Raw genomic sequence first — 144,179 nt, 5'->3', positions numbered from 1 at the left:
GCTTAGAGCATGAATCATCATTAGCTTTTACTGATGCCAAGTCATGCAAGTCTGTGAAGTTCATACAGAAAGAGGAATTTGGATCAATAGGACTTTATGCTGCCATGCAGTTTGATAATTGCTTTCTAAAAATTAAGTTTGTAAAGCTTTTTTGTTCCTTAAAAAACATTCTCTCTTCTGAAAGCCTTTGTACCTACAGAGTTTTCCTTTAGCCATCTTTTTGGTGGTGTTATCATGTTGCTGTGGAGGTTGGCCACATGCATAATTTATATGGGCAACTTTGATTTTTATTGAACAGTGGCCTAATATTTCATAACAGGATTGGTATTTTACATCCACTTCTCTGAATGTCTTTAACACCAAGTCGCAAGCATATTGCAGTACTTTGCTTGCAATCTGCTAGTATACTGGCTGTTGACCTGGCAATGCCGGGGGGGGGGGGGTGGCTGTGTTGTTTAGTTGGTAAATGAAGCATGCAAGCTATTGCTGTTTCTGTTTTATTGCTTGTTGACTCCACAGAGACCCACCCCGTGAACGCCATGGAACACTACATTCATGGGGAGAAATATAATAGGCTTGCAGATCTCCGTGTTGAAGTCCTTAAATAAAAATACCCAATGAAATGTTTTATACCCTTGCTATGTCAAGAATCTTTGAGGCTTTAAAATAAACCAGTCGAAAGCATGTATTTATGAACTTAATACCACAGAATGTAAGTTACTTTGTCCATAGAACCAGACATGCCCACTTGCCTTTAGCTGCTAGCAGAAAGGACTTTGAGACGTGATTAGAAAGAAAAAGTGGAAGTCAATTTTTAAACAATGGTAGAAAAACCTAATTTTTGTAATAGCATTCATTTAATCATAAAGTAAAAATATGGTTTCACATTTTCAGAATTTTAAAAAAATCTAGTTTATGTAAAGAAGATTAGACATTTTATAGTCTAATCTCTATGTTCCAGGTTTACAATCCTTTCTAAAAGACCTACAACTATCTTCCTCAAAAGATGATTTTTCTCTCCCAAAAGATGTAGATGTGAACTCTTAACAGTTTATGTGAATGTCTACATATGTATCAAGCTCATTATTTAATTTAATCTTAAGAATGTGTAATAACAATGGCTTCTATTTTTGTACCCTTCAGTGTTTTGATTGAGAATTTATGTGTATACACTGCAGTCAGATTTTTTTTCTTAATTATACTCACAAGTTAGACCTATATAGTACTTGACTTGAGTACTTCATTTTTAAAAGCAATTCTGATTAACAAGCACTTTTCAATTGAGACATTAATTATAAATATTTATAACAAGGACATTGCAAAATGTGGCTTCATAGGGTAAGATAAGTCGAACTCTCCACATGATACACTGACAGCATCTCTGTTAGGCTTGTGTTCTAGAAGTGTATTAAAATTATTGTTAATGTGTGTAAGAAAGAGAGGTGACAACATATACCGAGTGCCTTCTGGATGGTCAATGCTCATAAAGCCATGGTTTGTGTGAGTCTTTAGTGCACATGTCCCTGAGTAGACCCAGTGCTAAGCCAGCCACAGGTCCCATCAGCCCCTCTAACACCACCCCAGGGTTACATCACCCCCTAATCAAGTATACCAAGTCTGTAGTAGGACAACACATTACCTGTTATATAGTCTCAAGAAGTTGTAGCAACTTGGAAATCTCTTAACAGAACATTTAAATCAGGTGCTTTAGTGTAACTAATTAGTGCCCTTTTATTTTTGAAAAAATTGCTATTCCTGAGAGTTGATCAAGAGACCCTGGAATCTAAAAACAACAGATCAAATTTAAGCTGGAAGATAATTTCCAACAGCTGGTATTGGCACTAGACCATAGATTCTCTTTGTTAGGTTTTAGCCTCCAGGGGCAAAAACATCATAATTTCTAAAGAGTAATAGGATAATTGCATGAAGCACAATTTCAGATCAGCCAAAAGAAGAAAGAGAGACCCAAAAATGTGCAAGTATCCTTTTTTTGCTGGACTTTTAATGAGAAACTAATGAAAATTAACCAGTAAATCATTAATGTATTATGTCTTTATTTACTGGAATGGAATGGCTAGTATACACTGACATAAACACAAGCAAGCTATCTATTTTATAGGTATTTCTGGATATTAACTCAGTGATAGTGGTACAATAAGATGAGTGCTGGTTTTAGTAATCAACCGAAAATGTGTTCAACAGAAGCAGCTTTTGGATCATTTTGGAAAGCTCAGCTACAAAACCTCAACTATCCACCCTGGCCGGTTTGGCTCAGCGGTTAGAGCGTCGGCCTGCGGTCTGGAGAGACCCAGGTTCGGTTCCCGCTAAGGGCACGTACCTCGGTTGCAGTTTGTCCCTGGCCCTGGTTGGGTCGTATGGGTGGCAGCCACTCGATGTGTCCCTTTCACGTCGATGTTTCTCTCTGTCTCTTCCTCTCTTACTCTCCCACTCTATCTGAACAAAAAAAAGAAAAAAAGAAAAAAAATTTAAACAAAACCTCAACTATCCTATGCACATTTTCATTTCTATTGAGTGGTTAATGGCAGGAATTTTTTTTCCCCCTCACCCGAGGACACTTTTGCATTTATCTTCAGATAGAGCAGGAGGGAGAGAGAGAGGAAGAGAGAGAGAGAAACATCGATGCAAGAGAGACATATCGACTGGTTGCCACTCATACAACCCCAACTGGGGCCGGGCACAAACTGCAACTGAGGTACGTGCCCTTAGTGGGAACCAAACGTGGGTTTTCTGGACGGTGGGCCAAACCAGCCAGGGCAATGGCAGAAATTTTTTAAAGTGATTTGCTTTCTGAGCAATGAAATAATTAAGAATGAAAATCTGCCCTGGCCAGTTAGACTCAGCAGTTAGAGCATCAGCCAAATGGTCTTGGGTTAGATTCTGATCAAGGGCACATACCTTAGTTGCAGTTCAACCCCCGGCCCTGGTTGGGGTTGTGTGGGAGGCAACCAATCCAATGTCTCTCTCACATTGATGTTTCTTTTTCTCTGTCTTCCTCTCTTCCTCCCTCCCTCACACTCTATCTGAAAATTAGTGGAAAATTATCCTTGGGTGAGGATTAAGAAAAAGAAGAATGAAAATCTGGAGAGAGATCAACCTGAGTTAAAATTCTAGGTCTGCCTCTTATGTGATGTGATCTAATTGTTACTTATATCTCGGTGTCTCTGTTTCTTCCTTTGTGTAAAATGATGATGACACTATTTAGTTCTTAGAGGGACTTTGAAATTTAAATGAGATAATATATTCCAAGTGCTTAGTTCAGTATCTGAAATATAATGATTGTATAATATATATTAGCTATGTAGATAATTATCATTATTATTAATTAATATTATTAGAGCAGAAGTAATCACAAAGTTGACTTGCCTCAACTTCCATTCATTCTTCTAAAGTTCATTCCAGTCTTGCTCATGTTTTTCCCACTAAAGCGGATATGTGTTTTTTCATTGCAAGTGAATTTTAGGGGCCGTTTTGCTATCTCTTTTTTTCTGATAAACCCCCAAATATCAATGGCTCAACAAAATAAAAAGTGATTTCTTACTAATTCCTGTTCTACTGGTGTTGTGAGGAGGAAAACTAGGGATTTACTCCACAGAGTCACTCAGGTTCTTTCATCTTCAACACGTGCTTTCAGAATGATTCTGGGAATCAACATCTAGATGAAAGATGGAATATAAGAACAAGGATTATTCAGGAGTGGCATGCATCATTTCCACTGACATTTTATTGGCCAAAATTCAGTGACATGGCCACATCAGTTGCAAGGAAGTCTGAGAATGGCAGATAAACTGTGTACTCCGAGAAAAGAAAATTTCTTTTAGGGAACAGCTTGTCATTTTCTGCCACAGGCTTCTCTTTTTAAATTTTACTCATCAACCCCCTCCCCCCACCGCGCGCGCGCGCGCACACACACACACACACACACACACACACACACACTCTGGTCAGAAAGATAAACCAGCTCCCAACCAGATAATGCATCTGGCTCAAAACCAAGATATTAATGTGCTGCACATTCTTCTCCACCTGAATTTAACGTGCTTCCTCATAAACTATAAATTAAAACACTAGTTATCTACCCCCCACCACATATCCAATGAACGATGGTAGCAATTAAACTATCTTTTCAGAAATGAGAAGTAGGGGAGTTTCCAAGGAGACACTGGCCCATAGCAATCAGGTAAACTTGATTGCACGCCTTGAGGAAGCACCTGGTCAGATGAGGGGAGGTAATTTAATGAGGCCTTGATTCTAATTTCCGAGAGGAACCGTCTTGTGCACATTTCGTCGTCATGGCCGGGCTTCCACCTGCACGAAGGATTTTCCCTCTTAAGCTCTTCTTCATGATACCATGTGAAGCCGGTGCTGGGGCACATGCTATCCTGTCTCTTGTTGGTGCAAGCTTAGAAACTTGACAGTTATTTCAAGCCCTAAAGACTCCAAATTTTGTTGTTGCTGGCACTGTTGTTGTTGTAGTTATTTTTAGAGCCTGAACTTCTGACTTCTTTGACAATTCATCAAAAATTTAATAGGCTTCTGTTCTATTTGTTTCCACCCAGTCCTATAGGGTGCCGTTCACACTTGAAATTCTTTCTTAGACATAATTCTCAAGATGAATGTATATGTTTTTATTCTAGCCCTTCTGTCGCGTACCCTTCAACCTAATGGACACTTCTTTGAAATCAACAGAAATGGGTGGGGTGAATATATTTTAAACCACCTTAATGGATCAAGGGGCTCAATGTATTTTTTTACAATTATGTTCCCCGTTATGTGAGGACCAGCAACAGTCAAATTTTCCAACACTTTAAATCTCCAATTTTAAAAAATTTTCCACTAGTCCCTTTCCTTTCTCTTTACAAACTGATCAATTTTTGACTAACCTCATCTTAAAACAAACAAACTTGCTAAATTTAGCTATTAGCCAATAATGCATACTGTTACAATTGCATTTTCCAACTTCTTCCTCTAGTTACAACGGCTCAGTGGATATCTGGTATTGTTCACTTTATTGCTGACAATGTTTCCAAATATTTCCCTGTATGTGGCATCATTCTACATCTTCCAAACTCATAATATTAATGTTCTGCAGTCTACTGCCCAACTGCGAAGCCAGTGCCATGTATTTTAGCGTCCCAGTTCTGGTACCAATGCATGTGTTAGCCAAGGTAGCACTAGTTGCTATGACAGATAACTCTAGAAATATTACTGGCTTAAATTACTGGAAGTTTATTCCATGCTCTCATAAAGTCCTATCTGAGTAGTTGGTACTGACTACACTCAGCCATTCAGGCTGATAGAAGCCTATGGAAAGAAAGAGAGGAAGATTATATAGGTGATTTTTATGGGCCAGGCCTGGAAGTGATATACAGTTATGGCCAGACTAACTGTAAGATAGGCTGCGAAATATAGTCTAGTTGTCCAGAAGAAAAAGGAAATGGGTTTGTTGAATAGCTTACTAGTTCCCACTAGTTCAACAAATAAATTTTATTTATTATAAAATGGGAATAATAATAGCTACTTTGCAGGCAAATTGTAAGGGTAAAAGGATATCATAGTGTAAGGTAAGTTATCTTTTTTTCCCGAATATGTATTACTTACTAATTTACTTGATTAACATCGTCAGAACTGAAAGACAATTTGTGTACAAATTCTAGAATGGAATATTAAACACAGGTCTTTAATTTATAATGTCTCCTGTCCTGATTATTATTAATCAAAGGTGATCCAAGGGACTCAAAGGCCCATCATCTTGCTCTTGCTTATAAATTTCATCTTTCAAGTCAGTGGTTCTATGATTAAAATTCACTTCCAATTAAGGTTTTTCTCTCTGAAACCACGTTCTTCAAATTTAAAGCTTTTTATCTTATATTACAAAGAACTAGTTTATATCTTAAGTAGCATAACCAAAGACACTGACATTCTGATTATCTGAAAGCATCTACCTTGACCGTGCAACTCTGGTAGAAGCAGAACAGAAATTAAATTAAGAAGAGATCATCAGAAAAATACAGGACTATAATGGGAGTTGGGTTTGAAATAACACATTCATCTATTCTTAACACCAAAACAGTTTTTTGCACTAATTTTATGCTTAATGAACTTAGAAAACATTCCTTTCTACTTGTTCCTTTTCTCTGTCTGAAAATATTTTTCTGTTTTGTTTTTTTTTTAAACTCTAAATGTATCTGCATTAGAAAAGAATATGTTAAAAACCAACAGTATTTCCCACATAACCGTGGTTTTGCTTTCTGCGGTTTCCGTTATATACAGTCAGCTACGATCTGAAAATATTAAATGGAAAAGTCTAGAAATAAACAATTCAGATTTAGATTGCATGCAGTTCTGCGTAGTGTGATGAAACCCTTCGTCATCCTGCTTCTTTCTGCGGGGAACAGGAGTCATCTCGTTGCCCAGAGTATCCTTTCGGTCTCTGCTTCCTGCCCAGCGCACATGTAGAAGCCTTCTTGCCTAGCACATCCACTGTGGTAGGGCCATGGTGCTTTTGCATGCAAAATATACAAATAACTCTTAAAACGCAGCAGTAAATAAACAACTCCATTTAAAAATGGAGAAAAAAATCTGAATAAACATCTCACCTACAAAGATATTCAGATGGCAAACAAGCAAATGAAAATATGCTCAAATCATATGTCATTAGGGAATTATAAATTAAAATAACAATGAGACGCCACTATGCACATATTAAAATGGCTTTTAAAAAAGACTGCTGTTGTGAATGCAAAATGGTACAGCCAGTTTGGAGGACAGTTTGGCAGTTTCTTACCAAACTAAACATTGCTCTGCTTTGTTAGATGGCATGGTAAACCATAGCATCCAACAATTATGTTCCACGAATCTACCTAACATTTACACCTACACAAAATGTTTATGCCCGCACACAAATGTTGAAAATAACTTTATTCATAATCACAAATACTAAAGTAACCAAGATGGCCTTTAGTAGATAAACTGTAGTAATCCACACAATGGAATACTATTCAGAGAGAAAAAGTAAAAATAATGAGCTATCAAGATACACAAAGACACAATCAATCTTAAATGCATCATGTTAAGTGAAAGAAGCCAGTCTGCAAAGGTTACCTGCTCTGTTTGCCATTCCATTTGTATGACATTCCAGAAAAGGCAAAACTACAGAGACCAAACAGATCAGTGGTTACCAGGAATTTAACTTGGGAGATGCTGAATGGATGGAGCACAGGATTATTTAAGGTGGGAAATTATTCTGTGTGTGCTACAAAGGCGGTTACTGACATGATGTATTCCTCAAACCTCGTAGATCTTTGTAGCAGACAGAGTATGCCTTAATACATAAAACTAAAAAGAAATCTTTTAGGGGGCCAGAGGATACCAAGAAGAAAGGTCTATAAATAAATATATACCTGGAAATAGCAATGATTATCACTCAGTTATGAAATTACATAGACTTCTTAATGAAAGTTATTTTAATGGCATCAATATGGGAGGAATAACAATAATTCCATATCTTGCTTGAGGCATTTCTGGGCTTACACAACTTCCACCACTCAAAGTTCAGGCCTGTGGAGACTCTCCCAACCCCACGAACACCTTCCTCAGCAAGAAAAGCAACAGACTCAAACCGAATTTCCATTATCAGAGCCACTGCGTGCTCCATTCAATTCTATCCGCATCTTCAGAAACTACAAACCATGAAATTGTCCCTTACCTACCAAGTAGGTTCCTACCAGGCTCCAGCTTGCAACTGCTGCATAACAGCGAACAGCTGTTGCCAAGGTCATCCATGCTTTCCTTGGCGCCTGCTGGCTGTCTCCCTGCTCTGATGTGTCCTGACTGCCCAGCTGCTTTGGCAAAGAGGATCCTCGCTTGATCCTGAACGTCCTCTGAACTTGCAGTGTAGTGAATATGATTCACTTGACTCTTCTTCTATCTTACTCGCACCTCTTAAACCCGATGCGGATTTGGGAGTTGGAATGTTAGAATGGACTCCCACTAAACTGAGGGATCTGTTGCTCCAGAATCACTCAGCACATCTCCAAGATGGAAAGCTCTTTTTGGTGATTCAGTCATTTTTCTGTCAATGTAGAAACAAACGTTGTCTCATTGCTGCACCTACACCCTCTTTCTTTTAGTTGTCTCATAATACTTGTTATTATGAAACTTCAGTGTGAGAGAGAAGCATTGATTGGTTGCCTCTTGTACACACCCACTCCGGGGACTGAACTCACAACCTAGGTGTGTGCCCTGATTGAGAATCAAACCCATGACCCTTTGGTGCATGGAATGATGCTCCAACCAACTTAGCCACCCAATCAGGGCTGGCTTATCCCTTTTTGAAAAGATGATATCTGTCAACATTGTATTCACATTCTGCAAAGCAGCAATAGTCTGCCCCTTCTGATGAACTAAGCACACTTCGGTTAGCCACAGGCCCCCTACTCCCCCTTGTTCCTTGTTGTGGAAGGTGAGCGGTAGTTACTACTTATGATTAAGCTTGCATTCCATACCCAATCTCTTTACTATATTTAAAAGCTGTGCTTGGCTCCAAAGACATTTGTGTTTGCTACTCAGACCTATATATACTTGCAGCCTGTAGGACAGAAACAATCAGTGTACCAATTCTATACCAGTTTCTATGTCCTGTGTCTCCTAGACTATTCTGTGCTTCAGCCTTACGTCCAAAATTTGAAAAGGACAGACATGTACCCAACTTTCCACTTTCCTTCAAGGAATGTGTTTTGGACTGCTATAATGATCCATCATTATAGCATCAACAGCTAAATTGCCATTTTGTTTCTTTGCGCTGTGAAACATTCGGTGAATCCAGGATGTTTATTTTTTTCTTTTATTCACAAGGAAATGTTTAGACAGTAGTGAAAAGAACACTAAATTTATAGTTAGAAAACTTGGTATTGCATTTAATCTGTTATCCACTAGCTGAGTGCCTTTGGGCAAGCCACTAGCCTCTTACGAACATGCCTAAACTGATCTATAAAGTGGATATAACGTCTTCCTTTTCTCTTACACAGGATTGTTTTAAGGCTCAAGTATGATTATGAGTGTAAAAGTGCCTTAAAAAGCATGAAGTTCTTAATGTTAAGAGTTGTTTTTAAATGAAAACTAGATGCTCTAATGTAAATGAAGAAATGAAATTTAAAAACCACGTTGACACTATCACCTCACACCTTTTAGAATGACTACCATCAATTAATGAATAAACTAGTGTTGGCAAGGATGTGGAGAAAAGGGAACCCTTGTGTATTGTTGGTAGGAATATTGACTGATGCAGCCACCGTGGAAAACAGTATGGAATTATCTCAAAAAAAGTAATGATGGAACTGCCCTATAATCCAGTAATTCCACTTCTGGGACTATATCCTAAGAATCCTGAAACACTTATTTGAAAGAATATATGCACTGCTATGTTCATTGCAGCATTATTTACAATAGCCAAGATTTGGAAGCAACCCAAGTGTCCATCAGTAGATGAGTGGATAAAAAAAGCTGTGGTAATATTCCATTACACAATGGAATATTCCTTGCCATAAAAAAGAAGAAAGTCTCACATTTTGCAACAGCATGGATGGGCCTGAAAAGTATCATGCTAAGTGAAATAAACCCATCAGAGAAAGACAAGTACCATATGATTTCACATATATGTGGAATCTAATGAACAAACAAAATAGAAACAGACTCATAGATACAGAAAACAGACTGATGGTTGCCAGAGGGAATGAGGGTTGGGGAGTTGGGTAAAAATGGTGAGGGGATTAAGAAAAAACAACAACTCATAGATACAGAAAATAGTATGGCAATTATCAGATGGAAAGGGGGGGGGTAGGTAGAAGAAGGTAGAGGGGTATAAATGGTGAAGGAAGGAGACTTGACTTTGGGTGTTGAACACACAATACAATATAGAGATGATGTATTATAGAATTGTACACTTGAAACCTGTATAATTGTATTAACCAATATCACCCCAATAAATTCAATAAACATTAAAAAAAAGAAATGAAATTAAAATATTTGCCTAGTTTTATACCCTTTTGACTACCTGTGTTAGACAGAGCCTGTGGATATATTTACATAGCTAAAGGGACTTAGGAGGTACGATTAAGTGAAAGATACTGAGATTGTGTAAGTATCCCGCATTGCCACTATCCTGGCACGCCTGAGCCAAGGACTGCCAGAGGCCTCTAAGGAGTTAGAAAAAGCAAAGAAACTGATCCTCACCCAAAGCCACAGGGAGGAACACAATCCTGTGGATACCTTGATTTAGAGACTTCTGACCTCCAGAAGTGTAAGATTATAAATGTGTTAAGCCACTAATTTTGTGGTTATTTGTTATAGCAGCAACAGGAAACTAATACAGCTTCATAGCATTCAGAGTCTAAACGTTAAACATAAAAGTGATCGTATCATAAGCAAAATCTTCTTTCGTGTATTATTTGGAAATCTGACTCCTGTTCTCTTAACTCTAGACCCACATGCCTCAGGTGCACTTACTTCAGTATACTCGTTCCTTATTTGACTACTCTACTCCAATTTTCATAATCAACCTACTATTCCTGGCATCATTTCTCTTCTCCAGTATCTTATGCAACGCTCCTCTTCTTGATTTATCCAAATATTGCCTCAAACCCTGCTTCTTATTTTGTCAGAGGAAAATCAGAGTAGTTACCTTCAAAAGCCTTTGTGGTTTTCTTCTTCTTTTTGGCATATGTTACTCCTTGAGCATGTTATTTTCATGCTTCTGTTATATTTGGTTGTGGTTGTTTATTAATTTGTCAGCATCAACTATTATTTGTCTTAAATCCTGAGCTCATAAATACTATATACAAAGGTCAATCACTTATTTTGCAAACTAAACATATTACAGTGTTCATGCACAGTTCTGATATTTTCAGTTCATCAGTCCTTATATATTTTGCCTAGGTGATTTCATCCATAGCCAGATCCATCTTGTGTGGATGAATTCCAAGTTGATGCTTCTAGTTTTATAGTCTTGGCTTACTTTTTTTCCTGTAACTGGAGAACATACATTCCAGGGAGAGATGAAGAAGAAACTGTACATTGAAAAGGCAGAGAAAGAGCAACTAGAGAGTTGGAATAGAACCGCAGGGATGTGTATCAGGAGAGCTAAGATAGAAGATGGTTTTAATAAGGAATAATCAACAGTGTTAGAAATTACAGAAAATTGAATTGAATTGAGCCAGTCTTCCTAGTGCAGGGGCTACTTTCAAGTAACCAGCTTTGGGAAGAGGTTCCACAGTTTGAGGAACCAGCTCAGTGATCTCTGCATGAAGAACAGCTCTCCAAGACACAAGAAGAGGTACAGCCAAACACAATGTACAACACAAAGTTTCCAAATGTCAAGGGAAGAACAGAGCATTACTAAGTCCAGGGAGGTTAATAGCATGTATGAAAATACAGTTATTGACTCAGGAGGAAAGCCCTAATAGGACCCTGAAACAGAGTGGTCATAGACTGAAAAGTGGCCATTAGGTTCCCTAACCAGGATGCCGCTAGTAAGAGTTGGGCAATTCCAGTTATAGTTGGTTGATTGAGCCATTTATGAAAAATGAGGAAGAATCAACTACAACTAAAAACAATATGTTTTTACCCTAGCTGGTTTTCTCAGTGGTTAGAACCTCAGCCCATAGATCGGAGAGTAGTGGGTTCAATTCCCAGTCAAGTGCACATACCTGGGTTGCAGGTTTGATCCCTGGCCCCCGTCGGGGTCATGCAACCAATTGATGTGTCTCTCTCAAACTGATTCTCTCTCTCCCTCTCTCTCAAATCTCATTCTCTCTCTCTCTCTCTCCCCCCCACCCCCTTCTCTTTCCTTCTATCTAAAAAATCAAGAGAAAAATATCTTCAGGTGAAGAACATATATATTTTTTCAGGGAGCATCACTGTGAAGGAGACAGTGTTGCTAGAGGAGGATGCATATTCTAGAAAGTGTTGTTTATCTTTAAGACAGAAGTGATCAGGGCATGGAAAAGGGACAGGTAGCAGTTCTGGGAGGCGGGAAGTGTAATCATTGAACAAGAGCTCTGAACGGGCAAGAGGAAGAACGCCAGAAGAGGGGAGGAGAGTTTAGCCATATTTGGCTTCTGAGACATTTGGTATGGGGGGAAAAGAGAAAAGGAGAAACCTTCATTTCTCGTATTTTGTTCATAATAATGATGAAATTAAGTAAAATTTAAAAGGGTAGTATAAGAGCCTGGTTGTACCATTTAGAGAAATCTAAATACAACATATTTATAACCGTAGATACAGTGCAACATTTTCCAAAAAAGTCTAAGCTCATTTATATGAGGGTTCAGCAGTTTATTTTGAAACACAGCATTGAAAAAATCAACTGAATAATAAGGTGACACCTGAATCTATTAATTATATTTCTATTTAGTGCATCATAATTCACTCATTTAGTTGATGGGGGAAAATAACCCCTCTTCCATGGGAAGAATGTATTCCTTTGTTTTTACTAAATTCTTTCAACCTATTATTCATAGTAGATGCTAGTCTTTTTGTATCCAATATAATTGAATTAACATGTTAGTTAATATGTTTGAAGTGTATTTCAACAATTAGAATTCAAATAGGCTTTAGAAAACACCTGTGTCTGATTAGGCATCCAAGCCAGGTATCTCTGTAAATATAACTGCATTTAAATACTTGAAAGGAAAAATTATTTACCCATTTTATATATTAAATAACTGTATTCTGCTCCATGCATCCAGGCTTTAAAAGACCACTTTCTTATTCTCTTAACAAAACAGGATATAAATATTTTTTGACATATATGAAGACCTAGATTCGAGACTTTTTCATCCATGAGCTTAAATAGGCATCCAATTTGAACAATTGTAGGAGCAAACAGGAGGGAACACACAGAGAAAACTACAGGGCTAAATTAAATGGTCTTTGATGACGCCCTGGCCGGTTTGGCTCAGTGGGTAGAGTGTAGGCCTAAGAACCTGAGGATCATGGGTTTGATTCTGATTAAGGGTACATAGCTGGGTTGCAGGTTCCATCCCTGGGTTGTGCTGGAGGCAACCAATCAATGTGTCTCCCTCACATCCATGTTTCTCTCTCTCTCTCCCTCTCCCTCCTTCTACTCTATCTAAAAATCAATGGAAAAGTATCCTTGGGTGAGGATTAACAAAAAACAAACAAACAAACAAACAAAACAGGCTTTGATGGCCAAATACCAAGAAGTATTGTAGAGAGGGCAGAGTCTCAGAGGTTGGTGGCAACTGCAGCGACATGTCATGCGATCTGCGGGTCTGTCATAGGCCACTGCCTGCCTCCCAAACTGAGGAATTTTTCATAAAATCCAACCAAAGCAAAGTCACAGACAGTGCAAAGCAGTGGGTAATGCCAATGCCAAACAGGTTTGTGTGGGATTTAGAGCACTTTCCCCCAGAACATTTATCTAAAAACAATAGTAATTGACTTGGAACTTGTCCCTTTTTCCCTCAGAGTTTGAAGCTGGAGCCTCATCTTTGCCAACCCATTCCTAATCTCCGTTCTCATCATCTTTCTCTTTTCCACATGTGTGTAGACTTCACAGCAATTGTCCTCTTTGTGGCAGGGTGTCTTGAAAATGTTCTGCAAGTGAAGCTGCTGATAGTAAGTGTGTCAGTCATGTCCCCAGGTTCACACCTGGGTTTTCACCTTCTTCTAAGTAAGTGATACTGTGCTTTGCTTCTTGGCTGTCATGGCTGAGTCATTATTGGAGCCTCTCTCCTGCCATGGCTCCCCCCTGACTCTACTACAATCGGGGCTGCTTGGAGCTCAGGTCTTCCAGATACGCAAGTCTAATCGCGATCCCCCAGCCTGTGTTCTTACCTTCAGTTCTGTGATGTAAAGTACCTGCCTGCCTAGTCTCTTCTTTGCCTGTTGCTATTTTTTTTTTTAAGTTTTATTTATTTTTAATTTATTATTTATTTTATTATATTTAATTTATTTTTGTTACAGATCTTTTTTCTTTTCCCCCCATTGACACTCTTCTCCCATTCCTGCCCCGACTCCAGCATTCCTGTTAATGTCCATTGGTTGTGCTTATATGCCTAAATCCTTTGGTTTGTCTCTTCCCTCCCCCTACCCCCTCCTCTGAAGTTTGTCAGTCCGAACCCTACTTCTATGTCTCTGGGTCTATTTTGTTCATCGCCTTATTTTATTCAATATATTCCACAAATAAGTGAGATCATGTGATACTTGTCTTTCTCTGACTGGCTTATTTTGCTTAGCATAATACTCTCCAGGTCCCTCCATGTTCTCTCAAAGGGTAAGAGATCTTTCTCACCGCTGTGGAGTTTTCAGTCTGTGTGCTCCTGGCTATTTGGGATATCCCTCAGCCTACTGCTCAACCTCCCAGATGTCTACTGTCTGCTTTGACTCAGATTCATTCACACATATAAATAATATCTATGGGAGATTTTATTTGATTTTTATAAATTTGACAAAAAAATTTTATTTTCTTTATTGATTTTAGAGAGAGAGGAAAGGAGAGGGAGAGAGATAGAAACATCAATGAGAAAGAGCATTGATTGGCCGCCTCTATCATTCCCTCCACTGGGGATTTGGCCCACAACCTAGGCATGTGCCCTGATTGGGAATTGAACTGGTGACCTCCTGGTGCGTAGGTTGATGCTCAACCACTGAGCCACACTGGCAGGGCTGTCTATGGAAGCTTGCTATTTATTTATTTATTTATTTATTTATTTAGTTCAGATAGAGTGGGAGGGAGAGAAAAGAAGAGAGAGAGAGAGAGAGAGAGAGAGAGAGAGATAAAGAGAGAGACATCAACGTGAAAGGGACACATCGAGTGGCTGCCACCCTCACGACCAACCAGGGCCTGGGACAAACTGCAACTGAGGCACACGCCCTTAGTGGGAACAGAACCCAGGTCTCTCTGGACCTCAGGCTGATGCTCTAACCGCTGAGTCAAACCGGCCAGGGCTATGGAAGCTTTTAAATAAAAACCTATACAATCCAAGTACAATTTTAAAAGAAAAACATGCAGTATAAAGGAATAAAATAATAGAGGTGATTAGACTTCCTTCTATTTCATCGTGGCAGAGGTCCAGTTATATGTATGTTTTCATTTTCTTCCAGGGCCTGCCATTGACTACATTTCCCAGGCTCCCGGACAGGTAGGTGTGGCCTTGTCACTGAGTTCTGGACAATGAAAGATAGGCAGAAATGATGTTCTTCACTTCCAATCTTGGCCCAGAGACGTCTCCCCCTGGTGGACCGCATTCTCTGCCCCTCTCCGCCTGCAGGCTGAAGGCACTCCAGGGCCTCAGAGGAGACAGAGCCACCACCTGGAAGGACTGAGCGCTGGCAGGACTTCACAGAGCAGGGTCCCTTTCTCACCACCGTGCACTGTGATATCAGCAACAATGAAAATTTCTTGTTCTAAGCCACTGAGTTTTCGGGGTTTATCTGTTGTCTGCAGTTACTGACCAGAACCTATGCATTGCATGTAACTGCCTCTTTGTTCCTGGTGTTTCATCACAGAATCTGAACCGGTTTCTTCCTGTCCTCACTAGGGAGCTCCAGTTATGCTGCTACACGCTTCACTTTTCTTCATCTGTTCGTCACCACCTTCATTTAAATGAAAAAAAAAAAAACAAAGCAAAAACCAAAAACATCCTTTTAAGCTTGTTCCCTACAGAATTTCCTCTTTTACTACTTCCCACGTATCTCTAATTCCCAGATCTCCCAGATTAATTCAGGTATACTAATTTTTGGCTATTTTTCCTTGGTCTCTTATAATTTACTATGATCTACCACTTTCTAGATGGGTGACCTTGGGAAAGTAGGTTAACATTTTCAAGACTGGAGTTCTCTACATAGAGATAATATCTCAAATGTGTGTTGTGAAAACTAAGTGAACATTAGTTACTTTAATTTAAAAATCATGATTCTAAAGTGTATGCCATATGTTTTAATGTAAGCATCAACTGGATACTGATAGATCTTTATTTTGAAAAACTTGAACTTTGGCAAAATAGAGGCATTCCGTATAAGCTTCCTCCTTTTTTCCCTTATCCCCTTACCCTCTGCCATTAGCTATGTTTTGGGGACAAAGAACTTAATATGCTTCTGCAAAGTGCTGCTATTTGCTGTGCAGAGGCACCTATAACATTCATTCATTATTCATTCATTCACTCATCCAATAGTCATTGGGCTCTCCTCACGGCTAGTGCTAAGAGGGACGGAGGCAGGATGCCATAGCTACGGAAAAGGGGGAAAAGCTGGTGTGGGAATGAGTGGCTGCGTACCCTGAGGGTAGGAGAAAGATGAAAAGGAGGACCACAGGGAAGGTCTTTAGCTGGATCTTGTAGAATATTGCCACTGAAAGCAGAGGCAGCAGAAATCCAAGGCATGCCATTTATGTTCATAACTCCTTTCCTGCTGCCTTGGAATAAAAATATCATGGGAAATTATTCTGTAAATGTGGCCATTATGTTTTACTTCTGCTGATATTGAAGTTCCTTCTTATTCCCCGAGGACACAAGTGAAGGTGGAAGGGAGGCAGTGGTCTGGGTAGGCTGGAGACGCCAGCCTGGGCTTTAACATTTTCTGTAGGCAATCCCTTCATAGGTAATTGAAACTGGGCTCTTTGAAATGCTAGTGATCTAATAATTTTCTTATGAATTAAAAAATAGGCACATGCCTTTCCTTTCTTCTTTATAAAGTAGCCATTTCTAGCTTAAATATTTCAGAACTTTGAAAATTAAAAGGTTGAGTAGTTCAGGCGAAGAGTTCCTGTCCTGTTTCACAGAACCAGGGCTGAACCTTATGCCCTGACATCCTCTGGCACGGGGACAAGAGCTGCCATGTTTTACAGCCACACAGGGAGTGAGGTAATCGCTAGCAGCAGAGGCATTGATGTCTTTCTCTAAGTTATTCACAACCTTCAGGTCCCACATGTGCCGATTCCTACCTGACAACGCTTCTCCGCCACATTCAATTGCTCTTGTTAATTTCATCGATTTAAAAAGAGCAGTTCTGCTTTCTGCTTGCCTTTAAGGTAGGCACAAAGATTTATGTATTTCCTTCACTTCCATTCCCTGAAGTTAATGACATTTTCAATAAGTAATCTCATTATTTTTTTATTTTCTACTTTGCATTAAAAATGTGTTTGAATGTACAGGCATAAGTATCTGGCTGTACTCATGGTATAATATACCTGTGTGTATAAACACACATATGTACATAGATACACACATGAAATTCAATGTGCATGTACATTATATAGATGTGTGTCTTCAGTATAATATACACATTTATATAGTCATAGGCACATTCTGATGCATACTCAAATTTACATGTACATATGTGAACGTTTTATGTATATTTTTGCACACACACAAAAGCCATACATAATGGGCTTTTTAATTAGGACTAATTTCAGTTCCATATCTCGGTACTTACAAGCTGGGTAACTTGAGCAAACTCAGCTAAGTAACTTAACCTCCCTAATCCATAAATGCTTCAGAAATAATAAAATCTTATCTCATATCATACCCACTGAATATTTGTGAAAATTAAATGAGGTCAAAACCACAGTGCTTGCCTTCCTGTGAGCTTGCAATACAGAAAAAGATAAATGCTACCTTCTACTGGTTGCCATAATTTTGTGTGGACATGCACAGCCATTGTCTGATTAATGGCAATTGGTTCTCTTTCTATCTATAATTTCTGGTTAAATAATGGTTAATCCAGAGCTTTTTTTTCTTTTTAATTCTTGTTTAAAATATTTCCAGACCAATAGACTCCACAGGTTAAGTTCCCTAAAATGATCAATGTGCTAAATTTCTAAATATACGTATTGGAATTATGAATTGCATGTGTAAAAACTAAAAAGTTATGGCATTTTTTCAGTCAAATCATGAGTAGGATCTTGATTAAACAATGGTTAGTTATTTGGTTCTAGAACAGTAATGTGTGTGTACATACATGTATATGTACTCATACATGTACATACAGCACAATCATATACAATGACAAATGCAAGAGCAAACTATAAAGCTAGAGAGCAAAAATTAAGTGCATGATAGAAAAGTACAATACTGTCATATAGACTGTTTGGAAGGAGAAAAGGGTATGAAACTTCAAACAACTTCTTTTCACGTCTTTGTGTCAGTACTTAAATATGTGATCTTGGGCAATTCAATATCTAAATCGTGTTTTTCTTGAATATAAACTAGGCATACTAAAATCTCTTCCATTTCTAACTCACTGGGTTATCTTGAGATAAATAGTTAACCTCTCTGAGCTCCAATTTCCTCATATGTTCAATGACATAAAGATTTATATGCAGTGTAGGATTGTTGTGAAGATGGAGTGAGATAAATCATATCAACGTGCTTGGTAAGCAACAAAGAGCTATGGAAGCTTCTAGAGGCAGTAAAAATAATAAAGGTGTTACCATACTTTTACCTTATACTTTGTGTACCATACAATACTTTTACCTTATACTTTGTGTTACTATACCATACCTTATACTTTGAATAACCTAATGAATAGCTCCTTTTAAATTCCATTTCTAACACCATTTTATTTATATTTGGGTATATTTTTTGAAATATACCCACTTTTTACCATTATTCTAATCTTTAAATATCCAGCTTAAATGTTCTATACAAGTTATTGTAGAGAAAATGTTAACTTCCGATAGAAGAATGTACACTTTAAAGCTGTTGTACTAAATATTAATATGAATTTATGTAAATGTAGTTGTATGTATGTATTTATGTAAATTAATTTTTCTATCCTTAAGTACTGGAATAATTTTGGAAATCTTTGAGATAACAACTATTTTCCTATAAAATCTGCCTAACCCTATTAGTAATAATAAAATCTACCCATTCAGACATTTTTCTAGAAAAATACCCAAGGGTGCCATTGACACTCAGAAACGCAATCTGGGAATATAACTAGAGTTCTCTTGGAAGTATTGGATTTACATGTTATCAACATAGTCTGTCTTTGATTCTTTGTGTACAATCCAGAAGTCATTCCAGAGGTATCCTTATCAATTTCCATATGTTACTCTAAAACTGTACAATGGCTCAAGTTTTAGATTTATATGGTGGTCGACTCTTTCGACAAAATACACAAAATCCCTACCATATAAAACCGTTTACTGGGATTTGGAGAAATATGGAGAGTGAATCAGAACCAGTCCCTGTCTTTGTGAAGCTTTCAGTCAGTATGGCGGGGGGGTGGGGCCAGAATGAGGGGTTGGAGAGCTGCTGGCACTAAAGTAATTTACAAAAACAAGTAAAATTAAAAATGTGATATGCCAAAGGCTGGGTGGCTGGACTCTGTGCCACAGTCTTGGTGAAGAGTCACCATGGTTTCCTGCTTCAGTGCTTGGATGGAAGCTCGACCCATCCCCCCAGCCACCCGACCCAGCCTTCCGCCACCTCCTCACTGCGCCTTGAACATCCCCAAGGCCCCCTCCAGCACTGCGCAGCGGCCTCTCCTTAGCCGCCCACCATGAATCCACCGCGTCCACGTTGCAGGCGCCAGAACTACTACCAGGACTCAGAGGCCGCCATCCACCGCCAGATCAACCCGGAGCTCCATGCTCCCTATGTCTCCCTGTCTATGTCTTACTACTTTGACCACAATGATGTGGCTTTGAAGAACTTGGCCAAATATTTCCTTCACCAATCTCATGAAGAGAGGGAACACCCCGAGAAACTGATGAAGCCGCAGAACCAATGAGGTGGCCGAATCTTCCTCCAGGATGTCGAGAAGCAAGACCGTGACGACTGGGAGAATGGGCTGAATGCGATGGAGTGTGCATTACACTTGGAAAAAAGTGTCAATTAGTCACTACTGGACTTGCACAAACTGGCCACTGACAAAAATGACCCTCACTTGTGTGACTTCCTTAAACTCACTACTTGAATGAGCAGGTGAAATCCATCAAAAAACTGGGTGACCACGTAACCAACTTGCGCAGATTGGGGGCCCCTGAAACTGGCAGGGCAGAGCTTCTCTTTGACAAGCAGCCCTGGGAGACAGTGACGAGAGCTAAGCCTTAGGCTGGCTTCCCATAGCCACGGGGGTGACTTCCCTGGTCACCAAAGCAGGACGTGAATGTTGGAGTTACCTTTACCTTTTCTATAACTTGTACCAAATCATCCACTTACATCTTTGCATTTGTACCATTCCTTCAAAAAAAGTAATTTGGTAACCCCACCCCCCCAAATGTGATATGGACTAGGAAGAAGAAAGTCATTTAAGTAGTAAAAAATTAACTAGATTTGGTGAGAGATTTTATTTGGAAATAGATAAAGAAATAGGGGTATAAAATATGACTCCTAGTTTTCTGTGTTTAGCAACTGGATGGATGATGGTATCTGAGATGGGAAATACTAAAATGGGCCCAAGTTTGAGGATGGAAATGGAAGTCGGTGATTTTCTAATTCAGACATGTTGGTTGAAGGTGTGTTAAAACATCCAAGAGACACTGTCAAGTAAACAGTTCTCTACATGATTCTAGTATTCAGAAGAGAGCTCTGGGAAGTCATTTGGGAGTCATCAGAATTAAGGAGATAATTGAAGCCTTGGGCATAGGTGAAATTGCTAGGAATAGTATAGATGAAGAAGTAAAAGAGATTAGTAAACCCTGGCTGGTGTGGTTCAATGGACTGAGCACCATCCCATGTATTGAAGGGTCCACAGGTTTGATTCCTCTTCAGGGCACATACCAACGTTGTGGGTTCAATTCCCAGTCACAGGGTGCATGCAGGAGGCAACCAATCGATGTTACTCTCTCCCTCTCCCTCTCCCTTTCTCTCTCTCTCAAATAAATAAACTGACAAACTTCGGAGGAGGGGGTGGGGGGTAGGGAGGGAAGAGATAAATCAAAGAAATTATGCATATAAGCATAACCAATGGACATAGACAACAATGCTGGGGGCGGGGTACGAGGGCAGGGGAGGGAGGACGGTATCAATGGGGGGAAAAGGAGAAACATCGGTAACAAAAATAAACTGGTTAAATACTTAAAAATAAATTAATTTTTAAAAATTTATAAAAACATGTGAAAAGAAAGATTAATAAAATGTTTTGCAACACTGTAATACAGTTATAAGAAGTTATGTTAGCGGACGTACATTTGCCTATAAGTACTGTAACTACATCAACAACAAACCAATGCAGGTATTGATGAAATTGAAAGGAGTAAAATGAATAATTAGAATATTACATTTGGTAATGTAAATGTTATCCATTTGATAATATTTATCCAAATAATCTTGCTATTAACTTGAAACAAATATGTATTCAGAGCTGGTGATTTTGATGTCATTAAGATTGAACATGTTGGTTTGCTAAAAACACCTGAATAACATTGAAAACTGCTGATATTGATTTTTCCATAATTTGGACATTAACTATTAAATAATATCCATACACTCACATTTATACTTGCAGTATTCAGGGATTAATATTTCAAAGAGATCCTTTAATGATAAGGCATGGAAATTAATAAATTTTTGTCATTATTTGTTCCAAGACATTGCCACAGTTAATTGTATTTTATATATCATCTTAGCTACAAAATCATTGAAACTTTTATTGAACAATACATATTTAAGGTTAGCTAGAGGTCAGGAAATAGTGAATTATTTTGAAATTGGCTTTTTAACTAATTTACTTGAGGAAATTTCTATATGGGCAAATGAAGACAATATAGAAAGGTGTGTTCACCAGAAATATCCTTTATCTAGTTTGTCCTTCTCCTAAAAAATGGTTTAATGGAAATGAAAGAACACCATAAAAATTAATAAATCAACATCTACCAACATCTTACAAAACATTCAGCAAATCAAAGGGTGGATACAGTAGTGGTTGTTACCAAGTACTGTTTCTCTGACCCTTTAAATCTTCATTCATCAGGAATGAGGTTAAGTTAAAATGATAATGTGTGGGATGGGTCTGAGCACAGATGGACACCTCCTTTCTGTTCCCCAAAAGAACCTTGTGTTTGGTAAAGGACATGTTGGCAAGTTCACAAATGACATTGCATGCAAAGAGCTCAGAGCATGACCAGTACATACACCCCTGTCACTTCTGTATCCGGCACATGCAAACTTGTATTGGAACTGCTTAGCCCTGGTGTGCCAATGGCTCTTGGGAACAAACCCCCAGCGTTCTGTATTTCAGATCCCATAGGGCAAGGGTTGGGACCCTTCTACTGCAGCATGGAGTGAGGTGCATGCAGCCCACATTAGCTGCACAGTGGCTCCACCAGCCATGGGGACTAATGCATTGCAAGGGGCTGGATCTTGTGTACTGTCTGTCTTCTCTTGCTCTAAGTAAACATTATGCCACTTGAGCCTTGCCGTGCTCTCACTAACTCTTTGAATACAAGACTTGCCTCAGCCATTAGAATGAGGCAGACATAATAGTGTACCAGTGTCTCCCTTTCTCTTTTACTTCTGCAGTCACCATGGGAAGAACTGGTCACAGGAGGATGAAAATCACCTAAAGCAGAACTGTCCCAGCTAAGGTGCCCCAAGCAAGCTCAACCTAGAACACGGTTTCTAGAAAACTTGCTGATGCCTGAATGAGGACAGCCAAGACCAGCAGAACCACTCAGTCATGTTGGGGAGAGGCGTCTGCATTAATTTTGAGAAGTATAGGTACTAACCTTTAACAGGGAGGAATGGGCCACTTCTATAGGCTCAGTGGGTTCAGAGGAATCTGGAATTTCAACATTTTTTATTGCATCAGCCAATTTATCTCCATCCATGTTCTGGATCCCGTTCTTCTCCAAACAAGTGTCTTGCCTTGGCAAAAACATTAACCTTTCTTGTGCCTCAGATACTCTCACAATTAGATTTAGCCTTTGATTATTAATACTTTCAGACTTTTGTTCACCCCCCCACCCCCCAGAGCAGTAGGGTTTAGTAATGGTCATCCTATTAGATTTTCATTGTAATTGCTATTCTCCTACACGTGTCATGTATTTGGCACATGGTACCAGCTATGTATTTGCTCCAACCAGTACAGCCATCCTAGTTCAGAGAATTTTAACAACTTCCCTGCCATCTTGTGCCCACTGTTAACCAGGCAGCAAATGGTTCAGCTCCAAAATATTACAGCATCTGCCTTGTTGGCCCACTCCTAGCACCCACTGGTCCAGGTTGGGTTCTCAAAGAAGCAGATTCTGAGACAGAGATGGAAGTGGAGGAGGTTTATCAGGATGCACTTTCAGTATCTAGGGAAGTGAAGGGATAAGGAAGAACCAGGGATGGAAGATGAGTTGTGAGCCAGGCTCAGTGGAGGCCTCAGCCAAATCTACAGGGAGACTGACACTAGAGGGACGTCTGAGTGGTGCCACATTGTCCTTTCCCCGAGCACTTATTACATAAATCCAAGTGGAGGGAAGAGGCTGTCTTCAGCTAAAGCAATGCTGGTAGAGGGCTGGAAGTTGGGGGCTTCCTATGGACAGTGCTTTCAGCACCTGAGGAAGTAAATCCTTCATTCCTGAAGGGGGATCTTGGCTGTGCATCACAGTCCACAACCACATAATTACATCTATATAAATTATGACTGTGGCAAAATGAAACAGCTTTCAAACCTGGAAAATTTCCACCTATTAATTTACTGTTATTCTGAGGTCTTCCCATTTAAGAGAATTCCTTGTGGTTATACATTTTCCTGGGTCGGTTGCTTTCATAAGCATCAACTGTAATTGTTTTTTGAATGGCTCTCTTTCTAGTAAAGAAGTTATACGAAAGCATGATTTATCCTTTAAAATAGTCTGCCAACACCTACCAAGGGCTCCATAATGTTTATGAAATAGCTGTAGACTGGTTGACATCATAGTGTTTGTCAGGCTTTCTATAGATCAGTTTACTTACTACAAAAATGTATTGTATTAAAAGATAATGCCAACAATGTAGATATTATAGTCCAGCTGGTGTGGCTCAATGGTTGAGCATTGACCCATGCACCAAGGGGTTGCCGGGTCGATTCCTGGTCAGGGCACATGCCCAGGTTGTGGGCCCAGTTCCCAGTGGGGGGCATGCAGGGGGCTGCTAGTCGATGTTCTTTCTCATCCATGTTCTCTCCCTCTCACTTCCTCTCTAATATCAATAAAGGAAAAAAAATGTAGATGTTCTAATACTATTATTTTCTCTCTACCACTTCATTTGCATACAAACACCTAAAGTTTAAAAATTTCTCCTAACAATTTAGGAGAAAATATTCACAGTAGATGGACCTGTTCAGGTAGCTTCAATCAGTCTTTCTGAAGGACTCCATCAAAGTTGAGAGTAAATTACTTTTAGATTATATTTATCCAAAAATATTTTTTGTGCTCTGTTCGAGTTAATTTCCAGGGGATTGAGCCTCTGCACTCTTCAGCACCTCTCATAGGCTCTCAGGGCTCTTACTTTGAATCTGAGTATCATGTTCCTGGCCTATTTGTGATCTCCATGTAAATTCAATTTTCCTAAAATAAGATTTCACATTACCGTTAATACCTGTAGATTTCAAACTTTTATATTAGATTTGGAAATCGCCCTTGGTTCTCAATAACATTTCCAGAGAGAGAAAAAAAATGTATTGCATTTCTCTTTCACTTGAACATCTGTGATTGTCTTTCTCTAAGCTCATTTCCTTAGCAATGAGAAAACTTTTCTACTCAGTTGGATCGTAGCCAGTAGTTAGGAACTATCAAAACACAGCAGAAAAAGTATTCTTCTTCTATCTTCCAGTTCTTTAAAAAAGTAATGTGCCTTTAGAAACTACTCTAGAGATGTTTATAGAAAATTGTAAGTTTTGGGGGACGTGCCAGGTGCACATCGAGTTGCACACTAGTACATTGGTGGTAGGTTGGCATTCTGTAGTTTTATTGCACCGTGGGAAAACCATGGTCTCAATCCAGAGAAGGTGCTGCCCAGAGCCCCAAATCTGTCACAAGGATTGATTGTGTGAAAGCTGTAAAAGACAATTCAGCATAATTCTCTGAGAAACAGAACACTTTCGTAAGATTCATTGGAAGGCCTAGTCTTGAATAAGTAATGCAAAGCCCCTTATGTGCCAAGCTCTGCCATCATCAGCTTCCTCTGGTAAAGCATGTGGTCTATCATAGGCTTATCTCGATTCCTTTGAAAGACAGTTATGTTCCTGAAAATATTAAATCTTATAGCATCAGTCTATATATGACATAGTTCTGTGATATAAATCTAAAGTGAGAAATTATTGAAAAGTTTTTTTATAATATTAACAGACACGTGTTTAAAAGAAAACCACTAAAGGTGAAAGGTGATTACTACTGTTAAGGGGCTGAATTGTGTCAACCTAAAATTAATATGTTCAAGTCCTAACCCTCAATATCTCAGAACATGATTATATTTGGAGACAGGGTATTTAAAAATGTAATTAAGGTAAAATAAGGTCATTAAAATGGGCCCTAATCCAATATGACTGGTGTCATTATAAGAGGAAGAAATCTGGACACAGACCACATAGAAGGAAGATCATGTAGAGAGAAGATGGCCATCTATCAGCCAAATAGAGATGCTGCAGAAGAAAAAAACAACTCGCCAACTTGACCTCAGAGTTCTAGCCTCCAGAATTGTGAAAAAATACATTTCTGTTGTTGAAGCCTCTCAGTCTGTGGGACTTTGTTACGAAAGCCCTAGCAAGCTGTCTGCAACAATAAGAAAATTCGCTGAATTTTTGATTTGTGTATTTCACTATGCTTTAATTCCCAAAGATTGCTATTTATTTTGCTGAAAGATTTGTCTTAATTAGAGTGAAGCAATATCCATTACTAAATACAACAGTATTTGGATTTCTTAAGCATAGCTGAGGTTTTAACTCCTTCCTACCTGTCACCCAAGGAAGGTAATGCATCGAGCCTGACGATCTAGAGTGTGGTTTGTATATTTATCAGTTGCCTATAGTGAGTAATAAAACATGCAATGTGCACAATTTATTTAAGTAATGTCTAAAACATTTTCAGTTAAGTTAATTTCTGAGTATGGACTCCACATTATTTCAGAGGAAAATTGATATTATTCATTAAATTTTTATAGACATGTTCCATGATCATTTAATATGGCCAATTATTTAAAGAACCACAATAATCCCTTTGTTTCTAAAATGAGAGCCAAAACAAGAAAGACAATTTTGTATTTTCTAATAATACTGTGGCTTTGGTTTAGTATTTAATTTTTTTCCCCAGGATTATGTGTGTGTGTGTGTGTGTGTGTGTGCGCACGCACATATGTGTATTCGATACTTGCCCCTAGACAAATACTTCCTAAATCATGGAAAACATAGACCTAGAATGACAATGTATATGGAAAAAAGTAACAGAACTGGTTTTGTATGCACCTCAGGTAATTTGATTTTATTTCAGCAGAAATTATAGAGAAAGTGTAAGAACTGGGATGAATATCAGCAGTTTGGAATCACACCGATGCTGTTATCTGGACGGCAAAGACCAGACGGATCTGCCTAAGTGCCATTTGACAGCAAAACTTAGCCTATTGTTTCCTCTCTTTGCTCTATTGAGAATAAAAGTCAGTTCAAACCAATTATGGAAAAGGTTCTGTAGTGTCATACAATGAATATGCCATTGGGGTAAATATGAGATTTTTGAACATTACATTTACAAGTTCAACAAAAGGTTATCAAAATCCCAAAAGTCTTATTTCAGGATCGTGCCATGTCTCAGAGCCTGAGCGTGGATGGGTACTGGCCAGTGTGTCTTACTCGGTGTCACTGTAGCACCTGTTCCTTTTGATTTGCTCTTCCACCGTGAGCTGTTCAGACGGGACCCCCACTTTGGGAAACGCAGGCGCAGCTGCACATCCGCTTCTCAGAGCATGGACCTCTGTGTTTCCATTCATGTGGGCTGTGTCCCTTGTTTCGCCATGCTGCCAGTGTTCGATGTCCTCCTCAAGTTCTCTCAAGTACAAACAAGGCGTATTTTTCGTTTGATCTACAGAATCTATTACATCATGCTCAAAAATGTTCTCATGCTTCTTGGAAAAGGCAGCGATTTTCACCGTGTTAGAAAAGAAGAAGTGTAGACTTTTGTTATTTGAATGGTTTCCTTTGACGCTGGAAATGTTTGTATCAGAAGAGGCTATTGAGCTTTTCGCCTTCACTATTAACCTACCACCGAGGCCTGGCTTGGGGGCAGACTGTGCCGTGACTCCCTCTTTCTGTTTACTGAGGGCCATGGCCAGTACATTCCTCGAGTACATCTTTTCAGATTCAAATATACCAAGTAACTCTGAGATTCTAGATGCATTTTCTAAGTTTGCAATTCGATGTTCACTTGCAGTGCAGTTTGCACCATTTGACAGTGGTAATAGATTAGAAAATTCTAAAGCAGCTGTCTTCTGCCAGCAATTACTCAGAGGCGAGACTGCTACATAATTGTTATTATTATTCTTATTCAAATTCTCTTTGTGATTTTGTGGCACCACCTCATCATCCGTGTTAGTAACCTGTAAAAATTCTGCACCATCAGGTTCATTAGTTTTTTCATTTTTCTCCCTCTCAGCACTCTGCACAGCCGCATCATTGTTGGCATGCAGATTCATCCCACTTTTCCTCTTGCTCCTTGTCTCTTCAGCCTCATGCGGCTCATCGTGCACATTCTTATTGCCTTCCTTCCCATCTTTTCTTGCTTCGTACATTTCCTTGTCTTTGATCCCTGTAACACCCTCTTTCTGACACATATGGATGGACTGCAGATAGGGCTGCAGGAAAGAAATGTTCTCTTGCTCGTGTCCTTTATTTTCCCGAGTTTTAATGTGCTCCATCAGTGATTCGCCTGTGTAGTCAGCAGACGTAGGGGTGGCCATCTCGGGAGGCCATTTAGGTCTACTCATTTGGAGTTCTTCCTCAAGGGGGAAGGTTTTCTTAGGCATCTCCCTAGAAGGGGGCCAGATGATTTTTAATTTACCCCTTTCCCGGTATTGTCTCAAGTCATCCCTTTGTCTTTCACTGTCATCAGCCCCTAAATGTTTATTAAGATCTCCAAGTATGGGGGTGTTTTCTGCACTGTTTTTACAAATATTTGGTTCTTCGTTAGGAATAAAGTCCATTGAGCTGCTTTTATTTTTGCAATTCCATCGATCTTTATGCTGTTTGTGTCCAAAACCTTCATCATAATTTCCTTTAGATTTGAAAAGTTGTTTAAAGTGAGGTTTACAATATATTTGTCCATGAAGCGATGCATAATTTCCCAAACTGCCAAAAAGAACAAAAGAGAAACATTTAGCATTCCATATATACCCTGCGCATTCATAGGGAATTCGGAAATTAATTATTTCAAGAATGAGTCAGAGATTCAGTACAATGAACTTACTAGCAATAGAAATGTGCTTATTAATTGAGCATTCCTGTTAGATAATAGTTACCACTAGTACCCGACATGATGCATGTCTTACAGTATTTAAAATGTCATACTATATGTCAGGGGTTGATATAATAGATATCATAGTATAATGCATAGGTAGTTATAAATGGTCTGAAGTGATAAGGCTATCTTTACTAACTCAGTGATTTTTTTGACGGGTTGCAATTTTCAATAAATCCTAAATAACACATGCACAAATATCAACTATTTGAACATTCTTGGAAAACTTGCCTATGTATGCCATTGTTTTTCTGGCCTTTTTGGGGAGATCAACAAATAGAGTGCCTGTTAAAATCAAATTTAGATTTCTTATCCTTTGAGACAACATGGAGGGACCTGGAGAGCATTATGCTAAGCAAAATAAGCCAATTAGAGAAAGACAAATACCACATGATCTCACTTATTGTGGAATATAATGAACAAAATAAGCCGATGAACAAAACAGACCCAGAGACATAGAAAGGAGTATGGTTCAGAGTGATAAACCTCAGAGGAGGGGGTGGGGGAAGAAGAATGAGATAAACCAGAGAACTCATATGCCCGTATGCATAACCAACAGACACAGACAACAATGCTGCAGGGGCAGGGGGTGGGAGGTGGGGTCAGGAGGAGGGTTTCTAGTGGGGAAAAAGGAGAAACATCTGCAATAAAAACAAGTTAATAAAAATTGCAAAAAAATTTTTAAAAATCAAATTTAGTCCAAGGCAGCACCATTATTTTGGGATACTTCTGAATCTCCACATACAAACAGATAGCAAAAATTAAAATCCATGGATAAAATTTAGAACAAAACTAAGTGACAAGATATCCTCACCAACCCCAAATTATAAGCACTTCAGAACAAAACAACTTCAACTACAAGACGAGCATGATAGTCCCATCTGTATGAGCAACAGCAGAGGGACCTAAAACTATGAAACCACAAAATAGCCGGGCAGTACTTCCTGGAAGCATCACACGCCAACTGGAGCACAGCGGCTGAAGCTGGGAGAGGCACTGTCTCTCGAGGAGCAGGGAGCCCAGGGTCCCTGCTCGGGAGGACTGGAGAGGCGGCAGATCAGACTCTAAGAACTGACACACTGAGGTGCCCTTTCAGAACAAGACCCCACTCAGGGAAAAAAGATATCGGAGTAGAATAAAAATTGAGTGGATAATGATGACAGAATTTAAAAAGAAGGTCCTGACTAACGTGGGGCAGAGGAACCAGGCAGGCGATCCCAGAAGTCAAGCATCACAGAATATGAAGACCAGAAGAGGTAGCTTCGTGAAGTTGGAAACAACCATCCTGAATTTGCCTCCTTCGAAGATCTAGGAAATCTAACTCCACATACAAATGAGCAACAGAAAAGAATCAAAGCCAAATATTACACAACGTTATAAAAAGTAAAAGAGTAGGAACATAAAAATATCCTTGCTAGAAAAACATGTTCTCAAAGCATGAAAATTTTAATCTACTATTTCAAAATGAGCCAGAGGACATTGAGAAGATGATAAAAGACCTGAAAGAACACAGTGACTTGTAATTAGGAAAAGTCATTAATGAGATATCAGGAATCAGAAAAAATAGAAATAAAAGAGAAAAAAGTGTCAGAAATAAAAACTAAAGAACTATAAGAACAAATAAACATAGTAGAAAGTGTTTGAAGAAGAGAAATAGGAGAATAAAGCTAAAAAATTAAAATCAGGAGTGAAAAAATAGATAAGGAGGTGAGAGAGACAAATGTAGACAGACACAAAGTATTCATGTATAGATAACAGCAGTTCTGGAAGAAGAAACAAGGCAATAAACAGGTTAGATACAAAAAGGCTATAATTTAAGGAAACTTTCCAGATATGAAAAGGTATGAAACTACAAACTGAAAATGCACACTGGGTAATAGACACTACTAACCCAGAGTGACCAATGCCAGGAACTATTCTAGTAAAAATGACTGGACTTTTAAATAAAAAGGAAAGAAATTTTTTGTGTATCTAAAAAAAAAAAAGAGCATATGACTTATAAAGAAAAGAAATTAGAGTTTTATGAGATATTTCCAATATGTTATGCCAGAAGAAAAGAGAATAATGCATTTAAGATACTCAATGAAACAAAGTGTAAACCAAGAATTTTACTTTCAGCAAAACTGACTTTCACTTGTAAAGATCACAGACAATTTGTTATTAGGATATAAAAACTTATAAATAAGTCACAGGTATGTAATGTACCGCATAGGGAATACAGTCAATATCGCAATAACTGTATGGTGATAGATGGTCACTAGACTTCAGGTGGTCACTTTGTAAGGTATGTAAGTGTGAAATCACTGTGTTGTACATCTGAAATGAATATAATATTGTATGTCCACTATACTTTAATTAAAAAGGGCCTTACATTCCAGATATAAAAAATAACTTAAGATTTCCTTTTCTGAGGAATCTACAAAAAATAATCTTGAACAACCAGAATGGCTACAGAAACATCAACATGAGGACTGACAATAGATTTAATATATTGTTACCTATAAACTAAGAAGAAGGAAGGGCAAAGAGGGAAATAATATGATATATAATGGCTGTGATATGACACTGAAGATATAGTACAACAGTTTTCTAAAACGAGATGTGAGTGACCGGGGAACAAATCCATTTTTTAATGTTTCAATAATTAAATTAGTGGTGCTGATAGTTTTTTGATTTCAAAACTATTGTCCAAATGGATATGGGATATTCTAATTCTGTTATGTCCTTTGTCTTTGAGAACCAGAAGTCATGAAGTGGAAGAAAAAGATATAGATGTCATAGAGAAGCAACTAAGCAAAAGCAATGCAGTTTTGAATTCAATTTAGAAATATCACTACAAAATCATAATACATTTTGTTATGGTATTTAGTAGCTCAGCAATTTTCAACTTTTTTCATCTCATGAGACACATAAACTAATTACTAAAATTTTGCAGCACACCAGAAAATATATTTTTTTGCTGATCTGATAAAAAAATAGGTATAATTTTGATTGATTTACAGAAAAAGTAATAATAGTAATTACCTATCCTTTTTGCTCCCAAATTACTTTTTAAAAAATGAGGTGCCTGTCCTTGTATATAAGGATTTCTGGTACCAATAATTGCTCAATCAGACACAAACTTATTATGTGATGTGACCAATAAGATACAACTCTATTAGATAACCCACATATATATGGTTCAAGAAGGGCATTCACTCACTGGACAGCTATTGCAGTGTTGGCTGGTGTCATTTTTTAAAATGTGACAATTGAAGGGAAAAGAGATCAGTGTCCTTGACTAAATAGTCAGGTATTGGCCCTGGCCGGTTTGGCTCAGCGGTTGGAGCATCGGCCTGCGGACTAGAGTCCCGGGTTTGGTTCCCGCTAGGGGCATGTACCAAAAAAAAAAGTCAGTTATTTTATGTTTTAAAAATTCTTGCAGCACACCAATCAGAAATCACTGTACTAGCTCTTAACATCAAAAATGTTTAGAAATAATGACCGACCCAGTAGAATAACCATCAAGATTATTGTCTTGATGCCATCTCTCACTAAAAATCCAAACAAACCAGGGCTTGGAGATGTGACTGATTCCAGTCCTGGGGCAGTAAATGTACAGGACGGAACTAGTCCTATCAGATAATAGGGAGACTAGCAAAGACTACTAGGGTTTGGTAAAAAAGACTGAGAAGACAACTGAAAGGGGCTTCCACTCCCCAGGGATAGAATAACTTGAGCATCAGCAATGATAATAATTGCATCTGATTGAAACCAATCAAGTATGTGTAAATATGAATTCATAATAGAATTAAAAACATTTTAAAACTGGTTACCTGTAGGGGATGATAAGGGGCCAGTTCATTTATATTGTTAAATCAATAATTGACAAACTGGCAAAACTGGGAAATAAAAGAAAAAAATTATACACTTATCCTGCCTTTCCTCCTCCCACTTGACACCATGTCAACCAATAATAAATGAGGGAAAGCATCTCCTGTAAAACTATTCTAATTAATGAAAAAGAAAGAACAAAAATAGAATATCAACATTTGACAAATACCAACGAATAGATATAGGTATTAAGCTTCAACTTCTGCTAGGATCACAAAATGAGACACAAGCAGACATATGTGCTTACTGTACTCTTGCCAATACTCCCTTGCTCTTTGGAAGGCACCAAGCCTTAGTCTGCAACAACCAAAATCTAGACTCGGGTGACAATTTGCCAGAAGTACAGAGGAGAAAGGAGTATGTGAACCTCACTGTGTATATGCAATTAGCAAATCTAGACTGTGGAAAACAACAGATCAAATGTCCTGGGTTCTACACAAATAAATTATAGGAATAAAATGAATGGAAAACCTATAACTTAAAAAAAAACTTAAAAGCCTTATGAAATTTTTTACAAAATGGAAAAAAGCTAAAGTATAATATCTAAGAAAACACATCTGGATGAAAACTATAAAAATGCAAGGAAGTAATTATTGAAAAGGGTACTATTTACTCACAGGACAGAGAGAGCAGGTTCTGTTTGGGTGGGGAACCCTGGACTTTCTGCAGTGACTGACAGTGTTATATTTCTTGACTGTAGTAGTGGCTACATGTTCACTTATAAAAAAATTTTTTAAGTTTTTTATTTTTTAGGGAGTAAGAGAGATGAGAGAGAGAGAGAGAGACAGAGAATTTGATTTGTTTTTCCACTTATGCATTCTTTGGTGGATTCTTGTATGTGCCCTGACTGTTACATCGAACCTACAACCTTGGCTTATCAGGACAATGCTCTAACCAACTGAGCTACCAGGCCAGGACTACTTTATAATGATTTATTGAGCCATATACTTGGTTTGATTTGTTTTTGTATGTGTAGTTCTTTGTACAATGATTTAAAAAAATATCAGTCATTGAATAAATATTTTTGAGTTCTTACTATATATCAGCCTTTACTAGATGTTGTCAAGACAAACATTAGCACATTTCCTACAGTGGGGACAATTACATTAGATTGTGTTAAGAATGGAGCAAGCACAGGGGATATTTAGGAGCACAGAGGAAGGACACTGTGGACACCTGCTTTATAGATGGGGGTCAGGGAAGGCTTTTTCAAAGACATGAAGTCTCAGTTGACATTTAAAAATGAGTGTGTGTTGTTAGCCTGGTGGAGAGCATTTGAAAACCCCCACAAAGAGTGGAAATAACATTTGGGACTAGATAGACATGAGAGAGAAAAATAATAATTTTGTGGAACTGAAAGAAATTCAGTCTTCCTGAAAAGTAACATGCAATGGTAGGAAGGGGTGTTGGGAGGGAGCAGGGGCATGATCCTAAATTGCCTTTTAATTCATATTAAGATGTTAATTTTTTTGATAGAGGAAATAATTCTATGTTTTAAACAGGGAAGTGACCCTCAGATTTGCATTTTAGAAAGATCATTCTCACTACATCATGGAGCATGGCACTGTGCAGGTTGGTGGTGGTGGTGATGCTGGTGAGAGATACTGGAGGCAGGGAGACCAAGTAGCTAGAAAGGCTGTTGCATTAGTACAGGTGAGAGATGGCACTTGCTTGAAAGATACCTGCTTCATGGGGATGGAGCAAAGTGTACAACTCAAGAGGTATTCATGGGACAGAAAGGATAGGACTTGGTCATTGCTTGGGTGCAGAAAATGAAGGAGAGAAAGGAGCCAGTCAGATGTAACTTAATGTTTCAGCCATTAAATTAATGTTAATGCTATTTACTGAGAGAGTAGCATACAGACCATAAAGTCAAGGAAACAATTTTGTAGAGAGAAGATAATGGGGCATATTAAATTTGTTAAACTTATGAAAAATCTAATTGGAGCTATATACCAGTCATTTAGATATAAGTGTCTGATACATGGAGGAGAGTGCTGGGCAGTGGTACAGCTTTCAGAGTTATTGGCACATGGATGATGATTAAAGTTATGAGCGTGAAAATGATAAGCAAGAAAGAATATAAACAATGAGAAGAATAAATGCCCATAACAGAATTCTAAGAAACTCTAACATCTGGGTAATGGACAAAGAAAGAATAACCTACACAGGAGACTGAGAAGGAACACCCAGGAGGTAAGGGGAAAACCATTATACTCTGGTGTCATGGAAACCAAGGGAAAAGAATGTTGCAACGAGGAGTGTTTGACATTGTCAATTAAAGTCAAGAAAGACGTAGTCTGAAACATGCTCATTGGATTTAACAAAACAATTACATCTCAGTACTTCAGACTGTAGCCACACCAAACACCACATTCATTTAAATGCATTTACTCAAAGAGATTTGGAAGATGAGTGCATTTATAACTGTGCTGGTAAGGTCTTCTGTTTCACCAGAGAATACGTATTTACCTGACTTCACATTGACATTATTCTAAATTAAATGTTTTTCCCTTAGAAGGAATAGCACAGTCATAGGTAAACTCCAACTCCCACCAACTGCTTTTGTATATGAAGCTTTACTGGAGAACAACTAGGCCCATTAGTTTATAGCCACACCTGTTCGTTTGGTTATCCACGGCTGCTTTTCCACTGCACTGGAAAGCTGAGTAACAACATAAACAGCATGGCCTGAAAGCTGAAAATATCTACTATCTGGCCCTTTACAGAAAGTTTGCTGATTCCTAATCTAGAGTCTAGACTTTAGACTAAAGTAGTAACTTGTAACACTTAATTTTTCTTTTTTTGGTGTGTGTGTGTGTGTGTGTGTGTGTGTGTTTGTTTTCTTTTCTAGGTTTATTGTTGTTGTTATTTTCTTTTTGGGGAGTTTTCTTATTTAATTATGTTTATTATTGAAATTATTACAAATGTCCCTCTGTTTTCTCCTATTGACCCCCTCTTCCCCGATCCCACCCCTCTCCTGCCTTCCTCACACTATTGTCTGTGTCCATTGGTTATGCATATATGTATATACAGTTTTTGGTTTATCTCTTCTCACAAGTGAGATCGTGTGGTACTTGTCTTTCTCTGACTCACTTATTTCACTTAGCATAATATTCTCCAGGTCCTTCCATATCATCTCAAAGGGTAAGTGTTCTCTTTCCCATAGCTGCATAGTACTCTATTGTGTAAATGTACCACAGCTTTTTTTATCCACTCATCTACTCATGGGCACTTGGGCTGTTTCCAGATCTTAGCTATTATAAATAGAGCTGCTATGAACATAGGGGTACATATATTCTTTCTGATTGGTGTTTCAGACTTCTTAGGGTATATTCCAAGAAGTGGGATCACTAGGTCAAATGGAAGTCACACTTTTAATTTTTTTAGGAAACATCATATTGTTTTCCATAGTGGCTGCACCAGTCTGCATTCCTACCAGCAGTGTACTAGAGTCCCCTTTTCTCCACACCCTCGCCAGTACTTGTTGTTTGATGATTTGTTGATGGCAGCCATTCTGGCAGGTGTGAAGTGATACCTCATAGTCATTTTAAGTCCAGCACCTATTTATGATAAGAACTCTCAGCAATGTGGGAGTAGAGGAATCATATCTTGACTTTATAAAGGCCATATATGAAAAACTTACAGCCACCATCATACTCAAAGGGCAAAAACTAAAAGCATTTCCCTTAAGAACAGGAACAAGATAGGGATGTCCACTTTTGCCACTCTTATTTAACATAGCACTGGAAGTCTTAGCCACAGCAATCAGACAGGAAGAAAAAATAAAAGGCATCCAAATTGGAAAGGAGGCAGTGAAACTGTCATTATTCGCAGATGACATGATATTGTACACAGAAAAACCTAAAGACTCCATCAAAAAACTACCAGATTTAATAAATGAATTTGGCAAAGTAGCAGGATACAAAATTAACATCCAGAAATTGATGGCATTCTTATACACCAATAATGAACACCCAGAAAGGGAAATTAAAAAAGCAATCCCATTTACCACTGCAACAAAAAAAATAAGATACCTAGGAATAAACCTAACCAAGGAAGTAAAAGACCTGTTCTCAGAAAACTACAGGACATTGGAAAAAGAAATAGAGGAAGATATACAAATGTGGAAGCATATAACATGTTCATAGATTGGAAGAATCAATCATTAAAAAGTCCACACTTTTTCTTATCTATGTGATCTCCATGGTCACACAAAAGAAATCCTTCTTGATTTGACTGGGAAAGCAAAATTTCCAAAGGGAAATGGTCACAGCTATCCTGAGCAAAGCATAACAGAACATGACTGCATCCCTTTTGTGGTTGTGTTAACTGATGGCAGCAAGATCTGAAAAAATCTACATCTTCCTAGACCCATGATGTTATAAGTACACTGCAGGCTGCTGAACATTTGTGCCACAGGCCACAGAACATTTACCTCAGTTTACTGTTGCAGTGGTGACATCGGAAGCAGGACTTATGAAAATTCTGCTTGTCTGCTGTTAGGCACTCCATTGGATAAACTATCTTTTGACAATGTATACATATTTCCTTGTCTTGGAGTAGCAGTTTCTAAAAATACAAATTTATAAAAGCTCATTTAGAGTTATCTTCAATAGCATTGCAAAAGCAAAACAAACAACAGCAGCATATTAACTGGCCATGCGGTTCAAGTAAAAAGCTCTAAGACTATTGTCCTGATATTGCCTCTCTGGATATAAGCCATTCTAACACTGGCCTGAGACTCTGGTACCATCAACCTAACTCTAGTGCCTCTACTATTTTATACATTGTACAAGTTGACTTTTATTATTTAAGGGAGCATGCATGAGCAAAACATGTTCGTTAACTTTAATACATTAAAAAGAATATATAGTAAACTCAGCCAGTGGGGAGCCCCTCGGAGCACTTACATTTCAGATAACTAAACTTTCCATGTATGTAAAGGTTTACCTCCAATTTGGCCCAAAGTTTATTTTTAAAGCATTCTGGAGAGATTTTTCTGAAATATGTGCATGTCTCTCTCTTTTTCTTTTAGCTGAGGACTGAGGACTTTGTATTTGTTTACATATTTTCTTGATGGCTTAGCGTTGACTCTGTGACAGTAATTCTTAACTTTAATCCAATAAGACTGCTGATTACTTCAACATGTTCCACGTCATTTGTATTCAAGCTAAATGGCTTTAGATTTCAGGGCTTTTTGGATTTGCAGGGCTGCCTTTTCTAGTCTCCTACCTCTCCCCTTGCTCTGAAGTATCTACAGTCGCGTGCTGCCGCTCTCCTATGAATGAGCGCTCCTACGAATAACAGCGGTTATATGATGAACTGGTGTTTGCATAGCAGTTCGAAACTGACACAGAATTTTCGCCTCAGTATTGTTTTGATCCTAACAACGATCCAATTAGAATAACTAAGCTTTCATATTAGTTATATATAAAAGCACATATGCTCAAGGTTTTTAATCCAAATAAATATATATACTTTATTGCTTTGAGACTCCATTTGGGCTACTGAGAGTTCTCTTCTGTTTATTTGGTTCTAGTTTCTATATTTAACATCAGTTTTTGTGTGTTTTTGTTGTTGTTGTTATTTTGTATTTTCTATATGTTTTTACCTATCTAAGAAATAGAATTTGAAATTAATTAGACAACTTTGCTTAATTATGCCAGAAGCAAGCACATTAAGAAATTAAATAAACTGATAAACTTGATAATATTTTGCACATATGATAGAGGCATAATTATTAGTTTCAGCAATTTTTATTTTTAAGCTTGCTATTTCAATCTGTCTAAAAGAATGGACTACACTAATGATGCACATTAATTATGTCAAATCCTTTTACTGTGAAGCTTCATTAATTGTAAAATGTAGGAAAATATAAATAAATGAGTTATTCTCTGATATTAAAAAAAAAGTACTAAGTTCTGCCCTGGCGGGGTGGCTCAGTTGGTTAGATCCTCGCCCCTGTACACCAAAACGCTGCAGGTTCAATTCCTGGTCAGGGTACATACCTAGGTTTCAGGTTTGATCCCCAGTCAGGACAGGTGGGGGAGGCAACCTATCAATGTTTCTCTCTCATTGATGTTTCTCTCTCATGCTCTCTCCCTTCCTCTCTCTCTAAAATAATTTTTAAAGAATATTCTAAGTTCTTATGTTTTAAATCTCCTTCCTTCCAAATAAAACCAAATTTTAAAAAATGTATTGTCCATGTCCATCTGGGAATGAGGTCAACTGAGCTATCATTTGGGATTTATGAAAGGTGAGAAAAAATATGTTACAGATAAAACAAAAACAAACAAAAAAACACCCAGTAGTATTAGACAAAGTTAACTCCTTTCAACTCAATAACAATAATTAAATATCTTTTTTTTTTTTTTTTTTTTTTTTATCATCCTCACCCGAGGACATTTTTCCATTTTTTGTTCAGGTAGAGTGGGAGGGAGAGAGAGGAACACAGAGAGAGAGAGAAACATCGACGTGAAGGGACACATCGAGTGGCTGCCACCCGCACGACCAACCAGGGCCGGGGACAAACTGCAACCGAGGTACGCGCCCTTAGCGGGAACCGAACCCGGGTCTCTCAGGACCGCAGGCCGACGCTCTAACCGCTGAGCCAAACCGGCCAGGGCAATAATTAAATATCTTAAAGGTCGAATTCTATACCTACACTTTTGTCAGAGATACCAATCAGTAAAAATCTTTAAAGCATATATAAGTGCAAATTTCTTCTTGGATTATTACCAGGCTGTGAGGAACTCAAACGTAAACACCACTTAAGTCTGGCAGTTAAAAATACTTCAATAGTAGGTCAGGGGATATTATCTAATACTGTCTTAAATAAGTGGATGAAATAATAACTTTTAATAAGGAATATTAAAAATGTCATATGGGTATAAATTATTAATCACTATATAGTTACATATAATCATTAATATTATCACAATAACGGTTATATCTGTTGCTTTATCCAAATCCTTATTTACCTTGACACAGGTCTCAATAATTTATATTCATGATAGTATTTGTTATTCTCACACAGGACAGACAAATCCTATCTGACGCTTTTGTAAGAGAAAGTGGTTAAAGCAAGCATTGCAAAGAGAAGGACATTGCAACCAGGGAAAGCTGTTAGTGTTCGGTTACATTGTGTGGTTACTGCCACGCACTCTTTTAGCCGGAAATCATCTTAGCTGTGGAACGCATGCCTTCAAATGGGTTAATCTTACTGCACGTTTTGCGAGCTCATTTACCACTTATGAAGGCAGATTCCTCTTGGAAGGTTCTTCTCATCTCAGCTGCAGCAGCATCTGAGGTGGCACATCCCACACGTTTAAAAACTCTTTCACTCTCCTGCCATGTCTTTTGAAAATTCCTCCTGAGCTCTGCAGGTGAATCAGAAATATCTAAAATATGGCCAGCGATGACATCTTCATAGGTCGGTGGGGCATGCTTGAAGTCAAAGCCAGATTTGCCAACTTCTGAGTTAGGCGATGGAGACACTGTCGTCTTCGACCCGACAACTTGACTCTCAAATGTATCCACCCTTGAGAAGTGTTCACGTGGGGACCTTGTTTCAGAGAGCACCGTGGGCTGCTGCGCAGGAACGTCCTCTTGCCGCTCTCCAGGCCGATTGCAAGAAAAGCCTGTAAAACTAGTGTTTTCTAAAGATGTTAATCCGAATTCCTCCTTACAAAAGGCATGGCTTTCTTGTGTGATATTACGGTTTGCTTCTCCATTGACATAAACTCTTGTATCTGACTTTGCTTCAAAAACTGGGCCATCCTCAAATTCCTTGAACCATCTGTTTATTTCATTTTCACGGTCATTCACAAAATTTTCAGCCATTTGAACAGCCCGGTTGGCTGCTTCGTATCTCTGCGTGTGCTCCGACAGGCCAGGCCCTTCCACTCTGCGGATGATTTCAACTGAGTCAAAACTCTCAGTATTCGGCACGATGCTCTTGGTGGAATTTAGCCCATCTTTGTGAACGTAAGTTGCCCTTTTCTCTACTTTCCTGACTTCCTCTTGAGCTTCCATGGATTCTCTGAAGGAACCACTATCCACATGATTTACACTTATAGGTATGGTTATTGTAGGAGAGTCCCTACCACGAGTTTCTATCTTAATTTGACGCCGAAGGCTCGCAGGAGAAGTGATGATCTCAGACCGCTTCTCTGCCACTGGAGCCGGGGTTGCTGCCGGGCACAGGACGGCCCCTCTGGATAACTTTGCAGTGGTGTCTTTGAGTTTGACAAGTTGTTCAGAGCGACTCCTGGGTGGAGAAGGGGACGTGTTTGCTCTGCGAATTCTAGATGTTTGTGACACAGGCGTTCTTGGCGATAGTTCAGCAAAATTGTCCGTTTTAGGGGACTGAGAACGTTCATCCTTAGTAGAGGTTTCTGTTCGCCGGGCAGTAGACTCGATGGTTATAAAAGTTGGTGACGGTGCGCGTGTTTTTAAAGAGGGGGGAGAAATCTTGCTATCCTCCAATTTAATTTCCTGGTGGGTTTTCACATGATTATGAGTAGCTGCTGCATGATGGGTTTCTACCTGGTGGTGCTGTGTTTTTTCTGTAACGGTCTTTTCTTCCTGTTCAGTGTTTTGACTATAGCTGACATTAACATTAGACACTTTAGATGATGTTTCATTAAGACTAGTAGGTTTATTTCTCTGCTTTCCTGCATTAGAGGATATCATGGCTGTTTGAATTATATTTTCACAAGACGCAAGCATAGCCTCTGCTTGAGTTTTAATATACGTTATTTCTTCTTTTATTTTTTCTATGTTATTCTCCACAGCAATGGAAACTCCATACTTTCTTTTTTCTTCACTTAGTAGCCATACTGGAATAATATTTAAGAGTGTCTGAAATGTTTTAAGGCCATTTGTATCTGCCTCTGCTTCAAACTGTTTTACCCTAGACAAAATCTGTTGTAGTTCTTCACGTTTTCTCAAGAATTCCAATATATTTACAGCACATTTTCCATTGTCCTTCTGGGATTCTTTCACAGAGGAAAATAAAGATTGGTTTTGTGTAATCTCTTGCTTTGCATCTTGAGTATTAGAAAAGACTTGTTTCTGTTGTATGCCCTTGACTCCGAGCCATTTTTCTTCCTGAAGATTACTGTATGGCTGGGGCAATTTTTTATGTTCAACTTGACTTTCAGGAGTCTGTATTTGTGTTTGCTGAAAATTCTCAGTCTGTGACTCAAAATGTGCACCAGTAACCTTTTGCTTGACTACTTTCTGTGCTGATTTATTCAAATGGTCTTGTTTTCTTTCAAGCATTAGTCTCTCTTCTTTTGGACTAATTGTCGGTGGGCCCTGAATTATTCCTTCACTTTCTATAAGTTTTCCACTCTCAGACTCTCTAAATTCTCTTTGCTTCTCATGAACTACAGTGAGCTTACTCTCATGGCTTTTCCCTGAGAGCTCCGTAGGCAATTTTATGGTTACTCTTTTCTCCTTCTTAGGTAACTGATGATGTTTTTCAGCCACAGATTGCTTATCACTATATTCAGTGCTTGCTTCAGTTTTCTTGGTTTCCTGGTGCTGTTGTTTGGTAATGGTTTGAACCTCAAGTTCAGATTGCTTTTTATGGCTGTCATGGCTGTGGTCTGCCCCATTGGATTTATGATCTAGAGCTGGAAGCTTGATGGTTTGAACTTTGAAACTTGGGGAGGCTGGTTTGCTTTGGGGCAAGTGCAACTGCTCCAGATACTTCTGTTGTGTTTGCTGTGTGCTATAGTTTTGGTAACTCTGTGTAATGTCACAAGCTGTTTTAGATTGTATCATGTCCCTTGACCTCTGTAAAATCTCCTTTTTCATGATATCTTTGTCTTCTGAGGCTTCAAGAACATGTTGGAGCTTCTTGGTGGCAACTGTTGCTGCTGGTGTTGTGGAAAGTGTATCAGTACACACTTCTCGTGCTTGGGAATGACTCTGTGAGTCTGGGCTGGGTTGGGTCACAGTGACCCCTGAGTCCATTCCAGGTAGGAGAACTTCCTCATTTGTTTTTTGTAACCCCACTTGCTTTTCCAACTCTGATGGGTTCTGACTTGGGCGTTCTGTTTTGACTATGTTGTAGCAAAAACTCTCATGTTTCTGTTTTTCAAGCTCTTCTCTTTGTTTTCTGTATTTTTCTTCAGCGATCATTAAAGGTGTCTTAAATTTTCTCATATAAGGTTTTGGATTCTGTTGTCCTGATCCCGCAGGAAATGAATGAGATTTTATGAGAGGTGTTTTTCCTTGTTTTTCCTTGGATGGTAAAGTTTCTGGAACTGTCTGTGAGAGAGACCTTGTAGAGGTCATAGACAACTGTTTTCTTTCAGGAAGACTTTTGCTAGATATGTCCTGCTTTGTCTCTGTGTGTTCACTGCTGGTCAATGTTATTGCTCGTTTCTGATCATTTGAGAGAGTGATTTTACTTTCCATATCTGTCAGGGAATTTTTCAGTTCAACTCTTGTGGAACCGTGAAACAGTTTGTCTTCTAAGTGCTTGGGAAGTTTGGGTTTTGGTAATGTGGGAGGTGGCCGACGTGCCCCTGATTTTCCTGTTACGATTTTAGCCTGAGAATGAGTTTGCTGAGAGCTTGAGGCTTCTTCCTGGGAATATTGTACGAAGGTTTCATTGTGCTTTTCTTGACTAGAGGAGGAGAGGAGATGTGCTGGGTTTAGAGATGAAGCTGGAGGCGAGGAAGGTGGTACAAACATCGGCAGACCTTCTCTTTCAGGTCTCTCGTCTTCTGGTGGTGGAGGAAGAGGGAGGCCTGGGAAATTTTCAAAGTCAGCCTTTATCTTCTCTGTGGACAGTGAGGGAGAAAAACCATTTTTTTCAGGTAACATCATTAAAGGAGGTGGAGGAGGAAGAGGAAATTCTATTTCAGATGACGCATTGGAAGGCGGAGGAGGAGGTGGAGATGGAGGTGGAAGAGGGCACTCACTTTCTTTTACATTATTTTCAGGGTTCAAGTTGATCGTATTAAAGGACATTTCCATTGCCTTTTTTAAGTCTGTGGAAGTATTTGTCTTCATTAGAAAGTCCTGGCTGTTCAGATAAACATCAGTCTTCTGCTTTTTGTCACTTGCCTTAAATTTATTGCAGCTTTTTGGAGAGACTTTTACTTCTGTTACATTTGATATGTCTTGATCTACAGGCAAAGTCTGCCACATTGGTTGAGGGTTCACATTCTTTTTCTTTATATCTTTATTACAATATTGCATATCTTGCTTTAATAAAACTTGCTTCTGAAAGTCTCCTGAAACTTCACAAGTTTCTCCAACTGTCTTGCTGACTGGACCCTGGGTTGGACTGGGGTTAGAGCTTCGTGTATCTATTGACATTTTAGTGCTTTTAGTATTTTTAAAGCTTGTAACAGGGAAAGACTCGATCTTCTGGTGGTCATTCCTCAGTTTGCAAGTTTGAGTCTGTTGCTTTCCAACTGCTTTATCAATAGATCGGGTGGAGTTCAAGACAGCATCCTTCCTCTGTTCTCTCACTGCCTCTGATTCCTTCGTTTTTAGATTTTCCTTAACTAACACAGTTGAAGTCAATTGTCTGCTCATATGTTCATCTCTAAGATGCTGCTCTGTTGTGTCCATCCAGACACCTGTTGTATCCCCTGATTCCAATACATTTTTAATAGCTTTGTGGTCTGAATTAGAAAGTCTTCTAAGGCTTTTCTCAAGAGCATCATTGTTTTGTTCACGATCTACGACAATCTTTACAGTGCCCTTAGGGGCTTTTGGAAGATTAATCTCAGTTCTTTCTTCTATTAAATTCCCCTGACAAGATCTGCCTGTAATTTGGTTGACAGTGTCTGGAGTTCCCCCTTGCCACCTGGCTACTGGCTCAAATGGCCCTGGTCTTGGATGAAGAACATGTTTTCTGTCTGTCTGGACAGCCATCTGATGAGTCTCTGTTTTCTGCTCTTGCGAGGATCCTACCATCGCAGCGTGCACATCTTCTTTGATTATACCTTTTTTTTCTACCTCTTTGAAAGCTCCTTGTGCTTCTTTCAGATTCCTTAATGAAGCTTCAAGGTCATCTAGGAGAAGCTCCTTTTTCAAGATTTCCGTCCTCGTTTTTGCATTCTTTTCAAGGCATTCAATAGCTTTCTCAAAATCACTAGGGGTGGCATTGGGCTGTTTAGATTCTTTCCAAGAGTGGCTCGATTCCTGCAGGGACTGGAGTGTGGCCAGCATGTCACCTTTTATAATTTCTTCTGTTTTAGCCACTGTTTTCTGATTGATGGCCTGGCTGAGGGAATTTAGGGTTGATTTCAAATCACCTTTTATAATTTCTTCTTTGGATGTCTTACAAGATGCGTTCTGAGGCTCTGTCATGAAAACCTTGACGGTATTATGCACGTCTCCTGGAATGATATCGGTTTCACTGACAGTACGTTCAACCTGAGACTGTCTTTGATTCAGCAACAGTTTTGTGCCCGCGACATCACCACCAATAATTTCTTCCTCTGTTTCTTGTGTCCTAGCTGTTAGTGTTTCATCTGACTCCATCTGGAGTTGTTTGAGATAATCCAAAGCTCCGGTTTCTATGCATGTTGTGAAAAATTGAACGTTTCCCCTCTCAGAGGCATCGATTTTAGCCCTTTCAGATATTTGATTGGTTGATATGGAAGACAGCAAATTATGAATGGTACGTTTTACATCACCCCCGATTACTTCTTCACGCTCAATTGTATCACCAGCGTTTTCATGAAGAAGGCAATAGATGGTCATGTTAATATCTCCTCTTTCATCCTCCTGAATTAAAATGCCTTTCTTTACAGATCTTTCCTCGGAGAACAGGTTTTTTATTGCTTGTTTTACATCGCCACTCACTATCTCTTCTTTTCCAGCATTACATTCTGTTGATCTGTTTAATAATTGAGTTTTGGTCAAATTAACATTTCCCTTCTCTTCTTCACTAACCATAATCTCTCTTTTTGTACAGTCTCTTTTGGAAAGTAGGTTCACTATTATATTTCTGAGATCAACTCTAATAATTTCTTCTTTCTGTATTTCAGGAGATGTTTGATTCATTAGCTTATATTTTGCCATTCGAACATCCCCAACCTCGTCAGCTTCAATGATGATTCCAGGAGCCTCTATAACTTTATGAGAGTAGAGTTCTTCTAAGGTTTCTTTAATACTCTTGCCAATAATTTCCACCTTTTCTACTCCATTTTGATTAAATTCATGAAGGGGTGTAGTTTCAAACAACCATGTAGTTGTCTTGACATCAGAAGGAGGGATTTCTTCCTTGGAGATTTTTGTGATGCTCTCATCTGTTTCTTTAATAGAATCCAATGTTTGATTTTCAAAAAGCCACACTGCCTGCTTAACATCACCTTTCTGCACATCTTGCTGGGTTACTGTTTTGATATTTTCATAGTCTGACCCTTCTCCTCTTAGCTCATCTATGGTGTGGGTTTCAAATAGCCAAGTAGATGTTTTAACATTGCCCTTTTGTATTTCATTGACACTGACTGTTCTTATATAAGCATTCTTATTAACATTTTCAGACTCAAAAAATTGTTTACTTGTCTTTACATCCCCACCTTGAATATGGTCTACAGTGGGCACAATATCATGTGATTCTTCGGAAATCTGATCCAGTGGCTGCGTTTCAAATCTGTATCTGACCGAGCTGACCTCTCCCTTCTGAATATCTTCTTGTGTGACAGATTTAATAACATACACAGTTTCTGATTCATTAATTGAGTCTAACGGTTTTGTTTCAAAAAGCCACCGGGTACCTCGTACATCTCCGTGGATTACCTCTTCCTTTTTAACTGTTGTCACTTCATGATAACACCCTTCTTGGTCTCGAATTGCATAGAGTGGCTGGGTTTCAAAGAGCATTCTGTAGCTTTTTACATCACCCTTTACTACTTCTTCAGTAACCGATTCTTTGGTGCTGATATAGTCAGATTCTTCTTTAATCTCATCTAAAGAAAAAGTCTCAAAGATAAAGCACCCTTTTCTTACATCCCCACCTTGTATGTCTGTCACTGTCTTAACTAATTCATCATTTCCTTGGCCTTCGTTTATCCTGTCAATGGGTTGGTTTTCGAAAAGCCACCTACAATTTAAAACATTTCCTTTCTGAATATCTTCAGTCTTTAGGCTTTTGATCTTTTCCAAAACTTCCTCTGAATTGGAATTTATAGAATCTAAGGGCTGATTTTCAAATTTATGCCGCATGCTGGAGACATCCCCGGCTTGAATATCCATGTGCACGGCCGTAATTTCCCTTCCTTCTTCTCCTTGTATGCTGTCCAAATTTTCTGTCTCAAAGAGAAAACATGCTGTATGAACATCTCCACCTTGGATCTCCTCCTGTTTCACAGTTTGCAACTTGACTGTTGTTTCAGAGTCATCTTTTATGGTATCAAGTGGCTGCGTCTCAAAGAGCCAAGTACAGGCTTTGACATCTCCCTTAAGAATTTCTTCACTGCCAGTCATTAATGAAACTTTTTCATAAAGAGATTCCATTGGCTGGGTTTCAAAAAGCCATTTACAGGTTTTGACATCCCCTTTAACAATATCTGTAGTTTGCTCGTTTTTACTTTCTAACTCTTCCATATTACTAAAATATTTAATTGAATCAAGAGGTTGGGTTTCAAACAGCCATTTGGCAGATTTCACATTTCCAGTTTGTATTTCTTGAGCAGATATTCCTCTAATTATCTGATATTTATGAATGCTTTCATCAAACTGGTCAATTGGCCTTGTTTCAAAAAGCCACCTACAGCTTCTTACATCACCTCTTAGGATTTCTTCTTGCTGGACTGTTTTTACCTGATGATATTTTCCAAGGTGATCCTGAATGGCATATAGTGGTGTTGTTTCAAAGAGTGATTTATTTAACTCAACAGCACCTCTTGTGACTCCTTCCACCTCTATTTTATGTGATGCATCAAATTTAAGTAAATTGTTTGATTCAAAGATATGTGTGTAATTCCTTACATCTCCTCTGTCAACTTCTTCGAGTTTCACTGTTCGTATGTATTCTTTTTTGTCTTCTCTAATCTCTTCCAGAGGTTGGGTTTCAAAAATCCATTTTTGGCGCCTAACATCCCCCTTTTCTTCTTCAGAGGCAGTGATTTTTTTAAGTTTTCCTACATCAGGACTATCTTTTAAAGCCTCTATTGGAAGTGTTTCAAATAGATGCTTAGTTGTTTGTACATCACCCCCTATTTTCTCTTCAGATCTTTGAGAATTTGCATCAGAAACTTCATTTAAAATGTCTAATGGCTGTGTTTCAAACATCCAGCACTTTCTGGAGACATCTGTACCTATTATTGTTTCCTTTTCAATGATGACCTCTTCTGAATCTTCTTTGATTTTCTCCAAAGGTTGAGTTTCAAATAACCACTTTGCCTTACTTACTCCACCTTTGACATGTTCTTCCATGGATATTCCTCTGACAACTTTAATTTCTGTGATATCCTTGTGAATTGTATCCAAGAGCTGTGTTTCAAACAACCAACGTGCTGTCCTCACATCGCCCTTTTCAATATCTTCTCTGTGAACAGTTTTAATTTCCAGCATTTGACCTAAACCATCTCTAATAACATATAATGGTTGAGTTTCAAAACATTTTATACTTCTCTTAACATTTCCCTTAATTTCTTTGAGCTCAGACCTGAGTTGTAGTAGGTGAATCTCATCCACTGAATGAAGCTGCCCAAGTTGATCCAGATGTTGAGTTTCAAACATGTATCTCACAGTCTTGACATCTCCTCCAGTTATGTCTGTTATGGCAGTTACCACTGATTCTTCTTGACTTTGATGCATTTTATTCATTGAGTCTAATGGCTGTGTTTCAAACATCCACCGAGCTGTGCAGACATCTCCTCTGGCTAGCTCAGGAATTTTTTCAGCATTTTCTTCAATTTTAGAAGAATGATCCCCCAGTGTATCTATGGGTTGGGTTTCAAACATCCACGTGGTATATTTTACATCACCACCAGCAATGATTTCTTGATCAGCAATGCCCTTAGAGATGTTATCTTCATCTGGAGAACCATTGTTGATGGAGTCTAAAGGCTGATTCTCAAAGATCCATCTTATAGACTGCACCTCTCCCTTCAGAATCTCATCCCACTCCACGTATTCTCTTTCTGAACTAAGAGCTTTTTGGGAACTGTCATTCGTATTTTCAAAAACGTACCGGGCTTGTTGCACATCTGCTGAAACTGAACTCCCTGTGTTCACTTGGCTAGAGACAATCTCAGAAACCTCACTGATATAATCTTTTTCTAAGTTTTTTCTTAATTCAGGATGGATGTGTTTATATAAACGGTTTAATTCATACAAATTTCTTTGCTTGGAATATAGTTCTTTGGGGACTGGTGGTATTCTAGGAGGGCTGGGCAATTCAGGGGACTGGGAAAGTGCTGTCACATCTAATGGAGTTTGAAGTATATCAGGTGGGGGAGGAGGAAATTCTTCTGTCTTTCCCAAAGGACTAGCATGAACTTGTGCCAGAGATGAGGAAGTGGCACTGTGGTCACTATATCTTGTGGTTGATGTTTTTTTCCTCTGGCTGGTTGAAGAGCAAGAAGTGGAAGAGGTACCCATAATTGAGGGTGGCTTTAAAATCTCTTCATATTCACTTTCAATCTTTAAGGGAGAGAAAATCAAATCTTATAAAAATGAGTAGAGTGGTGGAGACTTCCTGTCCATCTGCTATGACATCTCCATTAGGTATAACATGTGACAAACTCCACTTAGAAACCTACTTAGGAGCCATATTTAGTGATTGTTACTACCTTTCCTATAATCCACTTGCACATTTAGAGTTATAATCCCCATTCAATATACCAATGACTCAATATTTTAACATATACATGACATCTTGGTTATTTTTCCTCCTTAATGTGCTATGCAGAGTAATTTAGAAGGAAACAATAAAAGTCTTAAAGTATTCTTGATGGTTGTTTTGTTTTGTTTGGGTATCTGACATTTAAACCTGACTTTACTATTTTATCTAATGTTAGTTATTAAAGTTTAGAGCATACATGATTTCCCCCCACCCTCCATTTTTTCTAGCGAGAAAATTTCTAACTCTACTGCTTTTCTCATGTAGAATAATATTCTTCTATGGAACAGAATAAATACTGGTTCAGAATATTATTTTATTGTTGAGAACCATCTCAAACATTAAATAATTTGAAAATGTTATGCATTTACATCTGATTTTACACTTAATATGTTTCTGTGTAGAAAAATTATCTTACCTTTATCTGCTTGGCTGGGGTTACTTCTTTGTCAGAACAAAGGACTTTTTCCTGGGCAGACTTTTCAAATTGCTCTTTTAGAAACTTAGTTGAAAGTTTCGGAGTTTCTTCATCCTCAGGTGTATCTATGACTACAAACAGAAAAGAACATCAAGGATATCATGTAACTAATAAACATGATGTTTGAGAAGAAATTATAATGCCATGGGAAACTTCTTCCAATATAAGTTAAGTAAAAAGATTCAATGTATACATACAGCACTGTTTTATTATGCAAGTTAGTATATGTCAGGAAATACACAAAGAGAAATAGTGATGGTTATCTCTAGGTAGGAAGTCATAAGTGGTGAAACTGTTGTTTATTTTAATTGTATATGTTTTCCAAATTTCCTATAACCATGTTTTACTGGTATGCTAGGGAAAAAATAATAAAAGTTATAAAATAAGAAAAGAACAATAGTAGAACACAAAAGGAAGACCGACTTCCTTAAGTAAAAACAAAATATAACCAATTACAGACATAGTCACGAAACATTTCAGTCACAATTGGCTTATATCTTCCCTTTTAGCTCTTCAGGTCAGGTAAACTGCTCCTTCCCCGTGTATAGGCAAGACACGTACACATTTTATGCAAATATGCACAGATTTGCTGATAGTCCGATCTCACATATGTGGGTTAGAGAAGTGGACCTAAACATGCTTAAATCTGTTATTAAAAGTAATACAATCTAATTTAACATTTCTGTTCACAGGGAGCTTGATAAACAATCAAGTTTTACTGTAGTTCCCTGGGCAAAAAGCAATTCAGAGGTGGTTGGCTTATCACCTAGCTTTTAGGGTGAATACATCAAAGGGTTGATGGGCAATGAGCTATTTTATTATTATTTTTTATCCTCACCCGAGGATATTTTTCCATTTTTTTGTACAGATAGAGTGGAAGGAAGAGAGAGGAATGGAGAGAGAGACAGAAACATCGACGTGAAGGGACACATCGAGTGGCTGCCACCCTCACGACCAACCAGGGCCGGGGACAAACTGCAACCGAAGTACATGCCCTTAGCAGGAACCGAACCCGGGTCTCTCCGGACCACAGGCCGACGCTCTAACCGCTGAGCCAAACCGGCCAGAGCCAATGAGCTATTTTAGAAGCTTATTGCATCTATCACCACAGGTAGAACCTAATTTTATACAGAAATACTGCCCTGTTCTTTTTGGGATCATGAGTTACAGTTACTAACTTTACATAGTGAGAGGACTGTGCTTTGGAAATCTTCTGTTCAAACACAGACATATGAATAGAAGAAAGCTGTATTTGGTCAAATAATACCAGATTCTTACCTGTTTCTTGAACATATTGATGTAACTGAGAAGCTCGGTTTATTTCCTTGGTGTGCTTTTCAAGATGAGAGGCCTGTGTTTAAAGATAATTTAAAATAAATTATTGTTTCTTAAATTAAAATAAACTATTGTTTCTTAGGAAGTTAATGATTTTAGTATTGCACATGTATTCACTATTTCACAGTGATTTTCATCCAAGACTTGATGCACATTGAGAGATGCTAATTAAACATTTCTATCATGTATTTTAATGCATGGGCTCATGCTATATCAGAACATGCATGGATTGACACTTAAAGTGCACTCATATTTTTGGGTGCTTGTTTTATTTTTTCAAAGAATGTCAACTCCAAAATGGAGAGGGAAACACTGATATGTATTGATATTAAAAACATAGAGGACAATAAGAACAATTGCTTAAAATAAAGTCAAATTTTCCCACACAGTCTGAAAACTGTTTGGAAAGTGATGTCTTTCTAAGTAGTTACCATTTCTGTTCCAAGAACATCCATTTTGTGTGCTTTGGAAGCTTCCTGTTCATTTCTTTCCATTTCCTGTCTCCTTAAAATATCAAGCTGTCCGCTGCGAATTACCTCCTGAAAAGAAATGAATAAATGAGTGAATGAATGGATAGGTGGATGGATGAATAAATAGTATCTTAAGAAAAATCTGAAAATTTTAACTTTTTTCATTCATTGTGACAGAGGCGTATGGAATAAAAAAATAAGTTTCTTGGTGTATTAGTTTGCTTGAATGCTTAACAAACTATTACAAACTTAGTAGCTTAAAATTACACCAACTTAATATATGACAGTTTTGTAATTCCGAAGCCCTGAGTGGGTCTCACTGGGTGTTGGCTGATGTCAGAATGTATGCATTTTTCCCCATAGCTCTAGGGGAGAATCCATTCCCTGGCCTGTTGCAATTCTAGAGGGTACCCATTTTACTTGGTTTACGGCCCCCTTCTCTACCAGGCTGAGAGTTTCTTACACTGACATCTCTCTGATTCTCTTTTCTGACCGCCCCCTCCCTCCATTTTAAGGATCTTGTAACTACATTGGACCAATCTGAATAATCCAGGATTATCTCCATGTCAAAAGGTCAACTGATTAGTAGCCCTACTTTAATCTAAAACTGTAATTCTCCTTTGCCATGTAATTTAACATTTTCACAAATTCTGGGGGTTAGGATATAGATATCTTTGGGAGCCACTATTCTGCTTCCTATCCATAGTAAGCAACAAATGTTAACAAAGCCTCCTATAACTAGTATGGAAAATATGAACCTCAAAATGAAAATGAAAATGAAAATCCTTGGTGAAAATGAAATATATTTAGTTGTTTATAAGCCAAATTTTTATGTTACAGAAAGACACCCAGTCTTCAAGATGGCCATCTAGTTAGATGACACACCCAGAGTTCAACTGAAGAATGTAACCATTAAATTTAAACAATATAAACAGACCATATTGTGCTGATGCGTCTCTCTCTCTTCACACATAGGCATACTTTTGATTTTGGTTAGCACAGGTGACCCTGGCTTAATTGTAAGCTTAAAGCTCCTGTTAATTTTGTCGATCCAGCTCTGCTGTTACTATAGAATGTGGTCTGACACAAGTATATGATTGATTGATTGATATAATGAGGTAGTTGACATACTGCTAAACATCTTGGGACAGATGACTCTCCAAGAACATATGTATTTGAAGGTGTTTGAAGTTGAGAGTTCACTTTTGTCTTTATATATACATGACTAATACATACTGATCTTAAAATCTGGTATTTAAAAATTTGACTTAATAGAGAATAGTCAAGTGAGCAAAGGTGCATTATTACTATTACTCAAGTAGGAACACTAAAGTTTTGCTTTGTTCACGTTTTACATGGAGTTAAATAGTTTTAATCTATCAAATTCTAATCTTTTAAACCACGAATAAGTTTAAAATCAGTTCATGAGAACTTGAATTGTGGGGGTTTTTTGCTAGTGGCCTTCCATGTGGCTTCCCCCGCCCCACCCCCGAGTATTCGGTATAAGGTTTAAAGTTATGATTAACCAAGCAGCAGTCAGACATCTACAGAAAGTGAAAGAGCAAAGGTAAATGGGAATCTGACCAGCACCAAGATTTTGAAGGGCATCATGATCCTTGCTATAGAATCACATCTATACCTAGAGGCCCATGGGCATGCTTCTTTGGTCCACTCAATGTTTTCAAAGTTTGTTAACAGAGAGAGAGAGAGAGAGAGAGAGAGAGAAAGAGAGAGAGAGAGGTTGGAGAGACACATAGATTGTCTCCGCCTGCAGCTACCCTGGCTGGGGTGTGGATCAAAGCTGCAATCCATGTACATAAGACCCTTCAGTCTGCTGGCCAACACTAACCACTGAGCTAAACTGGCCAGGGTGAAATTTCAAAGTTTTGAATTAGTTAACATTCACACAAATGAATATTTCTGTATGTTTATGAAAACTTTGAAGATCTGGCACACTGTGTTCACTTTCCGAAATGGCTGCTGACTTTTTTGGTTGGGGTATGTACTTCTCAGTTAATCACTGTTCCCCTCACTCACTCTCATTTAGCACCAAGTTGACATTTCAAAAAAAAAACCAGACCTGCCTGGAACTCACATAAATTTTAGACTCTGATACTTGTAGCTAATCATCAGGCTGAAAGAATAAAGTCAGCATTGTGAATCTGTGTGTTGAGAAAGACAAATGCAAAATATTGGGAGTAAGTAAATGTATCTTTGACACCTCTTACAAGTTATCATTTTCCATGGCACAAATTTTACACTCAATATGTATCTACTTGAGTAAAATCACTTCATACTTATATCATCTTCAAATATATTTTCTTGTAAGAGATACCGCAACACAAACAGTACAAGTCTAGAGTTACTCATTTCTACATCAGCACTTAGGTGCTATTGCTAAATAGAACTACAATTGTTATATTAGTTTGATATAGTCATTTCAATGCATCAATTTTACTGCCCCCTGCTTAATGCAATTTACACAAAGTCTGTCTTAAAATATGGCAAGATTTTATTTCCATCATGTTGCAGGATTTTGTTTGGATTTTAAATCCAACGTTGAGTCTTACTGATTGCTGGTATCTATCGAGTATAGGGTTATATAAAAGGATGAAACATTAGAATGCTCAGGAAGACACAAAATTAATCAAATAAAATATAATAAAGAATTATGGCCAGAACACCATATATAAGTTCACACAAAACAATTCATGAAATTTGTTCCCTAAAATTAATTTCAAATGTAGCTAAAGCTGGAAGAGACAAAATGCAGTTTTTGTCACAGGTGGATTAACCAGGAGGCAGAAATGGGGGATTAGTACTAACACTCTCCTCCACTAGATATGTCCTAATCTTCAGTAAGCTACTTAATCAACAGTTTGACTTGGTTTATGTATCCCATTCATCCATTAAAAGAAGGAAAAACAGATAATATATGTACTCTAATTTTGGAATATAAAGGAGAAAGCGTACCTGACTGCATAACAATATCATGATGTTTGCATAGCTTTTACCAATCTGATATCAGCTCATGTATTAGCCAAGTTCATTACAAAAATCTATCATTGATATACACTTCTTCTAAGGAGGAAGAAAGAGTTCACATTCTGCCCACCCAACTTGTCACTGTTATTATCATTATAGAAAAAAGACGTTGCATATTTCTACAAAAAAAAATGCAAACTCATTTTAGTATAATGAGCAAGATAAGAAAAGGACAGATTTTTTTTTTTTTTTTATGGTGACTCACTATTATTTTTACTTCTAGAAGTATAACCAATGGAAAAAAAATGGTTGAAAGCCTGGCAGAATAGTTAATGGTAACTGCCTCAGTAGAATGGGAAAAATATTTCATGCTCAATGCCAGTAATTAAGCAATTTTACCCATCACTAATCTCATTTACAATAAAACTAGACTTATGATATATTAATGTTATTCTCATCTTTGTCAAACAGACACAAACAATACCAAAAACATGTTATTTATGTTAGCAAAAATGTTAATGGATTCAAGATTTAAAAGCATAATCTGTTCTTTTAAAGTGATGAGCATAAAAATTTATGACTGATATATTGTGTTTGTCTATATTTAAATATATTAAAATTAAAACATTTTATTTTTTTGCCTTGAGTTTTTTCGCTTTATTTTTTAAAATTTTACTTAAAAAAATTTACAGCATAAAAGTTGACATCCCTAGGGTTTGAGCTTCAGGTTAAGGCTTTTCCACAGTCATGTACACACTTTTAAAGTCTTAGCTCAGATATTTTTTTCTCCTTGAAATCTTTCCTGATTTTTCTAGAAAGAGTTACCACTTTCAGATTCTTCTTCTTTTTTTTGTATTTTTGTAATGTCACTACACATCTTTATTATCTATCACTTTTCACAGTCATTATTTGATAATATGAAACTTTCCTTTGACTGATGACTAAACTCATAAATCCTCAAATCCAATTATAGCTTCTAGGTACACAGTAGACTCCCCCAACCCACAAATATTAAGGAGTAAATACATGGGTGAATAGTCCCCCTTTTCCCCCTTAGGAGTATGAAAATTTTATAATTTTATAAAAATCTAGTTTAAAAATTGATATTCTAAAATGTTTTCACATAATCCTAGATTTTATTTTTTTGGTATTTCAACTGACAATCTTTGATCCTGAACATTTCAAAATTGGTAGGTGGAGTTTCTGAAACTAAACTATATAACAATAACATGCCAATCACTTTACAAAGTTTAGTTAGAAAAAGGCCTCTTGATAAAATTGCAAGTAAACAGAACATTTATGAAAAAATATGGGGGGTGCTGTGATGCTGTCTTAAAGAGTAGTTGTCATCACCAGAGAGAGGAGAAGCCTGTACCAAGAAACCAAAGTATACATGAGTCAACAATCACATACACAAAGGTAAAGACCTTTCAAAATAGAAAAATATATTTTCAAATAACCTTTTAGTTAAAAGATCAATGAACCAGTAGGTATGATATTTTTTGTTTTTATTTTTTTAGTGAATTGTTCATTGAGCAGATAAATCAGACGTGCTGCCAGCCATCATGTAGAAACAACAAATTAATTGGGCAGAATTACTATAACATCAAAAAATTAATTGAGATATTTAAAATAACAATGAAAAACAATGCTTTATCCTTATTTTCAATGTACATAAATAGGTAAAGATATCAAGGGAAAGAAGAGTAATGGCAATTGTGAGTCTTTTTAAAAAAAATAGTTTCAATAATTTTTTATTTTTCAAGTACAGTTGATATATTAGTTTTAGGTGTATGGCCCAGTGACTAGACATTCTATAGCTTATGATCACCCCAATAAATCTAGTACCCACCTGACACCACACACAGTTATTACATTATTATTGGCTATGTTTCCTATGCTGTATTTTATATCCCCATGACTATTTTGTAACTACCAATTTGTAGTTCTTAATCCCTTCACTTTTTTCATCCACTCCCCCAAATCCTCTCCCATTTGGCAACCATTAAAATATTCTCAGTATCTATGAGTCTGTTTCTTTTCTGCTTGTTCATTTATTTTATCTTTTTTTTAAAATTCCACATTTGAGTGAAATCATAGGACTTTTGTCTTTCTTTGTCTGACTTATTTCACTCAGCACAATACCCTGTAAATCTATTCATGTTCTTGCAAATGGCAAGATTTCGTTCTTTATGGCTGAGAAATATTCCATTGTATATATGTACCACCTGTTTATCTATTCATCTATTGATGAGCACTTAAATTATTTCCATATATTGACTATTGTAAATAATGCTGCAGTGAACATATGGATGATAGATATGTATTTATTGCCATTGTATTATTCATATATTTTTTTATCTCTTCTTCTTCTTGAAGAAAACCGTTAAACATTTCTTGAAATAGTGGTTAGGTGGTAATGAACTCCTGTAGCTTCTTTTTGTCTAGGAAGCTCTTAATTCAATTATCGATGATAGCTTTGCTGGGTAGAGTAATCTTGGTTGTAGGTCCTTGTTTTCATTACTCTGAATATTTTGTGCCAATCCTTTCTGGCCTGCAAAATTTATCTTGAGAAATCAGCTGACAGTCTTATGGGAGCTCCCTTGTAGGTAACTAACTGCTTTTCTCTTGCTGCTTTTTTTTTTTATCCTCACCCGAGGACATCTTCCCATTTTTTTGTTCAGGTAGAATGGGAGGGAGAGAGAGGAACAGAGAGAGAGAGAGAGAGAGAGAGAGAGAAACATCGATGTGAAAGGAACACATTGAGTGGCCGCCAGCCGAACGACCGACCAGGGCCGGGGACAAACTGCAACCGAGGTACATGCCCTTAGCGGGAACCGAACCCGGGTCTCTCAGGACCGCAGGTCGACGCTCTAACCACTGAGCAAAACCGGCCAGGGCTCTCTTGCTGCTTTTAAGATTCTCTCTTTGTCTTGAACCTTGGACATTTTAATTATGGTGTGTCTTGGTATGGGCCTCTTTGGGCTCATCTTGTTTGGGACTCTCTGTGCTTCCTGGACTTCTATGTCTCTTTCCTTCACCAGGTTAGGGAAGTTTTTAGTCATTATTTTTTCAAATAGGTTTTCAATTCCTTGCTCTGTCTCCCCTCCTCTGGCATCCCCATGATGCTAATGTTGGTAAGCTTGGAGTTGTTTGTAGCAGTTCTCAACCTGTTGGTCGTGACCCCTTTGGGGGTCAAACGACCCTTTCACAAGGGTTGCCTAAGACATAAGTAGCAAAATTACAGTTATGAAGTAGCAACAAAAATAATTTTATGGTTGGGGGTCACCACAACATGAGGAACTGTATTAAAGGGTCCTGGCATTAGAAAGGTTGAGAACCATTGTTTTAGAGGCTCCTTAAACTATCCTTATTTTGAGGGGATTCTTTTTTCTTTTTGCTGTACTGCTTCCTTATCTTCCAAAATGCTGGTTTCATTCTCTTTTCATCTACTCTGTTGTTGCTTCCTTGAAATGTCTTCTTCATTTCAGATAGTGTATTCTTCATTTCCAACTGGTTCTTTATGTTTTCTATCTCCATTTTTGTTTCCTACCTCTTTGTTGAAGTTCTTACTGAGATCACTGAGCATCCTTGTAACCAGTGTTTTGAATGTATCTGGTAGATTGCTTGTCTCCATTTTGTATGGTTCTTTTCCTAGAAATTTGTATTGTTCTTTCATTTGGGACATGTTTCCTTATTTCTTCATTTTGGCTGCTTATCTGTGTTTGTTTCTACGTATTAGGTAGAGCTGCTACATTTCCTGGGATTGGTAGAGTGCCCTTATGTAACAGGTGTACTGTAGGGCCCAGTGGCACAGCCTTCTCTGTCATCCAAACTGGGAACACCATGTGCACCTCTATGTGGGCTGTGTGCACTCTCCTGTTGTAGTTGAGCCTTGGTTGCTGTCAATGGAAGGGGTTTACCCCCAGGGTGATCAGCTGAAACGATTATCAGTGACCACAGCAGAGGATATGCTGTACAGGGGCCAATCCCACAGAGGAGAACCCTCGTCAGTGGTGCTCTGGTGCCCACTGTATCCAACCCTCGAATGTGTCGATGGTGGAGGTGGTTGATTGGTGCTTTGGCAAAGTCTGAAGCTGTCCACTGGGTGCACTGGCTCTGAGGCTTTCCCAAGAGGTGCAGGCCAAGGCCAACTGCTTCCTGTGTCATGCCTGAGGCCATCCAGCATGAGCTACAAAGTGATTTTCAGGTGGTTGCTACTTTTACTGGGTTTGGAGGTACCTGGGAGGGGCCAGGCTTTGAACTAAGGCCAGGTGCAGCTAGTGCCAGGCCTGAGGCCACTTAGCAAGAGGTATGGGGCATGCTGAAGCTAGATGCTTCTTATTTGCAGTTTGTGAACCTTTGAGAGATTTTAGGAAAGTCTGAAGCATGAGCCAAGACCGGCAGTGTGGATGGAAAAGCACTGGAAACAGCATGGGTGGTCGTGCAAGTTGGGTGTGGTAGGGTCTCAGGGAATCATGAGGGTGGGGTAAACAGTGATAGCCAGGTTGATGGAGACTAAGATATAGCACTTGCCTGCTGGCTCTCTGCTTGGAGGGTCAAGCAAAGGAACCACGGCCTCTGCCAGCACTTCTGCCTGGGAGAAAGCTGCCCCTCCAGCCCTTGTCTTGAAGTCTGACAATTTAGTTCCTCCCCATATGTCTCTGGAGGAATACCGGGATCCAGGAGCCCTTCATCTCACTCAGCCAGAATCCCCACTGCTTTTCACAGCCAGAAGTTATAGGGCCCTCTCTTCCTGGCTCTGGAACCCTGGACCGGGGTGTGTGTGTGTGTGTGTGTGCATGGCTAGTGTGGGGCTGGGACCCTTCACTCCTCAGGAGAGACCTCTGTAGCCCAGATATCCCTCCTGATATTTAACTGCACAGTGGGTATTGGACCAGCCCAATCTGCATCCCGCCCATTTACCAATCTCCATGTGGCTTCTTTATATCTTCGATATAGGGCTCTGTTCAGCTAGATTTCATGCAGTTTTGAATGATGGTTGTTTTGTAGCTCAGTTGTAATTTTTATGTGGTGTAGGAGGTTCTGAGTGCTGCATTTACCTATGCTGCCATCTTGATTAGAAGCCCCACCAATCTTGACTCTTTGTATGACTCAGGACACTCAGAAGTGAAGCCTCCAGTTTTACATGGTTTAATTGTAGTCCTTACTAAAACTATGGGTATGCACTAGTTGGATTGTTGGATTCTAAGAGACTGGTGAGGGAAAACATTTAATAAAAATTAAGGTAGTGAATTTTGCCTAAACATAAGTTTCTTATACAGTTTCACTTATGCATTTATTTATTCAACCAACAGCTACTGACCACCAATCATGTCCACAACATGGTGTTAGGCATTGTCAGTATTGTTTTAATAAACGTTTCTGTGGTTATATTTCTATCTATCTGTTCTCAATCTATCTACCTACCTATCAGTCATTTATCTATCCATCTATTTCTATATCTGCACAAAATATAAAAATACACACATAAATATTTAGTACAATAAAATGGCTCAGATATCTTGAAATTCTCTTGAGACAATATTTATTATACCGACAGATACATGACTTACATAGCTTTATTGTATAAATCTATGAGAGAATTGTCATCATTCAATTAATTTAAACTTTTTCTCTACTCAAAACAATTATGCTTTGGTAGTAATTAGCCATAAAAGCATAACCTATAATTAAAAAAAAAAACTGAATTAGAAGTAGAAATATTTGACTAAAAAAGAGTTTTCTGAACAAGCAATGCCAGCTTTATCTCCTAGAATTCTGAATGTCCTCTTCTTTCAGAAAAGTGTTATTTATAGAGTCATAGTCTACTGTCCAAAAGTGCTGAAGATGCATAGAAGAATATATGGAAGATGCACTCTCAACAGGACCATCAAACATATTATTTACATGAATCATATTTATTTTACAAACTAAAAAAGAGAATATATAAAAACATTCAATTTGCAGTAAAGGATGCCTTCCAGAAGGGTTATGTAGATGTATGTTAAAGATGTTTCAATGCAACATAGACATAAAGCATATTAAAACCAAAGAGGCACTAAGATATAAATAAACATAAAGTACAATAAAAGAAGCTGAAACTTGGAATTTCAAGGAGCAGTGAAATTGCAGTGGAAAGCTTGCAAAAAAGACTGAGCATACTCAAAGAAAAAGAGAACAGAGGCACCATGTATCTTATGTTCATTAATGCAAACTCAAAAAGAGAAACAGATTATTATACTCTTCATTACTACCCCTCCTTCATCAATATTCAATTGATTTATCAGCCCTGCCAATTCTATCTTTAATTATCTCTGAGTCTATGCTCTCTTTACTCTAGAACTTCTGACCCATTTAAGTCCTCGTGAATTTAATCTGCTATTTCAGTAATCTCCTAACACATATTCTTCTATCTAACCTTGACCTCTTTTATATCAATTCTATATAGCCATAAAAGTCTTTCTTAAATGCCTACTTATTCATATTGTTCCCTTGTATAAGTTTCTTCAATGGTCCGTGATTGTCATAGAATAAGTAACAATTCTTTAACATAGCATCTATTGTTTTCTATTATCTGGCCTTTGCCTACATCTCATGCTTCGTGCCTCCATTATGCCTCACCATATTCACAAATATATCATGCTAGTTTACCTTTGCATATGCTGTTCCTTTAGCCTATAATGCAATTCTATATTCATGAAGAATTATTTTAAGTCTCAACTGAAGCAGTCTCTGCCCTCGGATGTCCTTCTTGATAATCTTTTATTCAGAGTAAAGTTTATCACAACCTTTCGTGTCTCAACAAACTTCATTTATATTGTTCTCATATTGCATTTGTAGTTATTTACTATATAGCTGTCTCTCTGATAGAGTGAGCTCCTTGAGGGCAAATTAATATGATACTCATCATTGCATCTTTTGTACTTGACATATGGCAGATGCTTAATGACTATCCGCTGAATAAAAAAAACGAAGGCACAGACTCTGGAGTCAGCCTTCTTGGTTAGAATCACATTTGCTCATTATCTTTGGATGTTACTTAAACCTTCCATGTGTCCATTTCTTGTACCAAAATAAAAAAGTTATAATAATAGTACCTAGTTCAGAAGATTATTGTGAGGAAGAAATTAATATATATAAAAACTTGGTTCATAAATGCTGTATTAGTGTTTGCTGTCTCTACTTAACAAATATTCATTGCACACTTACTTTGTGTGAGCTGTTCACACAGTAACTCAGCATACATAGTAAACAAGACCAAAAAGAAAAAAAAAGACTGAATGGAAGTAGATCGTATGAGGCTATGTTAATGAATTTTACCATGAATTTTTCATTATAGAATTAAACCCAGAAACTAAAAAAGAAACAGGTTCCAACGCATGCACTTTCCCCCACCAGAGAAGTAGTAGATTTGGGGTATGTGTTTGTGTGTGTGTGTGTGTGGGGGGGGGGTATTCAGAGAGAGATAAGGAAAAAGATGCCTGTTCATATCCAAACCATTCTGGTTCCTAGGGCGTGGACATATTTTATAGAAACCTGCTGTGATCACCTAACCCAGTTTTTCTAAGGTTCATCTTTCATGAACTGATAGCACACTTCACAGGGATTTAATCTGTTATTAGCTTCCAATTTCAAGTGTGAGTCTGACTGATTTAAACAGGAAAGGTAATCTGGTAAAGAAATATTAGTTTGCTAAGGTGGGGTGTATCACTCATGGACACGGACAACAGTGTAGTGGTTACTAGAGGGGAAGACAGTTGGGGGAAGATGAAGACGGTAATAGGGGTCAAACATAGGCTGATGAAAAGAGACTAAACTTTGTGTGGTGAGCACATGATGAAATACACAGATGATGTATTATAAAATTGTATACCTGAAATTTATATACGCAATGTTTCCCAATAAATTTAATTAAAAAGTAAAGTAGGGACAAGAAAGAAGGAGAGCAATTATCCTTAAGTAACTAAATATGCAAAAGACCTGCATGGTTACAAAATGCCTTTAAAGACTCTGAAAATTAATAATCACGTGCAGTGATTTTATTGTATATTAATTCTTAAAATACCACTGGATTTTTCATCATAATATCCTTTACATTTCTATATCAGGTAACTACATATTTAGCTTTCTTTCTTTTAGGGTTGGCGATTCAGTGAAACATCATTTCTAGCAATATAATACTGGTCATCAAGTGCAAAGATTCAACAAATAGAAAAATCAATATCAGAAGTTAAAGTGCTCTAAAAATTGAAAAGACGTTCTTATGAAAAAGGACAAAGAAGTATTTTCTTTAAGTAGATGCTTAAATAGTTTCATTTAACATAGAAAATATTATATCACTATGTAATCAAAATGGAGCCATTTAACTCCTATAGATTTATAGAAATAAACCAGATGAAATGAAATTTAAGGACATACTCTTTGACCTGTACTGGATTTTGTTCCAAGTAAGCTTATCGGTATCAGTGCATTGCAAAGGACAGGACACCCCCACACTTGCTGGACATTTATGACTGAATCCCAAGTTTGTTCTATAAGGATGAGTCAGAGCAGATGAGATTCCAAAGGGCTTTAAGAAGAAGAAATGATAGGTCTTTAACACTCATTTCAAATATTGGGATCTATGAAACCCTAAAAGATATAGTTGATCGCATATCTCAAAATTATAAAAATAGATGTTATAATGAACACAGGTGTCAAACACAGAGCCACGACCATTTTATGTAAGTAAAATCCACTTTGTGCAATATGATATTGTCTGTCTCACCACTGTTTTTACAGGAGGAAATCAACATATTTCCACTTGATTCCAATATAGAAAAAGTAGTTTTATATGTAAGTGTCTATAATTCTCTCACCCATACATTTTCACACTCCCTACTTCTCACAAATAAAGACACTAAGGACAGGAGTTGAGGCAAAAACGAAAGCTGTTTTGATCCTCCAAAAGAAAACAACACCAACAAAGAAATTATGATTTCGGGAGACTTTGCTGATATTTTTGGAATAGTGGTACAAATGTTTATATTACGCTCACAAACTGAACCCTAGCATAACGTAGACTTCATCGAAGTCTCCAAAATCTCACCCAAATGTTTCTGAACACTGTGCAATATGATGACTAATAGCATTTGATTATTATAATATGTCCGCTGTAGAAAAGAAATTAATTTTTAATGTCACAGTAGGATGATGTCTCTAGAAGGATCTGGGATTTACCCAAGGATAAGGAAGGTTGACCAGTGCTTGGCTCTCCCCATTGGTAGCCGTCTAGTGGCTGGCACATAACGTGCCCTGTCCTGCCGAAGGGTTGGGAATGAAGCAGCCTCCACTGATTCCTAAAGAGATGGACAAGGACTTGCTCCTTACCATACCCACTATACCCACATGGGTCACTCAGGACAGAGAGGGATGAAGGACAAGCACAAGAAAAGCCTTTTAGAACATGTACTCTTACTCCATCTTCTGTGATGCTAACATGTGCACAGAAGCTAGAAAAAGTGAAGAGTTTCCTGAACAATATCTCTGCAATAGCACAACACAAATGACAGGATCTCCAATGTCTCTTCCTTTTGTCGGGCCCTGTGTTTTTCCTGCTTTTAAATTTTTTTTAGCATGATAATGCATTTGTAATTATGCAGACTAGTAAATAAGTGATCATCTCAAAGAATAGATAAGATTGACTCAATCTAATCATTTTCAAAGATCAATTAGGATAAGTTTATTTTGAGAAATACCAGACCTAAAAGAAGCAGAAAGAGCCAATAATATCTTCTTATGTTAAGTGCTCACAGAAAACACCTATTTTCATAGAAGTAACTATGTAGAAGAACATTTTGCAGATTTTACTAAGTTCTACAAACATAATGATTCTGTAATTTAATAATTTTTTCACCATTATTGTCCTTGCTCTTCAAAAACTAGCAAAATCTAAGAGCTTAAAATTTTGTAGTTTGCTATTCTATTTAACAATTTAAAAAATAAATTTAGTTATTGTAGTGTCACATGTTGTCTATATGCTTGAGAATTCTTGTAAGTGTAATTATACAAAGAGCACATTTATACTTTTAAACTAAAATGAGACTTCTTATTGAGGAAGGGGCTATACAAGTATTTCTTGTGTTTTGAATTTCCCTCCCATAAAAGAAAACACAAAATTCCATTATGACAAGATACCTGTTTTGCATCTTTATCAACATCAAATACTTTTTGAAATCATCTGTTCCAACACTGAGAACATGAAATTCGGTGCTGTGATGGTGTATGGTTGGGGAAAAGGGCCCAGGTGATATGCCCTCAACAATCCTGGGCTTTGAGGACACTACTTCATTTTCCCCAAAGAAATCCCAAGTCATTTTACTTTAGAGGCATAACAGGTGTATCTGCAGGGGCACTTGTCTTCCACAGTGACATTGAGAACACAAGGGTGTACAGACACAGAACCCCGCAATGCCATCGAACAGAAGAGACGCTGTGCCTGTGGTACTCCAATGATAGGGGCAAACATTGCTCCTCCAAATCCTGTTTCTGAGAGTGAGCAAGAGGAATCATAGAAAGAAAAGCAACCAGCTCAGGACTTTTTGAAAGCACTCGACGCTGCACTGGCATCTCAGTCTTATGCGTGGGTGTTTGTACTGTCCGAGGGAGGCCCTGCCCGCCTGAGAGACAGTGCCCAGACACCTTCCATACGCTAATGTTTCTACACCACTCCCAGTCACCAGGAAGATTTGTTTGCAGTTATTAATGGCACAGAAAAGGAACTCTGGTTGAACGCACGCACTAGACAGACGGCACTATTTCATCAAGAACAGAGTTTTCATGAAAGACCCAGGCACGCATTTTGCAGACGTCTTCCCGGTGTGGGGTTAGAATGAGATTCCCTCGGGCACCGGGCTGGCCTGCAGGGCTGCCACAGGGGAGGGAGCTGGAATGTCTCTGTGCACTGGCAGGAAACTCAACCACCAACAGGTTCTGCAGAGAGAAGCTGAATTTGGGAGTCGCAAAGGGACCATGACTGAGACTTCGTGGTCACACCTCAGCAGACAGTTAGCAATTACCACCAACTTTGTTTGGGGACAGCAGAGGTTAACAGTGACAGGGTGTGGCTCTAAAGTCATGTGATTGATGTTGGTAGGTCACAGAAAACAGTGTCATTGTACTTTATGGGCACACATTGTAACGCTGGCGCAAGACCACATATTGGTTTAGTTCATTGGTTCTGTTAAGAGCCAAATGACTGTGAGCATGTTTACATTACTTAAGAAGGTTTATTACTTTATAAGTAAGTCCTGTGTCTTTAAGAAATCAATATTATTTGTATAGAAGTATCAAAGGTACAAACTGAAAAGGCATTAGGTGTATAGATAGTATAATCCTACAGAATTAAAGGATTTTTCAAATGAATGATTACAATAACCTACAAGAAGTTAAATCTCAGTTTTAATTGGTTATTGGTGAATCAGTAGGGCCTAAGGTACTAATTTTATTAATTTTTTAGTTTATTTTTATTCTAATTGGTTTACTTTTAATGTTCTTATATTTTTCATTAGTTCATTGATATCATTCTATTATTTAGTTTATTTTTAACATTCAAATATATCTACATATATATGCAAAAACACTCTTTCAATACTTTCTGCCATTAACAAGGAAGTTAACTGGGTTTGTGGTACCAGGAAATTAGTTATTTGGCTGGTCGACCTTGACTCTATCCACCATGATTTGTTTGAGCCCCAGCGTTCTCTCTTCTCTGCAGCCCCTTGACCTATTCTTTGACCTCACAGGCATCTCAAGAGCAATGTCAGTAGAAACAGAAGGGCCCTGCTCTCAGAGTGAAGAGGATGAAGGTGGGCAGACGACAAGCCTCAGATGAGAAACTAAGAGGGGTGTGGTCATCTCTGGGATAGCAAATGCTGGCTCAGGTTTGTACTGTCATGTTCCTTGCTGAACATCAGGATCACCTGGACAGGTATAGAATCCCTCGATCCATCACCACATGCCAAGACAACTGATGCAGAATTACCTGGGCTTCCGGGGAGTTTTGTGTACTGGTGGAGCTGAGAACCACCTCCCCAGGTGCCAGGTGGCTGGAGCTCCTACTAAGATTCCGAGTCCCAGCCTAACAGAGAGAGTGGTTTGGTTCTGATTCCCTATCCATGTGGGGAAGAGGTAGGAGGTGATATATTAGAGACTCTGAAAAGGTGTCCTGGTTCAGGTGCAGACGGATGTACAGACCAGCAGACAGAGACCTCATTGGAACCCACTACCACTATGTTTCTGTACCCCACCCAGGGAAGCCTGGGTAGAGGCACACAGTAGGGGCTTTGCAACGATCGCGGTGCAGGTCTAGACAAAACAGACTCAAGCAAGCCTTGATAGAAACAGGGAAACAATGCGTGGCTTGTTGGGGCTTGTAGAAAAACCTCTCTTCCCTCATCCTGAGAAATAAAAGCTGTCATGGAGTGTAGCTTGTGTTTTGCCTTCGTTTTTCTTATATTGGTACAAGCAGTACTAAATGCGGTTCATTTATTTGACAACTTGAGCAAGGAACTATTCCCAAAATATAATTCTTTACTCTTCGATTTGTGTACAAAAAAAGTACAGACTCCACCACCACCTGCCTACAGAACTACAGGAAGGTAGACATGGGTGGGAGGAGGAGACACGGATGGAGACAGAGCAGCAGGAGGTCACCAGTTGCAAAGTGGCCAGGACTCAGGTGTGAGAATCAGCAGTCATGAGCATAACAGAGATAGGTTCGAATGCAAGAGCAGAAGCAAAAAGGTCATTCATTAAGAATGCATCTAGAAACTCACAACTGGATCAGAGTTAGTAGTTCCACTTCTTGCTGACTTGAAAGAAACACTGAGTGGCTAGTGTCCCGCACGGCTGGTCTGCAGCATGGCACAGTCAGAAACTGGGCTGTTTGGGTCAATAGATATGACTAGTCAACTGGATTCTGCTCACACGGGCTTGTGCAGCTCTGGCCTCAGTGGATGATAGCCCTCAATTGGTCGGGGCCATTGCTTTATTGTTGGATTTATTTAGAAAAGAGTTGGTCCTCTGATTCTGAGCCAGCATTCAAAAGTTAAGTTTATGTTCTTTTCATCACCAAAGCCCACTCAGAAACAGGCACTGAGGAAGAGATGCAGAAGATAAACAGCTTAAACGGTCTGGGTTTGGTAGGGAAAAGAGGTGAAAGATGTGTGGTTAGAGTTTTAATTGTTAACAGAGTAAAACTGCTAAGTCTGATCTACCATTAGCCTTACTTTGAGCCTCCTGAGGACAAGCCGTGTGTCCTTTCCTGTCTGGGTTTCCCTGAGACCAAGCTCCCGCCCAGGAGGCGCTGGGACCTTACTGTGAACCTCAGCCTGCGTGAGGTTCAGGTGCCCATCAGCCTATCTGGACAAAGGTCAGGATGACTCTCTGCCTGTGTCAAAGGAAAATAACAGTTCTCCAGCAAACAGGGATCCTTATTTCTTAGCATTTGTACATATTAGCACCGTATGTTGAAAAATACCTGCTCTATTTTATTAAGACAATTGTAGGAATATATTTATCTTCATCGTTTCAACGTCACCGACCAGAAAATGTCACGAGGTAGTTTTTCTCCCTCACAAACACTTTTCTTCCCCTTTCATTCATCAGCTAAAACATGCTGAGAAACCACAACACTCACAGAGACTGAAAAACAATCAATACTCCCTCAACTCTTCCCTTTTTCCTCATTTATTCAAGCAGCGTAGCAGCCTCTTCTCTCCCGCCTGATTCAATACAGTATCAACTATATTATTTTCCTCTTGGTGCATCTTGTCACAACACTGGGAAGAAAGCAGTCTTCAGAAGCAAATGGCCATGGGAGTCATTTGCTCCCACTTAAAAAACAAACTTGGATCCATAATCGCATCGCCGGGCCGCGGCATGACTGTGCCCCTTTCTGTCCGTTCCTCGCGCCTCCGAGAAGTCCCCTCCTCTGGTCATTTCCTCGAGTCAAGGTGCAGCACTTTTTTCATCCAAAGAAGGCCTGCTGTTACAACCTTAAAAACATGCACTCGAGTTTCTGAGGACTCCCGGGCAACATATGCCCAAAGCATACACAAGCATGTTAATTTTAAGCTAATCTTTAATTACCTGATGAGCTCCGGGGAAATTGTTGTTTCCTAGGGCCAAAGAGCTGAGAAGGAAGCTAAGGTGTGAGGCTCAGAACAGTGTCGTCCTCTCGTGTCCTTTTACTCGCACATACAACGTCGATGAACCCTACTCCACTCTGAGAATGATCATCACTTCCTTGTGCTCTACGGGCCTTCGTGGCACTACTGAGGAGCAGAGCTGGGCTTTCCTGAGCAAGTCATACATGCCAGGTGTTACCGGGAGAGTTCTACAGAGACCATCTCGTTTTATTCCTGAAATACACCTGTGACTTCATCGTCGTTTTACAGAAGAGAGAAGGTAGCCAACTCGGGGGTTATAATGCAAGATGTGTGAGTCTGGGGTCAGCGGGCCTAACCATTACTCTCAACTGCCTCATTTTGAGAACGATTACTTTAAATGGTAACAGTTATTTAAAATGGGTGCACACAATTTAAAGACAACACAAGACATGCTTTCGGTCACCACCTTATGTGTTGATAGAGATCTAGGTTAGGCTGGGGAGGATAAGAGCCATCTATGACCTTGAAAAATTACGCGTTTGGCAGAAAGTTAAAGGCTGGTTTTAAGCACTTTTATGAGAAACGGTTTGCCACGTGGACATGTAGCTGATAAAAATATGTTTAGTTTGCGAGAAAATAATTATGGGTCACCTTTAAAGAGTCTAAAACACAGATGTCACATTATATCTGTCACAAGCTGTCAAGAATGATTTCTATCAACCTAAAATTGTCCAGGGATTGTTCCAAGTCCAAATAAACTCACAGAGTGCTAATGTTGACATTAGGACTTTTGCAACAGCAGATGTATGTGGAGAGGAACATACTGCCTCGCAGCTCCCCCCTGGGCCACATCAGATTTGGCAGCAGGGAGTGAAGGTCAGGAATACTTCAGACTCTTCCCATGGACTCAGGGCGACCATTTCCACATGAAAGCAACCACCTAAGCTCTGTATGCCACTGATTACTTCAAAAAGTTTGGGGGGGCTCCATCTGTTCTTCTCTACTTAAGCCACTTAAAAATAATAAAACAGTAACTACAAAAAAGAAGAGGCTTCCAGGACTTCACAACTGATAGGCAAAGAGCTACTCTGTACTGCATATATGTGGGGGAAAGAAAACAAGAAGAAATTCAAGGGAGAAGAGAAACGCAGACCCTACGTGTGAGACTATGACACAGAGAACGTGCATCTCAGACTGCTCACGGGCCCCTGGTTCATTCTGGGGGAAGGGGAGATGTTCGAAAATTAGGTGGTGGTGACACTGAACAACTTCGTAAATATTCTAGTTATTGAATTGCAGGACACATTTTGTGATATGTAAATCATATCTCAATAAAGCTGTCTAAAAAAAGAAAAAGAGAATGAATGTCTTAAACTAAGAAATCATAGCCATGGCTAGTTTGGCTCGGTGGTTACAGCGTCAGCCCACAGATGAATGTTTGTGGGTTCAATTCCTGTCCAAGGGCATGTACCTGGGTTGCAGGTTTGATCCCCTGCCTGGTCGGGGGCCTGCAGGAGGGAACCAATCAATGTGTCTCACATTGATGTTTTGCTCTCTCTCTTTCCCTCCCTTCCACTCGATCTAAAACAATATCGGTGGAAAAACATCCTCAGGTGAGAATTAACAAAAACCACCACCAACAAAACAAACAAGAAATAGAAACCATAGAATGGGCAAGTGAAAATGAATTCAGAAGAAAGATAATGGCATATCATGCCAATAACACATTTATTTTAATCTTCTCCAGCACATTTCAGACACCCTTTTAAGGATGAGGGGGTAGATTATTCAGAATGCTCTTACCAAATGGAGCCTGTTGGAGTGAGTGGATTAAAAACACCCCTCTTAAGCGATCCTTTCTATCCTAGCATTAAGAACAACAAATATTTTCACTGGCATGGAATGCTAAGAACTCCATCCTAAAGCAAAGTTTCTAACCTAAATAGCAACAGGAGACACACTGAGTGGTTTATAATTCCTTCAAAGGGCTGGGTTTCATTCATCAATGTTAGAATCAGGAATGACGGTTTTGAAAAGTAGAATCTAAATGGGTGATGTTAAAAACGGTTAGTACTAACTACCAGAGCCAACTAACATAGTTTCCCCAACACATTTTTTTCCTTTTTTAAAAAATGTTTTTAATGATTTTCCGGAGAGAGAGAGAGGAAGGGAGAGAGAAACATTGATGTGAGAAACATCAATCGGCTGCCTCCTGCACGCCCCCTACTGGGGATTGAGCCCCTAACCCGGGAATGTGCCCTGACTGGAAATCCATCCGGGACCTCTCAGTCCATGGAACAATGCTCAATCCACTGAGCCACAAACTGTTACCAAATCGCCAGCTAATCATCCAAAAACATTTTACTTCAATACATTCAGAAGAAAAGAAGCAGATTGGACTTAATTATTGCACCTTATGAAATTATTAGTAATGGTGATATTAAATATTGTCAGAAATCCAAAAGGAATGTTTTTGCTTAACTCAAATAAAACTTGATTTCCAAGTCAATATTAATTTTATATTAACAAAATTAGAATATACACATTTTTGGCTAGGGGCAGACTTAGCAGAGAGATAAAGCTCAAGTACTTTTAACAAGCAAAAAGACTGAAAATACTCTTAGAACCTACAAAAGCTTAAATAGTACAGAATTAATTGTCTTGACCGGTCAACATCTGGTTTTCAATCTCTGCTGATAAAGGCAGTGATTTTCAGAAGGCATTTGATAGCTTTAAAACTTTAAGTTAACATCTAAGACACAATTTTTCTACATTTTCCACTCCATTACCAAACTGAACATTTATTTTAAAATTTCCAATAAGCATTATAAATTACAGTTAATAATTTTCTAAGGGCAACTTGTTTATTTCTTTTCCCACATGCTTCAGCATACAGTTCAATAAATGGTCTTTTCTGGTTTGTTCTTTCATATGTTTTCTTTATATTTCATTGCATTGTGAATTAGGTTTAGTCACTCATGAAATTATCGGCTGTTACTGGCACATCTAATTGTAGATAATGAAACAGAGAGGTCACCATAGGCCAGGGTCACACAGATTTGACTTCTAGCGCATGGGTGTTTTTTTGTTTTTGTTTTGTCTCCCACACATTATTATTCCAAATTCATAGAACAAATACTACATCTTATAATAATAATCAGCTACAGCAAGAAGCTTATTGTGAATACATATAGTGTGTTTGGTTGCCTTTGTTTTTACCTAGTATTCATTTATTCTCTGTTGATAACCGTATCTGCTGAACATTCCCACTCAGGGAACGGGCACAGGGCCTGCCTGGCATCCTCCGGCTCCAGGAGTTACTGCTGGAGACGCGTGTGCGTCCCATTCAGAGTCAACCGTACGTGGCCTTTTCCTGGGACTTCTGGAAAAAGCATTCTTACTCCCTCTCTGTAATTTTTTTTTACAACTATCTTGGGACTACCTGGGTGAGAACGGAGGCAGTTCGGAGGAAGTAAGGCTGGGAGGCAAAAAAGAAGCAATGCAATCAAGGGGATGCTTAATTTATTGTAAACAAACACATGCGTAGTGCTTACAAGGGGTCGGGCATAGTGCTAAGCACTTTACCAATATAACAAATCATCTTCTTAACAAGCCTGTTAAAGGGGTACTATTGTAACCTTGACTGTACAATTGAGGAAACTGAGGCACGGGAAAATTAAGAAACTTGCCTAACGTCACACAGCTAATAAGTGATGCAGCAGGAATTGGACCCACGTGATCTGACTTCAGTTTCTGTGCTTAGTCACTATGTCCGACGAATACTTTAAGCTTTATATCAGTGGAGCTAATACATACTTAAAAATGAATTCTAAAAAAAAGAAAGAAAGGAAGGAAGGAAATAAATCCTTGATTTGTTGGCTTTGCTAATTTCCCTGATATAAATATTCTTACTATGGCTAATGTCAAACTATTAACATGACATCATCTGGTTTACAACGTTCCTAAAAGTTTCATCCTTGAAGGGTTGATCTAAGCCAGCGGACCAGCAGACTCCATCCTAACTCCCTTCCAGAAGACTGCCTTGAGGAACCTGTCCTGCTTCCCTTGCTTTCAGCCACTTTGAGTAGAGTTTTCTGTCTTTTGTCCTATTAAAGGGTCCTTGCTGATTCCAAGTTTCACAGAGAATGAAAAACTTTCACAGAAAGATTCCTTCGTTGTTATAGTAGACCTCGATAAAGCTTCAGGAGATAGACAAATTGCTCAACAGGTTTCTCACCATCCTCATCAGAACCTAAGGCTTGAGTGGGTTATGAATTCGGTTTGTATAGTTCCGGCCACATAATTGCCAGGCCCAGTGCAAAATGAAAATGTGGTGTTCCCTTGTTAAGAGATTATTAAGAATTTCAAGATGAAAATAGTGGAGCATTAAACTATGTGCAGGCTCCTTCTAAGAATGGGCCCTGAGGAAATGGCCAGCCACACGCGGGTGAAGGTGGCCTGTGTCTGTGCCAGTCAGCTGCTGACAGGTGGTTTTGACCTGGGATCCACAGGTCCCATCACCCTTACACTCTACTTCAGTGCTTCCCTGAAAAGTGGAGGCTCTGTAAATCCATTACCTGCATTTCTATGTAGAATGTGTAACAAAGTATAAATGATAACTGTGTTTCATACTGTTGACCAATTTCAAGCAAACAGGCACAGATGACTCACTCAAAGACTCCTATGTTGCAACAGCGATAGATTAGATCACAAGACTATCCAATTTTAATTTCTTATTGACATTATGTTTCTTTTAGGTAAACAAAAGAAATCTTGCATAAATGTATTAAGCTTTCTGTATTGCACATCTTTTTAGTTGTCAGACAAAGGCAGATAAAGAAAACAAATACTCTTTCACATGCCAGATTTTTAATCATTCCATCTGATATACTTCTGCCACCAAACACACCTTATTTTTTAAAACTCAGGCAACTCTAAATATACGAGAGTTCTTTTTTTTTCTAACACTACCCACTTTTATCTCCTACTACAAAGTTTCAGAAATACTCCAGTTACTTTCTTCCTCGTGGAAAATACAATCCTGAGTGCAACTGTTTACAATGAAATTACTTTTTTTCTAATAATGAGTTTTAAGTACTTAGAATTCCCCCATTCAAACATCATTATATCCCATGATAATATTTAGTGATATACGATAATGGAAGAATAAAATGGGAAAAATATTTTATATAAGGTAACATTATACAGTTTTCTATAACATCTGGGTTCCACTAGTCAATTTTTGATGATTTTTAAAGAAAACTGGAAACTCACCACAATAAACAGCTGAATAATGCTTCAGATTTAATCTATACCAACAACCAGCAGGTAGTTTACTAGGAATTACGACCTAGAAGCAGAGGCTTAGTATAAACACCGTACTCAACATTTCTATTTAACTGTTGACTAACTGAAGCTATTTTATTTTCATTTATGTTTGAAACATAAGATGCCGAGAGGAAAAATATTCCAGCGTGCTTCCCAAGAAATGTGGCAAAATATTTCAAGTAAATAAATCAGTACATTGATATGCCTTGAAAATGGTTTTCTAAAACATTTAAAAGTTACCATTTTTGTTAATGAGGGATGAAAATAAGTGGACCACTAAAGAGGTGGGGGTGGTAGGGGTCGTCCCTACACTGTCACCGAAATGAGAGCATTTCGATCTTACTTGATTGATCCATTCACTATAGCAGTATTACCTGCTCAGATCTGTTCCGATGCTGGTACTGGTACTGAGAAAAGGTGTTACAGGAAGAAGCAATTTTGTCCTTTTCAAATCGTCTCTTCACTCTGGCCAAACCACCAGGCACTGTGCACATGTCTGCTTCCTCCATCATCTAGGACAATTTTTAAAAAAGGAAAAATCAGCTTTATATTTTCTCAAGAAAGGGTTCTCAAGCTATTAAAAAAAATTGTTGACGATTATTGATGGGTGATATATTTAAAAAGATATTAATATGCACAATTATTTCAGTAGGCCCTTCCAGAATCCTTTGATAAAAATAACTTTTCCATGTTATTTTCTCATTTATCTGCCTTTTGGTATGTTATAAGACTATTCAAAATATTGAGTTAATTCTCCCTTCAGATTTTAATGTTTGGAGATTAAAACTACTAGAATGTATTTCTCTAATAATACACAAACTAGTAGAAATGAAAACAATGGATTCAATTTTAACCCGGCAAGATTGTCATTAAAATCCAAAATGTTATAGGCAACATATTAAGAATATTAAAAACATTAGACTCACTCCAAAATGTGTTTAAATCATCAAGGATAAACGAAATAGCCTTGGAGTATCTCTTAGGCATAAATATTACTGTCAGCAATAACAACTACTTAATACATAGTACATGGTAAGTTGCTACATACTTACATATATTTTGTCATTTGATGCTTCTCCATTTTTTGTGAGATATGGATACTTATTATCTTGATTTTAACATGAGAAAATTGAGGTTTGGAAAAGTAAAACAGCTTGTAAGTTCTCACAGCTCGCGCGTGAGTGTTGGAGCTGGAATTTGAACTCATATCGCTCTGTCTCGTTCACAGCTGTCTGTCTTAATCACATCAGCCTCAAAGGACAGGCAGAAAAACAGCAGCTGTACCCCCAGGACTCAGGTCCTCGCACTGGTGTGTGAGAATAGATGGGCTGGGGTGGGGGTAAGATGATAAGGATTCTAGTCTATCTTTGGCATCTTACAGCATTTAGGCAGTATTTGGAACAAATAGAAAAACACAGGCGTGTGTCAGGTTTTATGCCCCGGCGGGAAGTGGTATAACTCAAGGGCTTCGCTTGTGATAATTTAGCACACTTCCCAGCCCAGCAGGCACTCAAGCACGCAGGCCTCCTGCCAACACACCCTCCAGGTCTCCTGCAAACCAGGAGCAGACTCAGCAACACTTCAAACCACAGTAGGTCTCCTGAGGTCTGGTGCTGTCCTGACAAAACCTTGGAAGCCTGGAGACATGGAAGTAACTGGATGCCCGGAACGCCGGTGAGCTGAGGTGTCCATTCCCCGGACAGCTCCTGTGGATCTGGACTCGTTACCCAAAATGCATTCTCTCTCGGGCACTAAAAATACAACCACCGCCTGGGTTTCCCATATTCCAAAATACTGGAGACTAAATGAATACTCAAGATTGTCCGAATTCTGGTAAATATTTAAGTGGTTGCTTTATTCACTTCATAACCTTCCCCCAAGTACGTGGACTGGTAAATAGTTAAGAATATGCACAACGGCTTCATGGAAAGCAGGGGTCAGCTTGCACACTTACATGTGCTAAATATATATTCTACCAGATTCTGCAACAAACTTCAATAGAAGTCCTGGTCCATTACTGCCATTTTATTAATACACATTAAAGTTGTGAGAAAGTATGGTATCCCTTTCAAAATTTGAAGTAATAAAGGGGAAGGGTGAATTAAAGCTATGATTTTTATTTTTTCCATTTAGTTTACATAAGTAGCCTTTCTCAGTTGATCCTATATAGAAAATACAGGGTGGGGCAAAAGTAGGTTCACAGTTGTGAGTACGGGAAACAGGGTTCATTCTTGTATTATTATATATTAGTGATTGTATCTTTTATTCGTATTACAACTATAAGCCAGCTGTTGCTCTACTCTGATTATAAATGTTAAATTGTAGAAATTAAGGTAATGATTGTTAAGAAGAACCTTCCTCTTGCCAACAAGTGTAAACAATGTCCAAATCATGTTCAAGTTAATCTGGTAAACCCAAGGAATTATGCTAATAAATGGATACTTTCCTACTATGTACATTTTCTCAGAAATATCAGTTTCTAGACTGAGCAGGTTGCCTCTCCTCTACCAAATGGATTTAAAACAAGATGTGCCCATTTCTTTCCTCTAGCATTGCGCCTTCGAATCGGAGCAAATCACACGCGCAGAAATGCATGCAGTCGACTATTTTTACTGGTGGTACTACCGCTGTGCCCACATGCTGGTACTGGCGCCACACCGCAGCTGCCGCTCACCCACCCGAGGGAGGCACGTCCTAACGCTGCGGTTTAGTGGCAGTGGTAAGGTTTTCTTGTTCAGCTCAGATTGTAAAGGAAGGTTTACGGCGTGTAGATGTCAGGACTTTCTCAAGGCGCAGTCTGCAGCCATAAGCTGCTCGGAGGGAGATCGCTTCCCATGATTTTGCCTTGCTTGGCACCATGTACTAAACCTGCCAACGAATCCATGTTCTTGTAAATGACCACATCACTTAGATTGCTTTGTTTCACACCTTTTCATGTTTATCCTTGTTCTGGGTTTCTTATCCTTGAAGTCAGAAATAAGATTTAGAATCTCATGGCCATGCCAATAATGAAGTGATCTTATTAAGTGCATTGAAATACCTAACACAGAACCTACTTAATACTAAGTTAGTTTAATAAGTTAATTTAAATACCCTACACTTAAACCTAGGTAAATATGTCACGTAATCACCAATGTCCTTGACAAAGAACTGCCCTTGGGCTCCAGGGCATAAGAGAAATAACATAATTTGGGCAGTTGGACAGTCTGTGATTCTCCTCCCACTTCGGACACTTGAAACCTTGGACAGGAGCTCCTACACCTCAGTGTTATTTCTCATAAACCTGGAATAACAATGTATTTCTCATTGACCAGTATTACATCCTCTTCTCTTCCAGAGGGCTTCTGCAGTCTGCTGCCTTGTCGCAAGCATGTCCTTCATTTAGGTTCAGCCAAATGCCATCTGGCTGAGTGCAGGACAGCGAGAAACTGACCCCTGTCAGCTATCTCAATTTCATGGACATATAATGGATACAGTTTGGGGCTGAATTGGTGACTTCCAGATTTTTCACATACAATATTTGGTTGATTTGTGTAGACAGAAATTTAGTCACAAGCAGTTTTCATGATTAAAAAAATTTGAACAAGCATTTGATACAGCTGACCGAATAAGGCAGGTTCTTTTGGTGTTGTTATTTACTTTCCTTTTGATTTTTACCAGGATTTCTCTGCAATAATATGTGTTCTTCATTTTCTCTCACAATGTTTACTTAGGGCCAAATCAAATAATAGGCCAAATATGCTTCTGTGTACAAGAGGAGGCAGCTGAATATAGTTGAACAGACACTGAAGTCGAGAGACTAGAAATTTAGTATGGCTTTGTCACAAATTACATCATCTCCACAAATCACTTTCCCTCCATTTTTTTTTTCTTTCTTTTTGTAAATTGGCAGGAGAGGATTATTAAATTTCTTGTATGTAAACTATCTCCAGAATAGAATTACATTAACATTTTTTTGCATTAAATAGTGATAATTTAATTTCCTTATGTGCTCAATTGAAATATTCTGTTATTTTTTATTTTTTGCACATTATAAATACAAATTATGCCCTACACAAGTTTTTATGGTTTTATGGTATATTCTCCTACTACATGGAAAATAAACATCTTATGAAATAAAAGATGGTTTGCTAAATAACCAGGCTTTAATTAGGTATTTTCAAAGTCAGCTTGTTTCCCAAGAATCATTTCTCTAATTTAGAACACTAATTTGTAGTAAAGTTCCTTAATGATCCAGCAGGGGGTGCTATCTAAGAAAACTGGCAGTAGGTGCTGGAGTGATACTGGTTGTTTTGGAATTGATCTAGGGACTTATGTCATTTCTTTACATTCATTCAAAATTTATTCTGCATCCAAAATGGATTTTAATGACTATGTAGAAACTTAAATGCCATCTAGAATTGCAACAGTGTTAATGAGTTTGGCACAGTCTGCCTTGTCTCTAAATAATTTGCAAAAAACAAAGTTAAGAGGAGCTATTTTAGAATACCGCACTTTTTGGCTATTCTCTTTCTCTTTTGGTTAAATGAACAATTTTGCTAATTTGGTTATTATAATTATAAAATAATATTTTTTGTATTTCATTAAGCTATAAAGCTACTACTAATAAAATGACTCATCAAATCCTGTGGATTGAAGGCCACAGAGTATGGAACACAAATTCTTTTGAATATGACTATATTATGCGTTGGCTCTAAAAATTGGTGGTTTTACTGAATCCTGCTGTTTCTTATAATCATAATTGGTTTAGCAGAGTGCCTACATTGCTAATCTCCCTCATTTCTATGTTGATTAACCTACACCTAATGGATTTAGTACATACAGAGAAATGAGGAAAGCAAAAGGAATTATACTGCCAGTGAATTTTAATGAACTATACATGAGACCAAGGAGGGAGGCCTGCAGGCCCACATGATTAACATTTGAAATTAATTCTCAGCCTTCCTGAGGAGAACAGCTATAGGTTAAATGATAATGATGGCAATCATAATGCATTTATACGGTGCCTTATGTTTTACACATAAATGGCTTCTCTGACTCCTCAGTGAGGCCCACTGTGGTAGATGTTATTCCCATTTTTCAGTCTGGGAAACTGAAGCTCTGAGAGGGGTTAGGTAGTAGCCCAAATTCACACAGTTAATAAGCAGCAGAGCTGACGCTTAAATTTAGATCCTCTGAATTTGATTCACACTATTACTGTGCTTTTTCTACTATATATATCTCATTGTCCAGCAGTATTCTTATATTGCAGTAGAAGGAGGATGTGTGAAGAGCAGACAACAAGCCCGCTGCCTAACACAAACCCACCAGGAGCAGCTTACATTGGCAGAGAAGCTGTGGTGGTCACCCTTGGAAACAGCCGCTTGGTACCTCGCCATCCGCTCCTTCAAAGACACCACCTCCTGGAGGTCTGACGCACCCTCAGCCCAGGCAGCACTGTCTTCTGCAAATCCACGTGCAGGCTTTTGGAGGCCAATAGTCACTGAAAAGAAATGTAGCATGTTCAGATATCTGTTAGGGTTTGCAAAGAAAATAGCATCAACTTATGAACAATGAAGGCATTTACAATCTCTGGTCATAAAACAGACGTGATATTTCACAATCGTTTCAATGTTTCACTGTCACCCTCTTTTCTTCAAGTGTCAAGCAAAGCTACAAATTGACTATATAACCCGGCCAGTGTGGCTCAGTGGATTGACCATCGTCCCATGGACTGAGAGGTCCCGGTTCAATTCCCACTCAGGGCGGGTTCAATCCCCAGTAAGGGGTGTGCAAGAGGCAGCCAATCGATGTTTCTCTCTCACATTGATGTATCTCTCTTTCCCTTTCTCTTTCTCTAAAACAAACAAACAAACAAATCAATGAAAACATTAAAAATAAATAAAAATTTTGAGAGCATTATGTCATTTTGTTCTCCAACAACCTCATAAGGTAGGTGCTATTATTTTCTAAAATTTATAGATAAGAAAACAGAGAGTCAAAGTGAAAAAACGTTCCTATGACCACACAAATAACAAGTGGCAGATCTGATGGTTGAACTTAACCTTTAGCAAGTCTGAAAAGTGTTCTTTCCTTCTCTCCCCAGCCCTCAAACCTCAGGGAGACAGACCTAGCTAAAATATGTGAATGCCATGAGAATCATAGACTGTTTCTTTTTTTTCTTTTATTCGTGGAGACATTACATAAGAAAGAAATAATAGTAGAAATAATAGTGGAAAAAGCTGTGTTAGTCACCCATTTCGGATAGTCTGTTTGCCCACTGAAGCCATCTGCCTGACAAAAATAGAGGGTAGCAGAAATTACATACTTAGAAAGAGAAGCAAAGACTGATTGCATAGCCACAAACTGACAGGAAGGTCTTAGAGGTCACAGAGTGTCACCTCATCTAACCTGCTTCTTTCAGACTTAAGGAAATACTTGTCAATGTCTCGAAGGAGCACAGGGACCCTGCGTGTGATTCTCCATGGTTGTTCGATTATGTGTGCCAGAGCTGGTCTCAAAACTAGCTCTTCGTATTTCACCTGGTGTTTTTTGTTATCACTCTGCTTGATAGTTTACTATTTACTCTCAAAGAATAGTGTAAGTCCAAAATCATTTCAATCAAGTCTTTGTGGGAACCAATCAGTGCATGCAATGTATATATATGTACGTCTATTCATCACTCATTCATGCCCCCCTGCCTTATACTTTAGGAATGACAGTTTCTGGGTCTCCCAGAGACTTTGGTGTCCTTTGTTATTTGGATTGGTTTGGTTCAATCCCTCTGATTAAAGAGCCTGAGGTAACAGACAGCCACACTGTTTTCCCCCTTCCCTGTTCCTCTACCTCCTCCTCCAGCCACCACATAAAACCACCTTATTTAATCATAGTTTTTTTCTATTAGGTTCTTTAAGGTTTATGTACACAAAGGCAGTTAAGAACAACTGTGACCCAGAAAAAATTTAAAATATTTTCAGTTTTGATGCCTTGATTATTTGGTTTTCCATACGAACTTTTTATTCAAATAAACATTTTAATATATTTTAATTAAAATTGTAAATATATTTTATTTAACATGCTTTCAAAAAGATACAAAATATAAAGGAATAAGAAGTATGTTAGATGGCCCAGCCGGTGTGGCTCAGTGGTTGAGCACTGACCCATGCACCATGAGGTGGCTGGTTTGATTCCTGGTCAGGGCACATGCCCAGGTTGTGGGCCTCATCCCCAGTGAGGGGCATGCAGGAGGCAGCCAGTCCATGTTCTCTCTCATCAATGTTTCTCTCTCTCCCTCTCCCTTCCTCTCTCTCTAAAATCAATAAAGAAAAAAGAAGTACATTACATGAACGCTGTGGTTGTACAACACCGATATGTTTATAACAAATGTCAGTTATTTTTTAGTTTTGCCTGTCATCCAAAACCTCACTTCCATACAACAGTACACTCTTGCAGCTGGCTCACATGTTGAAGAAATATGTCTCCATAGTTTCCTGTGTTTCTCTGTCTGCACAGATGAGTTTAGCTTGCGTTCAATTATACTCTTTTTACTTTGCTGTGAGTAATCACTATATAGATTTTATTGAACATGACTCCCTAAAGTTCTTCCACCTTAAAATATAAATTTTATTTGATATACTTTTCACAAAAAGATATCATTCTTTTATTAATCTTAACAGAAAGTCAGAAGTTCATATTTGTTAAAATTTACAGATAGTATTGACTTTTCAAATATTTAACTTTCATTTTTTTTATTCTACTGAGAAATGTCCAGGATTAATGGTCAGGAATTCTGCGGCCTGAGTATTCAGAGCTTTGGATCCCATTGCCCTGTGGCCTTTTATTCTGATCACAGTAAAGACACCACCTTTTCATCTCTCTCACCCTCTCTCTTTCTCTATCCCTGCTTTTCTTTCTTTTTTCCATTAGTCACTGCCTACTTAGGTAGGGTCGTGGAGTAGAAAATTTTCTTGAGCTCCAAGCTGTGTCCATACTGTTTCCTAACCTTCCAAGCAAATGTCTTGTTGATCTCTTCATCTGACAACCAAGGTGATGCTTCCTGCCCGGTCTACCGCAATGCAGTGCCCCTATCTGCTCCCAGCTTAGCCAGTGACACCTGGTGTAAGTTTTAAGATTGTTAAGACAGCCCCATGCTGGTGGGTGCGTGGGGAACAGACAGGGACATCGCCAGCAGACCTCGTAATGCACTACTGCAGAAGATGTGAGTGTAGCTGAGCCTGGAGAATGCTGTGAAATGAGTTCAGGGTATCATCACAGAGCAAGGAGATGGAGGAGGACAAATACAGCTGCTACTGCGGAAAAATGCCTGGAAAAATGGGGAATGATGGGACCTGTCAGCATGCAAATCAGTCAGTGAAGAACATGCTACAGTGAAAAAGAGGAAGGGAAAAAGAAAATCTCAGACGACCATCTCTGTTACAAAGCATTATAAATAGTAATATTTTTAAAAAGTTACTTGTCTCTGAAATTTAAAAATAATTTATTGTGCAGATGAATAAATGAAAATCCAATGAAGTTCCGTGAATTCTCCAGAGCTAATGGCAAAGCTGGGCCTAGAATCTATTGCACCCTAAATAGTAAATGTTCTCTTTCTTTCTTTTTTTTTTTATCCTCACCTGAGGACATTTTTGCATTGATCTTCAGGTAGAGTGGGAGGGAGCGAGGGAGGAAGAGAGAGAGAGAAACATCGATGTGAGAGTGACACATGGAGTGGCTGCCACCCACATGATGCTAACCGGTGTCGGGGACGAACTGCAACCGAGGTATGTGCCCTTAGCAGGAACCGAACCCGGGACTCTCTGGTCTGTGGGCTGACGCTCTAACCACTGAGCAACTGGCCAGGTCAGTAAATGTTTTTTTTTTACTTGACAATAAGAAAATTTCTAATCCATAGAAAATACTAATTCTATTGTGGAACCCCCCCCCCCCCCCCCCCCGCAAAAAAGAAGTTCTACAGCGAGTAACCTGACAGGGTGTTCTGAGGATAAATTCTTCACTGGGCAGAATTGGCATGCCCCAGTTACACAACCTTTTAGTAAAAGGTTTATCTTTGTCTTAAGGAAGCCTTCTTTATTGTTACTGTGCATCTAAGTTAAGGTACCTTTGAAATAAACGTAACCACCCTCAAGAAAGCGCACAGCCTTGTTAACCAGCCTGTAATCCCATCCCTGCCTCTCTCACACCTCATCTTCCTTAAGTGCCCCCTTGATTTCAAATGCGTCAAAGAAGCTGCACGACTGTTCATCTCCGGAGCATCTGAGGTCTTGCTCCCCCGCGTATGCTGTCAGTTGGGCTCAAATAAACTCTTATGAAAATTCTCTACAGGTCCAGACATTTCTTACGTCAGCAGACCAAGCAGAACGAACATGTAGGGATGTACACGAGGGAATAAAGCACTAAAACATTCAAGCTGTTAGGAAAAGTATTAGACAGCAAGGTCAAAAATGTCTTTTATGAGAATTCTGAAGTTCTTTGGGAAAAGATTTATATTACAATTTTTTTGAAATGTAAAAATTTATATGCTACAGATAAATCCAACTAACATCCACTCGTATTTTATTAAATCATGAGAGATGGTATAACTAGAGATCTATTTTCTCCATCTTCAAACTTGCTTTTTGTTGTGCAGTTTTTGAAAACAATGGAACTGACTAAATCAATCAAGCAATAAAATTTGCCCAGGTTATAAATTTTATTATAACTTCTAGAATTTTACTTTCTATGAAAAGTCCACGTTTAAAGCATTTAAAAAATTTTTTTAATCCTCACCTGAGGATATATTTTTCATTGGTTTTAGAGAGAGAGGGATGGAGAGAGAAAGAAAAACATTGACTGGCTGTCTCCTGAATGCTCCCAGACCAGGGATCAGACCACAGCCTAGGTATGTGTCCTAACTGGGAACTGAACCCGTGACCCTTCAGTTTACAGGACAATACTCCAATCAACTGAGCCACACTGGCCAAACCTAAAGCATTTTTAATAAGCAAAGTAATACAATGTAAGGCAGAATACTCTTCTTTTCTTGAACAATTACTCACATACCGGGGGGACTACATAGTCACTCTTCCACCTGTGCTTAGAGGTATTAAAGTAATAGCTTTGAGGTGTCAGAAACAGGAAGCAATGAGGAGTAGTTGGTGTAATTAATACACTTTGTAATTTTCTCCTAATTTTACAATTTCTGTTATCAGTGAAAGAATTCTTAGTCATATGGATAGTCTAATATTAAGAAATTGCAAAAAGGTTATTGCTAGATTTGTTACAAACCCTTCTTCTAATTACATGTTCAGGAAATTTTAAATATGGAATTCAGTGGTTTATTAAAATGATGTTCTTACAAAATTAAGAAATGACAAATCTATCCTTATTTCCCATTAAACAAATAATTGTCGAAAAATCTGAAACAATATAATAAACATGAGCCTAAGATCTTTCTAGAGTAACAATTTGGACATGAAGGTCAATGGTTTGATACATAGTGCTAGGATCAGTGAGCTGTTCAAAAATACTGTCAAAATCAGAAAAATGTTTGTTCAGAAGATGTCTAATGTGGCAAAGTTTACAGGGCCAAGTGCTTTGTCCTGATCTTATTTCCTTATTTTTTTAATCTTCACCCTAGGACACTTTTGCATTTATCCTCAGAGAGAGCGGGAGAGAGAGAGAGAGAAACATCGAGTGGCTGCCACCCACACAGCCTGGTTGCGCACAAACCGCAACCGAGGTATATGCCTTTAGTGGGAACCAAACCCAGGACTCTAGTGCTTAGGCCGACGCTCTAACCACTGAACACTGGCCTGATCTTATTTTTAAACAAGATTCCATCACAGCAAATTTTCTAAATGTAAATATTTCTTCTAACTTTCAAAACACGGAAGGCACATTCCTGAACCGTGGTAGCGGATACAGCGTTGTGGAGAGAACGATTGTGTCACACGGGTGGCACGCAGATAGTAAACACCAGGTGCTTTAAAGCTTACATAAATGAAAGTTTTTGTGAGTCACCTGGTTTCTTTTCCCTTTTCCCACCCAATGTGGGTAACGTGAAAGTTTATAGAATAAAGTGTAAACTATGTTGACCTCTGCGGTTCGTAAAGAGGACGCTTGCTAGGGGGGCTACGAGCGGATATTAGCTGTGTCTCATTTGCAGCAGAGATCTGGCTGAGGTGAACTCCAAGGAAAAGACAGTTGTCATAGATTAGAAAAGAATGAGGATTATTAAAGTTTTCAGAAGAATTGAAATACACATGGAAGGAGGTACATAAAATAACATATGCTGCAAAAAAAAGATCACTAACATATTAACCATAATGTGAAAAGGATGACAGAGAAAGAACAAAGAGAAATATTGAAACTACAAGATAACCTTACTTCAGTGGGAGGATAGGGAGTGGGCAGAACAAATAAGATATAATAGGAGAAAAAGCTGCTGAAAATAAAATTTGGGCATAGATTAAAAATATTTACCTTAATCCAGAAATAAAATTAATTGTAAACACCAATATATCAGCAAATACTGGTAAAACACTTCATGCTCAAGGAAAAAAAAAATTCTAAATTATGCAGGCACATGAAAAGCTTCTGTAATAAACAAAATTCAGACATCCATATATCTTATATTTTTAGATTATGTTTTTATTGATTTTTTAGAGAGAGAGGGGAAGGAAAAGAGAGAGAGAGAGAGAAAGAGAAAGAGACATTGATGTGAGAAACATCGATCGGTTGCTTCCCACACCACAACTGGGGATAGAACCCGAAACCTGGGCATGTGCCCTGACTGGGAATCAAACTGATGACCTTTTGGTGCACAGGACATCACTCAACCAACGGAGCCACACCAGCCAAGGCCATATATCTTTATAACACAGAAAACTAAAAGGAATTAGAAAATTGGCTACTGGTTACTGAAATTTTAGTTTTGTGAATTAGATTCTGTATGAACCCAGCAAAAGTGAACCAAAAAGAAAAGAGAGGGCCTCAAAATAAAATACTCAAAAGAGACGGTAGAAGTGAAATCAAATGTAATGGTCATGAAAATAAACACAGGTCAAACTTCACACTGTAAGATGAAGACAAATAAATCCAAAAATATACCACCTACAAGAAACAAACCTAAATAAACCACACAATTTAAAGAGAAAATATTGGGTAAAAAATTGCCAGGCAAATATAAGTGAATAAAAGTCATTATAGCTGTATTCCTTTCACACAAAATAGTATTAAAGACAAAAGGGCACTGGCCAGTGTGGTTCAGCGGTTAGAGCATCGGCCCTCAGACCAATGGGGTTGCAGGTTCGATTCTGGTCAAGGGCACGTACCTCAGCTGTGATTTGTCCCCAGCCCTGGTTGGGGTCATGTGGGAAGCAGCCATTTGATGTGTTCCTTTCACATTGATGTTTCTCTCTCTCTCTCTCCCTTTCTCCCTCTCTTTCCCTCCCACTCTATCTGAACAAAGGTAAAAAAAATGTCCTTGGATAAGGATTAAAAAAAAGGGACTATTTTATAGATAGCAGATTCCATCCCACTATGAAGCTGTAACACCACAGCCTCTGCATGCTGGCTAGCCCAGTACAGAAACACACAAAAACCATTAGTAACAACAGCAGAAATTTATAGGAATATGGTTGCTGTGGGTGACATTAATAATCTTCCTCCATCTTTGACCTAGACAATTTAAAAAGTAAATGATTGGAATTATATAATCAATAGGCCTAGTTTAATTTATTAATTGTCATTAAATAAATATTGCTTATTTATAATAAACATAAAACAGGTTCACTATGCTTCCGAGCTTTCAGTCCAGTTGGCGAGAAAGATAGGCAGTCATGACCCAAGGATGAATGGCTTTCTACCAGGTGAGCTGGGAGCCTGCAGGGAGGACGTGACCTCCTGGGTGTGTCAGTGAGCAGGTGGCAGGGACGGCACCTTGAGACGGGGAACATCGTGGGACATCCGCACTGAAACATGGAGGTGGACGTGTGAATATGTAGAAGAAAGATGCAGAAAGGAGATGGAACAGCAGCATTACCACCAAGTCATGTTGGGAAAAGTGGGGAATATATATATTTTTTCTTTTTTTTTTTGGTACGTGCCCCTAGCGGGAACCGAACCGAGGACTCTCTGGTCCGCAGGCTGATGCTCCAACTGCTGAGCCAAACCGGTCGGGGCAAAATGGGTAATATTTTTTAGGAAGACATTAAGAGTTCCCACCACACTGCATATTACAATGGAGTATTAGATGGACTAAAGACTTAAATGTGTTTTTTAAGTTATAAAAAAATCTTTAGAAAAATATAAGCAATTCATAAAATGATTTTAGTTGGATTTTCTAACCATAAAAAAAAATGTAAAGTGAAAAATCTTTTAAACAAAATTTATAGGACCAAAGGAAATCTAAAAAGGGACAATTATAATAAAGAGGCTAAATTGTTCATTTTCAGTAAAGAACATTGACTGGTCAGAAAAACTGCTAACAGTATTGAAAATGGATAAATGTCTCAAAAGAATGAGTCACAGTAAAAAGAAAATTACAGCAAATATGTATAAATTACTTTTTATTCGTCAGATATCATCCATTTAATACTCTCAACCACCCTATAAAGTAGAGACGATTTTTATTTTTTATCTCCATTTTCCAGACAAGGAAACAGAGACACAGGAAGGTTATAGAACCTGCTCAAGGTCGGTTGGCTGGTGGGCTGCAGGGCTGGACGCCGGCTGGCTTCAGGTTCTGCGACGTGACAGCAATTCTATGCTGCTTCTCATGTCCCTAACCCCACACACTGAACAATCACCCTTCCCGTAAACAGACGAAGGAAAATTCAAACCACAGAGGGGTGCCTTTATCTGTTGCGAATGGACTTATATTGCATATACAATAAAAAAAGTATATAAAATAATCCCAGAGAGCCAATCTAGTGGATAATTATCACTCAAAAGAAATTCTAAGATTTAATAGTAATTTGAACTCCTGAGCTGAAAACCAAAAATTTAATCTTTACTTTTACTTTGAAATTTTCTAAAATGAGTTCAAGAAGCCTTTATTTAATCGGAACCAAAGCAAGGCGGAGAGTGGGCATGTCTCACGGACGCCCAGAGGCTGGCATGAATGCAGACACCAGCTTCGAGAGTAAGCACACCTCGGCGACACCCCGCAGCCTCCCTGCTGCATTCTGGACGCATTATAAAGAAGTCACTGCCTAGTGCTCCGAAAATTGATTTAGAACTAAATTGGGAGAGTGATGAACTGAATTCTATCCGATCTAAATCTATGATCTATAACTCAGCTCAGATTTGTGTGCAGGATATCATTCCACTGGACGTGTCCTAGGCTCAGAGCCATAAGCATGAATAAATCCTCTATAATTCTTAAGATCTGCATATCCCTCAGCTAATAATAAAATTCATCTTTTTCAAACATTAGAAATGCTGCTGCCAATTCAAATTTGTAATCAGTTTGAGTTTTATATATTTTACCCTCATTTGAATACTATAAAACCAAGAAATGAATGGAGAATAAAATGAAAGAGCAAGTGTATAGTGGAATCTTGCATTGATTTACAATTCTTAAAAAAAAACAAAAAACAAAAAAAACAGAGAGAGGAAGGGCGGAGAGTAAAATGAATGGAAGTGTGTACACTCTGACATCACAAAAACTGTACTATACTGGTGGCATCCAGCATATGAGCACAGTGAATCATATTCCACTTTCTTTTTTAATTTTTTTTTTCTTTATTTATATTAGAGACAGAGAGAAGAAGGAGGAGAGAGAGAGAGATAGAAACATCGATGAGAGAGAACATCGATTGGCCGCCTCCTGCATGCCCCCCACTGGGGACTGGGCCCACAACCTGGGCATGTGCCCCGCCTGGGAATCGGCGACTTCCTGGTACATGAGTCAATGCTCAACCACTGAGTCACACTGGCTGGGCTCATATTCCACTTTCTAAACTAACTTTCCTATGATCCTATCCTCCCCAAATGCACTGTGTTATTGAGTGTACACTTGTCACGGTCCCCCAAAAATCCATCTATTCATCTGATCACCCTGCTTTATACATTAACCAAAACAGATCTCTGAGGGTAATAAAAAGGATTAGTTCTTGCTTCCTTACTGACCCTTCCCTAACCAGTCTTCTCCTAGTTAACTGGATACTGGGGGTGAGCCTGCACGTCCAGTTGTCTCTAAGAGGAAGGAGACGAGATTCGGCCTATGGTAGACACAGATGTTCACATATTTATGCCCAGAATCTGTGAACATGTCAGTGCACATGGCAAATGGGACTTTGCAGATGTGATTAGGTTAAGGATCCTGAGACATGGAGAGGATCTTGGATTATCTAGGTGGGTTCAATGTAATCCCAGGGGTCCTCGTAAGCAAGCAAGAGAGGCAGGCGAGTCAGAGTCAGAAAGGGGGAGTTATGACAGAAGGAGGAGAAACAGAGAGAGAGCTGGGGGTGGGGCAGACCCTACCGGCTTTCAGGGAAAGGCAGGAGTCAGAGAAGAATGCTGGCTGCTTCCAGCAGCTGAAACAGGCGACAACACAGATTCCGCACCCACCACCCCCAATTTCTCAAAGAACCTTAGCCCAGTCAATGCTGACTTTGGCCAGTGAAACTCATTTTGGACTTTGGACTTCTAGAGCTGTAGTATAATAGATTTGTGCAGTTGTAGCCACTGTTGTTTGGGGTAATTTATTATACTAGCTGTAAGAAACTAAAGCGAGCATGCGCTGTGCACACACACTGTCCAGGTCAGACATCGCTACATAGTAATACCTTTTAAGGCATATTTTAGTTCCAGCTCCCTCAAATCTCACAGGTTTATATATAAACAAACTACTCAGTGATGGAAACATCTTTGAAGTTATTCTTCATGTCCCAAAGAAGAAATGCCCACCTACTTTTAGATAAGATTATTTAGGTTCTAGTCTCTTGAGTAACAGAGTGCCATTTCTAGTTATAGTAAGTTCTTGTTATATAGACTTACCCTTTGTCTTCTGCAGCTCCTATCATTCCATACGCAGTGCTCATGGTACCAGAGCAGTTACGAATCAACAGAATTTAGTCAGAAATTAGATTGTCATTAGTACGTTCATATTGCTAGTTTGGGCATTTGAAGATGTAGTCATATCACTATTAAATATTTTTTAAATTAATTGCTCAGTTTAAAGACTTGGCCTGTTAAAAAATCAATAATTGAAAAAAATGACTTTAATTTCTCTGAAATGGTCAAATAAATTAGAACCATTAAATGCCCATAGATGATGCAAATTTCTAAAGCATATGTCTCTTGTTAGACATTTCCCTAGCACAATCAGACTTAAAAGTGCATTATGATAATGATAACTATCTGTTAATTAGTTTCAATTATGTGTTAATCATTTTACATGTATTGTCCCACTCATTCTTGTAACAGCCTACTGATAGGTGGTGGTACTTGTATTTTACTGAAGAGGGAAGTAACATTCCAAAGGAAAAAATCATGTAGTGAGTGGCTGAGCCTGGAACTGGCTTCAAGAATTTCTGATTAAAAGACTTTTCAACTCTTCATAGACACTCATGTAAGTATAGGTTCATTAAAATACAACATTTTATTATCACAAAGTAAATTTTTAAAAGTATGAATCATCTTTTCTGCTTCATAAACATCTAACATACAAATCGTTTCTATATATTATTTATTTCAGTTAGCTAGGGATAAATTAAAAGGAAACTATAAGCTGAATCTTTATGGCTCTAAGTAGCTCTTTTTTGTCCTTAGAAACTTGAGTTCAGAATTAGCAATCAAAACAAATTTCTCAGTTACAATTGTTTTGGTCACTGCAGAGATCACACTTGAAACAGGGGTAGGCATTGATGCAAATAACAGACATAAAGATGAACTTTACTATAAAGGACAGAAAATTTGAAACAGGGACCACTGTTCTCATTTTCTGTTGATCTTTTCTGCCCCAGGGCATGGGTGGCGATGTCATGCTCCCATTAAAGTGTCCTCTTGTTCAAATGTGCATCCTAGGCATGCAGTGAGGGCACCTGGTAACCGTTCCTCTGAAGGCTTTCGTCCTACCTTCAGTAAACACCCACTGCCCATCTCCTGTTGGCCAAGCACAGTGCACAGTGCTCAGAAGTGAGCATTAATTAATCACCATTATACTCTGTCCTGCTCCACTCAAAAAGAGATGAAAAGAAAAACAGCAGAGATATAAATATCGCATTCTAAGAAGCATCAATCTGGTCTTATGTCTCAAAACAAACATACAACATGTCGCAACATTTCAACATGCTTACTCCTGAATGGAAAAGTTCCCAGATGGCTGGCCCTGCTAAGGCGTTGGCTTGTCTGAAGACACCGAAATGGAGCCCTCGTCGAGTGGGAAGTCTTGAGGGATTAGTGGCTCACACTCCACACCCTGCACCCCAAACCACACTTATATAGAGGTAAAGTCAGAGTAAAATGGATGAAGCCCAATCAGATTCAAAGGGGTTGAAAAGTCACTTACATGTAGCTTCACAGTTACCCAATTTCTTTTCAAATGGGCAGTGAGCAGTTCCCTCAGCTACGTTTTTTTTTTTTTTTTTCTTTATTGATTTTAGAGAGAGAGGAAGGAAAAGGGAGAGGGAGATGGAAACATCCATGAGAGAGAACATTGATTGGCCGCCTCCTGCACGCCCCCCACTGGGGTTTGGCCCACAACCTGGGCCTGGGCCCTGACTGGGAATTGAACTGGCGACCTCTTGGTGCATGGGTCAACACTCAACCACTGAGCCACACCGGCCAGACAGCAGCTATGCTCCTTTAACATTTAAAAATCATACTTCCATTTGTATTACTTATTCCTTGTTAGTGTACCTTTGAGACCCTCTGTGCTCCCCGATGCTCTCACCTTCCACCAACATGTAGGTTCCTCAGCACAGGCCGGGAACAAGCTGATTCTGTAAACCTGTTTTACACCAGGTCCTGCCTTGGGCACTTTATCCTGGAGGAGGCAGACCCGCAGGGAGACTGACATCACACCTGGACGCAGGAGCGTCTCTGTCTCTGACAGTTTTGGCTTTGAGCAAAATATTTAACATATCTAAACCTCCTTCACCTTCTTCTTTTTCAATCTTTATTGTTGATAGTATTACAGATTATCCCTTCTCCTTTTTTTTTGCCTCATTGCTCCCTTCCACCTGGTTACTACCAAGACAAAGTACTACACTAACAAGACAAAGACAAATTAAAAAAAAAAAAGCCTTTACCACCCTATTGTCTGTGTCTACGGGTAAGTTCTTTGGTTAATACCCCCCACCCCTTCCTTCTGAGATCCATCAGTCTGTTCCATGTTCCCATGCCTCTGGTTCTGTTTAATTCATGAGTTTATTTTGTTCATTGGATTCCACCTATAAGTGAGATCATGTGATACTTGTCTTTCTCTGCCTTCTTCTTATCCTGTATAAAGAGAATGATAATATAACCTACGATGCCTGTGAGGATTGTAGATCTAAAAAAAAAATGTAGAGTTTTACATAGTCTGTTGTACGTAGGAAATAATAAATGCTCACCTAGGCGTTATTATATACTGTAGGTATTCTCCTCCCAGTAATCTGAGATTATAAAAGTCTGGGAATTAGAAAAGTTATGAAAATTTTCCCAAACACAAAGTTCATAAGTAGCAAGGACAGGACTTGACTCAGTCAGTGGGGATGTACAGCGCTCTGTAAGAATGTTCCTCTCCTCTTTATAAGCCAAGTACGCACCGTGATCCCTGAAACAAGGAGAACACAGTAACCCGAAAAGAATGGCTAATTCCACAATGAGAATGGGGCACAGCAGCCGGCAGAGTCCTACTCATTGGCCACAGGGGTGGAGAAAGTATATAAAAGATGAGATGTTAATAACTCAATGTGCATGACATTCAGAGTTGGTTTGCCTGTGTTTCTGACTCAGCGACATGAGAGTCCTTCGAAGCAACATGGCAGTGCTTGAAAAATGGGAAAATTCATGAAAAGCACCCCAACGTATCATACATTAGGGGCAGATCTGCTCTTCTGTCCCCCCAAGTAGTTCCTCACATTTCCCCCCACGCTATATATTTTAGGTAAAATCATGAAACTGTCACTCAAAGTTGTTCACACTTTGCATTTCCCTGGGGAACTCTGAGCAGTGGACTTGGCACAGCGGACCGGCCGGGCCACCCTGAGGCTCTGCGGCCCTGTGGCTGCCCACCAGAGGCAACGAGAGGGGCCTGGGCTTCCTCGGTGTTGAACTATTCCACTGCTCTCACAAAACTACACTGTGAGGGTGCAGTCCATGTTCACAACGGAATACTGTTGGCCACGAGGAAAGATGAAATCCCCCAACATAGACGGATCTCAAGAAAACCATGCTGAGTGAAATAAGTCAGACGGAAAAGGACAAAAATCATATGATTATTCTCATATATGGGTTATAAAACAGAAAGCAACAAGTGAACAAAAACCTCACTGACACAGACAATTGTAGGGTGTTCCCAGAGGGAGAGGTGGGGGAGGGAGAAGGGGGTAAAGGGGTCGGGTATATGATGCCGGAGATGAGCTTTGGGAGATGAGCAGCCCACTATTCCATGTACAGACGACATATTACAACATCGCACCCTTGAAGCTCCCATAATCCTATCAGTCAACGTCATCCAATAAATGTAGTAAAAATATTTCAGAAACAACCAAAACTACACTGTGAAGAACACCCTGAAACTAAGAGGTGTTTTTATATTTTGTTAGCTTGAAGATAGGTATTCTTTCTATTTAATGTGAGTATTCCATTTAACTTAACATCCGTTTCCTCCTAAAGTCTCTGTTCTAGAAAACCCCCAAAGTTCATATCATGTTATATTATTCCACCTCTCTCTGAGTTGCTACCTCATTGATATAACTGCTTTTTCTCACCCATTATTTCCCACCACATTCCTTTCTATTCCTACTGCTTCGTTTCTGCTGTTCTGGTATTCCAAACTTCCTGTGATTCCCTCCTCTCCAAACCCTCCTTCGCAGGTGCCGTGACCGGCCGCAGTGCCTTTGCGAGGGGACCGTCACCTTCTCTCTGTTCCTGGGCTGGAGCTGGAGACACGCAAACCAATGAGCTCATTCCTCCCGCCAGTCAGTCTGTGATTGGCAGCGAATGGCCACGCCTCCGAAAAGCCTCGCAGAACCGGACTGGGTAACACGTCCACCAGCGCCTCTGAAACCACCAGGGCCTCGGGGCACAGGAAGGGGTTTCCTTCCCGGGTCGAAGCCGTCCGCTGACAGAGGAGGCGACTCCTGCACACTAGCCTGGAGTCCCTTTCCCCAACGGGAGGCCCGCGGCCCCCCACAGGCTTCGCACAGACGCAGGGGGCTGGTTCCTGTTTACTGAACTGTTTTGTTCGGTTCCCAGTATGCTCTTGGCAATGAACAGATCAAAATAAACAACAGCAATGTAACGGAGATGAAACTTGGCCGCTTTGAAAAACGTCTTCCTGGCCTGCCCCCCTTTAAGTTGTTGGAGCGTGCAGGCAGGAGCAAGAAAGTTACTTCTCACTATTATCTTAAATTATTTCTGTGCATTCTGGAACAGCCAGAGGTTTTCGGATCTGTTTTTGGGAATTCCCCAATTCTTTGCCGTCCTTTCAACAACGTTCCCCTCTCTATTGTTAGCATCTGAAATTTATTCTGACACAGGATATTAAAAGAAAAGGCAAATCATCAAATTCTGACCCTCACTGATTTAGACAATTGTTACGGTGGCAGCTCTTCTACTAATCATTCTTTTCTTTTGAATAATAAAATGTATTTAATTGAAAGTATGTATTGTCTTAGAGAAGTTTCAGTCTCTGAATTTACACAGTTTTCAATGACCTTAAGTAAGTCTTTGTTTAAAATGCTTTTCTGCCTAAGTCCACAAGCAGCAACACACTGAAACATGCTTTTCCTTTGAACTTACCTGGTAAACTTGATCAAAGAAGGGAAACCACATTGCTTCTGCATAGTTTCCGTACTGAACATTATTTGGAAAAGTTAAGCTATCAGAGTAAAGTGAAAATGCTTAAATAATGCCACATGTTGCTTGGTGAATACCAACTCCTCTGAGAGTAAAGTCACTCTTTCAGAACAGGGATGGAGCCTGGCTGTGTGGCTCAGAGGACTGAGCGTCATCCCACGAACTGAGAGGCCCTGGATTGATTCCTGGTCAGGGCACATGCCCAGGTTATGGGTTTGATCCACAGTAGGGGACATGCAGGAGGCAGCCGATGGATGTTTCTCAGAGACATCGATGTTTCTCTCTCTCTCTTTCTTCCTCTCTCTCTAAAAAAATCAATTAAAAAACATATTTTAAAAAGCAAAAAAAGAACAGTGATGGACTTAGAAACATTCTACCTAAAGAACAAAATGCTTTCAAAACATTGTGATCTTTAATCATTTAATCTTGGGTAGAAATAGAAAACTGCTAATGGTAAGCAAACCTGATAAAAATCCATGCAGGATACTCTGTTTTTCTTACCACAGCTCTAGGTCCTTCTAACGTGCCCTAAAGTGAAAGGCGACGGGCACCTCGTTCAAATGTCTGTGCTCACACCGCTGCTGTCTGGCTACTGCCCGTGGCTGGGGCAGACACCGGGCAATGCCGCGCACATTTTGAAGTCTTTTATTTTATGTAAAATATTTTTTCCCCCTCAATTGATATTAGAGAGAGAGAAGAAGCAGGAGGGAGAGGGAGAGAGAAACATCGATGAGAGAGAACATTGATTGGCCGCCTCCTGCATGCCCCCCACTGGGGATCAGGCCCACAACCTGGGCATGAGCCCTGACTGGGAATCGAACAGGTGGCCTCTTTGTACATGGATCAGCGCTCAACCAGTGGGCCACACCAGCCAGGCTTGAAGTCTTTTAAATGTAGAACAGGAATGTTTATAAATTACAGTGATCATGATTTTAAGGTACAAAAACTTTGAATCAGTCAGGTGCTGGCTTCTCCCTGTCACCATTAACATGCCCTAAATGCCCTTTGCATACAAAAGCAGCCTGTGATTTCAAAAGAAAGAGATGATGTCAGATTCCTAATGATACTAGGAACAGTCCAAAGAGTGGAAGTAATTTAATAGTCTCCCCTGCTTAAGAAACACAGGGAGTGCATAGTTCGTCAGTCTCATCATCCCTGGATTTATTTATAGTTATTTATCTTTAAATAATTTGGCCTTGGCATCGGTTTCTTTTACTTCAGATTCAAAACCTAATCCTGTGAGTGAGCCACAAGGGGAGGAACTCAGTTCGGCCACTTATCTCACTCCTGTTTTTATTTATTACTATTTTTTTAAAAAAATTTTAATCCTCACCAGAGGACATTTTTGCATTTATCTTCAGATAGAGCGGGAGGGAGAGAGGGACAAAGAGAGAGAGAGAAACATCAATGTGAGAGAGACACATCGAGTGGTTGTCACCCACACAACCCCAACTGGTGCTGGGGACAAACTGCAACTGAGGTACGTGTCCTTAGCAGGAACCGAACAACCCGGGACTCTCTGGTCTGCAGGCCGACGCTCTAACTGCTGAGCCAAACCGGCCAGGGCAACTCACTCCTGTTTTTAAAGGGTGGAGTGAAAAAAATCGTCCTGGAAATGTTACAGAGATCGAAACTTGCTCTTTCCCATGCATATTAAGATAGTAATATCTGTGAACAACAAAAAATGTAATTTAAACTTGCACACTACAGTTGTCCTAGACCACGGTGTTTAAACACAAGTGTAGTAGGTGAGATGATGGGAGTGGGGGATGAACTGTAAAAAGCAATAAACACACACACACACACATACACACACACAGTGGGGCAAAAGTGGGTTTACATTTGTGAGTGCACAAAACACAGAGTGTATTCTTGTATTATTATTCATTAATTATTGCGTTATTTTCCATACGAACAATTGTTAACCTGCTCTTGTTAACCCTGTATATGTATACACACCCACTGGGCTTGTTTGTAACATTGCAAGGGAAGCTTGGCTTTCCCAGCTTTAACATAGAATCACTTCGTAGACCATCCTTTTAGGCACCCAAAACCTTAGGCGGGTGAAGAAGCCACTTCAACTTAGTGTGACTTCCCACATATTAGGACAACTGACCTGAAAGGGAACTCAGACTGTAAAGCTAAGCATCTCCTCATTTGTCTTTAAAGATTATTTTAAAATTTTAGACACGTAACTACAACTATATGTTATATAGGAGGAAACTGATGTTGAACCTCCAGTCAGGGCTCAACATCAGTTTCCATGTCTTAAGTCTTCTAGTAGCCGGCACCACCATCATCAACCACGATGTCAGACAGAGACTCTCTTAGCTTCCTCAGTTTGCAAAAAGGCAGCACACAGACCGTGGCCATGGAAAGCAGCCGCCACACAGAGTCCAGAAATGCACTTGCAGGCCCGTGCACGGGGGTAGGGAAAATATAAAGCATTTCTACGAATGCTCTGCTTGTGTTTTCTCTGATAATGGGAGGCAGAGCCTCTCCTAACATTTCTGCAGAACTGGTTATTAGATTTTCATTATTACCTGGAACTAAAATTCCTAGATTGCCTGCCAAGGAGCAAACTGACAGTTGAGATTAAAATGGCCACCTTCACACAAATTTAAGATTTAACACCATGACTTATACACAGGACACGCTCATTAAGCATTTATTGAATGGATTTGTCTTGACATAAAATTGCAAAACCCAGTGCCCATCTTTTTATGGTTCCCGCTGACATATTCTGTTACCTCCTCTCTCCTACTTCTTTTTAAAGAGTAGAAAACAAGTTCCAAATTCTTCAACTGAAGTTATTTAAACAGTACAGAGAAGTTACATGGAATCTGAGATTAGATCTTCTGGGAGGGAGCAAAATTAAATTTCTTGCCTGTGAACCTGGGAGTCTCCAGAACGAAACCCAGCTCAGCCCCAGAGCATGCTCGGCAGGACACCGCACGAGCAGGTGAAAATTAGCGCTGCAAGAAAAGGTTTGCTCAGAAAGTGAAACCAGTCAGCTTTGGGCTTCCTGCCAAACTTAATTTCTGCCAGAAATTCTTCTGCTTCGACATATCTGCAACAAGCAATTAGAATTGTAGCTAAAAAAAATTCCAAATACATTCATGTCTCCATCCCAGTTCCATCTAAAAGAAAATAACTAGCCTCTTCAGCCCAGTGGGCCACATCTAAGCAGAACATTCAAACACCCTCCCCACGCACTTTCCCGTGGAGGATCGTTTAATTACAAGTAGTATCCGACTTGATTTGCAAGAGCGAGGAGGAAGACCTCAGTGGGTTTTCAGGGTGTCCCAGTGCACTCCCGAGTCAGTCGGAAGCCTACCACAGAATGCAGAGGTGGCATAGAGCCCTGGGCCCTATTCTCTAGCAGGACAGGGTCTGGGGAAAGTGTCATAGACTTCTCCCAGCCTGACAGCTGCCATTACAGAAAATATCTTAAAAGGGGACATTTTATTTATTTTTTTATCCTCACCCGAGGATATTTTTCCATTTTTTGTACAGATAGAGTGGGAGGGAGAGAGAGGAAGGGAGAGAGAGAGAGAGAAACATCGACGTGAAGGGACACATCGAGTGGCTGCCACCCGCACGACCAACCAGGGCCGGGGACAAACTGCAACCGAAGTACGTGCCCTTAGCGGGAACCGAACCCGGGTCTCTCAGGACCGCAGGCCGACGCTCTAACCGCTGAGCCAAACTGGCCTGGGCAAAAGGGGACATTTTAAATGCTGATGCTTTAAAGCACTTTCTGCATTGTTCCTTATATAATCTGAAACTTGAGTGTGGACTTGGTTTGTGACTTAGAACAGACACAAATACCCCTCATGTATCATGACCAGTCTCCTGAAACACACACACACACACACACACACACACACACACACTTCCTGACACCCAACCATGCACTGTCTCAAGGGCTCCATTCCTAGTCTTCTGTTTTTGTCTTACTACACACAGCCCACCAGCTCTCAGCTTTATCCATATAACACCCCAAGTATATCTCTAGTAACTAATTAATCCCTAATCTTATATAGCCAATCCTTTTAAAATTCAACATGGCTGTTTTTTTCTTGACCATTACCCACAAACTTGTTTACTTTCTCAAATTTTTAAGTTGTATATTAGAATAGAAAACATCTGAGCCTGACAGGAATAACGGTAAATGTAATAAGGAGTCCATTAAAAGTGAATAAAATGATTGTTGAGTATTAGCATGGGTGCAAAATCAGAGAGAGAGAGAAAGCGAGAGAGAGAGAGAGAGAGAGCTCATGTCTGGGAATGGGAGAAAAACAGCAGTGTATGGGAAAATGTTGAGTTCGCGTTTGGTGCGGTGGACGTAGCGCAAACACGGGGACAAATGGGACGAGATCAATGGAAGCTCTGGCGCGGCTGACAGCTGAGCTCTGGCTGAGGGGCGTCAGGTGTAGCCTGGGTCCTTTAAGCTCTTAGATCTATCCTTGAATCCTGAAGTCAGGAGCTCTTTCATAGGAGGTCTCCAACATTCCTAAACTGTTCTTGGCCTTAGTGTTGAAGCACATATTCTAGTCCAGCACAGGCTCCATCCCATCTTGTCCCAAGTCCTCCTTACTTCTGACCTTCATTTCATTTTCCTTTTTATAGCTGAGCTCCCTCCCTCAAACCAAATACACTGCACCATTTCCCTGGCTCATGATCTTTTCCTTTCTCTTTAACTACTGGATTCTTCTCTGCCTTGGCTGCTGTTGATTCCCTTAATAGACTGCCTGGTCCCCACCGCCCCATCTTTCAGGGCCTCCCTTCTGAGTGAGAACACCTTCCATCTTCGCTCAGACACTGAAAGGATCCAAGACACAGAGACAGGAGGAAAATAAAGGCAGCGGGGCTGACGCACAGGATGTGTGGAGGTTGGGCAAGTATGCTGAGGATCAAGATCAGTTTTACTTGAAAAGAAAGAAAACCATGCTCTGAGAGAATATTTTGAGAGGCCAAGAGCTAAATCAAAGTCATGACAAAGTCCAATATGTGGCTGTGAATAGCTCCATTGGTAAGGAGACAGTCATTAGGGTTGAGATGGTTGAAGAATTCAGTTTCTTAAAGTAATGTGATGTTGACATCACCAAGGATAACAGGGAGGTTATTAGTTTCAAGTGTTGAAATCATTATAATAGAAAGAGGGTGCTTAATAGCTTTCTACAACTCCAGAGAGGACAGAGATTTAATTTGAACTCAAGAGGCATCTTTTAACAACAGAACAACCTATTTAATCAGGTAGACAATTTTCTCTTAAATAATTTTTTTTTAGTGTGCTCTTATTTTGAATGTTCGGCATCTAGAATAACTTGGAACTTAAAATTATCTAGAATAACTTTGTACTTTATATTCTTTTCTTGCTTTGTGGAAAAGAAATAATGGACATTATATTTTACTAGCCTTGTATGTTAAATAATAATAATAGCAATAATAACAAAAGCTTGTAGATCACTCACAATGTTCCAGGCACTATTGTTTTAATCACTTTACAAATATGAATTTATTTAAACTCAAAACAACCCAATGAGATGGATAGTATAAGTATCTTCATTTTCAGATGAGAAAATGGGCACAGTGGTGGTAAGTAATTGGCCCAAAGTCAAACAGTAGGTAAAGTGTAGGAGCCAGAATTCAAACCCAGTCTGGTTCCAAAGTCTGTATTCAACTAACTAGGGTTTACCTGATAGCATTTTTTAGTTTCCCAGTGAAGAGTAATGTGGGGTTCATCTGAAATTGCTTCTGGCCCTAGGAGATGATGTTTTTGTGATTCTGGTAAACCGAGGCCACTTCCTACATCTTGAGGATCGTTCTAGTTCTAGGGTTAAGGAATATATTCTAGAGGTTTTTAATAGAAATGAGATTTTTTTTTTTTTTTAATAAAAAGGAAGGAGAAAGGGAGAGAGAAAGAGGATAGCACATCATTTGTGAAATCTTTCTAATTCCAAGAACTATTCAGGTTAATAAAAAATATAAAGATGGGCCCTGACCGGTTTGGCTCAGCGGTTAGAGCGTCGGCCTGCGGTCCAGAGAGATCCAGGTTTGGTTCCCGCTAAGGGCACGTACCGCGGCTGCAGTTTGTCCCCGGCCCTGGTTGGGTTGTGCGGGTGGCAGCCACTTGATGTGTACCTTTCACGTCGATGTTTCTCTCTCTCTCTCTTCCTCTCTCTCCCTCCTACTCTGTCTGAACAGAAAATGGAAAAATGTCCTCAGGTGAGGATAAAAAAAATATATAAAGATGGCATCAATAATGAAATTTTATATATCACTCCTGGAACTCCTTTTATATATCTATCCATGGGAGAACAATCCTGTTGAAAATGTTGATTGTTATTATTATTATTATTAGTTGTTGTTGTAGAATAAAGTTGTAGCTTGACACTTTCTCAATACAAATGTTCACAAAATTCTGTCAGGTTCTCTTTACAATGTCAAACAAAGGGTTAAAAGAGGTGTACTGATGGATGACATTGTGGTTATTGGTTATTGTTTGAGGACTACTAATCTTTCTTTAAATATTCAAGTGACTGAAAATATGAAAGAAATAGAGAATACTATGGAGACACAGGTAAACCATGATTTACAGAAGAGAATATATACATATACATATATGCATTCATATATATACATTTATATGTGTATAAATAAGCATAATGGAGCATAATTGAAAGAAATGATTATATAACATAAAGACATAGCCAAGAAGCTGGGGCCAGTGATTTGAAATGGTGAAGTAAATGAAAAAAGATGAAAACTGAAGTCTGAGATCATTTATTGCTTCTATTTACATCTATAAACAGTAGTTTTGGGTTGACAATTACAGTAGCTGGACTAGATTTTTCCAAGATAAAAATTATTGTAATTTAAACACAAACACATGCTTTCATTTCTCTGCTATTTCACAGCAGAAAAGTTGGGGCCGTTGTCCAGCTGTAGATGACGGATAGATGACGAATCCTGGAATTATTCGCATTCCAGAATGAGTCAGTAGCCAAGCAGACTAACACAGTTACATTCCTAAAAATAAGTGCTTCTGAGCCTTTTGGGATTCAGAAGGGGAACGGAGTTTCTACTGAAGAAGTCAAGGCTGTCATGAGGCTCTGTCCCCAGTCCGCTGGCCTGGGAGGGCACAGAGGACAGACTAAGCTAACAGAGCCAGATTGCGTCAGCTGCTCTGGCTCCCAGCTCCAGCCCATGTTCCAAGTGCAAACTGCTGCAGGGCTTCTCCCGCCTACATCTCAAAACAGCTGGCTTCCCTGTACCCTGTGCTCGGGAACATGGCTCCGGCTCCAACAGAAGCAGAGACAGTGAATTTTAAATAAAGCTTGTAGCTGGAGCTGACAAACCTTTAATAACATCAAAGCAACATACTTCATTCTTGTCCCTTGCCCAGAATATTCCAACTTGGCAATAGGACTCTTGCTTTTAAAATTAATATTGATGCATCATTGGCGATTATGGGGTTAATTTCCAAAATATATAGAGTGCTCATACAACTCCACAAAAGGAAGACAAAGAACCCAATTAAAAAATGGGCAGAGGAGCTGAATAGACACCTCTCCAAACAGGACATACAAATGGCTAAGAGACATATGAAGAAATGCTCAACATCACTAATCATCAGAGAGATGCAAATTAAAACAACTATAAGGTATCACCTCACACCTGTCAGAATGGCCGCCATTAACAAATCATCAAACAACAAGTGTTGGCGAGGGTGTGAAGAAAAGGGGACTCTAGTGCACTGCTGGTCAGAATACAAACTGGTATAGCCACTGTGGAAAACACTATGGTGTTACCTCAAAAAGTTAAAAATCGAACTGCCATTTGACCCAGTGATTCCACTTCTAGGAATATACCCTAAGAAACCTGAAACACCAATCAGAAAGAATATGTGTATCCCTATGTTCATAGCAGCACTATTTACAATAGCTAAGATCTGGAAACAACCCAAGTGTCCATCAGTAGATGAGTGGATAAAAAAGCAGTGGTACATGTACACAATGGAGTACTATGCAGCTTTAAGAAAGAAAGATCTCTTATCCTTTGAGATGGCATGACGGGACCTGGAGAGTATTATGCTAAGTGAAACAAGCCAAGCAGAGAAAGACAAATATCAAATGATCTCACTTATTTGTGGAATATAATGAACTAAACAAACTGATGAACAAAATTAACTCAGAGACATAGAGGTGCGGTACAGACTGACAAGCCTCAGAGGAGGGTGTGTTGAGGGGGGAAGAGATAATCCACATAATTTATATGCATGGATGCATAACCAATGGACATAGACAACAAAGCTAGGAATGGGGTGGGGGGGGAAGGGGAGGAGGGTGTCAATGGGGGAAAAATGAGAAACATCTTTAACAAAAACAAATTAATTAAAAAATTAAAATTAAATTAAAAAAATAAAATTAATGATGTGAAAAAATTGTTTGAGCTTTTTTTTTGTGTTGGGAATTACCAAGTTAATGTATTTAAAAATACACATGTTGGTCTATTCAGGTTTTGGGGAAAGATGCTATTAGATCTTTAACTAATACAGAAAATTCCCAAGATAAATTGTTTAGTATTGTATTTATTTTAACTCATACATATGTCTGGAGCAATTTGCCAATTATTTACTCATGAACATTCAGATATATCTAAAGTATTCGGTCTACCAGGCAACAAGATATAACCTGCATATGATTAGAAAAAAAAGGTGAAAGACAAAAACCTACTTGCAAGTTTGCCAAAAAGAGAAGTGAGAAATGATGTGTCCAGTGACATGATAGTGGGGGTTGGAGGAAGAGCTCATCTAATGCAGAAGATGAACCGACTCAAATGCTTAGTAAAATTAAAAAATAAACCAACCAACATTTTTTAAAAGTTTTAATTGAATATATGGATCAGGTCTCCTTTTCCATAATTTATCCTGATATTAAGAGAAACATGAAATGCAAAATAAAAATCAACAAAAGTAGCAAATGAAAAAACAGGCTTATCAAGGTGTACCTTACAATGTATCCCACTATGGAGGTGAAGTGCAGTTGGATTGATGTTATGGTACAAAGGTTTGCAGAATGACATATCACACTATAAGTAAGGAGAGTTGGCTTCTAGTTCTTTTTGCTTTAATCTTATTAGGTACTATTTAAAGTTTCTGTGACTCAGTCTTCTTATCTAGAAGTTAAATTGTTGATCCAAATAGTCACTAAGGTTCTTTGGGTTATCTATGCAATAAATTCCTTTTATCCTTGGTGACAGTTTAAGAAGTACAGCTATTCTACCAGGACTTAGGATTGCCTATTTGCTGCCTACTGGCAGATTATTTTTATGCCATTATTTAGGCCCATAAAGTCCCAAGAAGTCATTAAATAGAGCCACACTGTTACTTGCTATGTCAAAACAGATACAAATGACCCATTAAATTTGCTTATTTTCAACTTTTCAAAGAAAACAAAACCTTTGCTCTCTTCATTGCCAATTTAATTGTCAGTATTCTTTGTTCTTTTACTGATCATATTGTACAAATGAAAAAATACTCGGGTTAGTTAAATTCGGAAGAGATGAATTCCGAAGATTAGGAAAATGTATGAAATTTTTACTCCGGAATTCATAGGTAGCATTTCAAAGAAGGAAAAGAGACATTCTGGACATGTGTGTGGTATAAGGATAAATATTTGGTATTTGCCCCTGCTCCTGGCACAGAACTCCTAAAACCCTTGGAATTTCCTGAGTGATCCTGTCTTTAGTACAGTAATGAGTGACACCTGCCTCTTGTGGGCGCAGGGGTGGGAATAGAGGGTTTCAGGGGCGCCTGTGACCAGAAAAACCAGTCAAGTGACTAGAGGGTTAAAACTTTCAACCCCATTTCCTACCTCTGAGAAGAGAGAACTCGTGAGTGAACCCAGTGTCACCAATGGCCAAGATTTAATCAACAACCCTATGTAACCAAACCTGGATAAAAACCCTGAACAACAGAGTTTGGTGAACTTCCAGGTTGATGGCTGTATTGAGGGATGGCAAGCTCAGAGAGGGCATGGGGAGCTCTGTGCTACTCCCCTCCCCCATGTTTGTCTGTTCCTGAGTTGTACTCTGAGGTGGAGGTGATCTGTGAAGTCGGCTTCGACTATGGGAGTTAGGGTGAGAAATCAACTATTGCAGAGTGAGTTGGTGTCAGAGGATTGGAGAATCGGTTAGTGTCAGAAAATACCATACATTTGGCATTAAAAATGGTGTCAGGGAAAAAAACCAATACAACAGACATATCACACAGTCATATAAAGACCAAGAACCTACATGGAATAGATCAGGGTTCTAAAGAGTCATTTCTGAATCGGAAGTGTCTGATGTTACCCACCATTCTGCAAGGGAGGAGCCTGTCATCTGAACGAGCGAGTGTTTGTGGCAGAGACAGGAAAACCAAATTACAATTTAATTACATTTCAAAGTGTAACTCGAATGCTTTCAAAAAGGGGGTAGGAAGCAAAGAAAAGGACAATGTAATGGCAATTACATTCTGTTCTCAGAGATTGTTCCGTATTTCACTGCCAAACACTTATTGTCTGCCCTGCTCTATCAATGACTGAATTTAGACATGACCCCCTAGCTATCAAACAGGTCTTACAAGATAGTCTCTTAATGCTCAGATGTGTGTGTGTGTGTGTGTGTGTGTGTGTGTGTGTGTGTGTGAGAGAGAGAGAGAGAGAGAGAGGGAGAGAGAGAGGAAATATTAGTTTCCAGTATCAAGCTTACTGGGGAAGTCCAAGCCCAAATCGCCTCATCATAAGTAATATTTTACCAAACAAGTCAAGAGAACAATGATGTGCAGAAGTTTTCAACTGTGGTGAACGTGAGTGAGAGGAAGGATGCTGGGACTCCCGAAGGGTAGACAGGTCTCCACGATCCGTGAACTGTGTGGGCCTTTTCCCAAAAAGTAAATCTGAGGAAAGGCAACCCACCCTCTTCCTCTGTGATCACAGAAGACTCGAGGCCCCGGTTGACACTTTTACAGAGCATTTTCTGACGTCAAACCCTCCATGATCATGAAAACACGGTTACTTTTGTTTTTCAGGCGGTCGAGGGAAACCACCCCCTAAAGGTGCTCAGCACTGGAGGAAAGAGGAAACATGGACTCGTAACTCCCGACTCCTTGTTCCCCGAGCAGCTGGCCCCTTGCCGTGGTGCAGACACAGAAGTGCTGACTGGCCTTAGAACACGGGTTTAGCTGTTCCTTTACATGTTGACAGCAAGAAGGTGAAATATTTGTTTATTAGGCAGACATGTAGAGAAATATTTAAGGATAGAAGACAAGGCTTCCTCATTTCTCACCCAATATTCTTGCCGCTCCTTGGCCATGTCTTTTAAACTCAAAACAGGTGCCCTTTCTTGTTAAAACTCATGGCTCTGAACGTAGCCAAGGTAAATATTTTACTCGTCCTTTGGAACCCTGCACATAAAATTTTAAAATAATCCAAGCAACCTAGAGCTCATCAGTGACCAAATAGAGCTCTGGTAAAAATAAAATATCTTTTTGTTCAGCACCAGCTGGCTAAATTTAAACCCTGTATTATGTAATCTTAAAGTGTCCTGGCTTTTAGTGAGTGTGTTAAGAAATTCTGTTCTAATGTCTCTCCCAAATCACTTCAGTCTCTAACATCTAAACACTTGCAGCACACGACCAAATTAAGGTGTCTGCCGGCAATCAAAGACAGAAAAAAGTCCGTTCGGAATAGAATGTAGGTCATGATACCTTTAAAGCAAAATCTCAGTCTTCTCTCTTTAAGTTTGTAGTTACTATAATTAGGGCTGGCAGATCCAACTGGCAGTGCTTTTCTTAATTCTGCAAAACATGTAAGAACCTGATTCTTTAATCCTGACTGCAATAATACTCCCAGAGGAGAGGAGACTGAGGCTGGAGCAAGACCTCGGAAATCACAATGAGGCTGGGGAGACTCATCCCACACGTGCTCTGCGCCGGCTGCGACAGTGGCAGGTGGTTCAAACTCTTCCTGCCCCACACACATTCTAAGAAACACAGTTTATGTTTTTAAATATATTCACTGCATATATTATCAATTCATGCTCATAAAAGATAAACTATTCTTTTCAGTTTTCCCCTTTAGCCATAAGTTGAAGTATACTTTTCACTCATGACTATGTATCAAGTTTGGCTTATTATTCTTCAGTACTAAATATGAAAACTGCTAATTTTGCCAAGAGACTAATAATATAGGAAGCCAAACATGTAATCATACAAAGTAAGGCGAAATATTTTCTTAAAGACAAAATCTGACCCATGGTCTCCCATTGAGCTCGAGCAATCAGCAAGAACATGTTATAAGCCGGGAAGCAGACACATAGCAGTGACCATGTAGACATACCTTTTGTACTATTTAGACTTCACCCCAAGTTTGTGGAAATTGCATATATCTTCACAGTTCTTCGAGGCTCGTTTCCTCCCTTGTTTCGTGTACAGCCAATGTCCCAGTCCCCTGAAAGCGATCGGTGGGGTGGAGGCCAGCTCCACTGAACGGTCTATCCAGCAAGTAGACTGGACGGCGGAATTTATTTTAGCCCTGTGTCTAAAGGATGCAAGTTGGCACCTATTTTTAGGAACTGAGCTGGGTATAGGTGGGGCCTGAGTCAACCACTCTTTTCAGAAGTGTGTCTCTCAGGGCACTCTGCCTCGTAGTGTCCTCGGTATGTATGTAAGCATAGTTCTGACACATGTGCAGTCAATCAAACTCCCTCCACATCCATGGCCCTCGGGCCCACCCTCAACTTCTGAGCAAAGCCTAAACAATAACTGGCACTGATGAGAAAAAGAAATATTAGAGCACTTGAATTACTTGCATTTATTATAATAATTCCAATCTTTTAAGAGTCAAACTATGAAAAGAACACAGGTAGATTAAGTTCTAATGTATTTTGGTGGACTTTGGGTTTTCAGAAAGAGGAAACATAGTTTTTTGTTTACAAAGTGCTGTTAGGTATGGAACACATCAGTTTGCTTTTTGAGGCTTCACATATAAAGCAAAAACACTATGTGTTGTTTACAGAGTGAAAGAATTGCTCCTTAGATTAGAAAGTGGGGGAAGAACGGGCAGAAGAGAGAATGAAGGAAGGGCGCGCTTAGCCAGTGATTTAATGAATAGTGTTTCAATCAGTTGGCGTGAGGGAAGGAGTCACCTCACACGCTCCTGAGAGAATCATATTAAATGTCCTTTGCTGCCCATTGACTTACTCAGCACACCCTGCCGACCTGACCTGGGAGGAAGGAAGGGAATTCACCTGGGACTGCCATTTAGCTCCATAATACTGACATCTGATAACACTGTAAAGCAATGCAAACCAACCAGCTTCCCTAGCTGTCCTCTCTTCTGTTATTTTCTTAGTTTGGTGTTGAGTGTGTATTCATATGGTCTCACGGCAAATCCAAACAGAGAGGAAATTGCCCTCTGACTTAAGGAAAGCACCCGGCTTATATACTGTTTATTTATTGCAAAATGCTTACAAATGAGCTATTTCCCTTATTACTTACTAACAAAGACCAGGAGCAATACATTACATTCTTTTCCATGTATGATTTCTATCTAGGAATGCTGTTCCAGTTGATTAACTCTAAGAACAAGTTTCTCAAATGGTGTTCCTTTATATTCCACAAGATGTTTCAGGACCAGAACCTTGCATGGATTAGTTAGTTAAGGGTTTTTCTATCCAGTGGTAGCTACTAGATACATGTGACTATTTACATTTTAATGTATTTAAATTAGATAAAATAAATTTAGCTCCTTAATTGCACTAGCCACATTTCAAGTCCTTGGGCTTCCCATGCGGCTCTTGGCTATGTATTAGTGCAGATATGGAACACTTCCATTGTTGCAGAAAATTCTATGAGACAATGAAGATTTGGAGCACAAGACTTGAGCACAACTTTGACGCTAAGTGCACTCTGTGACCTGGCAAATTTCACAGGTTGTCTAAGCTCACTTTACTCTTCTGTGACTAAATAGGACTCATTTTATCTACATCAAGTGGTTGTTGTGAAAATTAAGTGACATAATGTATGTATTTACATACATAATGTATGTAAAATACTAATTGCAGTCTAAATATAGCATATATATTTGTTTAAAAATTATTCTTACTTTACCTTACCATATACTTAAGAAAGTGGCACTTGATCTAATATACTAATAGTTCAGTTTGTTATGAGGCAATTGATCCTACAACGTAAATAGTCATCTTTATTCTTGTATATGTATATAGATGTTGATTATGTTTGTGGTGGTTAAATATTGTTAATTACTCAAAGATCTGACTTCTACTTCTTCATTTTTTCCTCCTTATTCAAAACTACTTGCTTTTCATTTCATTGTAGTGATAGGTTTCTTTACATACTTTATTAAGTTTCACTCAAGATAAACTTACTTCAAACTTTTCATTGTTGCCTTCTCAGGAAAGAAATAGATTTGATCTAAGTTGTTTTTTCATATTTTTCACAATATATATTCTCCCATGTTTATAATAGGCCAAAGACTCGATGATTATACATTGTTAAAAGAAAAAGAATAATTGATGAAAAAGAAGAAAGCTTGGTAGAACATTATAATATAGTGGATAATGGATTAAGAGCGATAAGTGTTAGATCTATAGTGGCATGCATAAACTAACTAACTTAAGGTCAAAGAAAATATTTCAGTTGTAGAATTAGTTATCATACAAACACAATTTATTCATTTAGTCAAGAAGTCAATGAAAACATTAGCACCTAGATTCTTACCATTCATTATTTCAGTTGTTTCAGACACTGATTTTCATTCTTCATTTAATAGCAATATATTACATTACTGTGAAAGCAATGTATGTAAATGAACTTGTAGTTGGATGATTGATAGATAGATAGAATGACAGATAAATAAATAGATAGGTAGATAGATAGGTAGGTAGATAGATAGATAGACAGACAGACAGAAAGATCCACAAGGTTGTTACCTGAAAGGGGACCTGGCCCTGGGCCAGAACGTGTTTGCCTAGGGCCAGTGGTAGTGTGTGGGTTCTTGACTTTGTGCAGGAAAAGTTTCAAAACACAAGTCCAGGTGAATTTTAGAGAACATTTATTAAAGCTGGGGACAATGCTACAAGGAAGGGCTGGGGTGATGAGCCTAGGCTGGGCTGCTTTGACTCACTAAGAAGTCAGAGAAAAGGGGGCCTTGGGGACAGGTTCGGGGGACTTGTCTGGGATGAACTGCCACTGTCCATTGCTGCCCTGGTTGCAAGTCTCGTAGGGTTCCTTCGAGTTTAGGAGATGTTGCCTGTGGGGAAAAGGAAAATGTGTGGGGATGGGAGGCACAGGTGTGCTCCTGGGAAGAAGGGTTCCTGCTGGGCCATTATTTTGAGGGGCCTCAAAGCCTGGAAATTTAGGGGAGATCTTATGAGAGGATCTCAATAGAATATCCATCAGCTTTATGCTGATGTTCCAAATGAGGTTTATTCCCTTAGCCTCATCTGTCCTTGGATGTGGTTGGCAAATGGCACTAATGGGATTTCTGTTCTCTGTCTTCCTGAGTAGGGTGATTTAAGCTATTTACCCTCTGATTGGGGAGGAGAAGTGCAAACCATTTATTCATAAGTGTCCTTGATTTATGGAATATAGGATTTACTAGGCGACTGCAAACTACTGTTTAACTCTGTCTCAGTTTCCTATTCCCCTTGCCCTGGCTTACTGGCCTGCCTCAAGGTGATTTCTGACATAAAAAATCTTAGAAAGTTTGAATGGGAAATGTTGCTCCCTATCCAATCCATAAACATACTTTAAATTATTTCCACAGGACCCAGATACCTGTACCTACTGAAACCTGTACTGAACTTGATGAAATCTACATAGACTGCTGCTTCTAGTGAGATGGAGCAGTTAGCGTTCCACCAATGCTCCCACTAGTGATTAGAAATCCTGGATCGATTACAGAAATAATATATGTAAGGCAGCAGAGATCAACCAAATAATAAGGACCAAGGGGAGTAGAACTCAAAAAAAGCGTGAAGCTTTCACACGTGAGCGGAGGCTTGGCGTGGCCCCGGAGGTGTCCTGTCAGTTCTGCAGGCAGCGAGGCTGGGAACGTGGGCTCAGCCCAGGAAAGCACTGCTGCTGGGCACAGAGAAACAGAACACATCTGGCAGTTCCATGGGACCAGAGTGACAAAACTGGCGAGTAGTGGGACCTCACATTTTCTCCCCTTGATATTTGCTAAGTTCCCAAATTTCACAGGATAGCGGGCTACAATCATAAACCCAAACATGGAAAAGCACAGTGGAATAGCCCACATTTTTTCATGATACATAGGAGACAAGGGTCCACTAGGAAGACAGGGAACAGTTAAAAGTCCTCAAAGGAAAGGAGAATTGGCTCTAAAATAATCTGCAGCAGTGGCCGGTGCTGAAGGTGCTGGACAGTGTAGTTACCTGCAGGCTGTGAGGCTCCCGTCTTGGCCTCTGGAAGATGGAGACAAATGAACCAGCAATGATGTTGGCACTTGATCAAACTCAGGGTGATAAAATTGGTGACTTAAGGGTACTCAAGCACAGCCAGTCTCCCCCTCAAGGTATTTGCTAAAATTGGAAGCTTCACAGTGTAGAAAGTTAAATATCCAAGATGCAGACCTCTGAAAAGCAGAGCAGAGGTGCCTGTGGTCTCAGCGCCGAGGGGAAAGGGATTGACAGATTCTGAATAAAAACCTATGAAGGTGCTCGGCCACGTTGCTTCCTCCACTCGATCTGCCTGGCAGACAAAAGGCTGAGCATCTCTGATGAAAGTAATGTCATCAGGAGCTCTTCCACCTTTGTTTTCAAAAACATAGTGCTTGCCTTTCCATTAAAAAACTACTAAGCCTGCAGAGAGAGAGAATATGTTCATTGACAATCAAGAGGGAAAAAAAAAAAACAGAAAAGAAACAGATGTTGTAGATATTTGAATTACAGGCAAGCACTTTATAATGATTATGACAGATATATTCATGAAAATATATGCATTGCATATATTATCAATTTATGATCATAAAAGATAAACTCTTCTCATAAAAGATAACTAAGTATATAAAATGTAGAGATGTTTACGAGAAAATTAAAATTACAAAATAATAACAAAATGAACATTGCAAAATTGAAAAATATAATATCAGAAATTAAGATCTCAATGGAAGGTTTAACAGCAGATTGGAGACAGCAAAAGTCAAGTTAGTAATCTGAAAGACAGGTGGCTAAGAAATAGAAAGCTTTGGTTTAGATATTTTATATTAAAAGTCAAAAAGTAGTCCAGTCAGTGTGGCTCAGTGGCTGAGTGTCGACCCAAGCACTAAGAGGTCACCAATTCGATTCCCAGTCTTGGCACATGCCCAAGTTGTGAGCCCAATCCCCAGTGGGGGGCATGCAGGAGGTGGCCAATCGATGTTCTCTCTCATCGATGTTTCTATCTCTCCCTCCCTCTCACTTTCTCTCTCTCTAAAAATCAATAAAGCAAAAAAAATTTATAAATCTATTTAAAAAATAAAAATAAATAAAAAGTTGAAAAGTACTCACTGGATTTTCTGCAGCAGCATGACACTCTTGAATCATATAGCTATAGTCCATTAAAACCTAAGTATGTTTTGCATATGTAACTAACAAGCCACATCTACATTCTCTTATATTTTTCCAGATTATGCCTAAGTAGATGGCATGGTGCCATCCATTATCCCATCTTGCTTCTGCTATCTAGTAGACTTGCTTTTTTCACATTGAAATTCATGTCTTATCTAAGTCTATAATAAAGAACATTTAACCAAACAGAGCCATTGATATAGTAAGTCATTCTATGGATAAAGACCTCTCAGGTGAAACTGATGTGAATTTAAGTCCACTTATGAATTTACATTTGTAGGTGTTCATGATAACCTGAAATAAAATGTATCTGGTTAGGGGGCTTTCAAAATTCTATGTACTTCTTTACTAGTCACTGGCCATCTTGAATTATTCTCTTTCCTAACATTTGTTGGCTGAAGCCTATTCTTGACATAAAAGGTGTATCTAGGAATACATCTGGTTCACTTTCTTGTCTTGTCAATATTAAAAGTTTCTGAGAAGAGCTGTAAATATTTCTTCTTCTTTTAATTTTTCCTTAACAATATCTATACTTCATAAAGGAATTATATGAAGAATTTAATTGTATAATTTGCATTTATTCATTCTCACAGCAACCCAAAGATTTTGGTGTTACCATCATTTCAGAGAAGAAAACTAAAGACGAGTGAAGTGAAGTAACTGCTCCAAAGACCAAAATCAATAATCAGCAAAAGTGGGAATTGAACTCAGTTGGGTTTACTCAATGATGTTGACTAAATTCTGTTTGTACATTTGGATGATCTTGGATATATCATCTATCCTGTCTTTAATCTAATGTTTCCATCCCACCAATGTTAAGTGTGCGAGAAGACATGCTCTCAGAAGGATCACCTCTTTCACATAACGATAAACACTGTGGCTAAGGCAGGTGTGGGCCTGCAACAGGTAGGCTCCAGCAAGGCCCCCCTCAGTCACGGCAAAGGAACTATCAGTGCACACCGCAAAGACAAGAAAAATGGGTAAATGAGGACTTCACAGCTGGAAAAACTATATTTTAGTCATCTGATATGTAATTCCTGGACCAATGGGGCTTATCTAAGATTTTTAGATAGGAAGTACAAAAATTCTAGAATTTTATACTTAAAAGAACTTGAAGGCCCTGCCAGTGTGGCTCAGTGGTTGAGCACTGACCCATGCACCAAGAGGTCACCAGTTTGATTCCCCATCCGGACACATGCCCAGGTTGTGGGCCCAATCCCCAGTAGGGGACATGCAGGAGACGGCCAATAGATGTTCTCTTTCATCCATGTTTCTATATCTATCTCCTTCTCCCTTCCTCTTTCTCTAAAATTAATAAAGAAACCAAAACTTTAAAAAAAAAGAACTTGAGCCCTGGCCAGTTTGGCTCAGCGGTTAGAGCGTCAGCCTGTGGTCCAGAGAGGCCCGGGTTCAGTTCCTGCTAAGGGCATGTACCACAGTTGCAGTTTGTCCCCGGCCCTGGTTGGGTTGTGTGGGTGGCAGCCATTTGATGCGTCCCTTTCATGTCATGTCGATGTTTCTCTCTCTCTCTCTTCCTCTCTCCCTCCTACTCTATCTGAACAAAAAAATGGAAAAATGTCCTTGGGTGAGAATAAAAACAAAACAAAACAAAACAAAAGAACTTGAATATATACATACTCAAATTCTACATTATTTAGCAGACATAAAATACCAGCCCAACAACTAGGGCTTAGTAATCTGCTTTGAACATTGTTGGTGGCATGATCTATTATTCAGTTGTTATGTGAGCAGGATTAGGGTATTAGTAACTGAATTGTAGCTGAATTAATATTAACTATAATTTTTAGCTATTCAAGTTTAATTCCATTAAAATGACATCATGATGTTAAGGAAATATGAGTAAGGTGCTTAGGCCTGTATGACTCATCTAAATCATATCTCATAGTCTTACGTAGACTGATCACATCATTTATCATACAAACCAGGGTGCTTTTGAGAGTGAAAGGAACCCTATTTATAACTATGCTAACACAACAGAATAATCTGGGATAGTCCAAGGCAGAAGCGATGTGTAATCACATGATGATAAGCCAAATGAAAACCCACTTGACTTCCCATTGGAGTCCACACTCGGGGGGGTTTCTAGCAACCTGGCTCCCAGTGAAAAATATGAAGAAAAAAAAGTTCTTCACTAGGTACTTCAGTGCATGAATCATCCTGATCCTTTAAGCATAATTTGGATTAGACATGTTCCTTGTAAGAAATACCTGGAATAAATAACTCTACAGAATCTTTGAAATTAGATCCAGAGAAAAAGAGGTAAGTTACAATTAAGGAGCTACCTGGTTAAAAAATGACAGAGAACTAGGCATTCCTGATAGGTTTCTTATTAACTTTCAATTAAAATAGTAAAAAAGTAAAAAGAAAAAGCAGCACAAAATAGTAAAAATTGGTAATATTGAGAGTTTGTGTGTGTGTTTATGTGAGGCAGAAGAAGAGGAAGAACACAAAGACAAAGATGAGGAAGAGAAAGGAAAAACAGAAAAGGAGGAAGAGGAGGAGAAGAAAACATGCTGAGATTTGTACAGAATTTCCAACAGTAGTTATCATTAACAACAACAGACATGAATAATCGTTTTGGATGACATGTTGTATTGAGCATCCTCTGAATCACAAGGAGACACACATTTTTCCCAACTAACAAGGGAAATACTTTGATTCAGTCATCATTCTCATAGTGCTATGACCAAAACCAGGAGGTGAAATACTTTTTTGGACCTATCCAAACCACAGTCCTGGCTCATCCCTACCCCTTCCTCTCTCAGTGTATATATATCCATGCACCATATCTCTCAGAACAGAAGAGAAGAAATGCGATGGGTTGTTAGGTTCCTAAAGAAAGACTTCAGAGGGTGAATGGTGGAACTTCGTGTAATTTCCCATGCCTTGCACCATGTAAGGAAAGTTTACACATTGTATATGACAACCTAAGTTAATATTGTAAGGAAGAGGGTAGAAGTTTCAACTCTATTCAGCAAATTTGGATAGGACTAAAAATTAAAGATTTCAAAGAGAAAAAAAATATGGGAGAAATATTAAGAGCCAAATGTTCAATGATGGCAGAAGAAGAAAAATCCATCCACCTATCTGAAGGAAATGCCAAGTCTGAATCAATCTCAACCCAATGCAAGTAAAATAAGTAAGTCAACATGTCATACAAACACATGCTGAAAGATGATAAGAAGCATTGATTTGAGGAGACAAATTAGTTAATTTCTGAAATAGCTGAAAAAGTTACAAGTTGTATTCCTGATGTGTTAACAACAACAACAACAAAAAGATTCAGGAGGAGAAACTTCTTCACAACGGTGTTATTAAGGAGACATCAGGATCAAACGAAAGAATGGAAATGTGAAAGCCAAAATAAGTTGCAAAAAAAAAAAGCAAATATCAATAAAAAAATTAAAATAGCACTTGAGATAGTGAAGAGCACATTAAAAAAAGTTAAATAAAATCTATCAATAAAGTGGAGATATTTTTGAGATTTTTTCCCGTACTGCATGAGCAAAATCAGAGATGAAAATGATGACCTAGATAATGATAAATATGAAGGACAAAGATATGATCAAAGAAACATTACTGTTTCAGAAGGAGAAAGAAGAATAGCAAGGGCATAAATAATTAAATTTAAAAGAAAAGAAAATGTTTTTGAGGTAAAGAAAGATCTGAGAGTACAAAACCTAAGGCTCATCAAGACACCTGGATAGACCCTTATAAATTTTTGAACTTTAAAGATAAAATACAACGAATAAAGAAAAAGACAAGCTGGACTTGGAGTTCTTCACTAAGACATCATGTACTCTGATAGAGTAGAATATTGTGTACGAGGTGTTTTGCTTTTGTTGTTGTTTTTTGATTGACATAAATTTGAATGAAGAATTCTCTTTATAAACAAGCTTCTGTTATTTATATATGTGGAATAGACATATTTTCAATATGTGAAAATTTCTCAGATAAAGAAAATTATCAATATGTACTCACTGAGAAGTCAACTTAAAATATATCTGCATGCCTACAAAAGATGGTTCAAAATCCAGAATAAAAGAATGGGAAACTTATTGTTTAAAAGAATCAATATTTTAATGAAAACTAAGCAAATATTATAATTGTAGTTATAAAATTGATTGTAAATGCAAAAAATCTTTGAAACATGTATATGGAAAATAATACACTTCAGCACCCACCTTACCTTATCTCATCTTAATAATGTAATGGTTCAGAGCTCTAGTCACAAATTAAAATAAACTCTGTGACATTAAATGTCAAGAATGGATAATTTTTTGGAGCTTGGACTTTTTTGGAGTTGGATGAATTTATTCAATCACTCATTCATGTGCTTGTTCATTGAGTTAGCAAGTGATCAAATATTTATTGGGCACCTATGTCAAGTGCTGTGCTAGATACAATGTTTGCAGATAAATAAAACATTGGTGGGCCCTAGAAAGTACACAAATAGATACATATAAAGTGGGATATATTAGTGAAGGAGTAGAAATTAGTGGTGTGAAGAAGAAGAAAAGTAAACACTTTGAGTGGTTAATCTAAGCATCTTACTATTTTGACCACATTTTAAATTTCACCTGAAGAATAAATACCAAAGAAAAAAAATGAGGTGAAAAACTTGAAAAATCAATAAGGTACACTATCCTCAACTCAAAATGATAATTTACAAAGCTACATAAATTCAAAGGCTATGAATCTAGTATTAAAATAAACATTTCTCTACGTGCTATAAAAATAACCATTTTAACTCTACAGTGCTTAGAAAATGTAACAAATTAGAAAAACATTCCCAAGGTTTAGAAACTCAAGTAAATAATTGGAAAAAATTACTTCAAAGGCTCACTTTATACTTCACTTCAAAATATATTCTGGGCTAGGAAAATACTTAGGTCTTAATGCAATAACTATAAAAAATAGAGGCATGTATTTTTCAAAGTTATATGTAGTCAGTATTTCACACAGCAGAACAGTATGCATAAACAAAACCTTTCTGCTAGCCCAGACACCAGTCCTTTTTCATATAGGCAACAGATTGCTGTTAAATTTTTCACGTATCCTGAAATGTTCTTTCTTTATAAAAGCACATATATGGGTTTGTATATGCATAACACACATGTATACATATATGTATATATGAAACTATACTTTTAATTTGTATACAAGTGGAAGAGTTATATATCCTGTGGTCCACATTTTCTTTTCTTTTTTTTTAATAAACTGAAAAATGTTGCAAATCCATTTGCATCTCCAAAGGAAATAGTCATATACCATAACTATAAATTAACTGATGAAATATACTTGACAACATTCAATACCCAGTTATGACAAAAAACTTTCAACAGACTAAGAATAAAAGAAAAATTTTTAAACTTCATAAACTGTGTGTGCAGAAAATCCTACAGCTAACATCACAGTTAATGGAATAATAAATATGTATTTGTCTTTATTAAGAATGAGACAAAGATGTCAATTTCACCCCTTCCACTTGTCATGACCCTGGAGTGCCTCGCCAATGTAATAGGGCAAGGAAAAGAAATACGAGACATAATGATTAGCAAGGAAGTACAACTACATTATTCACAGATAGCATGACTACATATTTGAAAACCTCCAAAATTACTATAACTAATAAAACTATAATCAAATACCAACCCCCACCTAGTAGAATCTTGACTACCACTGCACATCTAGTAGAAGATCAATTTTTTAAAATGTGTGTGTCCATATGCTTATATGCGTGTATAGATAAAAGCTAAAAGGAAATACTCCTGTTTCTTCTGAGTAAAAATATCAGTGATTTTTAAATTTTATTTAAACTTTCTCTATTTCCTAATAGAAAACCACATTTTAGATTTATAACAAGAATAAAACAATACATCTCCCTCTTATTTTTTTTCTAATTAGAAACCTGCTGTCATTTCACATCAGACAATATACATTTATAAGTAGATGAACATTTGAGGGCCAGGTATATTTTATGTTTTATTTTTCTGTCACCTATATACATAAATAAGAAACCACTGGATCGCTTATAGGATTATTGATTAATAATCTCCTCCCCCCCTAACCAGCACATCATTCTCCTGTTTTCTAGGACTGCACAGATTAAATACTCTGTGCAGCTTGACATTTGTGGTTTTGTATGTGACTAGTTTTCTTCCCAGGATGCTTGTAGATTTTTATTCCCACAATGGTCTAAAAAGAAGCATTATAATGTGCCAGTTATATTCCAAGCATATCGCAAACAACCTCCAATGTCATCTTCATAAGAAATATGAAGTAAGTCCTGTTTTCTGTTTGTTTGTTTTTAATAAAGGAACAGAAATACAGGGAGGTTAAATAATTTTCCCTGACATATTTAACCTGAAGTCTAACAGTCAGGAAATAAGTTCCAGTCTGGTCTCAGATTCTGTGCTTTTGATTACCGGGTGGAAAATGTTAATCTTTATAATCATGGTCAAAACTTTTAATCTCAAAATTCTTTATCTTTTGGAAATAATTACATAGTGTGTGTGTGTGTGTGTGTGTGTGTGTGTGTGTGTGTATAAAACCACTGAGCCAAACCGGCCAGGGCTACATAGTATATATTTTTAATGACTTCATCCATGACATAAGAATAAAATATGGCCCTGGCCCCTGGCCGATTTGGCTCAGCGGTTGGAGTGTCGGCCTTCGGACCAGACTCCCGGGTTCGGTTCCCGCTAGGAGCATGTACCCAAATAAATAAATAAAAATAAAATATGTACCCCCAACCGTGTGGTTATGACAAGTAAATGATATGATATAATGTATCGAAATGTTCTTAATATACCAATGTGCCACTGATCATTCTGTTCCTCTGAATTCCACATCTACTCTCTGTGGCTCCCTGGCAATGCTGGGACATTTCTCCCTGGCCAGCTGGCGAGAGTGAGCTTCATCAGCAGAGGACCCCAGAGGCATCCTGGAAGAGAAAGGTTCTTGGTCTCTGCATCCTATCTCCTGGCAGGCTCCTCAGAGCTTTGCGGCCAGCAGCGCCGGCACCTGTCCATGGGACCTCCCTCAGGACCCCGGAGTGACTTTCCAGTCATTTCCCAGTGTGCCCGCAATGAACTAGACTGCCACCCACTGGGCCACAGCAGTGCCCTCTCCAGATAGGTCTGGATCGCAGTCTTACAGGGTAGAGATCCATGTCCAGATTTTTATTTTATTTATCTAAAATATATTTTTATTGAGCCCTGGCCGGTTTGGCTCAGCGGTTAGAGAGTCAGCCTGCGGTCCGCAGAGACCCGGGTTCGGTTCCCGCTAAGGGCATGTACCTTGGCTGCAGTTTGTCCCCGGACCTGGTTGGTTCGTGTGGGTGGCAACCACTCGATGTGTCCCTTTCACGTCGATGTTTCTCTCTCTTCCTCTCTCTTTCCTCCCACTCTGAGTAAAAAATGGAAAAATGTCCTCGGGTGAGGATAAATATATATATATATATATATATATATATATATATATATTTTATTGATTTTTTTTTTTTTTTTAGAGAGAGAGAGAGGAAGGGAGAGAGAGAGAAACATCATGTGAGAAAGAAACATTGATTGGCTGCCTCCTGTACGCCCCCTACTGGGGATGGAGCTCCCAGCTCCGGCATGTGCCCTGACCAGGAATCAAACCAGGACCTCCCAATCCATGGGATGACACTCAATCTACTGAGCCTCACTGGCCAGGCCATTTCTAGATTTTTAAAACATTGAAATATATTTGAAATATAACGCGGTGGAACTTTAAGGTGTATTACATGCTGATTGTGTGCATTTATATGTGCAATATGATTGCTTGTGTAATCATTGTTAGTGCCATTGCTAGCACCTTGGTCAGGTACTATAATAATTATCATCTTTTTTATGTGGTGGGAATAATTAAGATCTAGTATCTTAGCAATTTTGATGTTTATATGCATTATTGTTGTCTATAATCACTATGCATTAGATCTGTGCATTAGATCTCCGGGACTTATTTATGTATCAGTTGCAAGTTTGTACCCTTAAACATGTCCCCTACTCCCCCCCCCCCCCAGCTCCTGGGAACCACCATTTTACTCTCTGTTATGAACTCCTCCCTTTTTTTAGATTCCACACATGATTTATACAGTATTTGTCTTTTTCTGTCTGACTTACCTCACTTAGCATAATGTCCTCAGGGCCCATCCATGTTGTTGCAAATGGCAGAATTTCCTCCTTTCTCATGGCTGAATAATATTCCACTGTACCTATATACATCTTCTTTATTCGTTTATCCACTGACAGACACTTAGGTAGTTTCTGTATCTTGGCTATTGTGAATTATGCTGCAGTATGCATGGGAGAGCATACAGCTTTTCAGTACCCTGTTTTCATTCCTTTGGGTATATACCCAAAAATGGAATCCCTGGGCCATATGGTAGTTCCAAATTGTTTTCCATAGTGGTTGCACTAAGTTACATTCCCCTGCTGTGCAGAGTCACCTTTTCTCCACATCCTCACCACTACAGTTGTTTTTGTCTTCTTCATGATAGCCATTGTAATAGGTGGGACTGATTTGTTTCTTTCTTCTGTGCTCTGTATTACTCCTAGAGGTAATGACTGTTTTATATACCTGTATTCCTCGGAGTTTTCTTTACCCCTTGGTACCCAATGCCCTGTTACTCCTATCTCCTGATACAGTTAATAATTCTTCATTTAAAACTTTCCCTGCTTACATTACTCTATGGTTTTTGTCTCCTGGTTGGAATCTTACTGACAAAAACATTAAGAGCAATAAAATATAGATGGCTATTTTTGTGACTGAATAGCTTGTATATATATTTGTAGTTATCTCTGAATACCTCAGTCTTAAAATTTCTGAGTTTCAATAATCTCATTTATATGCTGGGAATCATAACACCTGTTTTAAAAAATAAGGAGTAGATAATGCAATGTTTGTAAAAGTGCTTTACATATCGTGAAAGCACAATGGAAATATAAGCTATTATTACTAGATGGTGAGCTCTGTGAGAGTGGGCCTTCTGTCCTGCCAGTCCTGAATACCCAGTGCCTGTCACAGGGCCTGGCACGTGGTGGTGCTCAGTAAATGTTGGTTTGACAAACAGATCCATAAACACACTGCTACTGCTCCATTTCATGCTTGTCAAGTCCATTTGAATTAAATTTCAAAATGTCACATAAATAAATCCAATGCTTTCAACTTTGCAAAAGATAAATGTCATGTGATAAAAATATACTTAGAATCCTTCATCTGCATCCCAAAACATTCTAGAATCTTGCTGCAAACACGTTATAGTTATAAACAAGGATAGAAAACAGAGAAAACTATGTAGTTTCAGAGACTAAAACTTTGTCTCACTGTTTAATTAGCTATTTTCAGGTCACTTTGCAAAGATATTTATTTTGTAACTCAATAAGACATATAATTGGCTACAATTTTTTTCTTTATGTGTGCAACCGTAGGTTTTGGTGGCAAACTCTTTATGTAACAAAATAACTACATCTTTTTAAAGCATTTATTAAGTGGAGAAATAACTTCACATTTTATGCCCATTGTTTTTAGAGAGAAGAGAAAGAGTTTTCACAGATCCCCCTCTCCCCCCTCTTAATAGCCTCTCCTACAATATTTTCACCAAATGGCCTTGACAGATACCAAGCTAAAATATGTTACTATGGCTGAGACAAAGCAGGACAATTCTTTCTTCTACGTCAGTGCATGGGCCTGTATACTCACACACTGTTTGTTCCTCCATTGCAATCTTTTTCACGATGTTCTCCAGCAGGCTTGTCAAGGGATGTCATTGTTTTCTTTCTAAGAGCAAGGAATTAGTAACACACACAAGCTACTTTGATTGAAGAGGGGAAAGAAAGGCAGGGATTCTGAATTCCCAACACTTTCTCTTTTCAAAAGTAGTGAAGTGTGACTTATTTTTAATGGATTTCCTGACCCTCGCCCCATATGTCTGTTTGGTGCTTCTAAAAAAGAAGAAGACAAGGGGTAGCCTCCGACTATTATTCATTCATATTTATACAATATGACATATGCATAGGCTTCTTCCCTTTACTTCATATAAATGAAGAATAACATCTCTATAAAGTGGATACAGACTTTGTGATACAGGGACTTCCCAGTGATCATACTGGATCAAATGCTATCCGAAACAAGAATGATAAATTTAAGTCCAAAGCATATATTTGTTTTATAAAATACAAAGTAACAAAAAATAGGTATACAGATCAGTGGGTGAATGAATGAATGAATGAATGAATGAATGAAAGTTGAGAGGATATGAGGAACAGATCAGCAGGACATAACTAGGAACACTGGGCTCCCTCATGAGTCTACCACTTTTTTCAAGAATGTCATTTGAATGTCTTAAACTGCTTTGTGTCTCTCTTGAGAATGCTTGTTTTCATGCTTTTATTGCACTTGTTGAATTTTGTTGTAAGTAAAAACAAGCATGGTAAACTTTTTAAAACAATACTTGATTTGTTTATATTGGGAATCCGGAAAATGTGCAAGAAGGGTTTAGGACTGGCATTTTTAGACTGAATTGAAAAAAAAAAAATCAAGCAAAAAAATAAAAAATGTAATGGTGCTTGGAAGAGGGAGAACAAGAACAGTCAGTTTCCTTGTCTTTCAATCTTTAGTGGAGAAATGCCTGCTTCCTCATTCTTTTTTTACTGACTGACCAAAAAGCTAGTCATATTTTGCTTCAATTGTCATTTTAGATTGACAGTAAGTTTCTCTTACTCTTTAAGCCTCAGTCATTTAAAAAAAAACTTGTGTTCACATAAAAATATGGATATGGTAGACTCTATTTGATACAATGTTTTTGCAGCATTTACCATTTAGGTGTATGCCTCAAAAGCACAACCCATAACTGATCACCTTATCAAAAACTGCTAAGCCATGAATTCACCCAAAGAATATTCACTGAAGGTCTACTAGGTTCTGAGGAGGCAAGTACCACTTGCCTTGCACTTGATAAACTTAGTTATTTATCAGTTCAAAAAACTTGGAAACATGTTAGAGAGATGCTTTAAAATTGTTCACTCTACTTATATTTTATAAAGAAGTTTTATAGCATGCACTGCCCCTAGCTGGTGAACTAAATCTGTTTTAAATGTCTATTAAAAATAGTGCCATTTTGAGTGCTCTGAAGTGTACTAAGTTATTTTCACGTATTATTTCAGGCAATCTATGAAATCTGCCTAAGAGATAGTTATTGTTAGCTTTACTATTTTAAAGAGTAGGAAACGAGAGCTTAGAGGAGTTAAGTAACTTTCTCAAGGTTGCATAGATTGTAAATGCCAAACGCAGGGGTTAACCTGGGCTTGCCTACCGCTGAAGTTCATGTTCAACTCTTTCATCACATGAGTCCTTCTGTGAAAGAGCATATACGGATATGCTCACAAATGACAACTGTGTTCAATGATTCTAGTATTTCAAAATTCATTCATTCATTTCTGCATTCAACAAGTATTTTGAACACAAGGAGTATGTAATTATGAATGAGGCAAATCGTAACCATGTAGACCATGTCGGTATCATCAGATAGGTGCCTGTAGAGGTTGGCTGTGCAGATGGGGAAAGGGTTGCCTTTGAAGGAGCATCACAATGGCTGTCCTAATGCCAGCAGCTCAGAACACCAACTTCCCTTCGTCATCTAAGCATTTTCCAGTGTGTAGCATCATGTACTTCTCAAAGTGATTACATGGGGCAGGGGATCGGGGAGTGGGTTGGGGGGAGCACATCAAGGTGGTAAACAACTCTCTACAGCCCATTTTCTCTCCCTGAAACAGCCATTCACATCTCTAGGGTTGAGGTTTCTGTTTTACTTGTCCTAATTCACTATGATTCCACTTGCCTTTGCTCTTCAAATCCAGGTTATGTTGGTTTAGAAGACATAGCAAACCTACTGCGGCGAGGAAGTAAAAGGTTATTTGTGTAAAACTGGGACTGTGAAAAACATCAATGACAACACTCAGCTGGTCTACAATTTAGTGAGCTCGAGCTGATGAACGACGAGCGTGCATCTGGATTACTCCTCTCGCAGAAAGTAGTCGGCCGCGGGAGCTTACTTCAGGAGTTGTAAATTGATTTACAAAGTGACAACAGGAAAACAGAGATGATTTCATCGACAATCATTTGACAGCCAACTAACACATAAACAGTTCAGAAACTACCTCACCAGACTTGAAAGCTAATTCTTTTGAAATGCTTAAATCTGAATATTAGGCATTTGTTTAAATGGTTCCTTTGTCCCTAGTAATCCCAGCGCAACCACAGGTACCCAGTTTTCTTCTATTACTCTAGGAATTTGTACTCACCTATTTTGTTCTGGGTTTAAGTATTTATTTTCTGCTTTCTCCACCTGAATGAAAGCCTTGCATGAGCAGGGACCATGTTCTTGTTCAGCATGGTATAGCTAGTGCCCGGTACCCACAAGTCATTTCAGCAATCTGCTGTTTGAATAAATGAATAACATGATTTCGATAGTTCTATTAGCACTTATCTTCCTTATGTATCTTAGTATTTTTATATCCCTATCTGTCTTCTACACCGAACTGTGAGACCCTTGAAAGCAAGATTAGTCTTAACACGTTTGTGTCTTCTGAATCTAGTCTAAAAGAGATGCTCAACCATTGCTGGTTAAGTGAATTAATTCAGCCAGGATGTTACAACATTGCTTCACTCACAGAAAAAAAATTCCAACATAAAGAGTGTCAAAGGTAGATTTACAGTTATTCATATGGAAAATAATACAATACTTAATACATAATAATACAAGAATAGACTGTGTTTCAACCGTAAACCTCTTTTTGCCCCACCCTGTCTAATTTCCTTGAATGACTACATGGCAAGAGAGGGAGGGTTTTGGGATCCACTTGAGAATAGTTTTATTTCCATGTGTCTAAAGAGATTTTTGCTAATCTGAATTTTTACCATAGGTTTTGTTTATGTTCTTGGGCCTTGTATTGTCAGAACTCAGAGAACTAGGTGTTCATATGTATCTAGTAGCTACCACTGGATAGAAAAACCCTTAACTAACTAATATATGCAAGGTTCTGATCCTGAAACGTCTTGTTGACCCTACTTCAGCCCAATTTGAGCCTCTCTCTGAACATGGGATAGATCCTGGTGCAGATAAGCTGCTAGAATTCAGTGGTAATTCTAGTAACAAAAATAAAAATCCTTAGTAAACAAAAATCCAAGATAACAGTTTACCAAAGTACACTAGAGTACAAAAGAAAAAAAATCACATAGGGAGTTAATTAAAATGCACCGATATTCAGAGATTTTAAACAAGTAAGATTAAGCTACATTTTGCTTTAGCCTAGGTTGCACTGGGACATCTGCATTTAACAACCATGCTAGGAAGGGGTGTCCAGACATGCAGGTCCAGACGGTGAAACTGAGAGTTCAGAGAGCATGTTTTCTGCATCTTCCCGTTATCAGTGCCTACGCCTAGCACATAATTGCTGTGACCATCTCTTAAAAGGTAGATGTCTGTGCTCCCTAGAAAACCATTTTCTCCTGAACTGTCCTCTTTCGTTAACCCTTTACTGCCCCCAAATTTATTTCCAAGTATTTCTTATCTGATGCTATTACTAGCCTCAATAGGAATTTTATCCTATTGATTTGTATTTAATGAGAGCCTTCTGTATGCCATTAGCAACTTCCAGTACCGCTTAAGATGTCTGAATTGTTTATTAAGAGCCAGTTGAAATGCAATTTAGGCAAAGCCCTAGAGCCACTGGAACGCAGTCTAGATTGCTTAGTGATAAGTGAATAAACATTGAATTCACTCCTTTGCAAACCTGTAAAAGAATCTCGACTCTGTTCTTCAACAATGAAATGTCATAAAATGAACTGTGCCCCAAATAGATTTTATTTCAAGTTATATGATTTTATATTAACTTATTACTAACATTTTTAAGACTTACAAATCTATAAAAATCTTCCCCCAAATTGAAAAGAAATTAAAACAATAGTAGTCTCTGAAAAAAAAGAAAAGTGGAACCAAATAAACAGCCAAAAATCAGTTTCATTGCCCCAATGACCACATTTTAATATTATAGTTTTTCTTTATATTGGTATTATAAAACTTAAACTTACTTTTTTTACAGCTTTTATAATTCTTAAGTACATGTATGCCACTCATAGCACCATGAAAATTTTCATATCTTTACTTAGTCAAAAAGTTTGTACATGCTTAAAAAATTTTCTATTTTTTTAAGTTATTCTATTTAATTTTTTAAATCATTCTATTTTTAAGTTACTTTATTTTTAACAATTAAATTTAAAATTTTCTATTTTAAATTAGGATACACAAACGTTTTCTTCCTATAAATTATTGAAGTAGCAAGCACAACCTAATAATACATCTTAGAAAACGTTCCTGTCAGTACCAGCTGAACTATCTCTTTCATGGCATGGGTGAACCCTAATTTATTTAATCATTTTTCTATTGATAAACATATAAATTGTATTTAATTTTTCTCTCATAAAATCAATATTGCAATAAATATCCTTCATCACTGAAGATGGTACTCACTTGCAGTATTACATTTAGATAAAAGTTGATATAGAATATTTGGGGTGACATTTTGAATTTTAATTAACACTGTTAAATTGTCTCTTCCAGAGACCATACTATTTCTGTACTACCATCAATAACACATGAGAAGGTCTACCTTGTTATACATCCTACAAATGCAAACTATTACACAACTTATTTTTTTCATTCTGATGGAAAATACTACGCTTGATCACATTAATTTTTATTTTTCCAATTAATAGTAGTACTATTCACATTTTCATATTATTATTATCCACTTACAGTTTTTCTTTGGTTCCTGTACTTTGTCCAAATTTAATATTTGTTGTATCTTCTTTGGTAGATACTTTCTATATATCCTGGATATGAATGTTTGTTGGTTACTTGTGCTGTTAAACTTTCTTTCTATTTTTCTAGTCTTTTAATTAGTTGATATACTATTCATAGAACAGAACTTTATGTATTTTTATAATAATTAATTTCTTATATTTTCTCTTTCTGTTTTCTTTTTTTAGTGTTTCTTATGAATCCATTTCTGTTTTAAAGTCATAAATATATCTTTCTATAATTTTAAAAATATGTTTTGAATTTTATGTTTGGAGTTTTATGTTTAGCTCTTTAAAGCAACCAGAAGAAATTTTATGCAGAATGAATGACAGGATCTAATTTTTTTTTTCATGACAGGAAAATATTCAAGTTCTGGTACATCCATTTCCAATTAACTTGAACGTTAGATGTTTTACAAACCAAATTCTATAATATACAGAGTTCTCGTTCTAGAATCTCTCATTTATACTGGATGTCTATGTAAGTATAGTTCTGTTTTGTTATATTTATTCACTTGTACATGGTCTTGTTTCTTGTCTATATTGTGATTTTTGGTGGAGAGCTCATGTTGATTGGAAATTTATCTTTGGGATTCTTTTGAGGCCCTGGTTGAAGGTGCATTCCTCTAGAGAGGATTTATACTTTGCTTCTACCAGCTGTTCATCAACCTAAATCCATTATAAGTTGATATTAAAAGTTCTTAATAGTTTTCAGTTTATAATATAATGAAAAGTAATGGGCTCCATGCTCTGACATTATATTCCATGATGATGCAGAAGAGGTAAACCAAAGAGCTTATATACAAATATGCATGACCAGTGGGCACAGACAGTACTTTGGGGAAAGCAGGAAGCAGGGTGGGAGTGGGAAGGGGGGTCAATGGGAGACAAAGAGGGGATATCTGTAATACTTTTAACAATAAAGAAATAAAATAGATTTGGAATGGTGTATTAAATTATTTTCTGTTTATTTATTTTTAAAATATGTTTTTATTGATTTTTTAAAAACAGACAAGAAGGCAAAGAGATAGAAACATTGATGTGAGAGAGATATATCAATTGGCTGCCTCCTGTACAGTCCCAAATAGGGATCGAGCCTGTGACCCAGGCATGTGCCCTGACCAGGAATCAAACTGGAACCTCTCAGTCCATGGGACAATGCTCAGTCCACTGAACCACACCAGCTGGGCTTCTCTGATATTTATAAAAACAACGGTCTTGCCCTGGCGGTTTGGCTTAGGGGTTAGAGAGTCGGTCTGTGGTCCAGAGAGACCCGGGTTCGGTTCCTGCTAAGGGCATGTATCTCGGTCGCAGTTTGTCCCCGGCCCTGGTTAGTCGTGCGGGGTGGCAGCCACTTGATGTGTACCTTTCACGTCGATGTTTCTCTCCCTCTCTCTTTCTCTGTCTCCCTCCCACTCTATCTGAACAAAAAAAAAAAAAAAGGAAAAATGTCCTTGGGTGAGGATAAAAAACAAAACAAAACAAAAAAGGTCTTACCAAGTCACTAGAGAATTATTACAAATCCTATAATAAATCTGGAACTATTTAGAATGTTAAGTGCTGAAATTTTAGACCAAATAAACTATTAAACAGAATGAGTTTCTTATTGCGTTTGGCAAAAACTGATTGCTGTGTTTTTAAATAGGTGATCTTCAAAAAAGTGGACAACTGGCCTGAGACCCTTTGACTAGGACTTTGTGTACCTTCTAATTGAGGCCTCATATACTATTTCATCAGTTTGGAAGTTGCAAATCAAGAATCCTAACTGTGATATGCAAAATTTATTCATAGAACATTATTTTAGCCCCATCCCTGTATTTATAGATGTGGAAAGAAAAGAGCCAAATACAGAAACATGTAGCTCTTTGTAAATGTGATGCCACAAAGAGACAAGTTCGTGTGCTGTTACTACTTGGGTTTTTACATTTATTGTGAATGTTATTATTTGTATAATTCATTGTGGACACTTTATATTTTAAAGGGCATGAGAAGCTCTATTGACCAGAAATAAGAAATTATGCTTAAAAGTTAAACATTTATATAAGGTGCTTCTCATATTAAATGCCCATAACAAATTGTTATGGATAAAATGCATATTTTAAATAAGATTATTTGGCTCAAAATCTGACAATACAATTAAAAACTTCATATACCTTGAAATCTGGATTTTAAAAATGCTAATTAGCTAATACTCATAGTGTCTTTTATTTCTCTCCCCATATCTGGGGATATCTAGAGCTTAGGATTGTCCCTAGAATGTTCGCTTTTATCATGGTGAAAAATAGCCAAAAACCTCACTCTTTGAATTTTGTAAACATTGTTTAAATATGTCAATGAACATTTAAATCAACACTGAAAGTGAAAAAACTCAAGTCTTACTTTTTTATTCAAACCATCCCTCTTAACCTGGCAGCTGAGTCTGATTAACCTGAATTGTTTTATCCCCCTTCCCCCAGCTCGGAATCTAGAGCTGGCTCCAGGTTAGGGGGTGTAAGGACATGAAGAACAAGCTGAACTACCTAGCAAAATAGAGACAGACTCATGATAGAGAGCAGGTGGACAGCTCTGGGGGTGCGGGTGGGGGTGGGGCGGCGTTAGGAGGGTGGAGGGATTGAGCAAAGAAGAAAAATAGAAAGAGAGAACTCATGGACGTGGACAATGGGGGTCGAGGGGCATGGGTGGAGGTGGTTGAGGGTATAGAAGGGATAAAAGGTGATAGAAAAAATAAAATAAATTACATTATTGTTTAAAAACAAGAAGTAAATTGCTAAGCATCAAACATATGAAGGAAGCATCCCCAATCCCTCCAAATTCCTTATTTTTAATGCCCCTACATGATTTTGCTGGAATGTCCACCCTTCCTCCTATTCCTCCTTTTTACACGCCCCTTCTTTCTGCTCTGGCTAAACTTCAGATTATGCTTCAGAATCAGTGGGAAAATAATAAAAATAAAAAGAGAAGAAACTCAGCACTTTTATGAAGCCCAGATACGAAAAGTTTTGCTTCCCCTGTGCCTTTCTACTCTAGCACTTTCTTCTTCCAATAACGATGTGTTTGTGAATCTGTCTCCTTTCTACAACTATGAGGGTCTCAGGAGCAGGGTCTATCTTTCCACACCCTACTCCCCAATATCAAGCACAGGGGCAGGTCATAGTACGTGTTCAGTAAACATTTGCTGACTTTACAGGTGTTGTGTTTGTCTACACACACACACACACACACACACACACGCACACACCAGTTCTTTAATCACTAGCTGCTTCTCAAAAGCTCCATAGAACTGCTTTATTACTATTTTCCCTTCTCTTCTTGCCTTTATTCCTCCATTTCTGTTTTAGTTTCTCTCTGTTCTTTCCTCATCCTCCCTCCCTCCCTGTCCCTTCCTCTCTCATCTTCTTTCCATCTTCCCTTTCATCCAAAATCACTGCCTCAAAGTAGAGTTCTCTTAGTCATGCACTAATCCTTAGTGACCACATTTTTAATCCTAAACCCAGCTAAGATTGCATCACCCGGCACCTGTCAACACACTTGTCCCGCGTGGACCTACCACATTCGCGAACCTCTGGCATTGCCTTTATTTTGGAACACTGACGGACACATGAACCGTGCCAACCTGGATAAACACATGGAATCATGAACTCAATTTAAGATGCGGGGTTCTTGTGTTTCATCTTTGTACTGGCATTCTAATTTCAAACCTATTAGGTAACAATTCTCATGTCCCTTTCCCTGGAATAAGCAATTCCTGGTTTGGTTCCCATGTATGGGCTCCAAGTCTCTAGTGAGCCCTGTGATGCTGCCTAAACACCTTTCCACCTGTCTGGGCTTATCCTTGGGAGAGCAGACAGGAGGAATAAATACTCTAAATGTGTAGGACACATACTGAGAACCAGAGGGTGGTGGAGTTCTATACACTTGGCATTGGTGGCAGCAGTAAGGTCGAAGGGTTTTACTGACATATATCATTCCCCTGCTTCAAATAGCTGCAGGAAACTAGCAGTAGAATCGCTTTAGGCATGGTGCCTGGAACCATTCAGGAAAGATTCTGCCTCAAATCTTCCTGGATCTATTTGTCTTGAACACATCAAAAATATGACTTTGTATGCTTTTAAGCTTAAAGATAAAAGAGAAAATATGTTATTCAAGTCTTTGCTTAAATGTCATCTTTCTGTTGTGGCTGATCACGACCATTCTAATAAAAATTGCAAACGTCCACCGTGCCCTATCCCCTCTATCCTAGTCTATGGTTTCTAGATCACTTATTACCTTCTGAGGTGTGATTTACTTCTTCACTAATTTTATTGTTCGTGGTGTGTTTCTCCCTCTTAGAATTGAAGCTGCAGGAGGGCAGGGGATCTGTTTTCTCTCTTTTATTCACTGACGTCCCTAGACACCCAGAATTGCACTTGGCTCATATAGGCACTCAATAAATGCTTGGTGAATGAATGAATGGACAAATGAAAACAGCAAGTCAAAAATATTCTCCAGAAATATATACACATTTCTTATTCTACCGTCAGGATGTCCAAAGAGAATATTCAGTTCTTTCCAATTGCAAGGAGGTAAAATGAATGAGTGATTTTCAAGAGAGATATTTATATTTGTTTTTCTCTTTCTTTGGTGGCATCATGTTTTAAAATTAAGTATGACCATGCACAAGCTCAGAATGAGTTCCTGGGATTTTGAATATTAATCAATGGAAATTTTCCAGCATTCCAAGGTGCTGATTTTTAGTGACCATGTGGAAGATCTTATGAATAGATCTTTCATTACAATTTCCTCAGAATAGCAAACTCCCAGCTGCCCCTTTCCGTAGAGCCCATGATTTAACCCTGGAATTTGCTTTGACTCAAGGACTATAAAAGCGACTGAAGGAACAAGTGAGAGTCATTGAAATAGTGCAGGTAAAAAGTACTTTAAGAAAGAGAAAAAACACCCCCAAATGAGTAAACAGATGAAACATATTAAACACTTTTTTTAATCCTCACCCGAGGATATTTTTCTATTTATTACCAGATAGAATGGGAAGGGGAGAGAGAGAGAGAGAGAGAGAGAGAGAGAGAGAGAGAGAGAAACATCGACTGGCTGCCTCCGCAACTGCCCTGGCCAGGTCCAGGGACAGAACCACAACTGAGGTACATGCCCATGACCGGAATCAAACCCGCAACTCTGTGGTCTGCAGGCTGATGCTCTAACTGCTGAATCAAACTGGCCAGGGTCATATCAAACAATTTTGATATAACACAAGAATCCTTCACTTTGTAAAGGTTGTCTCCTTAGGATTATTTAAAATAAAAAATTATTTAAAACATTTTTATTAATGACATGTCTCCTGTGTAAATTAAAATAACATGACTGCTTCACAGGAGATCGTCTGAGGCATGAGAGAAGGCCCGGGTGGGTAGAAAGCAAGTCTGGAAGCAGAAACCAGTGTTAGGAGTGTTGGGTTCGTCCTGGTGTGTCGTGTCCAGAGACCCGGTCTTTTGTGTGTGTGTGTGTGTGTGTGTGTGTGTGTGTGTGTGTGGTACGTGCCCCTAGTGGGACCCGAACCCAGGACTCTCTGGTCCACAGGCAGACACTCAACCACTGAGCAAACTGCCCAGGGCCAGAGACCCGGTCTGTTTTTTTTTTTTTTTATCCTCATCCGAGGACATTTTTCGATATTTTGTTCAGATAGAGTGAGAGGGAGAGAGAGAGAGAGAAATATCGACGTGAAAGCGACACATCGAGTGGTTGCCACCCACACGACCCAACCAGGGCTGGGGACAAACTGCAACCAAGGTACATGCCCTTAGCGGGAACCGAACCCGGGTCTCTCCGGACCACAGTCCGACGCTCTAACCGCTGAGCCAAACCGGCCAGGGCGAGACCTGGTCTTATAAAGCCTGTCCTCTGAGAGTCATTAGAGAGAACAAATCAGTCCGAGCAGAGCCAATGGGGCCGGTGGCCTTTGCTGCAGGGGCTCTGTGACTAAATGCCTGATTTCTTTGTTTCCAAATAAAGCCCCTTTTCACTGAAGGAATGATTCTGTTAATTTCAAAGTATCCTGTCACTGCATTTTATTTAACTTTGTTGACCTTAAGTATTTAGAGAACAGTTTGCTTCTTGACCTGAGAGGATTCATATTTCTAAAACAATTGCCCTCTAGAGATGTTATGGAAAATGCATAGCCCCACAGTAGATATTTGTATGCCTACGATAAAAGCATTGTTTTTCAGCATGCTGAGAAGGGAAAACTATTTTTTCTTAATTTTATCACTAGGAAATACTCTGGAGAAGAGGACATCACTAGCTCTTAAAGACAATCTTCTTTTTTTCTTTATTGATATTAGAAAGAGAGAAGGAGAGGGAGAGAGATGGACACATCGATGAGAGAGAACATTGATTAGCCGCCTCCTGCATGCTCCCCACTGGGGATCAGGCCCACAACCTGGGCATGTGTCCTGACCGGGAATTGAACCAGTGACTTCTTGGTGCATGGGTTGATGCTCAACCACTGAGCCACACCGGCTGGGCAAAGAAGACAATCTTTTTAATGTGTGGGTTATGGCGACTTATTTGTTTATTTATTTTACTGACATGAATTTTCTGTACACTTATCTATACACATTTTAATAAGGGCACATTTTCGGAGAAAGGGTAACATAACATGAATAATTAGCAGCTGGATCCCTGCCTATGAGAAGGATGAATGACGAGCTCCTTGGAGAAATGACATTTGCTAAAACCGTGCTGTCCGAAGTGGTAACTATTCATATTTAAATTAATTAAAATTCAATAAAATGGTCAGTTAAGTTGCTGAGTCATTCTTGTAACTTTTCAAGGGCTTCATAGCCACTGTGGTTCCCATCTTGAACAGCACCCACATGAACACTTGTCTATCACAAAAAGCATCACTCTAAAGTGTGTGATGATTTTAAGTGAAAAACAGCAATCACTCTACACGCACAAATATGTACACTGCACATACATCAATTATTTTAGAAACATTAATAACTAAAAGGATCCCACCACTTCAACAGAAATGGAATATGATAAAGAACAGAACCCTCAGGTTGTTTTGTAAAATCTGCCAGAGAAGATGAATAGCCATTCTAAGAATAAAAATGAATTTAGCTTTAATGGAGCAGAATAAAAAGAGAAATACAGCAGGTAATTTCTAAGGTTTATTACAAAACTCTTAAAAGAGCAACTCTGGATGTATATTTTACCTGTTAGTATTTTACACTTTGATAACTTAGAAGATTAATATTAAAATTATGGTTCAGAGAATAAAAGTGAAAAGCAGGTAATTGTCATATTTAAAAATCCCAAGTAATTTAAACTTGAAGAAGTTTGATTTACCCAATCACCTGTGCTATTTGAAGCATCCTCTGAGCCAGAATTTTTCAGCACAAAAATAATAGATTTTTACTCTACTTACAGGTAGAGCCAACTATGCAAATTAGTATCTAGGACTCTGAATAGTCCCTTTTCAATTTACTGGTTTAAATGATCTGAAAGAAGTTCCTTAGATCAGATTTTTATATAACTACAATACAGTTAGTCAAAACCATTGATACAGATTTATTTTTCTGTCATACCTATCGCACCTACCACAGTTATCTAATTGTGGACTCGTCGCATTGGGCTTTTACTGTCCAGTAGCCAGGTCTTCCTGGGATCACGGTAACAGGTGAACGTTCGCGCGCATCCCACGGAAGGCCTGAACGGAATGCACCAGCGCCTACAAGAAGCACCGTCCTTTACCCGACGCCCACACTCGGCTGAGGAAAGGAGGACAGATCTAACGGGGCGGGAGGTGAGGACAATTAAACACAGCCTGGGAGTGGGTCAGCAGACCCAGGAAGGAGTCAGGGGCGGAGGAGGTAAGCTGGTGCCTTTCTGTGCTGCCCCCGGGGAGCTGTAGTTGAGGAAAAGGGGCCGAACGAATCCCACGACCTTCTCTATTCCTGAGTTCCGGGATGGAAGGATCAATTTCAATTGATTTGACTAAATTATAAAAACGATGAACATTAGGGAGCTATATATTAGTGATCTATTAAAGGTGTATTTTTAATAAACTTGCCGAGGGTAGTTAAAATCTTTAACTAGTATGTGAGGCTGTCAATTCTAGAAGCATAGATTCAGGCAGAAACCCAAATAGTGTCCTGAAAGCCAGGGGCTTTTATAAGATAAAGCATATGAATAATTACGTGAAAAGAAGAAAAAAAATCCTGTTGGTGCTGACGGGCTGAGCTACTCTTGGCTACACAGGATTGGTTACTGGTTCCAGCGTCAGACTGGGAGGGAGGTCCATAGTCCGTCCTCCTGGTCAGCATGTCTGCTTTCCTGCCGTCTTTATGAACAACTGTTGGTAAAACAATTGTGCTTTGGTCCAGTCCAAGGGTTCAAGGAACAAGACAAGCACTGCCGTTCCTCGGAATATCAGCTCTGGCCCCATTTCAAAATGGCTCCACTTACGACATTTGTCACACTGCTATCTTCATCCTGAGTGCGATTTTCCCATCCTGTGTTTTCAAATTTAGCTCCTGATACTTTTAAAATACCTGGAAATTTCACTTTGAGGTCACTCTTACATTTAAGTCATATCTTGATCCTAAATAACAGTTACCTTCCAGAATACCTTTCCGAAGTTTGTAACATAAAGAGGCTTTTGGAAATCTTTGCATGGAAACCAAAGAAAACACAGGAGAAAAGTAAGGTGAGATGAGTTCTTCATGTCACGTAGTTTTGATCAGTGTGCCAACCTTATATTTGCTTTCTTATGCTAAGATCTCCACTGGCCGGCATCATTAGAACATAAATCATTCCCTACAACTTCCCTGTTCAGGCCTCTGCTAATCTAATTTTTTTTTGCAGTTAGCCAAGTGCACATAAAGTTTAATCACAGGCCAGAAATATGTGGAGTAAATTCCTCAAGACTAACACTGATCATATTAGGATACCAATTGGGCATACAAAAATGAATTGAAAATGAAAGCTAGAGATTGAGATCGCAATTTACATGTAGTTAGAAATCCATGCCCATCTCCTCATTAGCAAACTCTCCTTTATCCTTCCCACTCCCACCTCCCACTTCAAACTGCATGCATAAGCCAGCTGGGATCAGACTGGGCTCACTCATATGTAGATCCCGCGGAGGTTCAGTCTGAACACTGTATAGCTTGAATGTGCACCTGAGTCAACTGAGGATCTTGTTAAAATGCAGATTCTGATTCATCAGGACAGGTGTGGGGTCCAAGGTTCTGCATTTCTAATGTGCCTCCAGGTGATGCTCTGATTCACAGATGACACTTTAAATAGCAAAGTTTTAAAGCAGAGTATCATTTGCTTTCCCAACTTATAATCTGCCTGTCATATTCCATAGACTGTGCCACATTGCTCATGTTGACTGGCAACTTGACAGTTGGATATATAAATATATATACAGAAAATGTTATTCTAAAAGTTATGCTAATTATGATCTTTAACAAACATTACAAATACTATATGATATGCATTACTTTTCTAAAATGGAAAAATCCAGCCCTAGCTGGTTTGGCTCAGCGGTTAGAGCGTTGGCCCACGGACCAGAGAGTCCCAGGTTTGGTTTCCGATAAGGGCATGTACCTCGGCTGCAGTTTGTCCCCAGCCCTGGTTGGGGTCGTGTGGGTGGCAACGACTCGATGTGTCTCTCTCACATCGATGTTTCTCTCTCTCTTCTCTCTCCCCCTCCTGCTCTATCTGAAGATAAATGCAAAAAATAAAAATAAAAAATAAATAAAATGAAAAAATCCAGAAGGCGACTAATCAGAAGTGATAAATGATATCTGTATTTTCTAATAACTTATTTATATTTTGCACTATGTCATAGTTGAAAAATTATATTAATAGTGTAATTTCTAACATATGAGCTATTAACTTCTTAATGACATTGCAAAACATTGATCAAATTTATGAGGTTTTCCCTTAAAGGATGACACTATCATGTTACTTTTTATTCCAAATTCATTGGCACATTTAGTTTAATTGTCTGAAAAGGAGATGCTGAAGGTATTTTTAATTTTTATTTTGCCTGACAGTTACGTATATTTGATCATTTTTCTTTATCCCCCAGATAGGAAGACAAATATGTTTCTCTTCACAAAAGAAAAAGTCATGCCGGGCCAGTATGGCTCACTGGTTGAGCACCGAGAGGTCACTGGTTCGATTCCCGGTCAGGACACATGCCCAGGTTGTGGGCCAGATCTCCAGTTGGGGGGCATGCAGGAGGCGGCCAATCGATGCTCTCTCTCATCGATGTTTCTATCTCTCTTTCCCTCTCCCTAAAATCGATAAACAAACAAACAAAAAGTCATATGATGGTCAAATGCATTGTTCCAAAAGTCTAATATTGAAAATGCTTGTTGTATTGGCTAATAATCAATTAAAATATATTTTATTTAGTTTTTAAAACTTAAGTCAAACATAATACAAATAAAACTATTTAAATAGACCTCTATGTTTCCTGAACTGTGTTGCTTGAGCTATCTTCTATCATCTTTTTTCTTACTAATTTTTAAATAAAACCCTCATATATTTCATTTGTTAACCATTCATGTTATACAATGTGTGATCCCAAGAAGTCAAGTAAAACTATTTTGCTAACCTTCAAAGATGCGGCTGTGACCACTGTCAGGTGGTATCTTGTCAAAAGATGTTGCCTCGTCTTTCTTGTCCGGATCTTGCACAGAATCATCAGACTGGCTCCCGGCGTGACTCTTAAATGTTGGTGAACACAGACTTCTCTCTAGTTCCATTTCCTGTGAGAGGACATGAAAGGGATGTGTGTTACAAGCTATCAGTGGGAAACAGATGTGGTTTTGAGGGGTTAGAAGGCAGCAGTGAGAGAGAGGGGGGTTTCTGCAGTGAAAATTTCTAATATGCTTCGGGGGAAATTCTGGTAACTTAGCGAAGAACTGCAAACACCCCTGGTGCTCCCTTTACTTTTTTGCCACTAGTTCCACTTCCGAATTAGTTCTTCTTTCATGTGGCTTATGTTTTCTCTTGGAAAAGGGAGAAAATGGAAATAAGGGTCACAACAGAACCGAATATGCTAATACATGCCACGTCCCGAGGCCTGAGAAATATCCATCAGGGATTTCAGAAACTAGCACTATATCAACATTATATGCTTCAGACAGAAGGAAATGAGCTTTTTTAATGTTATGCTCACCTCATAATGATAATCTTAGTAATTATAGAGCTCCCAAATTACAAACTATTCAGCCACCATACAGTACGTATGTTTTGGCAATTCGTAAAGATTGTGAAATTACTTCTTTGAGAACCTAATTCAAAACTGGAGAGATAAAGGTTCCCAAGGAAAAAAAAGTATAAAGGATATTTCAAGTACAGGGAGTCTAATGCTCCTTATTTTACAGACTGAGTAATATAATTCTAATAAAACAAACCAAATCAATCAGACTATATTGAATTTTTTTAATTATATAAAAATAATGTAAAAAAGCCAACAGGTTGAGAAACAATAGTGCATTAAAAAAATAAAGTAATATGTTGAAATATTTTCAATCGTACTCATAAGTTTTGGAGTTTTGTACATGAGGTTGTGTTTTCTAAACAACTGGCACTCAAATAATGACGTGATGAATTACTCTTCACTTTTACTATGTTCTAAATACACAGACATAAATGAGTCAAGTTTGAAAGACAGCTAAAAATTCTAAAACATTTTTAGACTAGGTACATTTTATGTATCAATAATATGATTGCAAAAAAGCAATGCTCTTGGAAAAATAATCTCTTGGCATGTTTTTTTTTTTTAATTTTCATAACCATTTATATATATACCTGTATATGAAATTACATGAATAATTACAAAATATTGGTATGTGTTTAATCATCTCATCTTTAAATACTCCCCAAAGACATAATGTATGCTATATTCATTCCTGTGACTTCTAACTGGAACTGAAAACACTTAATAGGAGAAAAACACAGAAAAATGTTTCTACTTTTTAATTTTTTTAGTGCATTGCATTTATTTTTATTTTTTTTATCCTCACCCGAGGACATCCTTCCATTTTTTGTTCAGATAGAGCGGGAGGGAGAGAGAGGAAGAGAGAGAGAGAAACATCGACGTGAAGGGACACATCGAGTGGCTGCCACCCGCACGACTCAACCAGGGCCAGGGACAAACTGCAACCGAGGTACGTGCCCTTAGCGGGAACCGAACCCGGGTCTCTCTGTACCGCAGGCCGACACTCCAACCGCTGAGCCAAACCGGCCAGGGCGTGCATTGCATTTAACATTTGTGTTTCCAACTATTATCAAACACCCGAAGGCTCATAGCAGTAGGGCTGTGTTTCACTGCTGAGACAGTGTCAGACATGCCATGGTGTGTGGGTGTCCTAGCTGGTGGATGACCACAGCATCTCACCTCAGTTCTTCTGGTGTCCTCTCCCACCATCTTGTAAGGTGACTGTTATGAAATGAATGCGATATGTTTGTTTCAGCAATTTAATCCAACTTCTAGTGTTGGCCAAAATAAAATAAGACAAATAAAGAAAATGAAGATGCTCAGAAAGGACTGATTTGCTTTAGAAAGCTTTAGTGTTGACAAAGGTTGAAATGCTGAACGTGGTATGTGGACTCGATGGATGATGTGAAAGGATCATCTGTCTGTTTCCTATAGAAACATGGAAATGTTATTTGATGAAACTGTCCAAGCAAATATTTCAGCCAGGAATGACATTAAGTTATACTATATCGGCATTCTTCATTTTGAATTCACAAATATTGTATACTGAGGCAGTAAGGGACCCCACAAACAGTCCATATGAATGTAGTTGGTAGACCTGTTTCCAAGTGTCAACCATCAGATACTATTCATTCTGAGGCAAGTTTTTGACTCTCTAGCAAGATGTGAGGAGGCGCCTGTGCAGGGACCTAAAAGAACTTCTTCGATGAGGTGGAATCAAGCTGTCTCTAATCAAAGCAGAGAGCTGCTTAATCTCTTAATCTGTTTATGCTCTGTGCTTCTACAACATATTTACTTTGAGTAATAAATCTACTGGCTTAGTCAAATGCAAAAAACACCAGTTTAGAAGAGAAAAATGCAGCACTTAATAATGAAAATATTGAACCGAGGTCCCCTCCTTTTGCCACTTATTAGCTGTGTGCCCTTGCTCAGGTCCCTTGATCTGTCAGGACTAAGTTTTCTCATATATTATGTGAAGAGATTTAGTCACCGAACATCTAACGTGCAATAACCAAGCATTTGTAGTGTAATTTTAATTGAAATAAAGAAATTTTATTCATCTTCTGTGCCTTCCAGTCTAGTAAGGGAAACAAAAAGTAATAAAGCACATAAATCAATGCAAATATGCAACCACGTGCAGATCAGGAGGGAGAGATACCTAATCCCTGAGTGTTTGAAATGGGGAAATTAATTTAGTGAGGAAGGTTATGCCGAGCTCCCCTGAGGAAAGAATCTTCAGCTGATATTTGAAGGATAAAATAGGGCTTAGCAACGTGAACACCTTTCCAGGTGGAGAGAACATGTGCACATGTCTTGGGTGGACAGGAAGCACAGTGGACAGAAATGTGGCTGGAGCAGGGAGCCACAGAGAGAACATGGTGCTGGATGACCTGCTAAGGTGGACACAGGCTAGATCACAAAGGACCTTGACGGCCATATTTACTATTCCGGTCTTAGCTGTATGAGGAGTTACTAAGGAATTTTAACTGTGTGTGTGCATGTGTGTCTGTGCATGTGCATGTGGGATGTACATGTGAACCCATGAGAGCATGTGTGACAACCTCAGTCTACCTCTAGAGTAGCTTTTCTCAACCTTGGCACCATTGACATTGTGCATCAGACAATCCTTTACTGTGCGGGGTCCACTCTGTGTACTGCAGGGTGGTCAGCAGCATCCCTGTCCCTCCCCACTAGATGCCAGTAGCTCTGCTCCCCAGTCGTGACAACCAAAAGTGAGTTCAGACAATGCCAAACCTCCTGTGGGGAGTTAGAGAATTTAGGTTGCCATCAAGAGAAATAAGAGTGATTGAAATGATACACCATGGGATGCAAAATAAATTAAAAGGGAAGAAAGTACAGGAAGGGTGAATTAGAAGATAGAGAAAGAATCAACAGACTGGAATCCTGATGAGTTTAAAGAATCCCGTAACTGTGAATACTTGGCAAAGCAAATTGGAAAGAAAGCCAACCAAGATGTTTGCCGTAGCAATTTGGGAAGTAGAACAGTTACAGTTGCTAAGATCCTGTTGTGACCATGAAAATGGAAGCTGAAGGGGAGTGAAGGAGAAAGTTGTTAAATAGGAGAAAAGCCAGGAGCTCAGAGGCTGTCATGTCTCAGGATAATGGAAGGGCTTGAAAGGCTGAGGAAGACGGTAAGTTAATTGTCAATATCTCAGGTAAACTAAAATCTTAATTGAAATTTAATAATAACAGTGACAAGGGGGGACAAGGTGGGGACACCTGAGAGCCACATGACTCCAATGAGCAGTGTTAACAAGACAATGAAAGAGAAGTGTTCAGAAAGGACAGTGGCTTCAAAGTACAAGAGCGGAAGTCAGGAACGTGGTTGTAAGGGAAGAGTCATTCTCTGTTAAGGCAAAAAACTAGAGGAAGCATTTGGAGAAGGGGTAGTGGTACAGAGGAGGTAGCTGATAACAGAGAGGTAGTTCCAGAAGCACTGGTGAAATCTCTGCTCAAATAATATCCAAATGAATAAAATCTTTCAGTAATGTCTACAAACTTTTCTAGCTTTAAGTCACCTTAAAACCATGAAAGCAATGAAAAAAGAGAAAACTTAACCTTCAAAGACAAGAGAAAATTTTTCTTTGTTACTTAGGTACATTTCTTTCTTTAACAATGTATAATTATAATTCTAGGAGATTAAAAAAATATATATATTTAAAAATATGAGAATGAAAAATGTCAAGCTTTAATCATGTTCTTAGCATCTACTTCACAAGAGGCCATCGAAGTACAGAACCACCTAAAATGGCCAGAAAGATCTTAGCAGTCATTTCAAAACAAAGTGGTTTGCCTAATTCCTTTATACATTTTCCTCTCAATGTGGATCTATGAGCGAAGAAGTCATGAGGTGGGAGGGGGTAGAAGAGGAGCACAGACTGATCAAATAAGAATGTCTGGACTTATCTGTATTTGAAATACCAAGCTAGCTCATGGACATTCTCACGCTCACTGGGCTCTTGTTTTTAGAGAAATAAAAATATTGAATAAGCAGACATAGAAATTTTTATGCTAATGTAAAGAGAAAGCCAGAAAGGAAAATTACCAAAGTATGAGAGACAAGAGAAGAAACTTCTTCAGAGTGAATTCTCCTGCCTTGAGGAATAAAGGGAACTCCAGGCACTACTCAAACAATTCATGAATGAATGAACAATTCTCTTGTTCATCCAAACCTTTGAAGTTTTATAATCCCCTTGTCCAATCCCTTTCCTTGATGGCTTTACCTCCTTCTTCTGTGGGTTAAAAAAAGTATTTCTTCCCTCATAACTGACCTCAGTGAAAGCTCTCTTATGAACCTTCTGCAGTCACTCTGTTCGACACTTATCTTTTATCTATTCAAAACATTTTTGATCACTTCATGTGTCGCAAGCACTGTTCTAAGAACTGTGAATATAAAGAAGGAAGGTTGGGTCCTCAACAAGCTCATAGTCTAGAGGAAGAGAAAGAGACATCAACTGAGCTTTATGACACAAAGTATGTGTGCAATAATAAGGAAACGTAGGCATTTCGCACATACAGAAGCAGGGCTCCTGGGAGGTGTGGTCAGGGGAAGCCTCCCGAGGAAGGTCAGTCAGAGACGAGGAATGGGCTGGAGTGCACTCATCCTCTAGCTAACAGGAATCCTTAAAAATTAATAACATGGGATGACAATATTAGATTTGTGCTTTAGATAGATACATTCGTCAGCTATGTAAAAAATACATAAAAATCTTATATAGTGCAGTCTTATATCTTTGCAGCATCTTATAGAGTGAGCATGGGAGTTTATTTAAGGAAATTTAAGGAGTTTACTTAAATTTCCAACTGAGGGACAGAACAAGCCTACAATGGGATAGTGAGAAGGGAAGTAGATAGAGGAGAGCAATTAAAAACTATTAGGCGTTAATTTAGTAAATTGAAGGATAAAGGTACTGGAGGAGCAGAAAAAGTCTAGCATAACTCATAGATATTCTAATTTGAATGGATCTATTAAATTGGTAAAACAGGATGAATATTTTCCCCAAATCAACCAGTGCCTCAAAGAAGAGAAGGCCAATTTCATGCTCCCTTCTGGACCTACCACAAAGAGCCAGGTGCTCTAGAGGAGGTCCTGGGGGTTCAAGCATATGCCACACCCTCAGTTTGGGGGCAACATTCCTTTTGATGAAAGCTGCAGGGAGACTCGCACAAACATATACTTTTTTGTTTTTCCCAACATACATTTCACGCAAGAAAGTGAAACTGAACTTTTCCATGGAAATACAGATGGAGAATGACATGTCTGCCTTGCTTTAAAAATGATGACTGGGTTTCATTTTTGAGGGGCTGGTAATAAATTAAGTTTTTGACATGTCGAACAAGAGTCTTCCATGTGGATATATGAAGACACCCAGGAGGTAGCTAGATTTGTAGACTCGGAGGGGAAGTCTGCACTGGAGTGAAAGATTTAGGACTCATTAACGAGAAGGTGATAGTTACAACAGGGAGAGTCTATTA

General features: G+C 38.7%; 1 protein-coding gene and 1 pseudogene across 2 annotated transcripts; one reads left to right on the top strand and one right to left on the bottom strand.

Annotated features, from left to right (window-relative positions):
* Window positions 1–19,542: 19,542 nt before the first annotated feature.
* On the top strand, window positions 19,543–20,096 carry LOC118624989 (annotated as a pseudogene).
* A 6,322-nt stretch (window positions 20,097–26,418) lies between these two features.
* On the bottom strand, window positions 26,419–138,183 carry XIRP2 (xin actin binding repeat containing 2). Of its 2 annotated transcripts, XM_036254111.1 has the most exons (9): window positions 138,072–138,183; window positions 79,228–79,388; window positions 74,281–74,418; window positions 51,402–51,509; window positions 50,914–50,986; window positions 49,576–49,706; window positions 39,577–48,958; window positions 36,765–36,898; window positions 28,233–28,284 (listed from the first exon to the last, which is right to left on the bottom strand). In XM_036254111.1, exons 2-8 carry the CDS (start codon window positions 79,282–79,284, stop codon window positions 36,804–36,806), a joined length of 9,984 nt encoding a protein of 3,327 aa, XP_036110004.1. In that variant the 5' UTR covers window positions 79,285–79,388; window positions 138,072–138,183; the 3' UTR covers window positions 28,233–28,284; window positions 36,765–36,803. The 2 variants fall into 2 exon arrangements, with proteins under 2 accessions (XP_036110005.1, XP_036110004.1); XM_036254112.1 differs by lacking the exon at window positions 39,577–48,958 and having other exon boundaries at window positions 26,419–28,284; window positions 138,072–138,153.
* Window positions 138,184–144,179: the final 5,996 nt, after the last annotated feature.

This window comes from Molossus molossus, unplaced genomic scaffold (assembly GCF_014108415.1).
Source record: "Molossus molossus isolate mMolMol1 unplaced genomic scaffold, mMolMol1.p scaffold_m16_p_11, whole genome shotgun sequence".
In the NCBI taxonomy this organism is placed as follows: Eukaryota; Metazoa; Chordata; class Mammalia; order Chiroptera; family Molossidae; genus Molossus; species Molossus molossus.
Note: the sequence above shows the minus strand (reverse complement) of the source record. Positions and strands in the feature narration are given on the sequence as shown.

Excerpts from the sequence above, each read along its gene's own strand:
- XIRP2 (XM_036254111.1), bottom strand. The coding sequence starts at position 79,284 with ATGGCGAGGTACCAAGCGGCTGTTTCCAAGGGTGACCACCACAGCTTC. Across the intron at positions 74,419-79,227 it reads ACCACAGCTTCTCTGCCAAT|ATGATGGAGGAAGCAGACAT; the intron begins GTAAGCTGCTCC and ends AAATTGTCCTAG. Across the intron at positions 36,899-39,576 it reads GGAATCTGCCTTCATAAGTG|AAACTGCTACTCCAAGACAA; the intron begins GTAAATGAGCTC and ends TTGTATTTTTAG.